This window comes from Fundulus heteroclitus, chromosome 3, assembly GCF_011125445.2.
Source record: "Fundulus heteroclitus isolate FHET01 chromosome 3, MU-UCD_Fhet_4.1, whole genome shotgun sequence".
NCBI lineage: Eukaryota > Metazoa > Chordata > Actinopteri > Cyprinodontiformes > Fundulidae > Fundulus > Fundulus heteroclitus.
Window position 1 is genome coordinate 36241292 of NC_046363.1, and position 133847 is coordinate 36375138.

General features: G+C 37.5%; 3 protein-coding genes across 3 annotated transcripts in view; all 3 read left to right on the plus strand.

The window, feature by feature from the left end:
• Positions 1 to 7018, plus strand: part of LOC110366543 (meprin A subunit beta) — a 156915-nt gene extending 149897 nt beyond the window's left edge. The window contains exons 24-28 of the mRNA XM_036135293.1: positions 2305 to 2346; positions 2831 to 2872; positions 4591 to 4632; positions 5069 to 5116; positions 6568 to 7018. Coding sequence (XP_035991186.1) covers positions 2305 to 2346; positions 2831 to 2872; positions 4591 to 4632; positions 5069 to 5116; positions 6568 to 6646 — 253 coding nt within the window. The 3' untranslated portion in view covers positions 6647 to 7018. The remainder of the gene's footprint in view (positions 1 to 2304; positions 2347 to 2830; positions 2873 to 4590; positions 4633 to 5068; positions 5117 to 6567) is intronic.
• A 24627-nt stretch (positions 7019 to 31645) lies between these two features.
• Positions 31646 to 101909, plus strand: LOC105936743 (meprin A subunit beta). Its single transcript, XM_036135292.1, has 30 exons — positions 31646 to 31915; positions 34624 to 34642; positions 34738 to 34767; positions 34856 to 34881; positions 34985 to 35069; positions 35396 to 35513; positions 35984 to 36162; positions 38975 to 39193; positions 39741 to 39902; positions 40261 to 40491; positions 91193 to 91627; positions 91725 to 91898; positions 92306 to 92411; positions 92660 to 92704; positions 94285 to 94326; positions 94556 to 94597; positions 95395 to 95442; positions 95616 to 95657; positions 95950 to 95997; positions 96180 to 96221; positions 97004 to 97045; positions 97335 to 97382; positions 97561 to 97602; positions 97896 to 97943; positions 98125 to 98166; positions 98950 to 98991; positions 99285 to 99332; positions 100119 to 100166; positions 100640 to 100681; positions 101415 to 101909. Exons 1-30 carry the CDS (start codon positions 31847 to 31849, stop codon positions 101491 to 101493), a joined length of 2643 nt encoding a protein of 880 aa, XP_035991185.1. The 5' UTR covers positions 31646 to 31846; the 3' UTR covers positions 101494 to 101909.
• A 13688-nt stretch (positions 101910 to 115597) lies between these two features.
• On the plus strand, positions 115598 to 128238 carry LOC105936742 (meprin A subunit beta-like). Its single transcript, XM_036127853.1, has 14 exons — positions 115598 to 115627; positions 116945 to 116963; positions 117067 to 117096; positions 117181 to 117206; positions 117305 to 117389; positions 117704 to 117821; positions 118468 to 118646; positions 119415 to 119633; positions 120122 to 120283; positions 122772 to 123002; positions 123141 to 123575; positions 123672 to 123845; positions 125844 to 125931; positions 128106 to 128238. The coding sequence occupies exons 1-14, from the start codon at positions 115598 to 115600 to the stop codon at positions 128179 to 128181; spliced, it is 1872 nt and encodes a 623-aa protein (XP_035983746.1). The 3' UTR covers positions 128182 to 128238.
• Positions 128239 to 133847: the final 5609 nt, after the last annotated feature.

Below are 133847 nucleotides of genomic sequence, written 5' to 3' on the forward strand. Positions count from 1 at the left end.
TCTGGCATTTCGAAATTACAAAAAATTTTGGAAATCCTAACTGATCTAGAAAAAAAAGTTTGGTTGGAATTAATGAGTCGGCCATAATTTAAGTTCATTGTCAAGTATTAACATCAATCATGTCGCCCTTATTTATTTCTGTTTTGTACCTGAACTTTTGGTTATAATTTTACAGGACTTACTCTACCGTCCATCAACCTCCTACAACAGATAACAGGTATTGCTGCATCTGATGACTAGCTATATGCAAATATCTCAAAGTTCAGTTGTATCTATATGCAGAACATAATGAAAATACATAAATAACTGATACTGAATACATAATCAAGAGCTTAGAGTTATTTTAAATAAAGAGATTTGGAGTTATATTGACTTTTATTTCCATCCTGGAAACGCAAAGATTCAGCACATCTGATTTATGTAATCATCCTCTCACAATATACATATTTGATCAAACTACAGATATTTTGGTATTTGTAGTTTTACCAGTAATTATTGGCTATTTCTTATGTATTGTAATAGAAACTCTCACTATTCTGGTATTTCTAAATCATAAAAAAATTTGGTAATCCTAACTGACCTAGAAAAAAAAAAGTTTGGTTGGAATTTATGAGTCAGTGATATTCTAAGTTAATTGTCAAGTATTAACATCAATCATGTCTCCCTTATTTATTACTGTTTTGTACCTGAAGTTTTGGTTATAATTTTACAGGACTTATTCTACTGTCCATCAACCTCCTACAACAGACAACAGGTATTGCAGCATTTGATGACTAGCTATATGCAAATATCTCAAAGTTCAGTTGTATCTATATGCAGAACATAATAAAAATACATAAATAACTGATACTGAATACATAATCAAGAGCTCAGAGTTATTTTAAATAAAGAGATTTGGAGTTGTATTGACTTTTATTACCATCCTGGAAACGCAAGGATTAAGCACATCTGATTTATGTAATCATCCTCTTACAATAAACATATTTCATAAAACTACAGATATTTTGCTATTACCAGTAATCATTGGCTATTTCTTACGTATTGTAATAGAAACTCTCACTATTCTGGCATTTTGAAATTACAAAACATTTTGGTAATCCTAACTGACCTAAAAAAAAAAAAAAAGTTTGGTTGGAATCAATGAGTCGGCGATAATATAAGTATATTGTCAAGTATTAACATCAATCATGTTTCCCTTATTTATTACTGTTTTGTACCTGAAGTTTTGGTTATAATTTTACAGGAATTACTCTACCGTCCATCAACCTCCTACAACAGATAACAGGTATTGCAGCATTTGATGACTAGCTATGCAAATATCTCAAAGTTCAGTTGTATCTATATGAAGAACATAATGAAAATACATAAATAACTGATACTGAATACATAATCAAGAGCTCAGAGTTATTTTAAATAAAGAGATTTGGAGTTATATTGACTATTATTTCCATCCTGGAAATGCAAAGATTCAGCACATCTGATTTATGTAATCATCCTCTCACAATATACATATTTGATAAAACTACAGATATTTTTGTATTTGTAGTATTACCAGTAATAATTGGCTTATGTCTTATATGTTGTAATAGAAACTCTCACTATTCTGGCATTTCTAAATCATAAAAAATTTTGGTAATCCTAACTGACCTAGAAAAAAACAGTTTGGTTGGAATTTATGAGTCAGTGATAATCTAAGTTCATTGTCAAGTATTAACATCAATCATGTCGCCCTTATTTATTACTGTTTTGTACCTGAACTTTTGGTTATAATTTTATAGGACTTACTCTACCTTCCATCAACCTCCTACAACAGACAACAGGTATTGCAGCATTTGATGACTAGCTATGCAAATATCTCAAAGTTCAGTTGCATCTATATGCAGAACATAATAAAAATACATAAATAACTGATACTGAATACATAATCAAGAGGTTAGAGTGATTTTAAATAAAGCAATTTGGAGTTATATTGACTTTTATTACCATAATGGAAACGGACAGATTTAGCACATCTAATGTATGTAATCATCCTCTCACAATATACATATTTCATAAAACTACAGATATTTTGCTATTACCAGTAATCATTGGCTATCTCTTACGTATTGTAATAGAAACTCTCACTATTCTGGCATTTTGAAATTACAAAACATTTTGGTAATCCTAACTGACCTAAAAAAAAAAAAGTTTGGTTGGAATTAATGAGTCAGTGATAATCTAAGTTCATTGTCAAGTATTAACATCAATCATGTCGCCCTTATTTATTACTGTTTTGTACCTGAACTTTTGGTTATAATTTTACAGGACTTACTCTACCGTCCATCAACCTCCTACAACAGACAACAGGTATTGCAGCATCTGATGACTAGCTATATGCAAATTTCTCAAAGTTCAGTTGCATCTATATGCAGAACCTAATGAAAATACATAAATAACTCATACTGAATACATAATCAAGAGCTTAGAGTTATTTTAAATAAAGAGATTTGGAGTTATATTGACTTTTATTACCATCCTGGAAACGGAAAGATTCAGCACATCTGATTTATATAATCATCCGCTCACAATATACATATTTGATAAAACTACAGATAATTTGGTATTACCAGTAATCATTGGTTATGTCTTATGCATTGTAATAGAAACTCTCACCATTCTGGCATTTAGAAATTACAAAAAGAGTTGGTAATCCTCTTTGACCTAGAAAAAAAAGTTTTGTTGGAATTAATAAGTCAGTGATAATTTAATTTCATGATCAAGTATTAACATCAATCAAGTCTCCCTTATTTATTACTGTTTTGTACCTGAACTTTTGGTTATAATTTTACAGGACTTACTCTACCGTCCATCAACCTCCTACTACAGACAACAGGTATTGCAGCATCTGATGACTAGCTGTTTGCAAATTTCTCAAAGTTAAGTGGCATCTATATATGCTGTGAATAATGAAGGTAAATAAAGCATTTTACTACCATCCTGGGAATTAGAAAATAAAGCACACATGTGATTTATGTGATGCCCCTCACACAAAGTGAATATTTTTTCTTTCTGGCCAACTAACATGAGTTATGTTTTTGTTTTGTTTTGTTCCTAATGGCAAACAAGGATGTAATCTTTTAAGGTGTTGCTCTAAACTGCATCTTCTGGTGTGTCTCCTTTGACTAGGATGTTTGTATTAACATACTAGAAGTTGGAATATTCCAAATTATTCAAAGGCACATTAATACAATTCAGATTTTTTCTGTTACCATCTCACAACCTACGTAATCTCAAGGCACTTTATAAAGAAAATTCAACTAATTCATACGGACAGAATGTTAAAAAGATAAAAATGTGTCATGTAAACAAGCCAACCGGAATATGATGATCGGATTAAGCCCAATCAGAACGAAATCGTAATACAAAAGAAAGGGGTGGTTTATGCCAATCGACGTGCATAAAAACGCTCGTCAGGCTCAAGTTATTCTGAATGTGGCAAACTGACTCGAGTGTGCATGTGTGCCCAATGTAAATTACATATTTCCACGTTATTAAGTGGCGGAAATACATCGAGAAGGATAACTACTGAGGCTCTTAATACAACCTTTCTCTTTGAAAAAATATAAGAATTAAAAATTGTTGCTTACTTAGGAACGTTTTGAGTGTAATTAGAACATTGTGCGAGTCAAGCCTGGGCGATCAGAAGACAAATAAACTTTTGTAATACTGCTTTTTTTACTTTTTTTTGTTAGTTTAGTAAAGACGGAAGTACTTCTTCTGTATTTTTTTAGGGGAATTTGATAACTGTGCATGTCAGTGTGATTCTTTTCTGAATACAGCCAGGTGCATATACACGCACATTATGATCAGATTAATTGAGTGTGTGCCCATTTAAATAGTACAATTTGATTATTTAATCTGAATAAATTTCAATCAAATCGTGAAATTTTGTGCATGTAAACATAGCTCCTGACTTGCAGATGTCACTCCTGGGTCAACATGTAGCAACAGTGGACAGTCACTATCATTGTTTGTTGACTTTGCAGCAATCCCTCATACCGAGCATAAATGTAAATGCAGCGGAAAGGAAAATGCCCCTTTAATAGGAAGAAACCTCCAGCAGCACCAGTGGCTACAGCGTAGCTCACCACTGTTAGCATGTGAATGTATACAGATGCAAACAGTTTGTGAGATAAGATTTGTGAAGCAGTACTAGCTACTTTAGTGGCTTCATCTAGGGGACAAAAACAGCAGATAAGCTCTGAACCAGTTTTCAAGTCTAGAGGATGAACGACAGCACATTTAGTTAGTAACAGAAAAGGTTCAGCCAATAGTTACTGTTAGGAGGTAAATAGGGTCTATTATTGAAAGACATGGCCAAAAATATCTGTCTAGTCATCCGTGTGTGTAAATTTTCTAATTTGAAGAAAGTAATACAGAAATGTTCAACAAGGTTCTCTCTCTCAATATTCTGGTAATATTTTTAACTGACCTAGGATTAAAAGTTTGGTTTGACACAATTAGATAAATTCTATGTCAGATATTAACATCAATCATGTTTAACAAATTCATTTCTGTTTTATACCTACATCTTTGGTTATAATTTTACAGGACTTCATCTACCACTCATCCAACTCCGACAACGGACAACAGGTATTTCCACATCTGCTGCAAATTTCTCAAAGTTCAGTTGCATCTACATGCAGAGCATAATGAAAATAAATAAAGCACTGATACCGTTACAATATGTAATCAACAGCCAATAGTTATTTTAGATAAAGAGATTTGGAGTTGCTTTGAGTTTTATTACCATCATGGAAACCAAAAAATGTGATGTTTCACTCATAAACTGAATATTACATAAAACTAAATATATTTTTGATCCAGGCGAGTTGTAAAGTCAACCCCTACACTGTCAAGTAGAATGAGAAGTTGTCATTATCTTTAAAGTAATTTTTAAAAAGTTTATGAGGTCAGCTGAGGTTTACAGCTCTAATAAATAAAAAACTTCACACACAGTATTTTGCCATAAATCATATTAATAGTGTGCAAAAAATAATATGCTACAATAAGGCTTTGATTTTTGCAGAATCTCAACTACCACCATGCCACCACCTTCCACCACCACAGATGACAGGTAATCTGGATTATATTGATTGATTGAGTCTTTTAGGTAGAGTGGGTGTGATGGGTCATCATATTCCTTCATTTCTCTGTAAAGTATGTATGTATTGATTTATTTTGTCATTGTGAAATTCTTTTAGAGTTTTACAAATTCTCACACATAATTAAGCCACCTGGTAGAAGAGATGATACATATGACTCAAATGACTGAAATCAATAAAATCGATTGTAAGATGATAAAAATCAAAATGGTATGTTTTTTTAACATTATATTGAACAATACCTGCAGTGCTATTTCTGACTGCTATAGTTGCTCTCATTTCAGCTTGATATGTAATCACCTCATTTAACACTGAACATTTGTGTCACCAAGATTCAGATCACTTAGTACTTTTTTTATAACAAATGTCTTTATTAGGGCTCCAAACAGTGACAATCTAGTTTCATTCAAACTACAAAGGCAGAAGTGAACACCCAATTGTGTTTGATGGTGTCCAAACAGGAACTGTTTTACAGGATAGCTAACACAGAGTCCAAGTCCAATACTTTAATAAAATTAATCAAAATCAGTTTTATTCATATGTTTGACAACTCCTTAACTTCAAATTGCAGTAAAATAACACATTGCATTTCGTAGCACTGGACTTAACTCCCTTATCAACGGTGTTCCAGTCACTTTTATTATCATTTCTTTCTATTCTTAAAAAGCACCAGATATTTTTTTCCAAACCAGAGTTCTTGAAGGATAGCCTCAGTATGATGCTTTAACAAAGGAATAACTGTTAAAAAAGTTATTATAGCTTCATAATTTTTATTCTAAAGATATCAAACTATTATTCAATAAACTCCTGTCTTAATCCAGCTTTTTTTTAGGATTTCAGTGATTTTGCTTTAGTGCTTGGCCAATTTTAGCATTTTATCCTCTTGTACAGTCAGCCAGTGCCAGACTATTGAAAGCCACTGTTTAGCAGATGTCCAGTTTTAACTGTCTTTCTTGCCATGTTTTTAACCTGGATTCTTGCCTCTGGATTTCCTCGTTTCGCCTTGCTCTTGCCGGACACCACATTGACCTTCTATTTTTATGAACATCGACCTGGACTGTTTTGTCAACCACGATGCTAGCCATGTCCCTTGAATCTGTCAGCAAACACGCCACTGATCCTGCCCAGAGCCTGATTGCTTTTATTTTAAACAAACATTTTAAAATGCAACACAGTGTCAGCCTTGAATATCGTTTTCTCTACACTGTCTGGACATAACACTAACTGAACAGCTTGCTGTAGAAACCAGTTTTACACCCTGCACACAACATTGCCATGAGGAAGTTTGCACAATTTCAAAACTTAGTTACTATCCTAATTTAATTGCTTTGATTATATTATTAACTTTATCAGTCAGATAAATAAATCTGACAAGCGATGACTGAACTGATAATTATTTTGACCATGTTTTCCCCCCCCCCAGCATTTTCTGCTTCTGTCCTGGTATGATGGCTTCTCCAATCATCACAGTCCTGCTGGCATCGATCCTTCTGTTGCAATGATGTATACTTCCCATGTAAATATTCTGTCTGATCATAGGTAGCTAAATAATTTGAAACCTCTCTCAGGTATACATACACCTGCTATAATGACAATGGAGGATTGCAGATGATCTTTTGTTCTGAAACTTTAAGTTAATTCTTCAAAATCAATCATGGGACTTTATTTTCATTCTACAAGCAACTGAAGATTATAGCATAATATTGCAAAAGCCTGACTGAAGCATGGTTTTGCTTTCATATTTATAGATACACATATGAATCAAACCCACAATATTCTGTTTTCCTGTTGCACATGCATTCGAACTGCATGCTAATAAACATGGATGTTTGGTGTCTTAATGGTAGGGATACTTTCTAAATCAGGTATATGTGATATTAAAATGTCCTAACTTCTTGTCATAAAAATGTGTAAGCACTGATCTGTCTAGACCTGTTTATTCTTAAAAGAACTCTTTATTCTCATAAAAACCCCAGCTAGGCTTGCTACAATAACAAATATTCTTGTAATATCATATAATTCGTGTAGATTGTCACATAAAATTCTGTGACATCCTTACAGATTTCTTCTGTTTCGTGCCTAAATGTTTCAGATCATCACATAATCTTTTATATTAAAGATAACCCCTTTAAATGACAAAACAAACAAGCAAAAGAAAAAAAAAGCTTTCAAATGATTTCATTTATTAAAGGGAAGCAGCTATGCAAGCCAACCTGGCAGACTGTCACAGTTTGACCTTCAGTACAATGTTATTTTTCTGAGATGTTGTTCATTCCAGATTTAACTGGTTGCACACCGTACAAAATGTTTCACTTCAATCTACTATTTACCCAAAGTCTTGGAAATCGTCAGGATGCTTTCCAGCAAACACGAAATGAGCCTTTGTTGTTTTTTTGTTTTTGTCAGCTGTAGTTTTTGCCTGGGAATTGTCCCATTTCTGAGAAATATCTAGTTTCCCTCTAATATTGGTGACTTTTTTGTGCACTGTGTTTTTTGTTTATTTGTTTTTAACAAACACAGTGCATGTTTTATTAATATTATCCTTTCTTGACAACAAAAAAAAGTTCATTGCTTCCCTTAAAAATCAGGACAGAGATTGGTGATTTTCTTCTTATAAGGAGAACAGCATTGGACACATGTCCCAGAGAGGGTCGGGTCTTCTACGCTCTGTTCCATTCTGTTTTAATAAGATACTTATATACTGGTGTTATCTATGAAAGATGTCACATCACAGTTTCTCACAAGAAGGTCCTCAGAAACCTTTAACTGGCTATAATGAGCACTACTGTATCTCTAAGGAAAAGAAAGTTGACTCCAATATTAGATAAACCTAGACCTTCAACCTAGGGGAGTATTCCTGGTGATCTAGTGTTTAGAGCAGCACACTTGCTTTCTGAGAAGGCAGCTAATACCCAGTTCGAACCCCGCAGACTGCCACTGAGCAAGACCCAGATTTCTCCCTGAATGCTGTAAAATCTGCCCACTGCTCCCTAATGGATGGGTTAAATGCAGTAGAAAAATTTAAGTAGAATGTACAATTGCAATGACAAATAAAGATTTCTTTTTTTCTAGTGGAGAACTCCATCCTTATCCATCCTAGCGTCTTCTCAAACACTCCCCAGGCGCCAGCAAAGTGAAATACATGCATCAAACTCTGCAGCTGCAACAGAGTTTAAAATTTTTTTGTATGCAAGTGGATATAAACAGCATGCAAAAAATATGAATAAATTGTTTTTGGTTGTGTTTACAGTAGCCAGTCTGCTGTCTCCAAACAGTCCATCACTTGGATGAACATTTAAACACATCCAACAGAGCAAAATTGAAATTAGGCATTTGGTCATGTGTTTAATTACTTGTTATAACGACCTGCTGAGGACTGAGCAAGGGTGGATACATGTCATTCCTATGCCATCCTCTAGGTGGAGATGTTTTAAAAAAGTTCAAATGGGAAAAGTGAAACCTGACAAAAAAAAAAAAAAAAAACTTGAATTGAAATAGCTCTAGGTCAGGTCTTATATAGTTACTGTTGGAACAGTTTGTTTTACACACACACACACACACACACACACACACACACACACACACACACACACACACACACACACACATAAAGCTGAAAAAGCACCTCTTTTTTAATCTATTGTTTGATTCGGAAAGCCTAACACCTTAAAACCTTTAAATCACTTCTTTGGATCTACACTTCATTGTTTTGTATTCCTGGTTTTAAAATGTAGAATACAACAATTGTATTAATCTTTTTTTTTTTTTTGGAGTTTTTGCGGCTCTAGTGGCTCGCTTTTTCTGGAAGTAGGCTGACAGGAAGGGGGGTGGAAGAGGGGGAGAAACATGCGGCAAAGGATCGCGGGTCGAATTCGAACCCGGGTCGACCGTGTCGAGGACTAAGGCTTCCGTATATGGGCCGCGCTACCTGCTGCGCCACAAGCGCACCCCGATTGTATTAATCTTAAATGTTACACCAAAATGCCTTTTAACTTTACATGTAACTAATTTTGTAAAGTATAGGCTTGCCTATAATATTTGGATCTACAATATAATATTTAGATCAATACTTATGGGTGTTCAGCATGTTACTGCCATCGGGGATTTTACACATAATTATGCTACAGTGTTCTTTTGATTGTTACAGGAATGAATGATCCATCTGTATCCATACCTGTCATCTGTTGCTGATACACTTAGAGAGGATGGATACCTGTATAATACACATTATTTAACAGGGATTCTGAAACTTTTGATGTTTGTTTTAAAGTCATTATACTAATGCAATTACTAATTTGACAGATTTCATTACCGTGCTACACATGGAGATTCACTCATATTTGTAGGAAGATGAGCCCCGTGTTGTCTTACTTGAGGACACGGTAGAGTAGTTCCGTTAACCAGTGGAGTGAGATCTATTTGATACAGGATTGATATGTAATTAAACTAATTAATTGCTCTTACAACTAATCACATCTAACACACCACCCTGTCATTCTTGTGAAATCTCACAAAGTCAGTCAAGATACCAGATGGTTGTTACATGGTGCAATGTTCTGCTAGAATTAAGCATCAGGAAAAGAGTACAAAGTGGTCATAAACACAAATAAACTACACATATATCAAAACTAATGTTTATGCAGGTTGTGACTTTTGATTTATTTCCAGTTGGCACTAAATTGGGCAAAATATGTCAATAATTAATCTCTTACACCATTACCCAACCACTGCCAGCCTTGACCATCCTGATACAAAGCAGCATGTTGTATATGTTCTCATCACGTGATCTGAATGTTACAGCTGAAATAAAGACTGAGGACCAGGTAGCAATTCTTCCAATCTGACTGAATGTCCAGTTTAGTGAGCCCGTATGAATAGCAGCCTTAGTCTGCTGATAGTAGTGGTCTTCTGTACCTGTAGCCCCTTTGTTTCAAGGGATGACATCTTGGCAATTTAGAGATAGTAATACACATACTTTTAGTTGTTATCAGTGCTTTTTTGGCTTCTGCTCTCCACCTACACGGACGCTTGTTTCCTCTGCTCTGTGCTGGGATTTTGTTCTGCCTTTAACTTTTTATCTTCTAGCCAAAACTACATAAAAGTTCAACAAGGCTATTTTAGATAACTGACTTAAGGATTTACGTATTTTATTTGTATAATTTCCCTTTTAAACTCTGAGAAAAGACCAGCTAATATCAGCAAATCAGCACAGGATGCCGCTCTTCACCGCAGAGGACTTTGAGAAGCTTATACAAAAAATTGCTGTTATGGAAACGAAAATTCGTCAACTTGAAGTAAAGTTGAAGTGTTCAAAAAAGTTTTGTTAAAAAAAAACATTGAAAAGAAAAAAAAAATCCTTGTTATTATTAGGAAGTTGTTGCGCTATGGGAGCCGATAATATTAAGACCACATCATAGCAAGACAAAGTAGGGTAAGAACAAAGCAGCACAGCTATTAACAACGGCCTTTTATTGAGCACTTACTGCTACTGCTGTGTGTGGATGTGTAGTGAGAGACAGGAGAGTGACGTGAAAGGTGGATCAAATGCAACATGACGGTTCAGACTGCGGATGCTTTGAATAAATATATTGTAATAATATATTGATATACATTGTTATCAAATTATCGTCCAGCCCTTTTTTATATGCTGCTGTCATCCTTGGGAGACATTTACAATTTATTCCAGCAATTATTGAGTTAATATAGCAACACGCGTCGGTCTGATAAACACAAATAATCAGACTCTTTTTTTTTTTATTACGCACCAACTCTGTAAATAGGGAAGCTTCAAAGTATAATGTTCTCACCTCAAACGATCTGAAAACGTACTTTTGAACAACAGCAGCAGAAAAGGGAGTGTTTAACTTACAACTGTGAGCTCTGCGCTGTCTGGAATGAAGCTGCAGCCGCGGTGCATTCAGAGACGGTCAGTCTGAAGGGCCCCCAGACCCACCCAGGACCCACCCAGCGACAGCACAGCTACCAGGTCAGGAACCCACGTCTGTCACCGCGTAGCTCCCCAAGAGCGCCGCAAGCGGCGCTGTGGGCCACCCGTAGGCCTCCCAAGCTCCTCCCAGATGGGGGCAACATACCAAATATCATTTCTAACTCTAAAAATATCATTTCTAAGTTTTCCCCGAGTACAAAACGGTCTCTGCTCGCACAAAACATATATTCGCATACGAAACAATCCCACACCCTCTGCGGCAAATTTCTGCCAAAAGTCACGTGATGCATTAAGAGTTGTTGTTGTTGTTGTTCAGACTTCCCGACAGCAGGGTGCGCACCCAAAAAAACTGAAACGCGGCAGTTTGGCTGAGGAAGAAAGACGCAATATCACAGCTAACAGCATCAGCACCCCACAGGTAAGTTTCAAAGCTTTCCCGGTGAAAAAGTAATAGCTAACTATGCTGTTAGATCATGTACGATTTAAGTTAAAGGCACTGTTTAGTTTTATCTCTGATTTAAAAATGCTGTGTAACAGTCTTTTGAAAATAACGTACTTAAACCATGATCTGATCTTTAACTCTCCTTTCAGAATTGAACGTCTTTGGAGAGACGTGTGGTGTGCAGGAACTAACACAAACTACAATGTGCTGCACTCACGAGAGGACAGCTGTCAAACATGTTAGATAACTTCTGTTGTCACTATTTATTTGTCCCAAGACTACATGTAAGTTTTGACACCATCAGCAGTGGCTGGGATAACCATTCACTCAGAACTGAAGGGAATCTAACACTCAGTCAGTTATGGGAGATGGGAAGCATCCAGCAAGCTGTGGTAGAACCAGAAATCACATTAATGTGAGAAACTATAATAGCAAGCACAAAAAAAGCCATCTTACCTCTGTGTATATTTCAAACCAGAAAGGAATTTATCTGATAATTTATCTGATCACTCCAATACAAAAACATTGAGTACATCAGAGAAGTGGCATTGAAACTGGTTTCTTTGAAATGTGTGTATGGTCCTTCAAAATAATTAATGGATTTTGGATTCTTTTTTTTTTAATCCTTAGTTCCATGAATTAAATTATATTCAGTAAATTGTAGCAACAGAATTATGTTCTCTTTTTTATTCTCTATTTATCTCTATCTTTCTTGCAGGGGGTCACTAACTGTTGATCCCCGAACAACTGGTAGCACTGAGGCAACGATGAGGCCACCTACAGGGAGGAGGTGGACCGTCTGGCTGAGTGGTGCGACAAAAACAACCTGCAGCTGAACAAGGAGCTCATCGTGGACTTCAGGAGGAACGCTGACCTACACCCACCCATCCACATCAAGGGGACAGCAGTGGAGCGTGTGGACACCATCAAGGACCCTACCATCAAGGACATCTATAGGAAGCGGTGTCTGAAAAGGGCCGGGAAAATCACCAAGGACTTCACTCACCCTGCACACACAGTCTTCTCCCTCCTGCCCTCTGGGAGGCGTTACAGAAGCTTACGGCCCAGAACCACCAGGCACCGGAACAGCTTCTTTCCCACAGCTGTCACGCTCCTGAACGCCTCCTGACATAACCATAAGGACAGTAACCCCCCATTCCCCCATACAATAATAACATATGGACTGTCCTCACACACACACACACACACACACACACACACACACACACACACACACACACACACACACACACACACATACCATGGACTGTTCCCCTCACACACATACACAATTTGTATACAATCTGTATAGATTCTGTAAATCTTATCTGCCATTGTATGCAAACGAAATTTCGTTCTGTACGCACTCTGTGCCTGCAGGATGACAAATAAAGCTGACTAAGTCTAAGTCATTATTTATCTTGTATTATAAACCCGCTAATACATATATAATCCTTTTCCTAACATTCCTGTATATTCTGAATAATCTGTGCATATAGCTCCCATATTTATATTTATACACAACATTTGTTAGTCTCCTACTATTACTTTTTACGTATATATACACTTATAAGTAATATCTATATCCTGTATAGCACTTCTGGATGCAAACCACATTTTGTTGCTTTGTACTTGTGACAGTGCAATGACAATAAAGTTGAATTCGATTCTATTCTATTCTATATGTTGCTACTGTCCAGTATGACCAACGCTTTACAAGTTTAATCTCATTGTGGTTACCATTGTTGCAAAAGGTTTTCAAGTAGTAAAATCCAGCCAGGAAAATGTAACTAAGTTAGTGTATTTACTGAATAAAAATGTGGAACTGCTGGGGTTGTGATAGTAAATGTGTATGGTACTGTATAAACCTTTTGAAAATGCTGTTTTTTTTTTTTTTTTTTTTTTTTTTGGATCATATTAATCTTGAGACAGCATCTGCATCCACATCTGTTCGATCTCTTTGGGCTCCTTTGATTAGCACTATCACTTAGTGGAATGGGGGGCGGTGGGTTGCTTCCTGCAGGGCGCAGTGGCTGGGTGGAGGGGTTCCTGGGACTCTGGGGGCACTTGGAGTGGGGCGCTTGGTGGGTCTGACTCCAGGGTCTGTTGCCCCCATATGGGAGGAGCTTGGGAGGCCTACGGGTGGCCCACAGCACCGCTTGCGGCGCTCTTGGGGAGCTACGCGGGGACGGACGAGGGTTACTGACCTGGTAGCTGTGCTGTCGCTGGGTGGGTCCTGGGTGGGTCTGGGGGCCTGGGGTCCCTGGGGCGCGCCGCCCTCGGGCGGGGGCCCCGGCGGGGCCTCGGGGGTTCCGGTTCCGGGGGGTGTGCCGCTTGGGGTCTGGGCCGGCGTGCGCCCGGGTGTCCGCCCCTGCACGGGGCCTCTGGTGCGCTGGGGGTCCTCAGGGCCTGTTGAGCTGGTAGGGGGGCATGGTCATTAACATCTCAGGGCAGATGCTCTTCCCCTTCTTTGGGTTGGCATTCTGCTAGTGGGGGGAGGGGAGGGAGGGGGAGTAGTGACTTACCCAGCCTGGATGTCTAGTGTCGAGTGTATGGTGAGATGTTTGAATGTTAGTGTTGGGGAGGGTTTAAATCTACGGGTGGTGTGTGTGGGGGGGGGGGGGGGGGGTTTGGTGGACGTTCTGGTGGGCTTGTGTCCGGCCCCCTGTCCCGGTCCTGGTCCGTGTAGTCTCCCGGTGCGGGTCTCACCTGGGGGGTGGGGTTTGGGATGGCTCGTGCGGGCTGGCTGGCCAGGGTCCCCCATCTTATTAATTTATTTATTTAATTATATATTATTATTATTAATATTATTATTATTATTATTATTATTAATAATCTTTTTTTTTTGGGGGGGGGGGGGTTAAATACAGTAGGCATGGGGGGTGGGCTGGGGGAGGTAGAGGTGTTGGTCCTGGTGGGTGGTTGGCTGGCGGGCCCTGCGGCCTCTCCCCGGCCCCCGGGCTATGGTGGTGCCGCTGGAGGGGCCCCTTTCTCCGGGTGGGGCTTTCGGGGAGCGGGGGTGCCTATTGGAGTCAGTAGGGGAGCTGGCTCCCTGGGTTGGCTCCCCAGTCCTTTGCTCCCCATCCCCGGACTCCTCCCTCTGCCTGCTCCATCACGCCGCCACACATGTAGGTCCTTGGGGAGAGGGCGTTACTGGAGGTTGCCACCTTTTGGTGACGTCCCTCTCCCCAATTTTATCATGCATTTTAGACACTTTCACTCCAAACATTTTCACAACGCACATCCATGTAGGCCACGATATGGGGGGGGTGGGGGGAAGACGTCTGGGGGGGGGCTTATGTTGTGTGAGCCTCGCCCCGGGCGGCTCCCTTCACCCCCTCTCGCATTTAGACATTGAGGGTTCTTCTGGGTAGTTGCTTGGAGGGGGGGCGCTGGCACCAGCTCCCTTCCGGAGGGGGGGTGGGCTGTGCCGTGCACCCCCTTCGGTGCTCCCAGTTTTAAACACACCTGAGAACAACATGCAACAACACAACATCTGAGCGGGCGTAGGGAGGATCGGGGGTCTTTTGCACACCCCCGATCTCCGATCGCGGCACGGAGTCTGGGGCCTGGAGGAGGTGCGGGCCACTGGGTACGGGGTCTTGGCGGGGGGCTGTTGCGGCTGGCCGCCGGCTTACCGGATCTGGGGCTGACGCCTCTGCTCTCCCCAGGAAGGGATGGGGGGCAGGGGTGGCTAGGGTAAGGTCGGGGTGGGAGGGGGTTTATTAGGTATATAGTGGGTGATGGGGGGCTCTGGTCGGATGGCCCGTACGGGTCGTGTCGGCCCCCCCTCTTTGGGGGGCCTGGTCCGGGGGGCGCCTGGTCCGGGGGCGGGGCCGGGGGTCGGGCACAGGCAGTCGTATTGTTGAATTGTGGTGACCCCCCCCCCCCCACTTGGGTTTTTTGTATGTGAATGCTATATGAGAATGTGTGCAAAGCGTCCCTTTTTTTTAATTTATTTTTTATTTTATTTATTTATTTTATTTATCTATTTATTTATTTATTTTTTTGGTGTCTGTGTGTGGCGAGTGGGGCACAAGGGAGGGATGGTGTGAATGAGTTTTTTTTTTTTTTGTTTTTTTTTATTTATTTATTTTTTTTTTTCCAGGTTTGGGTTCGGTCCGCTCCCTCTCCCAAGATCATCTCAAGTCTCCGCTAGGTGCGGAGCCCATCCCCCCACGTCCTGCCCTCCTCCGCTGCGTTGGCGGGCGCCTTGACCCTCTGGCGCGTTGACGGTCCTCGGGTTTGGGGCGGGTTCCCGGGTGGGCGCCGGCCCATTCCCGGCGGTGGCTTCGCGGGGCCTGGCCCCCCGGGGGGCGGCCGGGGCCCCTGCCGCGGGGGCGGGGCGCCCCCGGGGCCTCTGGCCCCCAGGGCCCATGGCCAGGACCACTTCAGCGGGGCCAGCTGCCGGCGGAGCCCACGGGCTCGTCCCCACGGCTCTTGGGGGCGTCGGCATTGCGGTGGCTGGGGGATTTCCTCGGGGTCGTCTCTCCTCTTTCCTCAGGGGGGGGTTGTACATTTCCTGTGAAGGCCCCTCTCGGGCGCACTGCTTTGGGGGCCCCTTTTGGAGTCCGGGGTTATGGGTCCCCTGACCCCTGCCTCTGTGCTCGGGGAAGGTGGGTCTTCGGTTCTCCACAATCACTATCAAGCCATTTCCTTCTGGATAATTTTCACCTAAACTAGTGCACTCTCACAATCTCCCACAGGTGCTGGGTCCCAGGTATTAAATGTTCACTTATATACAGAAAGGCTATAATTTATTTACTTTCTTTTACCTTTTTTTTTTAGGTATCACATTACACATGTCAGCTTAAATAATAATACATATGATTTAGCAATGGTATCAAGGTGTTACACGATTGTATCTGTTGCTTTATGTCTGTTGGTTGTGCTGTTCTTTTTGTGTCTCTTTCCAGGTGATGGAGCAGACAGAGGAAGTTTTATCATTCTCTTCCTTTTATCTCTTCTTTCACCTCTTCTTTCTCTTTTTTTTCTCTTCTTGTTTTTCTTTTACTCTCCTACTTTCCCATTGTAGTGTCCATATAATTTGAAATTCTCCCTGCAGGAATCACAATAAAGCTATTTACACGCACAAATCAAGCGGAGCATTATGGCGAAAGCTGTTTGCTCCACTTGTGAAAGTAAAATCTGTCGAGCTCTATTTGGCATTAAGATATCAATTTTTATTGCCACATTGCTAGACAGGACACTGGGGAGAAAAAAAAAAAAAATGCTGAGGTTATTGAAAAAAAGGGGCACATGGGGCTGTTACTAAAACTGAGGATGCAAACATTGTGGGACAATTCAACAGTCCTTTATTTTCCACATTGCATAATAAACATACCCTTTGATAAAGTCTTTATTTCCAATTCTTACCAATATTAATCAAAGTCAATACACCTTTTCCACAAGGATTGCTTTTATTGTTGAAATTAAGACTGAAATAACTCCATTAATTCTCCAGGTTTTTCCCACTAAAATATCCATGTGTTACCATAAAACGGGCTGTATTAAAAAAAACTGGCTGATGAAATGGATGAATCCAAAAACAGGACTATGAAAAACAATTTCTGCATGTAAGACTGTCAGGAAATTCAGAACAATGTCAAACCTGGCCTTTTTTTCCTAACCATTGTGTTCAGTCTAAACGGCTCCACTAAGAGCTATGAAGGACATGCTGCAACATTTACTAATCAAAGTTGTTAATACTGGGAACTAAAACGGTTACATATTAAGATTATTTTTAAACAAGCCCAAATCCTGCGTTGTGTGTTTAAAGATTACATCAAATCCTGAATTGTTCAAGTCTTGGTAGTCTTGTGATGGAGGTTGGTGTGTCTCAAAGCAAGTTGATGACCTGGGGCCCGTTCTTCGCACGTCGCTAAATCAGTTAGCTGGATTTGATTGTTGACGATTTGGCATGATCTTGGATCGTTTGGTTCTTCGAAACTCATCCTGGACTTGCTGTCATAGCAACATGTGCGCCAGCTTCATGTAAACAGGATTAGATCGCAGCTGTATAAGCGGAGGAGATAGGGAAGTCTGCCGTAGCCATGTCCATTTTTACGACAGCAAACTGTTGCGGAAGGTGCAAGCATAACTTGCAGAGTTTTTCGAATTAATCGCGTATTGCACAATAGACAGGATCCTTTAGCGCAGCGCGACAGAGTAATTGTAGAGATTTTTCTTGGTGGCAGTTATAAACTTACCTGACTCCGCCAGATAGATTTGCTCCGCATATCCATCTGGAAACCTTCCGTTGAAGTAATTTTGGGAAGGGGCGAAAATACTGGTTAGCTGATTGGCCTATGTTGGTGATAGACGGGCCAAATGAACCAATCAGATTCGTCGTCGCTCTGTTACGAGCGACGACGAAAACACAACCACAAGCCAAGCTACTCTTGCTGCTGCAGGTAAAGGCTCGTTAGCTCAGCAGAGAAATACTCTGTAATTCCGATAAAACTTGCTCGATAGCCGCGCTAACGCTAGTTTCATCGGCTGAAGCCGCCATGTTCTTTAGACGGAACTGACGCGCTTCCCGTTGCGTCACACCTCAACCCGCCTCAAAGCCAATGCTGATTGGACGTTCGTTTGGTGAACGGCTCCAAATTTTCTTTAACGGAGAGTAGCCAGACTGATCTGCGAGTGAAACCTTGAAACCTCGCGAGATCAGGATGGTCTCACGAGGCTAGTTATAAACAGACAAACACAGCATTTAACGGTGGCGTTTAAAGAGGAAAAAGTGGTGTTAGAGCCATAAATATACAATATTTAAGTTATTTATATGATGGTTTGCTTTTTATTTTTATCATATTCATTAAGAAGATTCGTTCAGGCCATTTTATTGTGAAGTTTAGTTTTACTTTGAAAGGCTTGCTTCCTGTCGAGCCATATATTGTATTAGAAAAAACTATGGATGGATTAGCTAGACACAGAGCAATACAGTTTTACCGTGTAAACTGTGGATGACTTGGAAAAGGAAGAACTTTGCAGTTTGCACACGTCCTTTTCTTCCAGTGTCTAAGGAATGACACCGAAATTTGGATCTCTTGACATAACAAGTGCCTTTTTAAAATAAAGTATAATAATTAAAGGCTAACATTTTGTAGAATATTCTTGTATATCACTTTTACTTGTCCCCATGTTCTAGTGGGTCCCGTGGAGGCACTGACATAAAAGAACAAAGTAAATATGAAACTATTAAAATGCAAAAATTCATACTGTAGAAAGTGATAGAAACATCCACCACGGACAGTATTTACGCATTAATTTGTCTGCTACTCTTTGGTTAATTAATGACTCAAATTCGGCATAATTTTTTATTTTTTTTATTCGGCATAACCTTCCATTATAAGCTCATGTTCCGCTTGGGAGAAAAACTGTGGGCGTTCTTTGGCCATGCTTAACAGCCAATAGCAGCGTTGCTGATCATTGTTTCTACTATCGATACATTTCCCTTTTTAAACAAACGCATGAACGCGCAGTTGTCTCGGATAACTCAATCCAGCCATACTAATCATAAACAGGTGTGTTCAAAGAACACAATTAGCCGGATCATGATTAGCCGGATGAAATCATCTTGGATGTGTCATTTGATCTCGGATGTTTTAAGCAACGTACGAAGAACGGGCCCCTGGTGGAACACCATGGGTACTTTCCATGGAGAGAGATCATGTAGGAGCCTTGCATCCAACCCAGAACTTTGATGGCCATCACCTCATCAGTGGATGCTGAAAAACAGATATGTGTTATGGTTATGTAAAGAATAATACTCCTCTTAAAGAAAAAAATAAATCACTACTAAGATGAAAACAAACTATTCAAGAAAATATATGCCCTTGTGATATTGTATGTGGTAGAAAAAAGTTAAGTTCTGTTGTAGTGAACGTGAATCAGAGAAGATGCCTCATTCCTGTGCTGCATGAAAATGTATTCGGGCTGAGTCACTACTTGTATCTGCCTTCTATAAACTAAGGCTGCACCATGTTGCAAAACTGGAAACACTAAAGCTGCATAGTGGCAACACTAGAAAAAAGCTGTGCAAGACCATTCTTTATCAAGGTTTTTAGCTTGCATACAGTACAGACTATTGTATTTAGACATATATGTGCATATAAATATTTTTTGTATTATAAATAAGCCAAATAAATAGCTGTGGCAATATATATATATATATATATATATATATATATATATATATATATATATATATATATATATATATATATATATGTATGTATATGTATATATATATATATATATATATATATATATATGTATATGTGTGTGTATATAATATATATATATATATATATATATATATATATATATGTCATGGTTTAAGTTTTGTCTGGCTTCTTTGTTATTTTGTAGTTCACTTTGCTCTCCCTTGCTCAGCTTTAGTCACTCCTCTGGACACTAATTAGTTTTCATTCCCGTCACCTGTCAGGCAGCAATTACCCTTGATCTGTTGCCACCTGTGTTTACCTCTTTATAAGACTCACCTCATTCTGTTCTCGTCGCCGGTCCATAGCGTTCACTCCTGCTCAGTCTCTGCCAGAATCCTTGTCAGCTCAGTTTTTTTTTTGTTACAGTCAGCCTGAAGACTCCCTTCAACTTGTTTTTTTTTGTTACAGTCAGCCAATAGACTTTCCTTCAGCTTTGTTGTGTTCCGGCCAAGGGATGAACCCGAGCTCGCACAGAGCCTGGTGCAGAAGCTGGTAGGATCTGCCTCGCCTCCGGATCATCTAGCCTGGGTCGGCGTACGGCGACGCCTCGCCTCTGTTTTCGTCTCGCCATGGTCGCAGAGTTGCGACGTCACGCTTCCGGTTCGTCTGCCGGGGTCGCATCCGCGACGCCCCGCCTCTGACTCTGTTTCCTGGATCGCCTTCCGCGAAGTCCGCCTCCCACGCTGCGCAGCAATTAAAAGACGGCACTCCTCGTCGTCGCTGCCCAGCGTTAACTTTTGCTGCTGCCCAGCATATTAAGACTTTGCTGCCCTGCGCCTTCTGGTTTCTGTTTTTGTTTTGAGTTATATTTTGGGTCCTTGTGTTTTGAGTTACTTAACGTTCCTTAGTTCTTCAGTGTTTTTTTTTTTGATATCTTAGAGTTTTTTAGGTTTGGTTTGTTGTGATCTAGTTCTGCTTATATTTTACTGTTTTAGAAGAATTAATTCCGCCTTCTGTTCTTTTGTTTAGGTTCAACCTTAGTTTTTGGTTTATGTGTCTGGGTTCCTGCGCCGTCTGGGTTCCTGCGCCGTCTGGGTTCCGGCGCTGTATGGGTTCCTGCGTTGGATGGATTCCAGCGCTCTTAAGGGTCCCTGCGCTCTTAAAGGTCCCTGCGCTTTCGAGGTCCCTACGCTTTACTTCTCCTGTTTTTCTTTGTTTTATTTTTGCCCCGTTTAGGTTAGTATTGTTCCCTCTAGCCTTCAGTAGTTTTTATTTTGTTCTGAATTCCCCTAGTGTCTCTGTTCTGTTCACCTAGCCCTCTTAGTTCTTGTTGTTTTCCTGTTTAGCCGCCGCCAGAGCCCTCCAGCGTTCCTAAGTCGCCGGCTGAGCCCTCTGGCGCGCCCGGCCTGTCGTTGCCCAGCGGATGCAAGTCGCCGCCAGAGCCCTCCGGCGCTCCCATGTCGCCGGCTGAGCCCTCTGGTGCGCCAGACTGTCGCTGCCCTGCGCACGCAGGTCACCGCCAGAGCCCTCCGGTGCTTAGAAGTCGCTGTCTGTGCCCTCTGGCGCGCCTGGCCTGTCGCTGCCCAGCGCACGCAGGTCGCCGCCAGAGCCCTCCAGTGCTTATAGTCGCTGTCTGTGCCCTCTAGCGCACCTGGCCTGTTGCCGCCTAGCTCACCCTCTAGTTCCTGGTGTTTGCATTTTTCTCGGTTTCCGGCGTGTTTAGACGCCCTCTGTTCTCGGTTCCCCGGCGTGTTTAGACGCCCTCAGTTCGCTGGTATTTAGGTCTTGGTTTCCTGGTGTTTAGATTCCTGGCGTTTAGATTTAGTGTTCCCTGGCATTTTAGAAGTTCCTGTTTCCCTTGTGCCCCGGCGTTCCCCTTGCGCACCGGCAATCTCCTTCCTCGCGCCCCGGCGTTTTCCTCGCGTCCCGGCGTTCTCTTCCCCAAACCCCGGTGCTTCCCTCACCCCCCGGCAGGTTTCCCCTGGCGTTTCTGCACACCAGTCGTGTTCCAGTGTGTGTTGTTGAGCCTTGGTGTTTTCATACGCCTGTTCTTCCCTCTGGCGTTGTCGTACGCTTGTTCTTCCCTCTGGCGTTGTCGTATGCTTGTCCTTCCCTTTGGCGTTAAGTACGCCAAGATATCTTGGCAAAACAAGTTATATTTATGTGAAACACATTTTTTTGTGTACAACATTGTGGCAGGATGAGGAGCACATATTTCACATTTGCAGAATTGGCAGAATGCCTTTGAGACATTGCTCATCTGTGGTCAAATCCAATCCCTCAGTGCACTCTTTCTCCCACGCTTTAATATATTTTTCCCCTTTTTTCCCTAATTACTGCAACTCTCCTGCCGTCTCGTCACCAGTTTCCCTGTTATGCTGGGCTCTGGCATGAGTGTGTTTGGGGTTTACAACGTTCCCTCCTAATTCTTTCTTTCAGTAGTGTGCATCCACCGCGCACCATTACACACAGCGTCACCACAGTAATTAAATGTTTACAGCAATAAATGTGATTAGCTCACACCTTGTTAGAATGCATGTGTTAATCTGAGTGTTATGCAATAACGCCATGATGAATAATTGATCTTGGATTGAATTCTGAACTGTGGTATGGGGAAGGTAACAGGAATTCTGTCCTACTGCAACATGAGACCCTCAAGGCTTGGACCCTCAAGGCTTGGACGGCCCTGCTGAGAACCCTCCTTACAGATAAAAACCTTCCTCCCACAGACAAAGAGCTCTCTCTTCTCTTCAGCTCTTCACTTCTCAGACTGCACAGATCGCCTCCTGCTCAGACCAGGAAAGAGCTGCTTCGGACAATGGGCCCTGGACGGGCCTGACCGACGCACATCCAGCATCTGGAGAGAGCCCCTCGTCGCCCAGAGAACATGTCCGGGCAGATCAGGTTAAGTTTGCTGTCTTAACCTGATAATCAGATGCAGAAAGAAGGATCCTGCATGCCAAAAAACAGTTTTGTTGCATTTCTCCTCAGCACACAGGGAAGAGAACCCCAGATTCCGCTGAGAGCCAGCAGCAGAGCCCATGTTGGATAGTCATGAGGAGAAATCTGCCTAAATCGGATTGCAACGGAGGCAAAGACTGTCTCCAGGACACCAGGCCTCCGACCCAACCACATGGCAGCAGAGCCAAGCGCTAGCCCGCTAACACTAGCCAACAGACCTCTCAACTTTTATCAAAAGTTAGGAGTGAGATTATGCTAATTTGGGGGCGGGGCTTGTTTGGGGGCGGGGCTAACCGGACCCTGGAAGAGCCGGTGTAGGTACCAGATTGACTCGGGCTGCCAGATTGGCTCGGGTGCTACCCGATGACGTCTATATATGGCAACTCAACTCAAACAAACTAGATTATGCGCCCGCGGTCTCCATTTGTTACAAATCAATTTTATTTTGTTAATTTACGGTTATTTTCCTGTAAATTAGTCGAGGCATGAAAACTTTTAACATCATTTTGGAATACTTGTGTGGTAGTCTGACAATTTAATCGGTAATTTTGCAGGATCAAAGAAGTTACAACCTTAGAGAAATTTAATTCCTCCAATTTTTTTTTTAAGTTGTGAAGGGAAACTAAACCATAAACTCATTTCATTTTTAATAAAAGTCAGCAGCCACATTTAATTTTATCACGGCATTCATCACTGTAAAATCAATAACGTTCATTCCTCCTTTTTGTACTGATGTTGTTCTTTCTGATCACATGTTTTTTTATTATTCCAGATGAAATTGTGATGAATTTGATTATTTTTTTATTGTGGTATTTGGTACATTTAAGATATATGCTGGATAAATTAGTCTGGCTAGCCCTTCCATTTTTGTTAACAATATTCTTCCAAACATTGAGCCAATTGTCAAAAATTAGTTTTTTTTTTTTTTTTATTTATTTGTAAAATGGCTTGAATATTTGTTCAAGCTTTTGAGAAAAAAGAAACCGCTAAATTAACTTAATAAAATTAATTCGTTACAAATGCAGACCGCGGGCTCTATGTAGTTTGTTTGAGTGGTGTTGCCATAAGGTGACGTCATCGGGAGGCGCAAGGCCCACGGAGAATCTGGTGACGTCATCGGGAGGCGCAGGAACCATGGCGATTTTCTTCGTAAAATTGTCCGTTTACAAGCCGCAATCCCGCTCTCGAATAAAACCTACACCCCGCTATAATTACTTTAGTAAGTTGTCCCGACCAATTACAATATTTTGCGCAATTGAGCAAACGTTAAACCAACAATGTATAGTGACGTCATCAGAAGACGTTGTTTATCATTGTAAATCTATAACCTGATTGGTGAATCAGACTGAGTTTCATCAAGCCTTTATGATCCCCTCAGCAGCAACACTGAAGCACACAGAGGTTCCCGCTGCGTCTTTACGCACGATCCAGCTGCTGATGTCTCCCTCCTTTCAGCTCAATGCATTTCTAGACTGTTACAGTTTATAACATTCTCATCACCTTTCACAGCGACAGGTTTCTCAGTCAGTCGCCGCGCTGACCAGACAAATCTCTATTGCTCTCGTCAGTGCGCACTGACGCCCAGAAAGCACCTGCTCCGAGGGAAAGGAGGGGGGAGAGGAGCAAGCGCGGAGGCACAGAAATACGGTGCATGTAGTTACAAAATGCAGAATTAATAAAAACGAAACTTATAAACTGACCAAGTGGCGTTTTAAACTGCATCTGGTTAGCAGAACTGTTTTTATGATCAGCGTGCAGCCATGACTGGTTCTGAATGGACCGGTCATCTTGCAGCAGCTCCACCCCCGCCTCCTCCCCTCCTGTGTACGCGGTACAGGACCTTACCGGCTCACTTTCACCACTGTTAAGACTAAAATTATTCATAACTCTGATCACTCTTCCTGCTGCTCTGTTAACATGAACTGCAGCAGGAATTACTGATGGCCACAAGCTGTGAAAGAAGCCGAAACAGCTCAGCAGAAGGCGGAGTTTTGTCGTCCGCAGCCCAGATGGGCTTTGTGATTTTTATCCGTGAGAAATGCCATGTTTGCGTGTGAAATGTCATGTGTTGCGTGTGAGCGTGTGAAGTTAGTGAAATGCGTGTGTCACACGGTCAATGCGTGAGAGTTGAGAGCTATGCTAGCCAATAACTTCCTCCTTCAACAGGTTTGACAGGTTTGGGCAGCGAGCTGAAGGTGAAGTTAAAGTTAAAAGGTATATTGGGAAATGTTTGTAAACCATTGTGTTTAGAACAAAAGGGCTAACCGGTAGCTCGCGCCAGCCAAACTGCTATTAGCCTTGCTAACATCCGGTTTCGGACATTTCAAAAGGAGTTCGTTTTAAAGCATAAAGCATAACTGTTCTGCGCCGTCATCCTCCGATGGTGTTATGAGCCTTATTCCCGCATCAATATGGTATATTAATGCTTTTCAAGGCAATTTTGGTAACTTTATGTTGTAACCTCTTAGCCACTGAGTTGCTACAGCAACCCCTAGCGCCCGGAGGTAGAATCACATAAACAAAGGCAAGCAATTCTGAATTAATTGATTTTTACAGGACAAACCGGTCCTCAGAATGTTATTTTCTCAAAATAATGTTCTGCTTAACCTGTGCCTTGCATTGTGAATGGGTTGAAACACATGTTAAATGTTGTTCTGAATTTGTTAAGCTAATTTAACCACGATTTACATTGTTTAAGGTGAACTTTGGTTATTTAACTTAAAAAAAATATTATTTCATCAAATAGTGTTTTTGTTTAACTTGGGCTTTGCATTGTGGATGGATTTAAATACATGCCAAATGCTTTTAACTCCATTCCAAGCTTTTGGAATCAGATCTGCAGTGAACAAGGATTCACTGAAGTATTCTGATGATGATCAACCACTTTTTTTTGTCTTTTGCTTTTTGTTTGTTTTTGCATGTAAATAGGTCCTTAGCTTAGCTTCTTTTATCTTCATTTGGCTTAGTAGTTTAGTTAAGTTTCACTAGCCTAGTAGTGAGGATTTGTTAATCGAAATACTGTGTTAATTCAGATAAACAGCATTACACAGTGATGTTCTCTGGATGTTCATTTTATTTCTGTTATTAAATTCTTGAACTTGAAAATAAGTTGTCACTCCTTTATTCTATGTGTGCAGGTTTTGCTGTTAAAAGATGGCTAGTGCTCGAATTCATCCCTTTCAACCATAGTCTTGATATCAGCTTAAGAGCTGATCATCACCAGACAATACTTAACAGACAGAGAGTTATATATGAAACATTAAATAACTTTAAACAGTGTATAATTGCACAACACTGAGGTACATATTTCCCTGGTGTTCATTTGGGGGAGGAATCTGACAACTTTGATGAAATGTGCAGACTTTTATTAATTTGAAAGGTCCTTTATGTATAGTTGGGCTAACCTGTGCAAGTATGAATAAGACAATGATAAAGTTGATCTATAGTCTGATAAGGAAAGAAACTGAATGTCTGAGAGGACTATTGACGCAGTGTGGCTGCAATTCACCTCCTTTTCATCTGCGTTGCCAATCTCCTCCGTCTCCAAAATGAGCATACGCATGGGTGAGAGTTTGCGTGAGGGTCCGCACATTCTGATATAAAGTTTTTTTCTTTATAGATCAGTGCCACAACATTTAGTCCCCGTTTTGTGCGTACGCATGCTTTATAAATGAGACCCCCAATGTGTATCTTATCTCATTTTAAAGTGGCTGTCACATGCCTACACAGTAAAACCGGTAACACAACACCTGCCAGTAAATGCCAAAATGACACTGATCAATTGTTTCCTGTACATGATCCCATCCTTTTTCCTCATTCTTGAGGAATTCTTGTAATTATCCTTTCACAATAAATCCTCTTGACAACTTTTTTAAGTCAGCTCTCCTTAGAATTTGCCCATCAACTTTGTGTTTTTTCCTTTAAAGACAGGTTGCTTTCTGGGAACGAAACACAGGTTTTAAGTTTATAAGATAAGTTTGAGTCATTCAGGTTGCTGTTCACTGAGGAATGATAACTGTTTGCATGAAGTGACAGTGACAGTGACAGTGTTTCCCAGATCAACAGAGGAGATTTAAGAAAGGATTTAAGAAGTTTCCAAAACTTCAGTCTGCACTCAAGCACGGAGCGCACTGTGTCCATTGTTCAGAAGCTCAACAAAGATTAGTTGTGATGAAATGCTTTGACAGTAAACATGGACCAATGGCAGCCAGACATTTGTGTACAAGACACGAGACAGACAGTAACTGTTTAAAATGTTTTTATAAGAGCTAATTACTCGACAGCTTCTCATGTCAGCTCATTTACAGACATGTTTTCATGTCTGTAAATTACCGTCATTCTTTTAAGCATGACGGTAATTATGGATCTTGTTGGGTTGGGTCAAAAATTTCATGCTGAACGGCTGAATTTTGTCATAGAATCTGAGAACGGAAACAATTTCAAAAGTCAGTGATGTCAGTGGCTTTCAAACCCCAAAACACATCAATGCAAATATTGGTTCTCCCCAAAGACCCAGTCCCTGGCACAAAGAGAACAATGCTGTGTACACTTTTAAGGGCCAGGAGAACTGTGACCAGTTGTACATCAGGGAAACTAAGCAAAAAAAATAAAAGGATGACCCAGCACAAAAGAGCCACATCATCAGGTCAAGATTCTGCAATTCACACTCATCTGTAGGCCAGTGGTCACTCTTTTAGGGATGAAGATGTTCTTATAATAGATAGAGAGGAACGTTGGTGCAAAAGGGGGGATAAAAGAAGCCATTTTTGTGAAGAGAAACACCTGTTTCTGTTGTCCGCCTCTGATAATGCTGCTATTGCGATTGTCACTCAGCCCCCTGGGAACAATAAGTGGCCACCAGAGCACTAACGATCGGTTCGTAGCCTGACAGTCCTCTTTGGCATATGAGAAACCAGTTTTCATTGTCATAGATGAACCTGTATATCCACTGTGCAAAGGCATGTTTATCTGTGACTCCTCAGACTGAAGAAGTCTGTTGGAGAAGAGCCAAAACATTTCAGTAAAGAAAAGAAAAGTAAAGAAAAGGGATCAGTAGACACCAAGGAGAGCTAAAGGGAAGTGAAGGCAAATTAATTTGCAGAGCAGCATGCATGCACTTGTGCGTACTTACTTTTCCAAATTACTGAGAAATTACCTGCCTGTCCACTCTCCAATGTTCATCATCCACCATCGGCAATTCACCTGCAAAAAAAAAAGGGAGAGCATTAACAGACCTCCACTCAGACTGCCAATGCAGCTCTCTTAGCACCATCTCACCCTTTTTTTTGGATCCACCCATTTGGTTCAGAGCTTTTTTAAGTGGTGAAATGTTTTGGAATGAAATCTCTGGGCTTTTAATAGTCCTTAATAGTTCTTGCTTTAACTTCATCCAACCTACTAAGTTTCCAAACAACATTTCCTCTTATGATGTAATGCAACAACCTACCATCCAGTGACGTGCGGTCAGGGGAGGCAGGTGCCTCACCAGCCATCATGGAAAGAAAGAAAATATATAATCATAAAGTAATTTAAATTGTTATATTCATCCGGTGGTTTGTACTAAAAAATATTTATTTTTCATGTAGCTTCACCAATTTCGATTTTTATTTGTTCAAAATCGCTGAATTTTCTTATTTTCCCATTTAAATGCTTGGAAGCGATGCCGGTGAGGCAGCAGCGAGCTCTGCCTCACCTTGGATTGCACAACCCCTGGCTCTGCGCTGGCTGCTAAGTGGAGAGAGCATGTTGCTGTACGGCGTCAATAAAATGGTTTAAACAAATTTAATACGTGAACTTATTTCCAATAATTTAGCTTATGTATATAATGTACAGTGCTTTTTGTCACCAACTGTGTTTGTGTAACGTGTTCCGTGTAATGAGCGATTATTAACGGCAGAGAACAGGTTCGAGGTGAGGCAGGCAGTTCTCTTGCCTCATGGCAGGGGGCGCTCAAGATCTCAGACGTTCGTCTTGTTCACTCCTCAACTGCCGAGTAAGTGACAGCGAGCTAGGCTAAACGATTCGGGAAGCAAGTCAAGTGCAGCGATAGATTATAATAGAGATAGTGATTTTTTTCCTCTCGCTTATCCCAACTTTCGACATGGATGACTACATTACAACACTAAAAAAGTTTTCTCAAGTGGACTTTCAATCGAAGCAGGAGATAATAACCAAAGGAAGACCAAAGCCGGAGCTGAAAGGTTTGTTTCAGACTACGGGACAGAAGGTTAACCGCTCTTTTCAAACCGAGTGGTATTCACGAAAAGACTGGCTTTGTGGATGTCCTGCTCGAAACCGCCTTTTCTGCTTTCCTTGCCTTCTTTTTTCAACTTGTGGCACTGTGTGGACTCAGATGGGATTTGGTGACTTGAAGAACTTGCAAAGATCCCTCACCAAACATGAGCGGTCCACCACTCATATTCAAAGCCAAATTGCGCTAAAAACCTTCGGCCTGTCCAGGATAGATTTGGCTTTGGATGAACAGCGGAGACTCAACATCAGCATCCACAATGCTAAGGTAAAGGAGAACCGAGAGATGTTAAAAGATCTCATCAATGCGACCTGCTTTCTCACTAGACAGCAGCTAGCATTTCGTGGAAATGATGAGAGCATGGGCTCTGCTAATCGTGGCAACTATGTTGAACTCTTGCATGTCCTTGCTGAGAAAGATGACAGACTAGCTAGACATTTGGAGACATCCACTGTATTTTCCGGCTTGTCCAATAGAATACAGAATGAATTAATTGAAGCAGTTGGCGATGTCATTAGAAATGATATTAAGCAGGACATAAGTGCAGCCCCATTTGTAGCTGTAGAAGTAGACGAGACCACTGATGTCACATGCAAAGCTCAGATCTCCGTCATATTGCGCTATGTGACTCAACCTGAAGCAGGCTGTAAGGTGAAGGAGGCGTTTTTGGGGTTCGATGATGTGAGTGCGGACAGACGTGCACCTGCCATAGCTGAGTATGTCCTGAGTGTGCTGGAGAAATACGGCTGTGTTGATAAGCTTGTAGCTCAGACATATGATGGGGCAGCTGTAATGGCATCAGAGCTTAATGGGGTGCAGGCTAAAATTAAGGAAAAGGTGCCTGAGGCCATGTTTAAACACTGTTACGCACACAAGCTGAACCTGGTGCTATTGCACTCAGCAAAGTGCATGCCCAAGTGTCGTGCGTTTTTTTAAAACAGCTGAGGGACTCGGGGCGTTTTTCAGCAAGTCCACAAAGCGCACTTGTTTGTTGGATGGTGTTGTCAAGCGCCGTTTACCCAGAGCAGCGCCGACAAGGTGGAATTCAAATTCTCGGCTGCTGCAGACAATAAGCATGCACCAAAACGATCTGCGTGCTGTGTTCACTGTCATTATGGAAAATCCCGATAGCTGGGGTAATGACACGCTGATGATGGCAGCAGGATATGATCGGTGGCTGTCAAAAGTATCTACATGCTTTCTTATCGATACATTTGATGGCATTTTCAATGAGACCGACGCACTTTTCAGAGTGCTGCAAAACAAAGTGACGGACATTGAATACTGTGTTGCGCGTATCCGGGACACAGTTTCAGTCATGGAGCGCATGAGACTGGAGTTTGACAGTTACTACCTCCGATTCGAGCAGAAATGCGGCGCACTTGGTTTGACAGATGGTACAGACAGACATTCGGCTAGAGATGAAAGGAGACACCTGTTCTGTAACATTCTTGACAACATCAGCGATCAAATGAAGGCTAGGTTTGGCCATTTTGATGTACTTGCTTTCCTCGGTTTGGTGGATTGCGCAAAGTTCTATGAAATGTCACAACATTTTGATGACACGAAACTGCAGAGCCTGTCAAAGTATGCCAAGTTTTTTGACTTTGTCAGACTGAAGGCCGATCTCATTGGACTGTATAGCTCAAAAACGGTGAGGGATGAATGCAAATCTCCTGGACAGCTTCTCAACTTTTTGGCCGAGAAGGATCTTGTTGTAACTGTTCCTGAGGCGACAAAGTTGCTCCAGCTCGGAACAGCAGGAACAGGAACAGGACGGATCAAGGAAGGCTTTCTTCCCTGGCAGTGATCTCCATTGAGACAGAGAGACTTTTAAAACTGAAGGAAGATAAGGAGGACTTCTATCGCAAAGTGACGGATGTTTTTGTGCAGAAGGAGCGATGCATGGACTTCATTTATAAGTAAAGGTAAGACAGTAATAACATTTATTTTGTTTTGTTTTTTTAAGGAAATGTGTTTTTTGTGAGCTACAGTTTGTATGTGTAAGGATGCAGAAGTGAAACATAACCTGTAAACTGCTGTCAATCTATGCATCTATTTGCAAATCTGATTCTGATGACGTCAGTGCCTCACCAGCTATGAACCTCACCGCACGTCACTGCTACCATCTGCACTGCAAAAAGGGAACTAAAAGTAAGTAAAATGTTCTTGAAATAGGTGTATTTTTCTTTGATTTGAGCAGTTAAATAAGACTATTTGCCAATGGAATAAATTTTCTGCAATTAAAATAGGAACAATTCATCTCTATCATGTTATTACAAGTGCAGGATATCTAATTATCTTATTTTAGTGGTAAAAATCCTAATTCCATTGGCAAATAATCTTATTTAGCTGCGCAAATCAAGGACAGATATGCTAATTTCAAGAAAACTTTACTTACTTTTAGTTCCCTTCATTACAGTATGTCAAACAACAATTAAAGCTCATCAGTCTGTTAATTGCAAAAAGCATTATACCTCGATTGGTGCTTGACCAAAAAGATTTACAGCTTTAAATTGAACTGTCTTAACTCAGCAACATTGACTCAGGCTGAACGATCCCTCCCTTTTTTTAAATCAGATAAAAAGCTAGATTTTTATCTAAGAAACAAGCACATGCCTTCATATCTGACATACCAGTAATGAGAAATGCAGAGTGACAATGACTAATGCATGTCTGAGAATGACTATGTAAAAACGATCCAACATTTTTGTGTTGTGGTTGGAGCTTAACACTGTTCTCACGTTGTTTAGAATCTCATTCTGAATGAAGACGGAGATTTGAGTGGTTGATTCGTTAGGAGACACGGAAGACAAGTGACTTCAAATTTTACTCGACAATCTATAGACATTGCTAATACATCTTTTGGACAATTAAATTAATGTTATATTCATATTTTAAATCAGTTGTTTAAAGTACAATCTAGAACCCATCATGAGACTAGAAAGCTGTCTTTTTCTTCTGCTGAACTTGGCAGTGTCATCAGCAGTCTCCCTCCCTACAGTAAGTAATTTTGTTCAGATTTGTTGAATTTGATAGTATTTTGCATATAACATCTTCTTTCATCATAAGGATACCTCATCTGTTTTACTTGAAATAAAGTATAAATAAATGGATGCTATGGGTTATACTGTTTAACAACTTGGTCACAGACTAACATAATGATACCAAAACCATTAGAAATTATGTGTCATGCTTTCATATAAATTGTCAGTTTTCATTTTTTTTGTCTTTTAGTGATTCTTGTAATATCAACTTTTGTGTCAGTTTGTCCATTAAGACAATGCCCTCCACTATTGCATTCCACCAGCTCTTTGATTGTATGTCTGATTTACTCCAGTTCTTTGTTGTTGCCTTTTTGGCAGCTATCAGGAGTGTTTTAACTGGATAAATATCACTGTCATGAATGATCCCTTTTAAAAAGTTACAAAAATTAATGACTTCAGGTCTCAGTGGGACTTTTTAAATGTATTTTTTTAAGGTAGTTTTACTCTGACAAACAATCTTCTTAGAAATTCACATTCTAATTTAAAAATGGGCCTATGGCTGTATACATTTGTAAGTTTCCAGGAAATATTATAATGTCAACATCGACACTCCCACATCCTCTCCAACATTTCTGTTAGAGAATTTTCCACATGCTCTGCCATTCTATATCATCTGTATTTATGTTCAACTCTTTTCCCCATTTATTCTTAACATATTTAGTTGTGTCTTTATTCATGTTTAATAGGGCTTTATATAATGATGTGGCTATCCTTAAATTGCCATTTCAACAGGCCTTCGCTCTATTTTCTGGAAGTTATTATTATTGTAAATCTATAAAAAAATTCTAATTTTATGGTAGCAAAAAAAATCTGTTCATATATTTTTGTTTCAATATATTTCCATTTTTAATTCTAGTATATACCAATATCGTAAATATTTTACTTGTGAGGTTTAGTTGCATTCCCTTAATTTTGGGTAATGACATACCTCCCTTTTCTTCGGCTAGGTAGAGAGTTCTATATTTTGTCTTTTATGCCCCCAGATACACCTATAAATGAGCCTGTCCCAAGTTATAAATTGCTCTACAATGACCTCTGTTGGTATATGCTTGGAACAGAAACAAGAACCTTAGTAAGCTGTTCATTTTAACAATCTCAATCCTTGAGCTCTAGTCTAATGGAATAGTATTTGATCTTTTTAAGACTGATTCATCTCTCTGCATTTCCTCTCGTACTGTAGTATAGTTTTTTTATTATTCAGATCAAAAAAGTATTGTGTTATTTCAATTTCCAAATATCTAATGCTTTTCAAATTCCAGTAAAATTTATAGATTTTCCTAATACCTTTGGAAGGGGTATAATGAAATTTAAGTATTTGCCTTCTTGATATATTCATCCTGTATCTTGATGGATACTCATACCTTCCAGTATTTTCATCAGTTCAGGGTGTAATGTATTTGGTTTTCCAAGGTAGGCGACAACATTGGTTGCAAAAAGTCCAATTTTATGCTCTTCTTGAAATGAACCAACAGAATCTGGAAATTCGATATTTCTGTCAATGTGGAGAATGAATGTTTTAAAAGGTCTATTATAAATAAACTGGTGTTGGAGGTTTCCAGAGAGGGGAAGAGACAGGTAAGCAAAATCCAAGCAAGGGCAGGTGCAGGCAGGCTTGGTTAAGAGACGAGGCATGAGTTCATTGTCCAAAATACAGAAGCCAGCAGGAGAATCCAACAGGGGCAGGACAAATCACAGGAATGAGATAGGTCGAGATCAGGAAGACAATGAACAAGAAAGGCTGGATGGTTTACTCAAGAATTTCAAGAATCTGGCAGTTACACACTGGGAGAGCCTGGAATATATGGTGCTCCTCCCAGTTTGATGGTAGCCCCCACAGGTGTAACTGCTTAGACCTTGATTACCTGTGCAGAACGGGGAGCAGGAGCATAATGTCATGGGGATTGCAGACAGGGTTTTCACTTGCAGGAACAGATTAATTGTTACACTTTTAATTTTTAATAATATTTTTTTTTTTGTATTGCTTGAGCTAGTTGTTCGATGAATATTGCAAAGAGACTAGGTGAAAGGCAGCATCCCTCTCTGACTTCTACAAAAAAAGTAATAAAATGGCTTTTTAACATCTATGCACATATTGACTGTATTTCTTTTTTCTCTTTGTGCCCGTTCTGTTATGTCGAGGGTTCTCAGAATATTGTCATGTGTTAGTCTCCCCTGTAAAAGCACCATTTGGGCTTTGTTAAATATTTATGATAGGAATAAATGTAGTCTTTTACAGATTATGGAGGTGGAAATTTTATAATTTATATCTAATACTGAAATTGTCCTGTAATTCGTACAGTACGTCCCTCCCTGTCTTTGCTTAGTTTTGAAATTATTGCTTCTTTCCATGAAGCTGGCATTTTATTTTCTTTAAACGTCCAATTCAGTGTAGTGTGGATAATTGGTATAAATTAATCTTTAAAAACTTTATACCATTCTGCTGGGAACCCATCATTTCCCGGCTCACAACACATACAGTAGTCCGCATATCCTTCATTGGACAAAGATAAATTCACATAAAGAACATCCCACAAAAATTAAAACCTTCAAGATATGTAAACCTTTTTATATTTGAAGTGACACTATGTTCTTTTGAACTTGACTGTATGTTAAATGTATGGTATTTTTAATGTTTATTTTTTTCCCCCTAATGATTTAACCCAGGTAGAGATGGAGATAGTTGGTAAGTGCTGTATGCTTTTTTTTCATATCTTGGCACATTTTCTTTCATTTCAGGAACTAATATGAACTGATAAGAGATAATGTTTCTTTTTGTAGATGTTAATGAAAGTGACAACATCAAAGAGGGTAAATTTAAATGTCTTTATTCTTTTAAATAGATATTTGATCAAATTGTTTCTGATTAATAACCACTAATTTCCTGCCCTGATCTTAGATTTAACGCTTGATGATATCCGAGAGGTAAGTTTAGTACCACAAACAGATAATTAAGGTTGTATTTTTAGTACATTTATGCATGCCTGTTTTTTCGTATATAAAAATGTCTCATGTACATTTTATTCAGCCGCTAAACCTTCAAAGGAGCACCATTCTACCTGGAAACAATCTATGGACATCTCCAGTTTCTTACATATTGGATAGCGGCCTGGGTACGCTTTTTTTTTCTATAAAATAAATATTTTCAAACCAGATTTTTGCATTTTAATAGCTGCATTGTTTAAGGAAATACTCTAGAGTAAATGTTCACTCCTGAAAACAGGTTGTGCAACTCAGTAAATGTCAGTTTAAAAGCGGCTCTTGCCAACAGATTTATGTAAAGGAAAAAGACAATTGGAAGTGATTCAGATTAAGTTAATTTCTGTTGAATTTTTTCATATGAATATTCCCATGATTTAAAGCTCAGAGCTACACAAAAAATAATGTCATTTCACGTGTTTTCTGTTTCATTGCTTTTAAATTGATTTTGAAATGAAAGACTTGAACGCCAAAGGAGTCATCATGAGAGCCTTTGACCAGTTCAGAGTGAAGTCATGCATCGATTTCAAACCCCGTGACTCTGAGGACTATTACCTAAAGATCCAAAAGTTAGATGGGTAGGTTCTCTAAATTTTCTTCTTATTCTCACTTTGAACAAAATAAGCTGATCAGAACTCAAAACATTTTGTTTAAATGTTTTGTGTTTAAATGTTTTGTGTTCTGATCAGTAGTAGTTTTTAACAGTAGTTAAAAAAATAAAGTTTTTTTTAACTACTATTGCCAATAAAACTGTGCTATGGTTTTTAGTTCACAGTGGAAGATTTTTATCAGCAGTGTTTATCACAATCTGACCTTTGAACTGTTAGACTGTCTAATTGTCTCTTATACCTTTTATGTTATAAGAGACCCGCCAAAGGTATAAGGATCCATGATGGGTCATCAAAAATTTGGATGGGGTTATTGTTTTGAATTTTTAACATATACACACACTTGTATAGATACTATTTTCACAACTTTAAAAACTTTCTTGGTTTTTATATAATTCAGTTATTTGAAGGTTCTGATTGGTGTGTTTTTTCTATTCTAGGTGTTGGTCATATGTTGGTAGATTATTCGCCAATGGACAGGACCTCTCTATTGGTGCACGCTGTGATACCCTTGCCACTGTTGAGCATGAGATTCTTCATGCTCTTGGCTTCTACCATGAACAGTCTAGATTCGACAGAGATGATTATGTGCAAATTGTATATGCCAACATCATGACAGGTAGAACAGATATTAGATTTTCTTTATGTATTTAAATATTTTTACAGTCGTTTTGTTTGGGTTTTTTTTCAAATGCATGAGGTATTAAAGTATATCGATCACTTAATTAAATGAGGGGAAGATGGAGCGGGAGATCGACAGGCGGATTGGTGCAGCGTCTGCTGTGAAGCGGGCGCTGTACCGATCCGTTGTGGTGAAAAGAGAGCTGAGCCAAAAGGCGAAGCTCTCGATTTACCGGTCGATCTACATTCCTACCTTCATCTATGGTCACGCGATTTGGGTCGTGACCGAAAGAACGAGATCCCGGATACAAGTGGCCAAAATGAGTTTTCTCCATGGTGTGTCTGGGCTCTCCCTTAGAGATAGGGTGAGGAGCTCAGTCATCCGGGGAGGACTCAGAGTAGAGCCGCTGCTCCTCCACGTCGAGAGGAGCCAGTTGAGGTGGCTCGGGCATCTGGTCAGAATGCCTCCTGGATGCCTCCATGGTGAGGTGTTCTAGGCACCTCCCACCAGGAGGAGGCCCAGAGGGAGACCCAGGACACGCTGGAGGGACTATGTCTCCCGGCTGGCCTGGGAACGCCTTGGGATTCCTCCTGAGGAGCTGGCCCAAGTGGCTGAGGAGAGGGACGTCTGGGCCTCCCTACTGAAGCTGCTACCCCCGCGTCCCGACCCCGGATAAGCGGAAGAAGACGGACGGACAGACGGATCACTTAATTATGGGCTAAACATTCAGTTTCCATTCAACATTTGCACTTAGGGAAACCCAATGGCTAGCACTACTCTGTGTTGTTTTAAAGGAGTTCGTATTGTTCCTTTATTTAGTGTTTCATATTTGAATTCAATGTAATTCTAGACCTCATATGAAAGATACAGCTGCAAAGCTTTTTTTTAAGCGTCTTTTTTTCAGTCGGGTTTCGCTTTGATTCACAACGTTTTAGTCCTTAATGTTAAAAAAAATATTTAAGGAACAATCTGAAAACACATCAGATCTTCTTTGGAAAATAAATTATGCTGAATAGCCATACTGATATGGATTGGGTAACCTTTTAGGAACAAAGGATGCCACGTCATTTCATGAAAATGAAAATTATCGACCCAGAAAAAGTTAAGTCACAGAAAAAGTGAAACTGAAAAACTGATGGGGTAGGCTGGTCAAGTTTTCTGCAATGTCATTGCAGAACCTCAAAGCGGTGATTGGTAGTTTGTATGGCCCCAAATGCTCATATGTACGCCTGACAACCTCAGGGTATTCTCCTTTTGTCATGACCTCTCCAAGATCATGACCAAAAACATCACTGAGCTCCTGGATAATCTGAGGTGCAAACTCAGATTGCCTCTAACAATAGGTTTAATTATTTAATCCCGATACCTAATGACAGTCAGGGTACCATTGATTATCCTGTACAGGTCTGTGTGTGCCTCTGTGGAAATGCCTTCCTAGACCATCACTGACCTAATATTCAACTGAATGTTGAACATTGTTGCAAGCAGCATAACCTTCATCTCTGCTTCTCCATACCATTTAACATGTGTCACAAAAATGTGTCATAAGAACCTGCTCTTATTTTTGAAAGAACCAACAGCCTGCTGGGAACATGTTGTAAAGCTGTGGCAGTGCTTATCCTGTTCCTCCTTCTACAAAGGAGCCAATACCGGAGCTGCTGATGGGTCAAGGATGGGTCATCTCATTCTTGCCACTTGATATTATAATCTGATCAAAAAGTGTTCCCTTAACTTTTTGAGCAGTGCAAATAATATTTGTTGTGGACAAAAACGTCAGAAATTGAGTCCAAAGCAGCAATTTGACTTATAGCTCTGTTTATGCAACAAAGTGAGTTTTCAGCTAGTTGGATTACCAAAATATTGTCCTTATCTAAATATAGATTCTCAATTCTCTACAAAATGTCAGACCTGAGGTCAGTTAATTAGAAATAACAAATAATACATATGTATTAGTACATAAGTACATATCTGAGTATTGTTTGGCGTGTGTGTGTGAAGTCACATACACAATGCATACGCAGACACTGCGGGCTACAAATGTCTGTGTTTCACACCATGGAGCTTTTTTAAATTTTTGCTGTCAAAATCACAGGAGGGTGCAAAGTTACTATGCTTCTGTATAGTATTTGTATGAGTTTTAAGACAGCCAATTAATGGCAGCGAACAAACATATCGGGTCATTCGCATCAAAGGTGGTATTAGTTAAAATAATTGGACACTAAATACTAACTTTATAAAATGTTTATCAGTAATGCAACTCATTGATTGAATGAAATAGGAAAATAGCACATAGCTGGATTTTAAATGGTAAATACCCTGTAATTGTGTAGCTCTTTATCAAGTCTGACGACCCTAAGGGCTTTATGCACACATTCACACCCTGATGACGGTGGTGAGCCGTCATCAGTGTGGTGAGCCGTCATCAGGGCGTCATTCTAGCTAATCTTCTAAAACAGATTAGCTAGAATGCTAATTAATAGCGTACCGCGCACGTTAGTTAATTAGTACGCTGTTGCTTAATACATCTGTATGACGGAAATCAAAATTAGTTCAATTACATGAAAAGTGTGACAAAAAAAAGAAAAAAAAAGAAAGAAATCTGTAAGGGGTAAATCTTTTTTTACGGAACAGTACATGTTTGTACGTTCTTTTCAGTCATGCCCTTAGACATTTCATATCTCCTGTTTTTTCTGTTACAAACTGAATATGGACAGCTATATTCAGTCTCTGTAATCTATAAATGAGTTGTGCTTTTTAACAAACTCTTCTCAGTCAATTTTTTAAGTGTAGTGTTTTCTGTGTCACCTAGATAAAGAGCATAATTTCAGAAAGGTTGCCAGCAATGAGAGCACCGTCCATGGCACCCCATATGACTACATGTCAGTGATGCACTATGGAAAGGATGCGTTCACTAATGGCAATGGCTCAACAATTATTACCATAGACCCTAAATTCCAAGATGTGATCGGTCAAAGGCTTGAGATGAGTCCTTACGATGCTAAAGAGCTGAACCTCCTCTACAGCTGCAGTGAGTGCTTACACACTGTTGAACAATATGGAGAAAATGTTGAAATAATAAAAATTTGTATATTTACTTTTTGTCCTTGTCCAAATGTAGTCCTATTCTTATCACCAAGCGTTCCATATATGTTTGATACAACTTTTGATTGTTTAGTGCCCTATAAGTCACTTAGGACTGACCTACAAGCTTGTTGATACACATAGATTCATCCTTTTTTTTTACTTTTTAAACTATTGGTTTAGTTTTATCTTATGAAATTTGACCATTTTAGACTGGTCCTAACCCCCTATGTTTCACTTACTAAGATATAGAAACTTAACGTATTTGAATTATACTGTTTACAATTTTTGCTTTTCATGACATACTAAGAACAGCTCTTAGAATGAACATTGTTTCTGTGTAATTTTTTAATAATGTTTAATTTTGTGTAATTTTTTAAATAATGTTATAATGTTTACCTAACCACCATCATCAAAAATTTTCAGAATTACAAGAAAATATTATATTGAAATCAAAACTTTTCATTTACGCACATAACCTTTCACTTTTTCAGATGAAACTGTTGCTTTTAAGTTTTTCTGTAGCTTTTCTAATGGAACAATGTGCAATATGAACCGCTGTTCAACAAATGGAAGTGGCTGGGAAGTGGTTACACAAGCTCATGGAGGTCCAAGCTCCGACCACACCAGTCTGCCAAGTGGAAGTGGAGACAATGGTACATTTTTCAATTTCCATTGTCTTATTAATGATAATGTAAAATATGATTGTATGATTAGGAAAATTTCCCCCTGATATTTTTTTAATCAGTGTCTATAAAAAAACACATTAGATTCTTAGTCATTTTTATGGGTGATTTAATTTATTACCCCCCCCCCCCCATCACCCCTTCCAACACCCATCTCAGATCCCCCACAAACAACCTCCTACATGCCTACACAACATGTAATTGAGCACAGAAGAGTAAAGACCATGAATGCATTTAAAGTTTTTTTGTTTGTTTGTTCTCTACTCATATTTATTATAGCCCAAAACATGACATAATAACAACTTCCTTTTGCATAACATCACTGCAGCTCAACAAAAGGGGCACTTCATCCATGCGAGCACGGCCTCAGGTCAGGAGGGAGATTCGGCCAAACTGGAAACTGAGGTAATGAAGCTGAACAGGGGATGTAATGTCCAGTGTCTGCAGTTCTACTATTTCCACAGTGGAGCTGAGTCAGATGAACTTAATATCTGGATAAGAGAGTTTGAAGATGAACAGGACGCCACAGGAACTCCTCGTCTCATGGGGCAGATTACTGGTAATGTACAATTATTAACAACAACTGAACCATTCATGTTATAATTTATTTATCTGTTGTGTGCTACATTCATTTCCCCTTTTGCATGATGTAATACTGAAACTGTGAAACTAAGTAAATCAAATGTTTTTACTACAGGTTCACCAACATCTCAGTGGAAGCTCCACCATGTTTCCTTGAATGCCACCAAGCCATTCCAGGTTGTTTTTGAAGCTCGCAAAGGAGCAGGAAGCTCTACTGGAGGATTCTCTGTTGATGACATCAATCTCTCAGAGACAGAGTGTCCACATGTTTTCATACAGATTGATGACCTGGAGAATCGTTTGAACACAAGCAGCTTTGGAACCAGAATCTACAGTCCGCGACAATACTCTAAAGACGGCTATGCGTACCGTGTAGCTGTTATACTTTACGAAACATATGTTGGAATGGCTGTGCAGCTCTTGTCTGGTGAATTTGACGACCAACTGCAGTGGCCTTGCCTCCAAAGACAAATGATTTTCCAATTGCTGGATCAAACTCCTAACCAACAACTGCAAATGTCAAAACAACGAACATTCATTTCTGTTAGAACTCAAGTGACAGCTAGTGGTGAGTCTACAACAAGATTTTGACATTGTAAAGAAACTGAGTTAGTAAAATTAGATAAAATATTTATTCTGAATTCATCTCTGCAAATGTCAAAGCAACAAACTTTCATTTCTGCAAGTGGTTAGTCTCCAACTAAATGTGGACATTTTGAAAAAAACTTCTAGGTAAAAAATACATTTCTTTTATTCTTATTTCATGTTTATGTCATATAAACAGGTTCCTCTGTCTGGGACAATCCCAGAGAGACTGGAAGTGGAGTTTTTTATGAAAATGATGAGTTAGTCTATGGTGGAAATCTATACGGGTACTCACGTTTTACAACCTTGGAAGAACTGCAAACCAGAGAGTTCCTCAAGGGAGGAAGTGCCATTTTCATGTTTAACTTTGAAGGTAGGTTATATGCCGTAATGATGAAACTGTTGCAAATTACCCTGATAATATTACAATACCTTATTTTGTCTTATCTACAAAACCTGTCAACGTTCTTGGGGTACAAACTATTAAGTCTCTGATATATTAGTTATTATTTTACACTCACAGAAAACATTTTGCCAATGGGGTGGGGGGGATTACAGTGTAAGGTTAATAGTCAAAAGTGCATGTTTAGATTGTCCAGGGATGGCTCAAACACCCCTCACATTTTAACTTCAAAGTGCAACATTTTGCTTTCTGGATCTCTGGACTCTGTCTTGTCATTCATTAGGTTGGAGTGTAGGGAAAGTGGAGATATGCTAAAAAGATTATTTCACTGACATTGCATTTTCTTTTTCTATGTTTGCTTAATGTTAGATCTCACACCATTGATCAATGGAACTAGCCTACCTTGTCCTCAGTTAAGACCAGTGAGCATTACAAATCCTCCCCCGAATCTGGATGAAACTCCATGCTCAGCACGGTAAGAAAACGATTGTCAAATTACTGACACCTTGGGTCTAACAAGTTTGCATTTTCAGACAAAGTTATAAAGATTATTGATAATCATTTGAGACTATAGAGAGCTCTTAGAAATGTTGTTGAATAATGCTGTGATTTTCATAGAGTGTCCCCACCAACCAGTCCACCTTCTACAACACCAGTTTACAGGTATTCATATATTTGGTTACATATTATTTTGTCAAATGTATATACATCGTAAAAAAATATGATGTATCCTGTTTATTTCAATTCAATTTACTTTTTCACTTTTGGGGAAAACTTTCTGAAACTTTACATTAAGGCTGGTTCACACGGCAGGATTTTTAAAATAGTTGGCCGATTTTCAAAGCCTGAGAGACACCACACGTAACGATAAAAAATCCTTAGATGAAACAGGTTTTGTCGTACAATGTGGTGTCCGGTCAGACGACAAGCTCAACACAACACACATGAACAGATTTTTCTTAAGATCATTCCGAAATCCGACAGGGAATCTTATGAATCCTCTCAAGATCAAACGTGAGAATTTAGATGCAATCTCTAACCAAAATAAGGTCCTGAAAAGGATTGGAGTAGAACAGGTCAATATTGGTTGAAAAACAGTCTAATTATAATTTTTCCCAAACTAATTTTATTTGTAAATCTCAAGCAATTGCTCCTTTTTTACATGGAAATATATTACAATGTTTGTAATTTGATGAAAAACACTATTCAGGAACATTTTGTCAATCCATGATTGTGATCAGAAAGTGGATCTGCTCAGCAGAATATACAGTATAGTAACTTTCTCCAGAATAGACCTGCAAATTTGATATGTTTATTTTTAAATGAAAGAAAACAAGGTTGGCATGTTTTGATGTCTTGCCCTAAATTACATCTACTGATGTCTCTGCTTCAACTAGGATGTTGTGTAACACCACCAGAAGGTGGTGCTGCGTCATAGGGCGCAGGTTCGCATGTCAACGTCACCGCCATATTGTATGTGGCAGAAAAAAGTTGAGTTCTGTTATTGTGAAAGTGGATCAGAGAAGATGCCTCATCCCTGTGCTGCATGGAAATGTATTCTGGCTGATTTCTCTACTTGTATCTGCCTTCTATAAACTAAGGCTGCACCATTTTGCAAAACTGGACACACTAAAGCTGCAGAGTGGTAACACAGGCTATATATATATATATATATATATACACACACATAAATATATATATATATATATATATATATATTTGTGTGTGTATGTGTTATGAATATAAGGATAAATTTGTGTGTGTATGTGTTATGAATATAAGGATCAATTTGTTAAATCTAAACATGGTGGTCTTCATTATTTCATAAAACCGTGTCACATGTGAACCTTTAGGAACAGACTTTTTGGGTGAGTATTAAAGAGGTAAAATTAATAATATGAGAAAAAAAAGTCGTACATCAAAGTAAAAATATACAAACAAACACAAAAGTGATATTGTGATGATAAAAACGTCATATCATGAGAATTAAGGGGGGACATTTCCAGAATAATCACAGTTTGCAGAATTATTTCACTCCTGGAGTAATAGGGCCAGGTTAGATTATTTTAAATACTTTTATTCTTTAGGAGAATAAATTCAGGAGAATGAAGCTAAAGGGATACAAAGATAAACTTGTAATATTCCAAAAAAAAAATACTACGAATACAAAGTATATTCAGAGATTAAAGTCCCTCTGATACTGTTTAAGTGACTGAGTAACTGCAGATTTGCCACATTTAAGATGGCGGACGCTCTGACGCATCGCAGCATAGGCAGAACCCACCCAATGACGCGCCTCCTCTTATATTATGTCTATGGTCTGCCCCAGGACAACTGTGGCTAAAATGTAGCTCACCACTGTCAACGTGTGAATGTGTGCATGAATGGGTGAATGGATGATTGTAGAAATATGAAACACTTTGGGGTCCTCGGACTTGTTAAAGCACGATGAGTGCAGGCCATTAACCGTTTACCATTTGTGAGAAAACGATAGACTCAGTACTAACTACTTCAGTGGCATCTTCTAGGAGACAAAGATAGCTAAGAAGATTAGTGCTGAACCAGTCTCCAAGTCTACAGGATGAGACATACAATTAGTCGCAGAAAAGTTCAGCCCGTAGCTATGTCAAGGAGAGAAATAGGGTTAATCGCTGAAAGACATTTTCAAAAAATCTGTCTAGTGATCCATGTGTATGTAAAAATAAGTGCTTCATAAATTCCTTTCTGTTTTGTACCTATATCTTGGGTTCTAATTTTACAGGACTCCATCTAACACCCATCAACCTCCTACAACATACAACAGGTATTTCCGTATTTGATGAGTAGTTGTTTGCAATTTTTTCAAAGTTCAGTTGTATCTACATGCAGAGCAAAGTGAAAATGAATAAAGCATTGATACTGAATACATAATCAAGTGCCAATAGGTATTTTAAATAAAGAGATCTGGAGTTACTCTGAGTTTTATTACCATCCTGAAAACAAAAAAATCCAGCACATGTGATTTATGTGATCTATCTTTCACAAACTAAATATTTGATTTTTGTATTTTTGGCAGAAATTCTTGGCTATTGATTAAATATTTTAACAGAAACTCTCTCAATATTCTGGCATTTGGAAATTACAAAAAATTGTGGTAATCATAATTGACCTAGAGAGAAAAAAAGTTTGGTTTGGTTTTAATGAAACAGCAATAATTTAAGTTAATTGTCAAGTATTAACATCAGTCATGTTGCCCTTATTTATTACTGTTTTGTACCTGAAGTTTTGGTTATAATTTTACAGGACTTATTCTACCGTCCATAAACCTCCTACAACAGACAACAGGTATTGCAGCATTTGATGACTAGCTATATGCACATTTCTCAAAGTTCAGTTGTATCTATATGCAGAACATAATGAAAATACATAAATAACTGATACTGAATACATAATCAAGAGCTTAGAGTTATTTTAAATAAAGAGATTTGGAGTTATATTGACTTTTATTACCATCCTGGAAACGAAAAGATTCAGCACATCTGATTTATTTAATCATCCTCTCACAATATACATATTTGATAAAACTACAGATAATTTGGTATTACCAGTAATCATTGGCTATTTCTTACGTATTGTAATAGAAACTCTAACTATTCTAGCATTTCGAAATTACAAAAAATTTTGGAAATCCTAACTGATCTAGAAAAAAAAAGTTTGGTTGGAATTAATGAGTCGGCGATAATTTAAGTTCATTGTCAAGTATTAACATCAATCATGTCGCCCTTATTTATTACTGTTTTGTACCTGAACTTTTGGTTATAATTTTACAGGAATTACTCTACCGTCCATCAACCTCCTACAACAGATAACAGGTATTGCAGCATTTGATGACTAGCTATGCAAATATCTCAAAGTTCAGTTGTATCTATATGAAGAACATAATGAAAATACATAAATAACTGATACTGAATACATAATCAAGAGCTCAGAGTTATTTTAAATAAAGAGATTTGGAGTTATATTGACTATTATTTCCATCCTGGAAATGCAAAGATTCAGCACATCTGATTTATGTAATCATCCTCTCACAATATACATATTTGATAAAACTACAGATATTTTTGTATTTGTAGTATTACCAGTAATAATTGGCTTATGTCTTATATGTTGTAATAGAAACTCTCACTATTCTGGCATTTCTAAATCATAAAAAATTTTGGTAATCCTAACTGACCTAGAAAAAACAGTTTGGTTGGAATTTATGAGTCAGTGATAATCTAAGTTCATTGTCAAGTATTGACATCAATCATGTCGCCCTTATTTATTACTGTTTTGTACCTGAACTTTTGGTTATAATTTTATAGGACTTACTCTACCTTCCATCAACCTCCTACAACAGACAACAGGTATTGCAGCATCTGATGACTAGCTATATGCAAATATCTCAAAGTTCAGTTGTATCTATATGCAGAACATAATGAAAATACATAAATAGCTGATACTGAATACATAATCAAGAGCTTAGAGTTATTTTAAATAAAGAGATTTGGAGTTATATTGACTTTTAGTACCATCCTGGAAACGAAAAGATTCAGCACATCTGATTTATGTAATCATCCTCTCACAATATACATATTTGATAAAACTACAGATATTTTGGTATTTGTAGTTTTACCAGTAATAATTGGCTATGTCTTATATGTTATAATAGAAACTCTAACTATTCTGGCATTTCGAAATTACAAAACATTTTGGAAATCCTAACTGATCTAGAAAAAAAAAGTTTGGTTGGAATTAATGAGTCGGCGATAGTATAAGTATATTGTCAAGTATTAACATCAATCATGTTTCCCTTATTTATTACTGTTTTGTACCTGAAGTTTTGGTTATAATTTTACAGGAATTACTCTACCGTCCATCAACCTCCTACAACAGATAACAGGTATTGCAGCATTTGATGACTAGCTATGCAAATATCTCAAAGTTCAGTTGTATCTATATGAAGAACATAATGAAAATACATAAATAACTGATACTGAATACATAATCAAGAGCTCAGAGTTATTTTAAATAAAGAGATTTGGAGTTATATTGACTATTATTTCCATCCTGGAAATGCAAAGATTCAGCACATCTGATTTATGTAATCATCCTCTCACAATATACATATTTGATAAAACTACAGATATTTTTGTATTTGTAGTATTACCAGTAATAATTGGCTTATGTCTTATATGTTGTAATAGAAACTCTCACTATTCTGGCATTTCTAAATCATAAAAAATTTTGGTAATCCTAACTGACCTAGAAAAAACAGTTTGGTTGGAATTTATGAGTCAGTGATAATCTAAGTTCATTGTCAAGTATTAACATCAATCATGTCGCCCTTATTTATTACTGTTTTGTACCTGAACTTTTGGTTATAATTTTATAGGACTTACTCTACCTTCCATCAACCTCCTACAACAGACAACAGGTATTGCAGCATCTGATGACTAGCTATATGCAAATATCTCAAAGTTCAGTTGTATCTATATGCAGAACATAATGAAAATACATAAATAGCTGATACTGAATACATAATCAAGAGCTTAGAGTTATTTTAAATAAAGAGATTTGGAGTTATATTGACTTTTAGTACCATCCTGGAAACGAAAAGATTCAGCACATCTGATTTATTTAATCATCCTCTCACAATATACATATTTGATAAAACTACAGATAATTTGGTATTACCAGTAATCATTGGCTATCTCTTACGTATTGTAATAGAAACTCTAACTATTCTGGCATTTCGAAATTACAAAAAATTTTGGAAATCCTAACTGATCTAGAAAAAAAAGTTTGGTTGGAATTAATGAGTCGGCCATAATTTAAGTTCATTGTCAAGTATTAACATCAATCATGTCGCCCTTATTTATTACTGTTTTGTACCTGAAGTTTTGGTTATAATTTTACAGGACTTACTCTACCGTCCATCAACCTCCTACAACAGATAACAGGTATTGCTGCATCTGATGACTAGCTATATGCAAATATCTCAAAGTTCAGTCGTATCTATATGCAGAACATAATGAAAATACATAAATAACTGATACTGAATACATAATCAAGAGCTTAGAGTTATTTTAAATAAAGAGATTTGGAGTTATATTGACTTTTATTTCCATCCTGGAAACGCAAAGATTCAGCACATCTGATTTATGTAATCATCCTCTCACAATATACATATTTGATAAAACTACAGATATTTTGGTATTTGTAGTTTTACCAGTAATTATTGGCTATTTCTTATGTATTGTAATAGAAACTCTCACTATTCTGGTATTTCTAAATCATAAAAAAATTTGGTAATCCTAACTGACCTAGAAAAAAAAAAAGTTTGGTTGGAATTTATGAGTCAGTGATATTCTAAGTTAATTGTCAAGTATTAACATCAATCATGTCTCCCTTATTTATTACTGTTTTGTACCTGAAGTTTTGGTTATAATTTTACAGGACTTATTCTACTGTCCATCAACCTCCTACAACAGACAACAGGTATTGCAGCATTTGATGACTAGCTATATGCAAATATCTCAAAGTTCAGTTGTATCTATATGCAGAACATAATAAAAATACATAAATAACTGATACTGAATACATAATCAAGAGCTCAGAGTTATTTTAAATAAAGAGATTTGGAGTTGTATTGACTTTTATTACCATCCTGGAAACGCAAGGATTAAGCACATCTGATTTATGTAATCATCCTCTTACAATAAACATATTTCATAAAACTACAGATATTTTGCTATTACCAGTAATCATTGGCTATTTCTTACGTATTGTAATAGAAACTCTCACTATTCTGGCATTTTGAAATTACAAAACATTTTGGTAATCCTAACTGACCTAAAAAAAAAAAAAAAAGTTTGGTTGGAATCAATGAGTCGGCGATAATATAAGTATATTGTCAAGTATTAACATCAATCATGTTTCCCTTATTTATTACTGTTTTGTACCTGAAGTTTTGGTTATAATTTTACAGGAATTACTCTACCGTCCATCAACCTCCTACAACAGATAACAGGTATTGCAGCATTTGATGACTAGCTATGCAAATATCTCAAAGTTCAGTTGTATCTATATGAAGAACATAATGAAAATACATAAATAACTGATACTGAATACATAATCAAGAGCTCAGAGTTATTTTAAATAAAGAGATTTGGAGTTATATTGACTATTATTTCCATCCTGGAAACGCAAAGATTCAGCACATCTGATTTATGTAATCATCCTCTCACAATATACATATTTGATAAAACTACAGATATTTTTGTATTTGTAGTATTACCAGTAATAATTGGCTTATGTCTTATATGTTGTAATAGAAACTCTCACTATTCTGGCATTTCTAAATCATAAAAAATTTTTGTAATCCTAACTGACCTAGAAAAAAACAGTTTGGTTGGAATTTATGAGTCAGTGATAATCTAAGTTCATTGTCAAGTATTAACATCAATCATGTCGCCCTTATTTATTACTGTTTTGTACCTGAACTTTTGGTTATAATTTTATAGGACTTACTCTACCTTCCATCAACCTCCTACAACAGACAACAGGTATTGTAGCATCTGATGACTAGCTATATGCAAATATCTCAAAGTTCAGTTGCATCTATATGCAGAACATAATAAAAATACATAAATAACTGATACTGAATACATAATCAAGAGGTTAGAGTGATTTTAAATAAAGCAATTTGGAGTTATATTGACTTTTATTACCATAATGGAAACGGAAAGATTTAGCACATCTAATGTATGTAATCATCCTCTCACAATATACATATTTCATAAAACTACAGATATTTTGCTATTACCAGTAATCATTGGCTATCTCTTACGTATTGTAATAGAAACTCTCACTATTCTGGCATTTTGAAATTACAAAATATTTTGGTAATCCTAACTGACCTAAAAAAAAAAAAGTTTGGTTGGAATTAATGAGTCAGTGATAATCTAAGTTCATTGTCAAGTATTAACATCAATCATGTCGCCCTTATTTATTACTGTTTTGTACCTGAACTTTTGGTTATAATTTTACAGGACTTACTCTACCGTCCATCAACCTCCTACAACAGACAACAGGTATTGCAGCATCTGATGACTAGCTATATGCAAATTTCTCAAAGTTCAGTTGCATCTATATGCAGAACATAATGAAAATACATAAATAACTCATACTGAATACATAATCAAGAGCTTAGAGTTATTTTAAATAAAGAGATTTGGAGTTATATTGACTTTTATTACCATCCTGGAAACGGAAAGATTCAGCACATCTGATTTATATAATCATCCGCTCACAATATACATATTTGATAAAACTACAGATAATTTGGTATTACCAGTAATCATTGGTTATGTCTTAAGTATTGTAATAGAAACTCTCACCATTCTGGCATTTAGAAATTACAAAAAGAGTTGGTAATCCTCTTTGACCTAGAAAAAAAAGTTTTGTTGGAATTAATAAGTCAGTGATAATTTAATTTCATGATCAAGTATTAACATCAATCAAGTCTCCCTTATTTATTACTGTTTTGTACCTGAACTTTTGGTTATAATTTTACAGGACTTACTCTACCGTCCATCAACCTCCTACTACAGACAACAGGTATTGCAGCATCTGATGACTAGCTGTTTGCAAATTTCTCAAAGTTAAGTGGCATCTATATATGCTGAGAATAATGAAGGTAAATAAAGCATTTTACTACCATCCTGGGAATTAGAAAATAAAGCACACATGTGATTTATGTGATGCCCCTCACACAAAGTGAATATTTTTTCTTTCTGGCCAACTAACATGAGTTATGTTTTTGTTTTGTTTTGTTCCTAATGGCAAACAAGGATGTAATCTTTTAAGGTGTTGCTCTAAACTGCATCTTCTGGTGTGTCTCCTTTGACTAGGATGTTTGTATTAACATACTAGAAGTTGGAATATTCCAAATTATTCAAAGGCACATTAATACAATTCAGATTTTTTCTGTTATCATCTCACAACCTACGTAATCTCAAGGCACTTTATAAAGAAAACTCAACTAATTCATACGGACAGAATGTTAAAAAGATAAAAATGTGTCATGTAAACAAGCCAACCGGAATATGATGATCGGATTAAGCCCAATCAGAACGAAATCGTAATACAAAAGAAAGGGGTGGTTTATGCCAATCGACGTGCATAAAAACGCTCGTCAGGCTCAAGTTATTCTGAATGTGGCAAACTGACTCGAGTGTGCATGTGTGCCCAATGTAAATTACATATTTCCACGTTATTAAGTGGCGGAAATACATCGAGAAGGATAACTACTGAGGCTCTTAATACAACCTTTCTCTTTGAAAAAATATAAGAATTAAAAATTGTTGCTTACTTAGGAACGTTTTGAGTGTAATTAGAACATTGTGCGAGTCAAGCCTGGGCGATCAGAAGACAAATAAACTTTTGTAATACTGCTTTTTTTACTTTTTTTTGTTAGTTTAGTAAAGACGGAAGTACATCTTCTGTATTTTTTTAGGGGAATTTGATAACTGTGCATGTCAGTGTGATTCTATTCTGAATACAGCCAGGTGCATATACACGCACATTATGATCAGATTAATTGAGTGTGTGCCCATTTAAACAGTACAATTTGATTATTTAATCTGAATAAATTTCAATCAAATCGTGAAATTTTGTGCATGTAAACATAGCTCCTGACTTGCAGATGTCATTCCTGGGTCAACATGTAGCAACAGTGAACAGTCACTAGCATTGTTTGTTGACTTTGCAGCAATCCCTCATACCGAGCATAAATGTAGATGCAGCGGAAAGGAAAAATCCCCTTTAATAGGAAGAAACCTCCAGCAGCACCAGTGGCTACAGCGTAGCTCACCACTGTTAACATGTGAATGTATACAGATGCAAACAGTTTGTGAGAGAAGATTTGTGAAGCAGTACTAGCTACTTTAGTGGCTTCATCTAGGGGACAAAAACAGCAGATAAGATCTGAACCAGTTTTCAAGTCTAGAGGATGAACGACAGCATATTTAGTTAGTAACAGAAAAGGTTAAGCCAATAGTTACTGTTAGGAGGTAAATAGGGTCAATTATTGAAAGATATGGCCAAGAATATCTGTCTAGTCATCCGTGTGTGTAAATTTTCTAATTTGAAGAAAGTAATACAGAAATGTTCAACAAGGTTCTCTCTCTCAATATTCTGGTAATATTTTTAACTGACCTAGGATTAAAAGTTTGGTTTGACACAATTAGATAAATTCTATGTCAGATATTAATATCAATCATGTTTAACAAATTCATTTCTGTTTTATACCTACATCTTTGGTTATAATTTTACAGGACTTCATCTACCACTCATCCAACTCCGACAACGGACAACAGGTATTTCCACATCTGCTGCAAATTTCTCAAAGTTCAGTTGCATCTACATGCAGAGCATAATGAAAATAAATAAAGCACTGATACCGTTACAATATGTAATCAACAGGCAATAGTTATTTTAGATAAAGAGATTTGGAGTTGCTTTGAGTTTTATTACCATCATGGAAACAAAAAAATGTGATGTTCCACTCATAAACTGAATATTACATAAAACTAAATATATTTTTGATCCAGGCGAGTTGTAAAGTCAACCCCTACACTGTCAAGTAGGATGACAAGTTGTCATTATCTTTAAAGTAATTTTTAAAAAGTTTATGAGGTCAGCTGAGGTTTACAGCTCTAATAATAAAAAAACTTCACACACAGTATTTTGCCATAAATCATATTAATAGTGTGCAAAAAATAATATGCTACAATAAGGCTTTGGTTTTTGCAGAATCTCAACTACCACCATGCCACCACCTTCCACCACCACAGATGACAGGTAATCTGGATTATATTGATTGATTGAGTCTTTTAGGTAAAGTGGGTGTGATGGGTCATCATATTCCTTCATTTCTCTGTAAAGTATGTATTTATTGTTTTATTTTGACATTGTGAAATTCTTTTAGAGTTTTACAAATTCTCACACATAATTAAGCCACCTGGTAGAAGAGATGATACATATGACTCAAATGACTGAAATCAATAAAATCGATTGTAAGATGATAAAAATCAAAATGGTATGTTTTTTTAACATTATATTGAACAATACCTGCAGTGCTATTTCTGACTGCTATAGTTGCTCTCATTTCAGCTTGATATGTAATCACCTCATTTAACACTGAACATTTGTGTCACCAAAATTCAGATCACTTAGTACTTTTTTATAACAAATGTCTTTATTAGGGCTCCAAACAGTGACAATTTAGTTTCATTCAAACTACAAAGGCAGAAGTGAACACCCAATTGTGTTTGATGGTGTCCAAACAGGAACTGTTTTACAGGATAGCTAACACAGAGTCCAAGTCCAATACTTTAATAAAATTAATCAAAATCAGTTTTATTCATATGTTTGACAACTCCTTAACTTCAAATTGCAGTAAAATAACACATTGCATTTCCTAGCACTGGACTTAACTCCCTTATCAACGGTGTTCCAGTCACTTTTATTCTCATTTCTTTCTATTCTTGAAAGCACCAGATATTTTTTTTCCAAACCAGAGTTCTTGAAGGATAGCCTCAGTATGATGCTTTAACAAAGGAATAACTGTTAAGTTATTATAGCTTCATCATTTTTATTCTAAAGACATCCAACTAGTATTCAATAAACTCCTGTGTTAATCCATCTTTTTTTTTAGGATTTCAGTGGTTTTGCTTTAGTGCTTGGCCAATTTTAGCATTTTATCCTCTTGTACAGTCAGCCAGTGCCAGACTATTGAAAGCCACTGTTTAGCAGATGTCCAGTTTTTAACCTGGATTCTTGCCTCTGGATTTCCTCGTTTCACCTTGCTCTTGCCGGACACCACATTGACCTTTTATTTTTATGAACATCGACCTGGACTGTTTTGTCAACCACTATGCTAGCCAAGTCCCTTGAATCTGTCAGCAAACACGCCACTGATCCTGCCCAGAGCCTGATTGCTTTTATTTTAAACAAACATTTTAAAATGCAACACAGTGTCAGCCTTGAATATCGTTTTCTCTACTCTGTCTGGACATAACACTAACTGAACAGCTTGCTGTAGAAACCAGTTTTACACCCTGCACACAACATTGCCATGAGGAAGTTTGCACAATTTCAAAACTTAGTTACTATCCTAATTTAATTGCTTTGATTATATTATTAACTTTATCAGTCAGATAAATAAATCTGACAAGCGATGACTGAACTGATAATTATTTCGACCATGTTTTTTTTTTCCCCCAGCATTTTCTGCTTCTGTCCTGGTATGGTGGCTTCTCCAATCCTCACAGTCCTGCTGGCATCGATCCTTCTGTTGCAATGATGTATACTTCCCATGTAAATATTCTGTCTGATCATAGGTAGCTAAATAATTTGAAACTTCTCTCAGGTATACATACACCTGCTATAATGACAATGGAGGATTGCAGATGATCTTTTGTTCTGAAACTTTAAGTTAATTCTTCAAAATCAATCATGGGATTGGTGATGGGACTTTATTTTCATTCTACAAGCAACTGAAGATTATAGCATAATATTGCAAAAGCCTGACTGAAGCATGGTTTTGCTTTCATATTTATAGATACACATATGAATCAAACCCACAATATTCTGTTTTCCTGTTGCACATGCATTCGAACTACATACTAATAAACATGGATGTCTGGTGTCTTAATGGTAGGGATATTTTCTAAATCAGGTATATGTGATCTTTTGCTGAAATTCCACCACAAATTAAAATGTCCTAATTCTTGTCATAAAAATGTGTAAGCACTGATTTGTCTAGACCTGTTTATTCTTGAAATAACTCTTTATTCTCATTAAACCCCCAGCTGGGCTTGCTACAATAACAGATATTCTTGTAATATCATATAATTCTTGTAGATTGTCACATAAAATTCTGTGACTTCCTTACAGATTTCTTCTGTTTCGTGCCTAAATGTTTCAGATCATCACATAATCTTTTATATTAAAGATAACCCCTTTAAATGACAAAACAAACAAGCAAAAGAAAAAAAAAGCTTTCAAATGATTTAATTTATTAAAGCTATGCAAGCCAACCTGGCAGACTGTCACAGTTTGACCTTCAGTACAATGTTATTTTTCTGAGATGTTGTTCATTCCAGATTTAACTGGTTGCACACCGTACAAAATGTTCCACTTCAATCTACTATTTCCCCAAAGTCTTGGAAATCATCAGGATGCTTTCCAGCAAACACGAAATGAGCCTTTGTTGTTTTTTTGTTTTTGTCAGCTGTAGTTTTTGCCTGGGAATTGTCCCATTTCTGAGAAATATCTAGTTTCCCTCTAATATTGGGCACTTTTTTGTGCACCGTGTTTTTTGTTTATTTGTTTTTAACAAACAAAGTGCATGTTTTATTAATATTATCCTTTCTTGACAACAAAAAAAAAGTTCATTGCTTCCCTTAAAAATCAGGACAGAGATTGATGATTTTCTTCTTATAAGGAGAACAGCATTGGACACATGTCCCAGAGAGGGTCGGGTCTTCTACGCTCTGTTCCATTCTGTTCAAATAAGAAAACTGATCACTTCCTTATATACCAGTGTTATCTATGAAAGATGTCACACCACAGTTTCTCACAAGAAGGTCCTCAGAAACCTCAGACAGGCTATAATGAGCACTACTGTATCTCTAAGGAAAAGAAAGTTGACTCCAAAATTAGATAAACCTAGACCTTCAACCTAGGGGAGTATTTATGGTGATCTAGTGTTTAGAGCAGCCACTTGCTTTCCCACTTGCTTTCTGAGAAGGCAGCTAATACCCAGTTCAAACCCTGCAGACTGCCACTATGGGCCCCTGAGCAAGACCCAGATTTCTCCCTGAATGCTGTAAAAGCTGCCCACTGCTCCCTAATGGATGGGTTAAATGCAGAAGAAAATTTTAAGTAGAAGGTACAATTGCAAAGACAAATATTTATTTTTTTCTAGTGGAGAACTCTATCCTTATCCATCCTAGTGTCTTCTCAAACACTCCCCAGGTGCCAGCAAAGTAAAACACATGCATCAAACTCTGCAGCTGCAACAGAGGTGTGAATGCATAAACCCATAAATATATATGAAAAATATAATAAAATATAAGAAATATGCAAATGATAAATTCAAAAGGTTAATAATATAAGCAATCAAGGGTAAGTGAACTCACAATAAGAATACCCTTTTTGAAAATAAAACCATGTGATATCAAAAAAACTGGACGGCACCAAACAAAACATACAATCACACAGACCCCCTTCAACACCTCAGAATTGCAAACACTCCCCAGGTCCCAGTAAAGGCCTTTTCCTGTCCAGGCCAAACCCTGTCAGTTGGAACCAAGTATGATAAACATTCATCAAACATTAGGGCAGGGTAACTCCATCACACCCTCCACAGAATATAAATGATGATAAATACTGTGGCCTGCAAGTCAAAATAAGTCAATATAATTCTGTAATCCTCACCTTCTATATGTGTATTTTGCTTTTTCTCACAAACATCCTGGAGAGAAGAGCTTAAAATGTTTGAGAAAGCAAGCTTCCCACTGACTCAATTAGCAAAAGAGATGTTATAAGGAAACGTGTTTTCAAGAACAGTGTGACTGAAACCTTTCACCAAGTTTACCCTTCCACCTCTACTAAGCCCTGTGACTCAGTAGGTGAGCTGGTTGATAACTTCAATGCTAAAGACGCAGGCAGTATTGATTCTATTGCTCCAATGAAAGTGAAAGTTGTCTCTGGGAAGAAGAAATCTCTCTGGAGAAATGCTCCACCAGTGAGAAAGCCAAACGAAGGTTGGACTCCAGGTTCACTATGACATCTTCAAAGACAGACTTTACAGATATAATTTGCAACTGAAAAAATGTGAGAGAATCTTTATTTTCTGAGATTATCAACAGAAATATTAATAACTCTTGTACTTATATGCCACAGTCAACAGGTTGCCAAACCCTACGGTGTCTGTGGCAGCTGAACTCCAATCTAACAAGGCCTGCAACAATTTGCAAACTTCTTTACTGAGCAAATGCAAGGTATTAGAAGGGCAGTTTTTACATCAAAGTCAGATCCAGTGCCTATACTGTCTCCAGTTTGAGCTGATTCTGTCCAAATGTCCCAATTCTGCAAAATAAACTAAAAAGGTTTAGAAAAAATTGTACATAAGCTAAGTTCATACTCCTGCTCTCTTTATTTTATTTATTTTTTTACATGTCCTGTCTGGCAGTGTGGCATTAACAATTGCTGTCTTAATACCAAAGAGAGCCCAACAGATTTACTTTCACAAGTGGAGCAATACTGCTTTCGCCATTGTGCAAAATGCTTTATTAGATATTGTTCTCCTCCTGCTGTCTTGATATTTTACCCACTGGTCTCCTTAAGAAAGTTTTGCCTGTCATGGCGTAGGATTCAGTTCAAATAATAAACACATCCCTCTCATCTGGTGTTTTTTCCCCAGGCCATAAAAACAACACTTATTAAACCATTGTTTAAAAAGAGCAGTTTTAACAAGCTGTTACTGCAGAACCACAGGCCCATCTTAAGCCTCCCCTTCATAGTATGATTATTGAAAAAGCAATGTTTCAACACATATATGTTTTTAACAGAGACCTTCTTTGACGTTTTCCAGTCAGGTTTTTGTGCTCATCCACAGTATGAAGACAGCCCTGATCAAGGTGTTCAATGACATCCATAGTAATACAGACTGTGGAAGAACCAAAGTGCTGGTATTATTGGACGTCAGCGCAGCATTTGATACTGTTGATCACTCCATTTTGAATTGAGTGAATGACTGATTTCAATAAGCGGTGACAGCTGCTGAAAGCAGATTACGCCAGATCACCATTTTAAGCAGAGATTGGTTCTGAAGAAGACTTTTCATGCGCTGATAACATTGCAAAAACCCATCCTTTAATGCTTATTAATCTGAAGTCTCTGTATTTGACAAAAGGCTGAATCACATTGCCAAATCAAGTACCCTAGAGTTAGTGTCAGCACAGGCAAGAAGCTGTGCAAAACAGCTCTCTTTCAAGGATGTTAAGCTCCTGCCCTGGTTACAAGAGAAGCGTGAATGACCTGGAACATTTAAAAACTTTCCCAGGCTTTTAAAAAAATGTGTATGCATGTGGATATAAATAGCACACAAAAAGTATGAAGAAATTATTTTTGTTGGTGTGTACAGAAAGCTCCAGACCAATCTGCTGTCTCCAAACAATCCATCACTTGGATGAACATTTAAACACATCCAACAGAGCAAAATTTAAATTAGGCATTTGGTCATGCATTTAATTACTTGTTATAATGACCTGCTGAGGACTGAGCAAGGGTGGATACATGTCATTCCTATGCCATCCTATAGGTAGAGATGTTTTAAAAACGTTCAAATGGGAAAAGTGAAACCTGATAAAAAAAAAAAAAACTTGAATTGAAATAGCTCTAGGTCAGGTGTTATATAAATACTGTTGGAACAGTGTTTGTTTTACATACATACATATACACACACACACATATACATGCATGTATGTATGTATATATATATATATATATATATATATATATATATATATATATATATATATATATATATATATATATATATATATATACACACATATATGTATGTATGTATATATATACACACAATGCTCTGCTAATTGTCTTTTTTGTATTCATTTACAGTGAGACAATTGCACCACATGTACTTTCTATGTCCAAGCTATAATAAATTGGGGTTTACAAAGCTTACCACTGAGCTTACCACCGCACGCCGGTGGAAATTAATATGGTCAAAAAACAAGAAAAAAGGTGGATAGAAAAAACATAAACGAGAATTCAGCTGTTTGAACTGATCTTGCAGTACCAGCAATCTGTCCCATGAGTCAGACATTTTCCCGTTGGGCTTAATCTCCACTTGACTTGATGCTTTACTGATTCATAATGAGATGTATGTGTCAACCAATGAAGGGAAAACTCTTCTTTGACAAGAAGAAGCATCCAGCAGAACTAGGCACAGTGTGCCTGGCTATCTATCACAACCGACTGGGAATTTGAGAAGACAGAGCATACACGCACAAAGAAAAAAAAAGATGTAGTGATCTAGGAGTACTTTTTATTCCTCAGGAAAAATGCTTCAGAATTAAAGTTGGCATTTGTCAAAAGTATACATGTATACAAAAGCTAACCACTCACTGTAAAGTTCTTTGCTTCTTTTTGTGCCATGTTTGTATTTAGTTTTTTTTTTAAGGCAAGGCAAGTTCATTTATATAAGTAACAAGACGATTCAAAGTGCTGTACAGTTTAAATCCACTGTGACTGGAAACCTTCCAGCTTGGGTTCTAAGGTCTCCTCTTTCTTACCTCCTCAGGAAAATGTGAGCAGCGGCACTTAGGGAGGCGACGAGAGGGGCTTACTTTTGCTCCACTCTCCCCTGGTCCATCAAGGTCAATGTTTGCGTATTTTCTGTGTAGAATTGTCAATGTTTGGATTTTGAGTTGTTTTGTCACGACCTATGGAGCCCAGTATAGCAACGTGCAAGAGGCGGGGCCTCAGATTGGAGGAAATCAGGGCGAGAAGGAGAAGAGGACAGGCTGTGGCCGAGCCAAGGGTGTGATGACTTTATCTCTGCTCTGTGCCTCAATAAAATGCAAGAACTTGATGGAATCATCTTTCAATTTATTTAATAAGCCAACTGAGGAATCAGTTATCATTCTTTCCCACAGCACCCACATACAGAACAATTCTCAGACAGACACATGTGAAAACTTTAACAGATTTTATTTATTTAAATTTTTTTGAGCAACTGTAATATATAAAATATCATAAGGAATATCACTGGTACAGTCAATGCAAAGACAGAGGATGTCAATGGGAGACACATCGAGGCATGATAAGTATCAACGCTGACACGAGGATCAGGACAGGAGAGGCCGCCATACCGGCTGAAAACCCGGAAATGCTAGATAGAGAGAAAAAAAAACATTATCATAGACCACAACACCAGAAAGGTATTTATGATGCATAAAGCTGAAGAAGCACCTCTTTTTCAATTATTTTACGTTTGAATATTGTTTCTAATGTTTGATTCGGAAAACATAAGACTTTTAAACTTTTAAATCACTTCTTTGGATCTACACTTATTTTTTTTTTTGTATTCCTGGTTTTAAAATGTAGAATACGTAAATTGTATTAATGTTAAATGTTACACCAAAATGCCTTTTAACATTACATGCTGAGTGCGATTTGCTGGGGGGATGGGGGGGATTTACCCCCCCCCCCCCACCCCCTCTCTGGTTGTGAAATCCCCCCCTCTGGTCATTCATGTTTTATCCCTGGGGGGGATACATTCCTCCCCCCTCTGATTTGAATAAGTAATATTATCTGGGGTTAAAGTTCTCCGTCGCTGCGACGGATCATTCGGAAAATGAGCGCAAAATGTCCCGTATAGTAAACTAATACCCACTCCCGAGTCCCAAGAGTAGATGGTGTAAGTTTAAAAACAATAGTCTAATCTACTGGATCTAGCTAACTTCCTGAAAGAGCAGATGCTAGATAACCATTATTAATAAAACTTTCATTCATTAATAAAACTTTTGAAATGATCCCCCCCCTCTGTTTTTTTGCAAATCGCACACTGATTTCATGTAACTAATTTTGTAAAGTATAGGCTTGCCTATAATATTTGGATCTACAATATAATATTTAGATCCATACTTATGGGTGTTCAGCATGTTACTGCTATCGGGGATTTTACACATAATTATGCTACAGTGTTCTTTTGATTGTTACAGGAATGAATGATCCATATGTATTCATACCTGTCATATGTTGCTGATACATTGACAGAGGACGGATACCTGTAAAATACACATTATTTAACAGGGATTCTGAAACTTTTGACGTTTGTTTTAAAGTCATTATACTAATGCGATTACTAATTTGACAGATTTCATTACCGTGGAACACATGGAGATTCACTCATATTTGTAGGAAGATGAGCCCCCGGTTGTCTCACTTGAGTACACGGTAGAGTAGTTCCGTTAACCAGTGGAGTGAGATCTATTTGATACAAAATTGATAAGTAATTAAACTAATTCATTGCTCTTACAAGTAATCACATCTAACACACCACCCTGTCATTCTTGCGAAATCTAAGTCAGTCAAGATACCAGATGATTGTTACATGGTGCAATATTCTGCTAGAATTAAGCATCAGGAAAAGATTACAAAGTGGTCATAAACACAAATAAACTACATAAATATCAAGACTAATGTTTATGCAGGTTGTGGCTTTTGATTTAATTCCAGTTGGCACTAAATTGGGCAAAATATGTCAATAATTAATCTCTTACACCGTTACCCAACCACTGCCAGCCTTAACCATCCTGATACAAAGCAGCATGGATCAATGCCTTATGTTGTATATGTTCTCATCACGTGATCTGAATGTTACAGCTGAAATAAAGACTCAGGACCAGGTAGCAATTCTTCCAATCTGACTGAATGTCCAGTTTAGTGAGCCCGTATGAATAGCAGCCTTAGTCTGCTGATAGTAGTGGTCTTCTGTACCTGTAGCCCCTTTGTTTCAAGGGATGACATCTTGGCAATTTAGAGATAGTAATACACATACTTTTGGTTGTTATCAGTGGTTTTCTGGCTTCTGCTCTCCACCTACACGGACGCTTGTTTCCTCTGCTCTGTGCTGGGATTTTGTTCTGCCTTTAACTTTTTATCTTCTAGCCAAAACTACATAAAAGTTCAACAAGGCTATTTTAGATCATTGACTGAAGGATTTACGTATTTTATTTGTATAATTTCCCTTTTGGACTCTGAGAAAAGACCAGCAAATATCAGCAAATCAGCACAGGATACTGCTTTTCACCACAGAGGGCTTTGAGAAGCTTATACAAAAAATTGCTGTTATGGAAACAAACATTCGTCAACTTGAAGTAAAGTTGGAGGTAAACAGTTATGGGAATAACGCAAATCTCCCCATGATTCCAAACAGTGACAACCAGCTCAGCGACTCCAACAAACAAACTCTCCCTGTGACTCTACGCTTCTCCAGGAGTGAGTGCTGCTTGTCGGGACTTTGAAGCAATCAACTTTTATAGGAAATTTTTGACCAAGCTATATAATATTATTTAATTTGACTTTGTAAAGTGCCTCGAGATGACATGTTTCATGAATTGGCGCTATATAAATAAAATTGAATTGAATTGAACAAACAGATCACCAATGGAAATTGGATTAAACCCACCTGCAGCCTACATTGGAACACCCTGGGTACAAGGCTAAAATATCAAGGAAGAACCCGACAACTAGACAAACAAAACTGGCCAATATTACAGAGAAATGCTCCTGCCTTCTCAGGGAAAATGAAACAACAACGGCATTCTGTTATCAGGAGTGAACTAGCTGGATATGTTGAAATTCCACTCTAAAACAGATTTGCCCCACTTCAACCTTGCACCTAGATAAATGATGTGTCCCCTGACAACTATTAAAGGTCAAGTCATTTTTTTCAAAGTATGAGAAGATCTTATTTTTAAAAGCTGAGGAAAAGATTACCTGCCTTCAAAGTTAAACATGAAAATTGCCCTTCCCTCTTTGAGGAACTTTCCAGATTGCAGTTCTTCCAAAGTTGCAAAGTTTAAGAACCCCCAGAGAGATCCACCGTAGACTAACTCATCACTCTCAGTAAAAAGTCTAGTTCCATTCTCACGAGGATTGTTCCATATAAGGATACCTGTTGAAATTAAGCATTTGTGAGACTTTATATATTTTACGTTTTACCAGAAAATGTTTAATTTTTGTCAGTTTCAAAAAGGTGTTTCTACCTTACCATTTGAGGTCATATCGTTTTCATTCGTGGTGAAACTCATTTGCTTTGACATTTGCAGTTGCATGTTGGAGCTTTGATCTAGCAATTGGAAGGTAATTTGCTTCTGCAGGCAAGGCCACTCCAGTTGGTCATCATATTCACCAGACTGGAGCTGCAGGAACATCCCAAAATATGTCTGGTAGAGTATAACAGCTACCCGGTACGCATAGCCTTCTCTGGAGTACTGCCGTGGACTGTACATTCTGGTTCCCCAGTCACTAGTGTTTAAAAGGTTCTCAAAATCATCCACCTGCCAGGTTAGATGTGGACACTCAGTCTCTGAGAGATTGATATCATCAATTGAGAAGCCACCTGTAGAGCTTCCTGCCCCTTTCTGAACTTCAAACACCACCTGGAACAGCTCGGTGGCATCCAGAGAAACATGATGGATCTTCCAGTGAGATGTTGGGGGGCCTGGAGTGAGGAGTTTGGCATTATTATATTGTATTGTTTAAATATCACAGCATGCACAAATAAAAGGTCACTATTTCTACAAGACAAAGGTAATTCATTGCTTTTTTAAATTATCTGACATTACCAGTAAGCTGCCCCATGCAGCGGAGAGTTCCTGTGGTATCCTGTTGATCTTGAAACTCTCTGATCCAGATGTTGAGTTTATCAGACTCATTTCCAGTGTGGAAATAGTAGAACTGCAGACACTGGACATTACATTTCCTGCTGGGTCTCATTATGTCACTTTTCAGTTGGGTTGTGTCTCCTTCTTGACCCGATGCTGTGCTGGTATGGATGAAGTATCCCTCTTTTTGATCTTCAGGGATAAAAAGGCAAGTTACATTACGGTATATGTAATTTCTTAGGCTACGTTCACACTGCAGGGAAATGCGACCCAAATCCGATCTGTTTGCCCATATGCAACCCATTTCTGTCTTTTTCACGGCAGTGTGAACGGCACAATTCCAGTCTTGGCACCAAGAAATCTGATCTGTGCCACTTCCATTTGTGGTACTAATTCAGATATGTGTCAGATTTCTTATTCAAAGCATCCGCAGTCTGAACCATCATGTTGCATTTGATCCACCTTTCACGTCACTCTCCTGTCTCTCACTACACATCCACACACAGCAGTAGCAGTAAGTGCTCAATAAAAGGCCGTTGTTAATAGCTGTGCTGCTTTGTTCTTACCCTACTTTGTCTTGCTATGATGTGGTCTTAATATTATCGGCTCCCATAGCGCAACAACTTCCTAATGATAACAAGAATTATTTTTTTTCTTTTTAATGTTTTTTTTAACAAAACTTTATTGAACACTTCTAGAAACAATTACATACACCATTACTTCGGCAAACAGTGTGCTATTCTGTTACTTTCTGTTATCTGCGCATGCTGGTGGCTTTGCGGTCTTGAACCGTCCAGACAGCAGAATGATGGCAGTTGCATTTAATAGTAGAATGAACTGCCACCTCAAAAAAATCTGATTTCAGCAAAAAATCTGAATTGATCATCAAGACCTGCAGTGTGAACGTAGTTTTATTTAACCCACTGAGGTTTGCAGTGAAACAAATCAGTTCAATATAAAAAAAGCAAGAATAAAAAAAAAAAAGCATGACGTTAAGTTTACAAGTTATCATCATCATTATGTCTTCTAGATATTTTAGCTAAGAATTAGATTTTGCACATTAAACTAAGAGTCTGAAGGTTTTATATTCATAAATGAGTAAGTTTTCGTAACTGCAACAATAAAGATAAAAATCCACTTAGGCATCAAAAATTGGTAAGAGACAATTGTGCTACCATATTTTATGTGTATATTGCATATAATATATTATTTTGCAAAAATAAAAAAGGGCTGAGGGCTATTTTTTTTAACACCCACACACTTCTAATTATATTTTTAAGTTTTGAATAATTATGCTGTGAGAACCAGTATTTTTGTCATGATGGTGCAGGGCAACTCATTTACAAGATGACAGCTAAAGACTTGCATTTAGTCATATTCAATGAATTAGAAATGTGTTTCTAAGATTGGATTTTCATATCAAAATTAGATTTGGAAAATAAATTTTAAGCTGCTATTAAACATACTTTTCATTATGCCCACATGTCTATATTTAAAAATAGTTTTTATTATTATTATTGGTATAATTTAAAAATATGTAGTATTCTAATCTTAAATGATTTTTCATTACCTGTATAAAATTATCACAATTAATAAAGCCTTGAAAACATGATTCTGTTTTTAGTCAATATATATAATGTGAACTCAGTGAGTTCAGTTACTGAAATAAATAAACTTCTCAATGGTGGGTAGCATGGTGGCATATGTGGTTGTACATCTCAAGCTTGGTTCACACATACACATATTATACACATATGGCATTTGGGAAATTATTGTTACATATATATTTTCACAAGTCTAAATATATTGAAACTTCAATATTTTGAATAAGAGTCTAAATATACGCAATGAATAGTGTGGATACACTGCATAACAGTCTTTCTAACACCATGTAATTGTGTCATTTTAATAGAAATTAGGACATATGCATGTTTTGTGGCACAAAAAACATTCAGTATATGTGACTTTAACATGTTCAAACATTTGTTAAAGTTAGTGTTTTTTCTAATAATACAGCACTGTGTTACTTAAATAGTCACATATTCTATTTATTGATTCTTTAACATAACAGAAAAGTTGATTCTGTAATTGAAATAGAAAACTAAACACCTGAACAAACCTCAGCAACATACTGTATCACGCACAGCCTTTTTTCATACCCAAGTGTGTTCTTGTGTGTTAGGCAAAGCATAGTACAGTTCGCTAAGTACAGTTGAAAGTATGTACTTACATAGAGCACAAGGATACTATATGATAGTTTCTGGAGCAGAGCGTACTTTATTTCAATGCTCAGCTTATTTCCAGAGTTTAAAGAGATACTTCCACTACTCCTTATGTTTGCACTGGATCCATATGTTGGAAAACTGTAAAATTATTATTTTACATTTAAGTTTTAACCAAACAGCATCTGGCCAGAGTTGTTGCTTAACAACTGCAGGACTCATTAATAATAACTACTAAAAATTAATTTTCCTTTAATTATTATCACTAGGTAAACTCATTTCATGATGGTTTTCAGTAAAAAGCTTTATTATACAAGCATAAAACTGTATTATACAAGCAGAAAAAATAAACAATCAGACAGGAAGAATGTGGAATTGATACCTTGTCTGTTTAATCTTCAGTAAAATGTATATTATATAAATGAAAATGAGGAAGTGGAGCGGAAAATGTCAGGACATGAGGGCGAGTAGGATCACTAGGAGTTGGCAAATTGCATCCAATCATGGAAATGTGATCTCTCCTTCTGCAGAGTTGTCTTCATAAAACCATAAAAATTAAAAAATAATAGAGTTCACCCTCCACCAAGTTAGGTTGATATTAAACGTCAATTTTAGGGAAAATTATTGCTTTTTGTAAATGGAAAAGTCGAAAACATTTAAGGATTAAGGGGCACTCTATATAAATATTTTTCTTACTATAAATTTGTTTCAAAAATCGATTTGGAAGATTTAAAAAAAATTATAGGAAAAACATGTGTCAACAAATTATAAAATATGTAAATTAAGTTGCAATATCAAAAGGTCAGGATAAAAATAATATACTTTTATTCTGGTATAGGATAACAGGTAGTAGGAAATGACAGCTACCTATAACCTATCCCAGATAAATTGGGGGGAGAGCCGGATTCCAACTGCGGCGTAACATGCTAATTGGGCACCAGCTTAGCTTAGTTTACATCCAGACCAGTCTATAACAGAAGCTTGCTACTCTGAAAACTTCGGAGCCTATTTAAAATTGGCTCAGTGTTGATGAACTGAGTGGTCAGTCTTGCTATTTTTTGTGACAAATTACTAATGGTGTAATAGAGCTAAATCTCTCACTCACTTCAGTTTACCATTGCTGGCGGTGCCTTACGTTATGAGACATGGGCTGACTCAAGTCCGCAAAAGGATGCATCCCTGATAAAATGGGCGAAAAAAGAATAGTTTTGGGCACTTTGAGCATACTTGCTTTGAATCTTACTTAGGATTGGAACAGAACATGGGCTGCGGTCGATGACATTTCAAAATGAAGTGAGTACAAAGAACAGATAAGTATGCATGTTTTGAAACGCCATTACCCATAATTCTTTGAGGCCACTGTTAATTTCATTCCATATAGTCAGATTTTCATTCAATATATTCAAACTTTTATTCCATGTATTCAAGTTTTATAGATAGATATAAATATATATATGTATGAGAAGTCAATCTGAAAACTTACCATCTTCACTAGGTGGACTGGTGTGGTTTGAGTTTGGGCCTCCATCAATCTGTGTGACCACTTTCCAGCTATTGTGACTCTGAGAGCAAGTACTCATTTTACACATAGAACCATCGTAAAAGTCACAGTAAAACATGAAGGCAATGCTCGAATCTGAAAGAGTTTAAATATAAATGGAAAATTTGCATTTTAAGATATTTACTCTCTTGAATATAACAATTTTTATCAAGATTTATAATTTACATACATTACCAATCAAAGGTTTAGACTCACCTTTGTCGTTCTATTTTTATGACTTTTTATATTGCAGATAAATACTGAAGACATCTAAGTATATAGGATTGTCTATCAAACACAAAATTGTGAAATAACTCAACACATCTTGTTTATTTTAGTTTTCTCTATACTGAATTGTATTTTTTTTTAATTACACTTAAATTGAATTTGGTGAATTGTAATTCATCAGAATTTTAAAAACACTCTAATTTGATTGTGCATATCATTATCATCTCAAGCTTAAAAAAATTGTTTCAGATTCAGTGCTACTGACATCAATAATGCATTGAAACATTTTAAAAATCTAAGCCAACAGAGGTTGAGAATAAGATCAAAACCTTCTAAAAATGTAAGTATAGCTGCTAAAGTGTTAAATGGGCTCTGAAATTCAAAAACCAATGACAGTTATAACTAACGTTATGTTGAACATACCATGTATGGGAAAGCACAACTGGGATAATGAAATAATACATAAATGTATAGATTTTGTCAATTTACACAACTTCTTCAACTTGTTTAAAACTGAAAGTACTTACTGCAGTTGTAGAGAAGGTTCAACTCTTCAGCATCCCTTGGACTCATTCCCAGTTTTTGTCCAATCACCTGCTGAAATTGTGGGTCTGTAGTAATAATTGTGGAGCCATTGCCGTTGGTGAATGCATCTTTGCTATAGTGCATCACTGACATGTAGTCATATGGGACTCCATTAATGATACTCTCATTACTGCCAACTTTAATAAAATTATTCTCATGACCTAGACAATATGAAAGACAAGATTACATTTTCCACTGGAAAAATACAAGCAACCAGCACAAACTGTTAGGTTAGTAATCACTGAGCCGATAGCATGAGGAATCTGAACATATCCTGTATTATTTTTGCTCCACACATTTATACATATTAGGCAAATATTTATGAAAAAAAGGTTTCTACCTGTTATAACGTTTTCAAATGCAATTTGCACATAATCATCTCTGTCATATCTAGACTGTTCATGGTAAAAGCCAAGAGCATGGAGAATCTCATGTTCAACAGTGGCCAGGTTATCACAGCCTACACCAATAGAAAGATTCTGCCCATTGGCGAAGAAGCGGCCAACATTCGACCAACACCTAGGATAGAAAAAGCACCAATCATGAGCTGTTGCATCCAACCTCGAATGTATTACAACTAACTTAAAAGGCAAGGCAAATTTGGCAAGGCATATTTATTTGTATAGCACATTTCAGTACAGAGACAATGCAAAAGGCCTCATTTATGAAATCAAATGTAAAACCACAAGGCATATCCCAGGTGTATCTTTAGAGTGATTAAAATGGTGAAAAATACGGATTTCTTTTTTTATTTAGAATGTATGTATTGTTGTCATGTCACACATTGTGTGAAAGTTTGGGGAAAAAAAAAATCTTAGGATCACATGACTTTAATGACCTCTATAAATGTGGTTCAGCAATGGGTTGAGTGACAATCTAGTTTATATGTATATAAATACATACTAGATTGCAAATACACTATTACCTCCTAACAGTTCCAAATCACCACAGAACAGAAGCAGACCAGTAATCTGCCTCTTCTGGAGAAGTCCAGAATGACCATCCAGTCAATGAAGCCTACCTCATAACCAAAATGTTTCGCTATAACCATCCCACAGCCACTAACTGTCAGGGGAAGTGGCTTCTTCAGTAAAAACCACAAAAGAGGAAAAAGCATGTGTGCAGCCTATACAAAATCAAGCAGGTGTGTACAATCTTGTGTTTTTGTGTGCATATAAATGCAATTGTAGACTTAAAAACAGCTTCTTTCCTAAAGCAGCTGTACACCCCCACCCCCAGTTAATAATCTGCAACATGTTTATAAACCTGCTGCTGGTTACCTTGGTTCTTGTTCTTATTGAAAATTATTATACAGTCTCTTACATGCTAATGTCTATTGTACACTTTTAGTTTCTCAGGGAGTGTTTGGACATCCATGTAAATTGCACAGTTCTTTAATTTGAAGATTAAATCTTTTACTAATCACTATTTGCACATTTAATCTATTAGATTCATGCAATTGCACTGTATTTTACATCATCATGAACTGACTGCTACCTGTCTTTTTGACTTGAACATCATTTGACTTGAATATTTCCATCTTGCTAATGACGATTTGAACATTTTTCGACTTCTCAATGAGAGTTTTGTTTGATACATTTATACAATTGCACAGTAATTTACACCATATGTAAAGTGACTGCTATCTGTCTTTTCTGACTTGAAAGTTTTATTTTATCAGATGCAAAGGATTATTTGCACGCTTTTAGCTTTTCCAAATGTGTTGTTGGTGTTTTGTTTAAATTCTGAGCCGGTGTCTCACCAAAATTTCATTATGGTCAAATAATGACAATAAAATCTCTTGATTTTTGACTTTCAATATATTGTATACATTTTAGTTTTCATTATGACAAATTTGAATCGGGTACTTGGAGTCTTAAAATGCAAGCACATTGCTCTAACCACTAGGCTGGCAGTTATCATTATTTATGTATTTCTTTTAGGCCATTATTTGCCCTAACCATACATATCAAATATAATAGAATTTTTACTATTTCCAACCCATTAAATAGATTTGGCCACAAGATTACTAAGTATATTTAGTTGATGCTAAGCAAAAGAAGAAAGCAAAGTTAAAGATGAGAATTTACCCATCCAACTTCTGAATCTCAATGTAATATTCCTCAGCATCCCATGGTTTGAAGTCAATGCATGATTTCACTCTGAACTGGTCAAAGGCTTTCATGATGACTCCTTTAGCATTCAAGTCTTTCATTTCACAATTAATTTTAAACATATTGGAAAAGAAAACACAAAACATACATAATTGTTACTTTATTTTAAAAAATACATACAATAGCAGTGCACAACATTACTCTGTGACGTAAATCACATTGATATGTACCGAAAAAACAAGCAAAAATGTTTAATTTGAATTATCTGCCTTTATATTTTTATGATTTGACACTCATAACAACTGAGTTGCAAATTAATGTTTACTGAATTGCATACTCTCTTAAAGCAAAAGCAAAGACAATCATCTCTGTAGTCTCAAGTAAAACAGTTAAATGCAACAATCCAAAAATATAGTAGGATAAAATTTAATAAATGTTATTTATAAATTATACATTTTTATTATGAAACAAACATTGTTATTTTGTGTGTTATTTTGTTATCAACACAATTGTACTCACCCAGGCTTTCATCCAGGACATAGGGAACTGGGGATGTCCAGAGACCGTTTCCAGGAAAAATGCTACTTCTTTGACGTATTAAAGGCTAGGCAGTATACATGAAACATACAACATGTGAGATGAAAGCATGCATACATAAATGCTGTGCTGAAATTCCATGCTTCATAGATGCTTGTAGGAATATTAAACTCACCTCACGAATATCATCAAGTGTTAAATCTAAGATGAGGGCATTTAGTTAGTGGAGTTCATACAGTAAATGCATTTTATTTATGTAACACCTTTCTTAGGCAGCAGTCACAAAGTAAAATGCAATTTAAAAAACATTCAAAAGAGTCTATCAAGGGGTCATTCACAATTTTCAGCCTCTTCACGAGCGTACAAACTGTGGGTGGGGGAGTGGGAGGGTGTCTCGAGGTCTTGTGGACACTAAAATGATGACATATTAAATATAGTATTTTAGCACAATTTGCTGTATTCCTGCAACAAACCTCAATAGGCAGAAATGTCAGGTCTCACGCAGCACATGGCATTCTTCACGCAGAGCAATAACAAAGTCCACTGCGAGTGATCCGTTCACTGTACGGTCAGTTCAGCCTAATCCCCACCTTCTGTTCTGTGAAGCTGCTTCGGCAGGTTCCAGTTGTGAGAGTAGTTGAGTGATGTTGTTTTATTTTAAGTTTAACAACACACCAGTGGCGGTCCTACATTGAATTACTCCCCAGGTGAGAACCCCTACGAGCACCCCCACCCCGACATGTGCAAAATAACAAAAAAAAAAAGAACACACTACTTTACAGTTTACTAAACAAGCAGCTTATCATATGCATCAAAGCAAATATTAACTACAGGTATACGTTCAAGTTTGACCTGAAGTTAATCAACTTTTTCATTAGCTAGAATATGTCAAAAAGCCTTGGTGAGGACTGCAATCCATGGGGTTTTATATGATTCAATGAAAACACCAAGCAAACCAGACCTGCATCTGTACCTGGCACTGCCTCCTCCTCCTCCTCCTCCTCCTCCTCCTCCTCCTCCTCCTCCTCCTCCTCCTCCTCCTCCTCTTAATTTTTCTCCTGTCCTTCCTCATCTGCCTCATCCTCCTCCACACTCCTATGACTGGCATCATTATGTCCTCTGCATCAATTCCACGGCTGAAACTGGCCTCCTCAGCAACAATCATAATAATCCTTATAGAATGTGCATTCTTAGTACAGAAATGCAATAAAAAAAAATGTATTATGAAAATGCTAAACACTCAAACATATTAAGGGAATTTCTCAACGTATTTCTATTTTCCTTGGGCTTGTAAACAGTTGTTATTGTAGAAACACACCAACAGAATGTAGCCTATAGTTATTAAAATATTATCCTTTGAACACAGACTCATTTAATTGATTAAGCTGAGTAATGATTTATACATATATAGTGTAACCTTTAATGTTCCGTGTCCCCTGAACACATCCAAAACTAACTCAACAGCAGTCATGCTGCTCGGCCCATTACTGGCCTGGCTGACTGGAACCATGCTGACCTTGGCCCCTCCAAGGACTGCAGTCCCACAGTTAAAACAAAAACAGCAGTAAAAAACTTTACAGGGTGATTTTGGTACAGGCTGATCCTGTGGACATTTTCTCTACTCCACTCATTTCTTTCTTCTTTCTTTCCAGCATCATTGCTGCTTCAACTCGCTCCAGTTTCTTTCATGCTTTTTTAATAACAAGGGGCTGTTTGCATCTTGAATAATATCAGATTGACTCAGCCTGACGCTGTGTCACAACAGCTGCATTTTATTATTGGGTAGAAAGGAAAAGAAAAACAGTTCAACCACCGACCGGTTCGGCCTGAAACAGACCAGCCGGTTGGGAATGCTCCCGAAACTCCCTGGCCACCACGCGTCATGTTGTGACTGACTTTAATCACCGTTCATAGTTGGAACTACTGAAAAATTATTCTGTTAGACCATTGCAGCCCTGATGCCCGGTCCATTTGAGAGACCCAGGGGTGAACTGCTCCTCCCTTTGGCCTTTCCTCCTCTTATTTAGCCTCCAGCCAGCACCTGCAGCTGAAAGGGGCGGCAATTCCTCACACACAGATGTGATAGATAATGGGAAGCCGCTTTTGGGACACAGATTATTTTTTTATTTCCTTTTTTTTTTTTTTTTTTTACTACTCATGCTATATATGTGATTGAAAAATGTTTTGTCTGTTTTGTACATTTTTCGAAAATGTTGAGAATTGTGAACGACCCCTAAATCAAATTGCCTTGAAACTATCAATTTGTCATTAAAATTTTAACTAAAGGTTGTTCAAATTTATGAAGTGTAACTTTACCCTCTTTGATGTTGTTACTTTCCCCGGCATCTACAAAAAACGTAAGATTTTTCGTTTTAAACTTCCAAAGATTCATGAAAAGTATATACATTCTGCTCCAAAACCATTAACACTGATATGAAAAAAAGATAGATAGAACTTACCACCTATCTCGACATCTACCTGGATTAAACAATAGAAAAATATTAAAAATAAAACAACTATTTGCGTTTTGCCATGCTCAAAAGAACATTGGTTGTATATATTTATTTATGAGGATTTCAGGGTGTACTTAGTGTTTAAAATGCATCCAATTTTACCTTCACCTTTGTTTAATAAGTTATTTGCTTTAAATAGTATTAGAAACTATCACATACCAGAAAATTCATAAATTTAAATCCTAGGGTTAAATTCTCCTTTACCTAGTGTGCAAGTAAACACTGAAGCAAAAATTTAAGATAATAAAAAAAGATAGACTAAATAAAACAACATTCTAAATCCTATCTCAAAAGTGTGAGCGCACATGTAGTTTCAAACGTCAACATTTGTAAATGAAATGTTGGCAGTGTGATTTAGGGAACATTTTTTTCACCAAAAAGTAAAATTGCAATTTACTTTGTGCACCATGTACAAGAAAAAGCAGCATAAGACAGGTACAGATAATGTCATTAAAAACAACAACTTTGCATGTTACTAAACTTGCTTTGGAAATCAACATTTTGGGAAATAGGCTGTCATTTTTTCAGAAAACTATAAGAAAACATGAAGTTTTTAGTTGCCAAATACACTACCTCATGTATTTCCTGTGAGAGTGCGTAGGAGTTGTACAACTAGCAGAGTAAAGCCTGCGCTGCTAAAGCTTATGGCTTTAAAGATAAAATGATAGTTATTTATTTTAGATAACCTGAAACAGCAAAGTTCAGTACATGAAACCGCACTGCATGTTCTATCAGTATTAAGATTCACACAGGCAACTGACAAACAAAGGACTTACAGAGTTATAAAGTGTATTAGAGAATCAGAGAGCCATAAATCCAGCGGCACTTTTTCCCTTGCTCTTTTGTAGAGATGTGAACAGATCTGCATGCTAATGATTTCAAAAACCAGTTCTACAGCCGTTAAGTTCCAACATACAACCAACAACTAACATTTTTTTAGTTGAAACAGTCAAGGTTTTCTTTTTTAATGATAAAAAGTTTTTCTCACAATAGTTAACAAAACAGTTCTGTAATTCACCAAGGTACTTACTGTGGGGATGGAGATGGGTGACGAAACTGCAAAGTTTATTATGAGTAACATGTAGCCTTTTATCCTCATAGTGTCTTCTAGACTATACTGTTGACAAAGAAATTATTGTAATACCTAAATGCAACCAATATCTGAATATGTAAATCTACCACGACTAGTAGTACACTATTGATCTACTATATTTGTCTCCTGTCTGTGCTTACATTCAGTCACTCTTTTCTTTAAATAATCTTCTAAACAAGCTGAGGAAGGTTTTAAGCTCAAATGATATCATTCCAGAACATCAAAATCTTTCTGAGTAGCATTGTTTTGAGGTATGCAAAATACTTAGGAATATTATGTTTTTTCAAGATAAGAAATCTTGCCTTGTCTTTTCACGTGTTTTAACTGTAGTTGTTGGGAGTACAAAACACATTACACACATTAATTGTCTCAGATACCTTGGTTAAGCATTGTCTTACTTTTCTTTTCAGTTAGTTAGTTAGTTGTTTTTTTGTTTTTTTGCAGAAAACGTTGCAATGTCCCGACTGCTTCACCCAAAACAGTAAATCTTTTTTGTTGAACACTACTGAAGGTGTAATATATGAAGCATCAAACAGAGAAAGAAGTCAGAAGTGTTGTTTGTCCTTTCAGTGATTTATATAGAATTTATAATCAGCCAGTAAGACAACAGAAGATACAATGTCGACCTTCAAAGTTTAATGTAAAATATTCCACTGCAGAAAACTCCCCTATCTTTGATTAAAAGTGTCTAAGGTGACACATATCCAGCACAATTTAAATGAAAAATGAACTAATCTGTTAGAGGGAAAACGTAAAATTATGAAAAACCTGTAAAGCCCCAGTGTTTAAAATTTTCATGCTTATTGAATTACAACCGGCCTTGCTGTCAAGGGTGTAATAACTACTACAGGAGCCACAGAGTACCATAAATAATACAATGTCAACCATGTCCTCAATGTATTTGGTACCAAGCTGCTGCTAATAGCTACGGTCACTGTGTGAAATGGTTTTTGGCGCTTTTTTTTTTTTTTTATATAAAGTCTCTTGTAAATTCCATGAGTGGAATTTTTTTGGGGCTCGTTTCTGAAATTGGAATTGCTTGTTTGGGCTCTAAAATAAGCGTCTATACAAGCACGAGTAAGAGACCCGCTCCTGCTGCTGCACTACGGACACCGTTAATCGGCCGACTCAAATATCACCCCACATACACACACTCCCTGAGAGGGAGAGGGAGACAAGAAGACAAACAAACTAGCCGTCTCTGCCGGGAGGACAGAGTAGCTGCTGGACCACACTGCTCTGTTTCTATAATGCCAAAGTAGACTTCACTGTTATATTGAATGAAGTTAATTCAGTTAACGTACATGTTCAGCAGAATACCTGCAACCTCCACATCCCTTTTTAATCCCCGCTCCCTCATGAATTATCTCCACATAGTAATAGATACGCTGATATAGATTCTCATTTTCTTCCGATTATTACTTCTGTTACTTTTCTTGGTTACTTTCTCTTCCCTCTCGCTGGGCAAAGAGTATGGATGGTCCGCCATTTAAACAGAAACGGCAAATAGAATGAGCTACGGTCATCTTTGCTTGTTTATACTCCTCCACCACTGACAGCACATCTTCATGTAGAAGACAGATAGGGAAACCGTGTATGGCTGACAAGTTTGTCTCCTTTTGGCTACTGAAATAAAAAATGGCGACACAACATGGCGCCTCCCAGTGGGTGCACCAGCAACTACGTATTTAGAAACAACTCATTCTAAGTCACGAGAACACTTTCATTTTTGGACTCTTAGACCTATACTTAGTTAAAGCACGTCTTGATTCAGTTTCAACGTTTACGTAACCCTTTTGGTTACGTAACTAACAGTTATGGTAAATCTGATTGACTGTAAATAAGGTTGAGCTGCCCTAATTAGGGTTTCTTAATATTCACCAGCTGGCATCATTTAGCTGTAGATGTAGTTTTCAGAGAGGTTACAAAGTCTAAAATGCTTTCAATTTATAAATGTATTAGTCACAAAAAGGCTACCAAAAGCAAATCCACAGAATAGACATGCAATGACACAGTAAAGACAGTCATAAATAGCTTGAGAACAACACTGAGATTACTAAAACTGTAAATTTTTTCTTGAACTGATAAAATAGGAGTTAAACTGGTTAAAATGTTTGAAAGATTATGAAGGCAGCCGGACAGTAACGCAAAAAGTGCTGCTTAAATTTCTGTTAGTACTATTTGTCTCCTGTGACAATGACCACCTGTGTTTTCCAAGTGTCTGGACTAAGAGGTAGTGTTGAGAGACACACCAAAATATTTTTTTTCCTGGCAGGATGCCTAACCCTGGCTCCAATTTGCTCATGTAGGAGAACTTCTTGTGGGTTGCGGGAACCAAACTTTAACTTTTAGCCACAATTACTAAAGGGAGGTCTTGCACAAAACTAAACATGCCACCATCATGTTTCACTGAAGTGAAACATGATGGTGGCAGCATCATGCTATGGGGTTATTTCTTTAGCTGGAAGAAACCATGTGCAGTTTTAGGTTCCTGTCAGTTTTGACATAAAGTCTTTGGTTTCTTCTTAAAAGCTGAAGATAAAGACAGATTTTATTTGTCCAAGCATACATTCGATTCAAATAAAAAAAATGATTCACCAGAAGAAAATCAAAGGTTTTGAAAAGACTCTTACCAAAGAGGAGGGATTGTTGATGCCCGCTTCTATGTACCCAGGTTGTTGTCAGCTGCTTTATAAAATATTTTGCCACAGCATTTTCTGGCTGTTTCAAAAACCTACAAACCTACAAACCTACAACAAGTACAAAATGCTAATATCTTACATTTGTAGTGAAGGTGAAGTCTTAACTTGTGCATATTTTTCAAAAGTTCGTACATCTTTTGTATACGAACAAAAGATGCATCAACAAACTGATAGAATGTCCAACTATCGATGATTGGTTGTTCCTTGCTGAATGAATTAAAGTCTAATAGAAATGTGAGTAACAGACAAAAAAATTAAGCTAAAATCTGTTTAGTGGTCTTCAGGAATTAACGACCAATCTTGCTTGTTCCCTGATGAAAGTCAAAATAGATTGTCCAAAACAAAACCCATACACACTGCAGCTATGGTTTCTTAATGTTATTTAAATATTGGTTGCCTTCAGCTCCACAACATTGTTTTGAAGAATGTCATTTTAATCTGACAACAAAGCATCTTATCGCCTATCGTGAACCATGACGCTTACTTGCTCATCTGCGCTGTGCACAGTGATAAGAGATGGAACAGACAATGACTAAAGTATTATCAGGTTTCATAGCTGGAAAGGAACAATTTACTAACATTTATATTGTGTGCCTGTTTGTTACGTGAGAGACTGACCGTTCTGTCAGCCAACTAGCTGTTTCTTTTTTTTTGTCAACACATTTTATTGAAGGTTTTAGATTTTACAAATACTCTGTCTGTCTCTGATAATAATTTTCTTTTTAAAGTTCAGGAAAGTTTACAAGCCCACGTTTTTTTGTTTTTGTTTTACTTTGCCGGTCTCCACCCTCCTATTCCTACAGAACAAAACAAGCAAAGGTTAAATGAACCTTAGGTTTCAGCATCCAAGGAAATTAACTGCATTTATGAAACCTATGTAATGTGAATGTAAAGGTCCAGGAGGAGATTTCAAATATTATAAATAGGAAGAAGACCCCTATTGGGGTTGCTGTGCTCACACAAACACTGAGGTGTTTGACATGAGTGTCAGGGTGGAAACAAGGCACCATGCATACAGAGAAGATTTCAATGGAGAAGGCTTCTAGAAAACTAAATGACCTCGAGCAGCCCAACTAGAGCAGAGACTTGAATTTTAACATCTCTGGACAGGTCTAACGATAGTGATGCACCGATGTTGAGAGGGTCTGGAAAGACAGGAAGGGCTAAAACTACCCAAAGATAAAGTTGGTCTAGGTCGTGCCATCATATTCAAGAAGACTTGTGGCGGGTGTAGAGTGAGAGCATGTAACTCTTGTTCGGAGACCTCGGTCCTTGACACGGCCATCCTGAGTTCACCTTTGCCCTATGTCTTCTCCCTCTCTCTCTCAACCCCTTTTTTCAGCTTACTGTCAAATAAAGACCACTAGTGCTATAAACTAAAATAAGGTCTGAGACTTTGTCACCAGAGGTGCTTCCACAAATTATAGAGCAACAGCTGTTAATACTTTTGTACATGTGATTTCTAAGCACTTGATTTTTACTTACTTACAAATATGTCCCCCAAAAAAAACTTTCCTATTATGATGAAGAACTGTGTAGAGTTTGGAGGGAAATAAGGTAACTATGGATAAAAGCTGCAACGTGACCAAATGTGAAAAGTGAGGCGCAGTGAATACTTTCCGGATGCACTGCATGAGTGAGAATTCAAGTTGAATTATAAACTCGCCCTTGCCTTCCTTTGGGATAATGTAAAGAAAATCGGTCATCTGCTTCTTAAGTGTTAGGCTCTGTTGTTTTTGACAGTTTATAGTGCAGTCAGTCAGCAAAATGTATCTGATCTTGTACTGCTTTAATATGTTAAAGTAAACATATCGGTTGAAAACAAATACATATACTTTGGCATCAAATGCATTTCTGGAAAGACATCACCTGATAGGTATCCTGTTACACATCAAAGTGGCTGTCACATGCCTGCACGTGAAAAAGGCAACGCAGCACCTGCCAGTAATGTCAGAATGAAACTGATGAATGTTTTCCAGTACACAAACTGGATTTGTTGATAAACACGTTCTCATCAATATTCGTAATAGTCATTTTATAGTAAATCTGTCAGTCTAATCTTTACCATCAGCAGTTGCCCGTCAACCCTTTGTTTGCTCCTTTACAGATTGGTTGTCTTCTGGGAACAAATTTAGAACATACGTTTGAGTCATTCAGGTGCCCCTTTTCATATGAATGTGAAAAGTATTTTTGAAACCAAAACAAGTTTACTATTTAATTTGTCAAAATGACAAAATAAGTAAAGCAGGGCTGTCAAACTCATTTCTATATTGGGCCGCTCTGGTGTCATGAAGTCTTTAAAAGGGCCGGTTACACCTGTATAGATGGAACCTTTGATTTCATAATTTAATTTACAAAGAGCACTTTGCTCTGGTATAATAACGTTACTCCCATTTATTTCAGGTTATAAAATAAACAAGTCAATCAAAGACCAATATTTTTAAATTAAAACCCATGATAAATATGAAACTCAAGTTCAATGCTTTTTGTCACATTTGATAAAGATAGAACGTCAATGCAGCAAATCTTCTTTACCAACACCTCTTGTAAAAATGGACAAATGCGCAGTATCCGTATTGTCTATTCGTTCATCAACAGCTAACAAAAAAAAAAAAAAAAACAGGAAACTCTACACACCTCTGGTCATCTTTTCTATAAGATTTTCAGGGCGGGGGGCAGGGATGGCAAGGGTAAGGTGGGGGGAGGGAGTGGGTTTATTAGGTATTTAGGGGGAGGGGGGGGCTCTGGCCGGGTGGCTCGTGCGGGTCGTGTTGGCCCGCCCTCTTGGGGGGGCCCGGTCCGGGGGGCGTCTGGTCGGGGGCCGGGGCCGGGGGTCGGGCACAAGCAGTCGTATAGTCGATTTGGGGTGTCCCCCCCCCCTTTGGTCAGTGTTGGATGTGAGTGTTATGTGGGAATGTGTGTACAGCGTCTTTTTTTTTCAGGTATGGGTGTGGTCCGCTCCCTCTCCCAAGAACATCTCAAGTCTCCGATAGGTGCGGAGCCCATCCCCCCACGTCCTGCCCTCCTCCACTTCGTTGGCGGGCGCCTTGGCCCCCTGGCGCATTAGTTGGCTTCGGGTTTGGGGCGGGTTCCCGGGCGTGCGCCGGCCCGCTCCTGGCGGCCTCTTCGCGGGGCCTGGCCCCCCGGGGGGCGGCCGGGGCCCTCGTCGCGGGGGCGGGGCGCCCCTGGGGCCTCTGGCCCTCAGGGCCCATGGCCGGGACCACTTCAGCGGGGCTGGCTGCCGGCGGAGCCCACGGGCTCGTCTCCGCGGCTCTTGAGGGCGTCGGCATTGCGGTGGCTGGGGGATTTCCTCGGGGTCGTCTCTGCTCCTTCCTTGGGGGGGGGGTTGCAGATATCCTGTGTCGGCCCCTCCTGGGCGACCTGCTTTAGGGACCCCTTTGGGAGTCCGGGGTTACGGGTCCCCTGACGCCTGCCTCTGTGCTCGGGGAAGGTGGGTCTTTGGTTCTCCACAATCACTATCAAGCTATTTCTGGATAATCTTCACCTAAACTAGTGTACTCTCACATCTCCCACAGGTGCTGGGTCCCAGGTATTAAGTGTTCACTTATATACAGTAATCTTATAATTTATTTATTTATTTATTTATGTTGTGTCACTTTCTTTTTTCAAATATCACATTACACATGTCAACTTACATAATAATATATATGATTTAGCAATGGCATCTAGGTGTTATTAGAGTGTATCTGTTGCTTTATGTCTGTTGGTTGTGCTGTTCTTTTTGTGTCTCTTTCCAGGTGATGGAGCAGACAGAGGACATTTTATCATTCTCTTCCTTTTATCTCCTCTTTCTTTCACCTCTACTCTTTTTTTTTTTTTTTCTTTTCTTTCACTTTTTGTTCTTCCTTTACTCTCCCATTGTCATGTCCATATAATTTGAAATTCTCCTTGCAGGAATCATAATAAAGCTATTTACAAGCATAAATCAAGTGGAGCACTATGGCGAAAGCTGTTTGCTCCACTTGTAAAAGCAAAATCTGTCGAGCTCCATCTGGCATTGAGATATCAATTCCTATTGCCATAGTGCTAGACAGGACACTGGGACAAAAAAAAAAAAAAAAAAAAAAAAAAAAAAAAAGATTTTCAGGTTCTGAGGTAGTTGAGGACAGGATGGGTGCAGTTTCTGAGTGGTAAAGTGATGTTAGCAGCATCACTGCTGACCTGAGCTAACGTTCAGTAATAGTAGCAGGAACAAATGCTAAACACAATCGACCAATTCTCCAAATGCTCACAATTCCAACTCCTCTGAGTTTGACTTATTGTGGGGTGAGCCGGGAGCGTGACTGACTGAGATGCTTTCATACCCGAACCGTGGCCCTGATGATGAAAGCCTGAACCAATAGGAAACTGCAGAGGACAGCTCTAAGACGGTTTTAAGAGAGATATTGCAGAACTAAACAACTTCTCATAAAAATGTAACAATAGCACAGTAACATTAAGGTAGCTCCCTCATGCCCAGTTTAATATAGTTTATCTGCAAAAAGTGTTGATTTTTGGGTAAATTACACTTTAAACATCATTCTTCATCACTTTTTGCACATTTATGGGTTGTTTCAATGTGTTATGGAAAAGGTGACATCTAGTTGCAGGATGCTGTTACTACACAGTTAAAAAAAGCAACAATCGTTATAGAAGGTGCAGATTTAGCCACCTTATACATTTTAAAAGGACATATGTCTCTACTTTATGGCATGAAATGCCTTTTTTGGCTCTTAAGGGCCGGGTTAATTGCCTTGACGGGCTGAAATTGGCCTGCAGGCCTTCAGTTTGACGCATGTGATGTAAAGTATTTCAGAGTTCTGCTTGTGAAAGTATGTGATTTGGCAGAAGACGGATGTTTTTACCTGTCAAATCTGAGCAAATCTTTTGGATGTTTCTTATCAAAGAATCGCTTCAATGAACGGATTCCAAATAAATATTTGCTTTTCACTGTAAAATGCTGTGAGGGATTTCCCCCCCCCCCCCCCCCCCCCCCCCCCAAGATGAACAGAGGGCCACAGACAGTGTACTGTTTTAGACTTGCTGAACCTAAATAGTTTTGGAAAGCCATGTATGTTACTCATTTCATGATTTTGTCTTTACCGGCACTGTCAAGCAGCTGTGACGACAGCTCAATCATGATTAGCACAGCGTCATCAGTCCAACCTGAAACAGAGTTTCTGTCACCATCAGAATTCATTGTCTGAGCATAAACTATTAATAATGGAGCCTATGCAGAAACATTCTTTTGTTTTGCGCTTAACCTTGCACAATTCATCTGTCCATGTGTGGGATTTTTAGAGCGCCTTTCACACAATATTTCCATCATACAACAGCGAGCCTTTCTTTAAATGCCTCTGGCCATTCATTAACCCTGTGCTGAAGCAACTCAGGGTGTTGCGACATTGTGGTAGCACATCATGCTGTTGGGATGACAACGCGGTCAGAATTGAAAAACAAACATATACGACAAAACATTGAGACCTTAAAGAAATGCAGAGGTTCCACAACTTTAGTCCAACCAGCTCAATCGCAGAGCATGCTGCGCACATTGTTCAGGAGATCAACAAAGATTAGTTGCGATAAAATGCGTTGACAGTAATGATGAAATGATGGGAACCAGACATTTGTTTTTATGACGCTAGTCAAGACAATAAGAGTAAATACCTCTGCTGCTTCTCATGTCAGCTCATTTACAGTCATGTTATTAAAAAAACACGCCTCAAAGGCTCTGTCCTTATCTGATAAATGAAGACATGACTGTCTGTTTTTGAATATGTGATTTTAGACTTAAAGTGCAACTCAACCTAAAATCTTTTCTTTCTTTTTTTGTTTTCCGCAGATAAACTGTATAAATTGAGTTTAAGGGTGCTACTTTAATGTCACTGTACAATTTTATCACATTTTCATGTGAACTTGCTCAGTTCTGCTATATTTATCTTAAAACTATCTTAGTGCTCCACTCTTAAGATTGAATGGTGGCATTTGCAGTCAAATTTTCCGACTGGTTCCTATTTGAGTCATCCTAAAGCATCCATGTTTAACAACCTTTTAATCCATTATTACTAATTAGTAGTTACGTAATAGACTCTGAAACTGTTTGGTTTGGGGATGTACGAGATCTCAATACAATTAAAATCTGTGTTTTAAGTATTGATATAGTGCAAATTAAATATGTTATGTAGCTTTAACAGCTTCCAGCTCGTAAGGAAATAGATAATGCTGTCACAGATGAAAAGGCGTCTAGAACGGCGGGTCTGAAACTGCGTTCTCTGGGTCTGCAGACCCCTATTGGGGATAATCAGGCAGCTTTTGGATGTGTCTTAACATTTATCAATATTCGTTTCCACTCTTCTTCTAAGCCACTAAATGTTTAAAGTTGTTCTTCTTAATAATTTTAGTATCAAACAGTGTGATAAAGCAGAAAACCCTAATTATGTTCCTCTAAGAACAGAATACCTGAAATCAAGCAATCTCTTTGTCACTTGGCATTGATGTGGATTAATCAGAAACTTTTTTTTTCGGCCAAGAAATGTCTCTAAACTTCAAACTCTTGGGTCAAAAGCCAATTTAGAGATGATTAGTCATGTTTTTAATCGCATCCATACAAAAATCTAAGACTGACCACAATAGGAGGGGAAAAAATCTAAATTTAAAGTTTAAAATAAAGGAACTAATATAATGGGTGCAGTTTTATTACAATGTATGCAGTTTTTTTTCTTTCCTGCCACACAATGACAAATATTTTGACAGAATTTTCCTATGAATACTTCCTAAAATCCCTCTAAATGTTGTGAAGAGCAGCCAAAATTTTAGCAACCTCCCCAAATCCATTTTTCCAGCCAAATGTGTTTGAAAAAAAGACCAATTATGCGTAATCTGGCCTAATCTGTCAACACTGAAGAAAAGGCAAGGCAAAGCGAGATTATTTGGAGAGCAGCATTCATGCACAACATATCCAAATGCCTTACAGTTGATTGAACACACAAAAAATAACAGGGCATGAAAAGAAAAACATTGCACAAAAGACGATGATGTTGAAATATACATCAAAGGTGTAATAGAAACATCTGTTCTAAACAGTTCTTTTGTCGGATTATGTGATCAAACTTCCTGTAAACAAAAAAAAAAATGTTTCAGTCGTGATTCAAAGGAACCATTTGTTCCAGAAAATTTTACGGTAAAGATATTTGTGATAGGAATCTCTGGGCTCAAATTAGTTCTTATAGAAAAAAGAAGACCATTGTAGAGCTTTAACTTCTGTCAACCTGTTAAGTGTCCAAAACAATAACATTTCCTCTTGTAAAATGATGCAGCAACCTATCATCTGTCCAACAATTAAAATTAATCAGTCCATCCATTGCAAAAAGCATTTTACCTCAGTGGGTGCTGGGCCAAAAACACTTAAATGAAACTGTCTGAACTCAGCAGCGTTGGTTCAGGCTGAATGTGCAAACCCATAGTTTTAAATCAGATTAAAAACCTAGATTTTTGTCTGAGATGCCAAGCACGTGCTTTAATATCTGACATACCTGAAACGAGTAATGCAGAGTGGAAATGAGTAATGACTGACTGTGTAAAAATGATCCAGCATTTTTGTGTTGTGGCTGGAGCATAAAACTGTCCTCAGTCTGCTTAGAATCCTATTCTGAAAGAAGACGGAGAATAGAGAGGCTGACCCTTTGGGCACGCAGAAGACGAGTGATTTTAAATTTAGATTAACTGAGTCAAATATATAGACCTTGCTGATAGATTCATATTTTGGACATTTAAATGAATTTAATACTTTTTTCAACAAATCCATAATTTAAAATATATTCCAGGACCAACCATGAGACTGAAAGGCTACTTTTTCCTTATGGTGAACTTGGCAGTTTCATCAGCCCTTTCCCTCCCTATGGTAAGTCATTTTGTTCAGAGCATTACACTTTAAACTATTATCCAAATAACATCTTCATTCAACCTCATCTGTATTTCTGAAGTAAAGTATAAGTAAATTAATGCTATGGTCATGTTACATATTAGCTACTGTTCAACAACTTCGTCACAGACTAATACAACTTTATCAAAATCATTAGAAAATCGGTGTGAACAAGTCATCAATATATAGGATGAGAAACTTTTACAGTTTTACCACTGAACAAAAATACAAAAAAAAACTTATTAAGTGCAGCAAGAGGGGATTGCTTCCTTTCAGAACCAGTACTTTGAGTCAGCATGCATCTTTGGCTAAAGCTGCATTATGGGTATTTATATATAATTCTGCAACTAAATTTATTGCGCTGTAATGCAGTCTGCTGTCTGACTTTTGATTCGAAAATGAGTCCATTAGCGTCCGTCCAGTAGCGTTCATCGGCTACGAGCGGCTTTCAGCGGGCTCCCCTGCGAAAGTAACGCCGCTGTTCTCGGTCTGCAAGGCAAACAAAACTTAACGTTTCAGCGAGTGTAAACAAGAGAAAACCAGTAAATACACAGATCTGATACAGCATGTCTGCGTCTAGAGAGCTGAGGGGTCATTTTTATTGTCTTTTTTTGTTCCTTCACTTGTGGTTCATGATTGGTAAATAGTAAAATTATGCTTCAGTTTGGCCCACTCCGTTCATAGTGGTCCTCAATATTAATGCCATCGCTCCTCAGTTTTTTCTGGACTTCCTCTGAGAAAAAGCTTCTCATTTCACCTCGCGCCTCGGCTAATCACTGAAAAAAAAATGTGTTCAGTCAAAACTCAGCTCGAGGCCACTCGGTTTCATCCTGGTCTTTAGCAGAATTGCTCCTGAAACACTAGCAAGCAGGCACAGCCGAGAGGTGGCCCCACCGTACACTGCAGATATCCTATCAATGCACAAAGTTCCTGTCCACCAGATCTGTTCAGTACCATTGTAAAAAAAAAAATACAAACAAATAAACAAAAAAAAACTGTTCTTCATTTTTATTAATGGTTATCCTATATCTGCTTGATCTTTAAAGCTCATTAGAAGTTTTTCTGCCGATAATTTTAACAATAAAACTATGGATAAGCCACCAAGTGAATTTGGAAAGCCCCTATAATCCTTATTTTGAAACTTTAATGTAATCACCCATTCCTCGCTAGTGCTAAGAAGGCTCTATAACAATTTAAATCTGACTTCAAGTGTACAAAATCCCAGGGCACATATTTCACCACATCCTTTATTGAACAAAGATACATTTGTATAAAGAACATCCCACAAAATGAACGGCTACAAGTTGTGTATACCTTTCATATTTGAAGGCACAATCCATTATTTTGACCTTGACTGTATGCTATATGTATAGTTGTTATATGTTGAATATTTTTTCCATTGTTTTAATCCAGGTAGAGGTGGAGATAGTTGGTAAGCGCTATATGCTTTTGTTCATATCTTGATAAAAAAAAAATTCTGTACATTTTGTAATTTTTTTATGAACTGATGTGAACTTATAAGAAAAATGTTGTGTTATTTGTAGATATTGGTGAAAATGATACCAGCAAAGGGGGTAAATTGAAATTTCTTTATTCTTTTAAATACATATTTGATCAAATTGTTTCTGATTTATAACCACTAACTTCCTGCCCTGATCTTAGATTTAACGCTTGATGATATCCGTGAGGTAAGTTTAGTCCAATAAGCAGATAGTTAAGGTGGTATTTTTAGTAAAACATTTATGTCTGCCTGTTTTGTCTTAATGGAAATGACTCATGCACATTTTGTTAAGCCTCCAAACATTCAAAGGAGCAGCATTCTACCTGGTGACAGGCTATGGACATCCCCAGTTTCCTACGTCTTAGATAGCAGCCTGGGTACGTTTTTTTTCTATAAAAGAAAAAAAAATTAAAACAAATTTTGGAGTTGTTGTATTTTATTTTGCATTGCTTGGTTATATTATTGTAGAGTAAATGTTCACTTCTGAAATCAGGTCGTGCAACTCAGTAAATGTCAAAAGGGGCTCTTGCTTACAGATTTATGTGAAGGAAAAAGACAATTGAAAGTGATTCAGATTAAATTAATTTCTGCTTAATTTTTTCATATGAATATTACCATAATGTCATGTCACATGTTTTCTGTTTCACTGCTTTTAAATTAATTGTGAAATGAAAGACTTGAACGCCAAAGGAGTCATCATGAGAGCCTTTGACCAGTTCAGAGTGAAGTCATGCATCGATTTCAAACCACGTGACTCTGAGGACTATTACCTTAAGATCCAAAAGTCAAATGGGTAGGTTCTCTATGTTGTTCTCACTTTGAGCAAAATATGCTGATCAAAACACAAACTTTTATGCTCTTAATTGATTTATGAGGACACAGAAATTTAAGTTATGCTGCATTATCATTTCAAATGAACTGCTGATATCAACATATAGTTTAACTACTGTTGCCCCCAAAAACAGTTTTATACATATTTTTATTCAAAATGGGATCTGTGAACTGTCAGGCTTCCTTTATATATATATATATATATATATATATATATATATATATATATATATATATATATATATATAATTCCAAGGATAAGGTATATATATATAATTCCAAGGATAAGGTATATATATATATATATATATATATATATATATTGTGTATCTTTTAGATTATAAGTAAATGAATGAGATGAAATCCTCATTTGGTTTGCATACTTATTGCATTGCTACTTAGTTCTATTTTTTCCGTTGGATGGTTAAATACATTTCTAATTTAGACATTGTTATTTTTTTATGAATAGATATCAACATATCTCTGTTGTTATTCAGGCTTAGTCTCTTTTAAAGCACTTTAAACTTAAAGAACCATTAACCATAGTGGAATATTGAAGTACTTCAACATATTTACTTTTGACCACTTGGCATCAGATATGACAAAAGATCTTGAAGGATTGCACTGGCTGGAGTGAATCAGGAAATATTTGAATGGGGTTATTGTTTTGAATTGTTAGTTTTTACACACGCTGTATCAATGTTATTTTCACAACTTTAATAACTTTCATGTTTTTGATAGACTGTAGTTAATGTCAAGGTTTTGATCTGTGTTTTTTTTTCTATCCTAGGTGTTGGTCATATATTGGTAGAGTATCTGCCAATGGACAGGACCTCTCTATTGGTGCAGGCTGTGAATACATTGCCATTGTTGAGCATGAGCTTCTTCATGCTCTTGGCTTCTACCATGAACAGTCTAGATATGACAGAGATGATTATGTGCAAATTGTCTCTGCCAACCTACTACCAGGTATAGAACAGATATTAGATTTTCTTTGTATTAATAAAACATTACTGCAGTTTTGTTTTTATTTTTTCTAAATTTATGAGCTACAAAAGATATATCAACCCCCTTTGTGATGATATTTATGTTTACTGTTTAACATGTACAGTGTACAACAAAACTAGTACCTGTCCAGGAATATCCAATTCCTCATTCAGAAAATAACCACTTTGATGAATGGACATGTTTCAGTGTCAACAATCAGTTGCAGTTTCACATAATTAAAATCTATTTGCATGAAAAGCCAGAAAATTACACAATATAACTTCAAAAATGCTGTATTCAGACATACATCATCTGTATTATCTGTCAGCGACTCCACTCCTTACAGAAGCACAATTCTACTCCTTATAAAGTTGAACAAAGTACTTCATAGTCACACACAACACATTATTATCAGCAGCAAGCAAATAATGAAAACAGTACATTAACCATTGCTTAATGCATTTGTGTGACTAAAATCTAAATTATTTTGACATTTCATATCACCTACATTTCTGCTGTGAAAATTTATAAGAGTTCAAAGCAATCCATAATGATGGTACACATTTTTTATTGTTATTATTTTGTACACTATACATTTCACTAAAACATTTTTGTATATAACCCAGAATATGCATGGAGATAAAACACTGAATATTGCCAGCTATGTTCAGGCTCTCTCAATGTTGAATGAGCTACACTTTTTAACAACCTCTGTTCAGTCAATTTTTTTAAGTGTAGTGTTTTTTGTGACACAGGTACAGAGAATAACTTTGTAAAAGTCAGCAGTGATGAGAGCACCGTCCATGGCACCCCATATGACTACATCTCAGTGATGCACTATGGAAAGGATGCGTTCACCAATGGCAATGGCTCAACAATTATTACCATAGACCCTAAATTCCAAGATGTGATCGGTCAAAGGCTTGAAATGAGTCCTTACGATGCTCAAGAGCTGAACCTCCTCTACAGCTGCAGTGAGTGCTTACACACTGTTGAACAATATGGAGAAAATGTTGAAATGATCTAAACGTATGCATTTACTGCCCTTTTCCAAAAAGAAAGAACTGTCTTTATGCCAGCAATTTCCAATTAAATTTGATCTCACTTTCATTGATCACTTTTTTTTGTTTGTTTTTTTTAGAGTTTGTAGCCCATTAAGTAAACCACAATTCTCCTAAATGCTTGTTGAAACCCAAATATTCATAAACATTTTTTGTTTTTTTTTAGATTATTGATTAAAATGTTTATTTAACCTTATGGAATTAAATTTGACCAATGAAGACTGACATAAAAACCCAACTTTTACAATGATGCTATTCATAATGTTTACTTTTCAATAGACATGAGAACAGCTCTTAAAAAGGATTTTCTTTCTGTGTATTTTATCTCATATTTGCCTAACTGCCATAACCAAAAATGCCCAGAACTAGAAGAAAATATAGGAAAATCAATATCTTACATTTACATACATAATCCTTCACTTTTTCAGACGAAACCGTTGCCTTTACGTTTTTCTGTGGCTTTTCTAATGGAACAATGTGCAAAATGAGCCTCTGTTCACTGAATGGAAGTGGCTGGGAAGTGGTCACAGAAGTTAATGGAGGTCCAAGCTCTGACCACACTAGTCTACCAAGTGGAAGTGGAGATAATGGTAAATTTTCATATTTATAATATCTTATTAATGATAATGATGAATAAGATTTGTAAATGTGTGTATTACTTTTCCCTGATACACTGTAATCAGTGTCTTCAGAATGTTATGGATGATATATACAGTATATATATATATATATATATATATATATATATATATATATATATATATATATATATATATATATATATATATATATACCTACTGAGCAACTCAGAGGAGTGGGCACATTAAATACTTCCTACAAGGATTATTCATAACCAATACAAAAAAAGTATACTACACCACTCTATCACAGTAATGCACCATAAAGCGACATTTGTCCTATTGGGTGTGCCAATGGGTTTCAGGAAAGAATAAAAGAGAATGACAAGTGATGGATCAGATCCTAACTCTTCGAGGAGTACCTTACCCATTCATAAAGGGTTGCAAATCTCCTGAATAAACTTTGAACTCTTAAGCACTGTATATGTATGTATGTTTAAAAGCGAGAGAGAGAGAGAGAGAGATAGACAGAGAGAGAGAGAGAGAGAGAGAGAGAGAGAGAGAGAGAGTAATCTTAGTCGACTGCACACATTTTTAGTTATAATAGCTAGTTAAAATTAGTAATTCAGTCTTCCAGAGGTACCACTGTGAGCTCAGAAAGTTGAAAAAGGATGCAAGTGACAAATTCCTATGATGAATGATTAGAAAGATGTTGGAATTCTCTCAGCAATGAGAGGTTTAATTACAATGAATATTTTCATAATCAATGATGATTAAGAAACTGCTCTCACTGTATTGAAATACAAGAACAGCTTTCTCAGTAATTTAGACTGTGTCCAATGCCATGAGGACGGCTTTACCAGTGGTCATCAAAATCAACGACTCCATCTTACTTGCTGACAGGTTGCTCCTAATCTGCTTTTGAAGAACATAAAAAAGATTTTTTTAGGGCAAAAAAGCAGCTTTGCTTTGGGCTTGCCTACTACTCACCCCACAAACAGCTTCATGAAATTAGCAGCTGCTTGTGGATTTTTACTGTTGGTGAATGTTCGTTTTAAAAAATATATATATATTATTTTAAATATTGAGCAAAGTCTTTTGAAATTAATTTAATAAATTTGTTTTCTTTAAAGTATTCCCTCTAACAGTTATGACCCATGTCACCCCAACTGGGACGTTTAAAATTACTTTGAAAAACTTGTGTGTTGGTATCTCTTTGATTTTTTTGACTGCAAACCTAAATGCTTTCCATAGGCTGTAAAATGCTTACATAACATTGGCATAAGATTATAAAAATGCATTAATTACTGAAGTTGTGCAAATGTATATGTAAATGGTATATAAAGACAAGAACCCACCAGACAATGTCCTTTTGCATAACATCACTGCAGCTCAACAAAAGGGGCACTTCATCCATGCGAGCACGGCATCAGGTCAAGAAGGAGATTCGGCCAAACTGGAAACTGAGGTAGTGAAGCTGAACAGGGGATGTAATGTCCAATGTCTGCAGTTCTACTATTTCCACAGTGGAGCTGAGTCAGATGAACTTAATATCTGGATAAGAGAGTTTGAAGATGAACAGGACACCACAGGAACTCCTCGTCTCATGGGGCAGATCACTGGTAATGTACAATTATTAACAAAAACTGAACTCTTCGTGTTATCATTTCTTTGTCGGTTTAGTTGTGTGCTACATTCATTTCCCCTTTTGCATGATGTAATACTGAAAATATGCAACTAAGTGAATCAAAAAATTTTACTGCAGGTTCACCAACATCTCACTGGAAGCTCCACCATGTTTCCTTGAATGCCACTAAGCCCTTCCAGGTTGTTTTTGAAGCTCGCAAAGGAGCAGGAAGCTCTACTGGAGGCTTCTCTGTCGATGACATCAATCTCTCAGAGACAGAGTGTCCACATGTTTTCATACAGATCGATGACCTGGAGAATCGTTTGAACACAAGCAGCTCTGGAACCAGAATCTACAGCCCACGACAGTACTCTAAAGACGGCTATGCGTACCGTGTAGCTGTTATACTTTACAAAACATATGTTGGGATGTTTGTAGGACTCTTGTCTGGTGAATTTGACGACCAACTGCAGTGGCCTTGCCTCCAAAGACAAATGATTTTCCAATTGCTGGATCAAACTCCTAACCAACAACTGCAAATGTCAAAGCAACGGACTCTCATTTCTGCAAGTGGTTAGTATCCAACTAAATGTGGACATTTTGAAGAAAACTTCTAGGTAAAAAAATACATTTCTTTTATTCTGATTTCGTGTTTGTGTCATATAAACAGGTTCCTCTGTCTGGGACAATCCCAGAGAAACTGGAAGTCCAGTTTTTTATGAAAATGATGAGTTAGTCTATGGTGGAAATCTATATGGGCACTCACCTTTTACAACCTTGGAAGAACTGCAAACCAGAGAGTTCCTCAAGGGAGGAAGTGCCATTTTCATGTTTAACTTTGAAGGTACGTGAAATGTTTTAATGATGATAATGTTGCACACAACGCTGATTATCCTGCAATTACTTTATCATCTATAAAACCTCTCAGCATTCTTGGGGTTACAAAAAAAGGAATCTTCACAGTCTCTGATATATCATTTAATGCTTTTATGCTCACAAAGAGCATGCCTATCTCATTTAAAGTAAGAGGGTTAATGAGGGTTAATGAGGGTTAAAAAAAGTCCAAATTGTCTGGGAGGACTTAATTAACCCCTCATATGTTAACTTGCAAGATTTTGGTTTCTGGATGCCCTGACACTGTTTTGTCATTCCTAAAGTAGGAGTTTGAGGAAGTGGAAATCAGCTGGAATGTTTAATTTTTCTACAGAGGTATTTGCTTTTTCCAACTAACTGTTTTTTCTCCATTGATAGATCTCACCCCACTGATCAATGGAACTAGTCTACCTTGTCCTCAGTTAAGACCAGTGAGCATAACAAATCCTCAGAGAATTCTGGATGAAGGTCCATGCTCGCCACGGTACAACACATAGTCAAATCAATAAAAACTTAAAGTTAGAATTGTTATTGATGATGATTTAGAACCACTTAGAGATTTCAGAAATCTGTTGAATGATGGTTTTCATTTCATGTTTTTCTGTAATGTAAAAATATGGAATGTCCTGTTTAATTATATTCAGTTCAGTTTACTTATTTAACACAGATTCAAGGCACTTTACAAAAGAAGTTACTTTCTTTTGCTATAGTAATGTTTGATGACTTTTACAGAAACGTATCTTCCACCAGTCAACCTACTGAGACAACAAATGACTGGTAACACACAATTATTCATATATTTTATGCAAACAAAAAGTGTTTCTGTACTTTCATACAAATAATGCTCTAATACTGAGCAGTATAACACTGTACCAACCAAAGGCACAGGTTACCAATGCAAAGCTTCCTTTGTCAATCCATAAATATTTTCTTTTATTAGTGTATTTACCTACACTAAAGAAAAAAGGCACATTACATTTTCTCTTACTTTCTGCAATTAAATCCGACTAAACCTATCCTGTTTTAGGTCAAATATAATGACCAAAGTTATTTCTTTTTCCCAAATGCTGGAATAATAAGAGGCATCGTTTTGGGAGGTCGCTTTTTGCTTTCTTCCAATTCAAAAGTTGACAAAAATTTTCCTTTCAAACTGAGTGACTTTGATCAAACATCGTGGGTATTTTCTGATGTTTCTGCCCACACACGATTACTGCTGTAACTGCATCAGGCCACCTTGGTCCCACTAACTACAACTCTGCCAGCATAACTGTTAATAGGATTGAGATCAGTGTTTTGTGATGGTGTGCTATTCTAAAACATTGAAAAATTTGTTGTTGAAGCAACCTGCTTGCAGATTTTGCCAAGTTACAAAAATGACATGAAGTAAAGGATGAAGAGAGACATGCTGAAGGGAGACAGAGTGAAGAGAGAGTTGTTTAAGGATATCACAAGTACTAACATTTACAAAAACTGAGGAAGGCTGTATGTGGGACAACAATAATATTCTATTGTTTTTGTCTGCATCAGTACTAAGCTAGATTTTTTAATCTAAGTTTATTGTAATTTTATTTACATAATGCAATTTGATGCGTTGCCTTAAAATCCAAAAACAGCTCTATAATTTGGAATACGCATTCAGATCAGGTTTGTTTTTCAGATTAAAAGTACCTTCTGAAAATAACTGTTGAGCAAATATTCAATATGCTTCTCATTCAACTCAATTTGCTGGATAGGAAATGCTGCTTTCCAGCAGTCTGATGGTAAATTATGTGATATATTTTTTTTACTACATTAACTTTAAAGTGGAAAAATCATAACAGAAAAAATGGCTTAGAGGCATCAGAAATGTGTGTAATTAACCTTTATAATCTGTTTCACTTAGTGCATAGAGTCTGCAAATAAGTAAACTTTATAATAATACTAATTTATTGAGATGTATTCCACAGGTGTGTTAATTAGTTTGCTATGGATTAACATGTTGGCAGGTGTGATTTTACAAATCCTTCTACCTAAGGCATGGTAGTATGTAAACTTCTGAATGTGAAGAAAGCAATCAGTCAAAAACTACTAAAAGGATCTCTCTCTTTCTCTCTCTCTCTCTCTCTCTCTCTCTCTCTCTCTCTCTCTCTCTCTCTCTCTCTCTCTCTCTCTCTCTCTCCCTCTCTCTCTCTCTCAATATTCTGGCATTTAGAATACAATACAAATCATTGTAGTAATTATACCTGACCTAGAAAAAAAGAGTGATTTATTGAGATGTTTGGTGGTTGTATTTGAAGTTATGTGTCATGTAACATCGATCATGTCTCATCCATTTATTTCTGTTTTGAACCTAATTTTTTTTAATTATAATTTTACAGGACTGCATCTACCACCCATCCTCCTTCCACTACAGACAACAGGTAGTACCATTTATGTTTCACAGGCTCCTCTTCTAACAATGAAATGGGTGGTGCCCCGTATGGGTTGCTAGATAAGGGGCAGTGCCTGCAGATTACTACAGAGAGTCTTGGTGGGACTTCATGTTATTTAACTGTTGTGTAAAATATGTGTTCGACATCTAAAGTAATCTAATAAACTTTAGTATTGATCCAGCCTTTAGGATTTCAGTGGTTTGCTTTTTTTTTACAGCACCTCATCTACCACCCATCCACCTACTACTACAGACTACAGGTATTGCTGCATTTGATGATGAGCTCTTTGTAAATTTCTCAATGCAGATGATTCATTTCAGGCTAGTTATTTTCTCTATAATCATTTCCTCCAATGACAAGTAGAATGAAAAGTTCTCACTGTCTGTAAAACAACTTTTGAAAAGTTTATGAGGTCAGCTGAGGTTTACATCTCTAATGATTACATAATTTACAGACATGAAAATTCATTTTGCAACTTTAAGTATTATGCCATGGGTAATATCAATCGAATGAAAAAACTAATGTGCAATAATAATGCTCTGACTTTTGCAGAATCTCATCTACCACCATAACACCTCCTCCAACAACCACAGACGTCAGGTAATCCAAACTGAATTACCTTCTTATTTCTCAGAGTCTATTAGGTAGAGTGGGTGTGATGGGTCTTCATGTTCTTTAATTGTTCTGTAAAAGACCTGTTTATTCCTTTTTGTTATGGTGACATTCTTTCAGGTTTTTAGAACTTGTCATTCACTATTATTCCCCTTGTTACAAGAGATGACATTTATGTTACCCATTTGGAACTATTATGTAGAAAATGCATAGTTGCACCACCCATCCACCTACTAATACAGACAACAGGTATTGCTGCATTTGATTACAAGCTGTTTTCAATTTCTCAATGCAAATGTTTCAATTCAGCTGAGGTTTACAGCTCTAAAGATTACATAATTTACAGACATGGAAATTAATTTTGCAACTTTAAGTATTATGCCATGGATAATATTAATTGTATGAAAAAAATAATGTGCAAAAATAACGCTCTGACTTTTGCAGAATCTCATCTACCACCATAACACCCCCTCCAACAACCACAGACGTCAGGTAATCCAAACTGAATTAACTTATTTCTAAGAGTCTTTAAGGTAGAGTGGGTGTGATGGGTCTTTATGTTCTTTAATTGTTCTGTAAAATATGTTTGACAGCTAAAGTCTTCAATAAACTCAAATCTTATTGTTGCCTTCATTAGGATTTCAGTGGTTTTCTTTTTTTTACAGCACCTCATCTACCACCCATCCATCTACTACTACAGACTACAGGTATTGCTGCATATAATGAAAAGTTGTTTGCAAATTTCTCACAGCAGATGATTGAAGTCAGGCTAGTGTTTTCTCTATAGTCATTCCCTCCAAAGGCAAGTAGGATGAAAAGCTGTCATTGTCTGTAAAATAATTATTGAAAAGTTTATGATGTCAGCAGAGGTTTGCAGCTCTAATGATTACATACTTTACACACATGGAAATTCATTTTGCAACTATAAGTATTAAGGCATGGATAAAATTAATAGTATGCAAATTATAATGTGTAACAATAAAGCTTTGACTTCAGCAGAATCTCATCTACCACCATAACACCACCTCCAACAACCACAGACGTCAGGTAATCCAAACTGAATCACCTTCTTGTTTCTCAGAGTCTTTTAGGTAGACTGGGTGTGATGGGTCTTCATGTTCTTGAACTGTTCTGTAAAATATGTTTGACATCTAAAGTCTTCAATAAACTTTATTCTTGAGCCAGCCTTTTTTTAGGATTTCAGCGGTTTGCTTTTTTTTTTTTTACAGCACCTCATCTACCACCCATCTACCTACTACTACAGACTACAGGTATTGCTGCATTTGATGATGAGCTGTTTGCAAATTTCTCAATGCAGATGATTCATTTCAGGATAGTTGTTTTCTCTATAGTCATTCCTTCCAATGGCAAGTAGGATGAAAACTTGTCATTATATGCAAAATACATTTTTGTAAACAATAATTTGTAAGCAATAGGGTTAAAACTGAACCTTGGTGTCACAAAAACTCTAGCTCCCTTAATGGTATTCTATGACAAATGTCTTTATTGGGGCTCCAAACAGTCAAATTTTGGTTTAATTTAAGCACGATTGAAGCTACGAAGGCAGAAGTGAACAAACAACGATGTCTGATAATGTCCAAACAGGAACTGTTTTACAGGATAGCTAATACAAATTCCAATTCCAATATTTCATTCAAATTAATCAAAATCTGTTTTATTTATATGATTGACAGCTCCTCATCTTCAAAGTGCAGTAAAATAACACATTGTTTTTCAGAACTGCTCTTAACTCATTTATCAATGGTGTTCCAAGTACTCTTATCTCATTTATTTCTTGCCATTATTTCTTTTCTTGAATTACCCGATATTTTATCCAAACGGGAGTTTCTGAAGGACAGCCTCAGTATGCTCCTTCAACACAGGATACAATGTTAAAGATATATATTATATGCTGATGTCATATTGATTAAAACACACATAGCTTTGTCATTTGTTTCTAAACACACATCTAATTGGACAGCTAAGGTCATCAATAAACTCAAGTATTGAGCCAGCCTTTTTTAGTATTTCAGTGGTTTGCTTTTTTCTACAGCACCTCATCTACCACCTATCCACCTACTACTACAGACTACAGGTATTGCTGTATTTGATGACGAGCTCTTTGCAATTTCTCAATGTAGATGTTTCAACCCAGGTTAGTTGTTTTCTCTATAATAATTTTCTCCAATGAGAAGTAGGATGATAAGTTGTCATTGTCTGCAAAATAACTTTTGAAAGGTTTATGAGGTCAGCTGGGGTTTACACCTCTAATGATTACATAATTCACAGACATGGAAATTAATTTTCCAACTTTAAGTATTATGCCATGGATAATATTAATCGTATGAAAAAAAAGTGCAACAATAACGCTCTGACTTTTGTAGAATCTCATCTACCACCATAACACCACCTCCAACAACCACAGACGTCAGGTAATCCAAACTGAATTACCTTCTTATTTCTCAGAGTCTTTTAGGTAGAGTGGGTGTGATGTGTCTTCATGTTCTTTCAATATTCTGTAAAATATGTGTTCGACAGCTAAAGTCTTCAATAAACTCAAATCTTGATGTTGCCTTTTTTAGGATTTGAACTTTTTGCTTTTTTTTACAGCACCTCATCTACCACCCATCCACCTACTACTACAGACTACAGGTATTGCTGCATGTGATGACAAGTTGTTTGCAAATTTCTCACAGCAGATGATTGAAGTCAGGCTGGTTGTTTTTTCTATAGTCATTCCCTCCAAAGGCAAGTAGGATGAAAAGCTGTCATTGTCTTTAAAATAATTATTGAAAAGTTTATGATGTCAGCAGAGGTTTACAGCTCTAATGATTACATACTTTACAAACATGGAAATTCATTGTGCAGCTATAAGTATTATGCCATGGATAATTTTAATATTATGCAAAAGATAATGTGCAACAATAACGCCTATACTTTTGCAGAATCTCATCTACCACCATAACACCACCTCCAACAACCACAGACGTCAGGTAATCCAAACTGAATCACTTTCTTATTTCTCAGAGTCTTTTAGGTAGAGTGGGTGTGATGGGTCTTCATGTTCTTGAACTGTTCTGTAAAATATGTTTGACATCTAAAGTCTTCAATAAACTTTATTCTTGAGCCAGCCTTTTATAGGATTTCAGTGGTTTGCTTTTTTTTTTTTTACAGCACCTCATCTACCACCCATCCACCTACCACTACAGACTACAGGTAATGCTGCATTTGATGATGAGCTATTTGCAAATTTCTCAATGCAGATGATTCATTTCAGGATAGTTGTTTTCTCCATAGTCATTCCTTCCAATGACAAGTAGGATGAAAAGTTTTCATTATATGCAAAATACATTTTTGTAAACAATAATATGTAAGCAGTAGGGTTAAAACTGAACCTTGGTGTCACAAATCTCTAGCTCCCTTAATTGTATTCTATGATAAATGTCTTTATTGGGGCTCCAAACAGTGAAAATTTGGTTTAATTTAAAAACGATTGAAGCTACGAAGGCAGAGGTGAACAAACAACGGTGTCTGATAATGTCCAAACAGGATCTGTTTTACAGGATAGCTAACACAAATTCCAATTCCAATATTTCATTCAAATTAATCAAAATCTGTTTTATTTATATGATTGACAGCTCCTTATGTTCAAAGTGCAGTAAAATAACACATTGTTTTTCAGAACTGCTCTTAGCACATTTATCAATGGTGTTCTAAGTACTCTTATCTCTCATTTATTTCTTGCCCTTATTTATTTTTTTGAATTACCCGATATTTTATCCAAACGGGAGTTTCTGAAGGACAGCCTCAGTATGCTCCTTCAACACAGGATACAATGTTAAAGATATATATTATATGCTGATGTCATATTGATTAAAACACACATAGCTTTGTCATTTGTTTCTAAACACACATCTAATTGGACAGCTAAGGTCATCAATAAACTCAACTATTGATCTAGCCTTTTTTAGTATTTCAGTGGTTTGCTTTTTTCTACAGCACCTCATCTACCACCCATCCACCTACTACTACAGACTACAGGTATTGCTACATTTGATGACGAGCTCTTTGCAATTTCTCAATGTAGATGTTTCAATCAGGGCTAGTTGTTTTCTCTATAATCATTCCCTCCAATGACAAGTAGGCTGAAAAGTTGTCATTGTCTGCAAAACAACTTTTGAAAGGTTTATGAGGTCAGCTGAGGTTTACAGCTCTAATGATTACATAATTTACAGTCATGGAAATTAATTTTACAACTTTAAGTATTATGCCATGGATAATATTAATCGTATGAAAAAAAATAATGTGCAACAATAACACTCTGACTTTTGTAGAATCTCATCTACCACCATAACACCCCCTCCAACAACCACAGATGTCAGGTAATCCAAACTGAATAACCTACTTATAGAGTCTTTTATGTGATGGGTCTTCATGTTCTTTAACTATTGTGTAATATATGTGATTATTACTTTCTTTTCTTATGCTGAAGTTCTTTCAGGGTCTTACACGTTGACACTCTATTATTCCACCTGTTACAAGAGATCACATATATGTTATCCATTTAAAACTGTTTCTGTAGAAATGACAAAAGTAAATACCATTGATTACAAGATAATAATTAATAATCTAATTTTATCATAATATTAAACAATAAATGCAATATTATTTTTGCGTGCTAAATTTGACCAGAATATGTAAACAACAAGTGTAACACTGAACCTTGGTGTCACAAAATCTCCAGCTCCCTCAGTACTGTTTTATGACAAATGTCTTTATTGGGGCTCCAGACAGTGATAATTCAGTTTAAATGCAACACAATTGAAACTATAAAGGCAGAAGTGAACACCCAGTGGTGTTTGAAGATGTCTAAACAGGGACTGTTTTACAGAATAGCTGACATAAATTCTCTCCAGCTATCAGCTTTTACTCCAAATACTACTTTTTTCTCTATAACCATTCCCTCCAATGGCAAGTAGGACGAAAAGTTGTCATTGTCTGTAAAATAATTTTTGAAAGGTTTATGAGGTCAGCTGAGGTTTACAGCTCTAATGATTACATACTTTACACACATGGAAATCAATTTTGCAGCTTTAAGTATTATGCCATAGACAAAATTAATCGTATGTAAAATATATTATGCAACAATAACATTTTGACATTTGCAGAATCTCATCTACCACCATATCACCACCTCCCACTTCCACAGACGTCAGGTAATCCAAACTGAATTAACTTCTTATTTCTCAGAGCTTTTTAGGCAGAGTGGGTGTGATGGGTCTTCATGTTCTTTAATTGCTCTGTAAAATATGTATTTATTACTTTCTTTTCTTATGGTAAAGTTCTTTCTTTCAGTTTTACAAGTTGTTACTATTATTCCACCTGTTAGAAGAGATGACAGATATGTTACCCATTTAAACTATTTTGTAGAAATTGCAAAAGTAATAAAGATTGATAATAAGATAACAATCAAAAATCCATTTTAACATAAACATAAAGCAATACATGCAGTGTTTTTTTCTGTGTACTAATTTTTAGCAGAATATGGAGAACATTTAACACTGAACCTTGGTGTCACAAAAACTTCAACTCCCTTAATACTGTTCAATGACAAATGTCTTTATTAGAGTTCCAAACAGTGACAATTTAGTTTAAATAAAACTAATTTTCAGTGTTTTTTTTTCTACAGCACCTCATCTACCACTCATCCACCTACTACTACAGACAACAGGTATTGCCACATTTGATGAGTTGTTTGGAAATTTCTCACAGCAGATTATTCAATCCAGGATAGTTGCTTTCTCTACAGTCATTCCTCCAGTGGCAAGTGGGATGACAAGTTATCATTGTCTGGAAAATACTGTTTGAGAAGTTAACGATTGAATGAGAGAATTACAGCTCTAACGATTAATTCCTTACAGACAAACCACTTTTGTTTCTGAAGACATTTTAAAAATGAAAACAGTGTGAGCAGCTACTGTAACATCAATTTATAGTGACCCATTTGTGCCTTTAATTCCTTTTGTATCCATTCAAATGCCCACATTTTGCCTGACCTGAGTTAAAACCAGCAAATAGGGTTCCTTTTCACTTTCACAACTTTTTTCCAAACAGTGCGTTATTGACTTCTGAGTTGGTATAATATGTTTGTAGTCAGAGCAAGTCATGTTTACTTATTTCACCACAAGTCATTGAAAAGGTCTTGAACATAGACGAAGGTGATCTGATCATATTTAACCCAAACTGTACTTTTTGGCATACATGCAAAATGTTACATATGGTAGAAAACTAACACATTGCACACATCACTGCTATGAGCACATATTTTAGTTGAACATTTTCCAAACTTAGATATTATTCGGATTTAATGGCTTGATTTTATTAATTACATTACTACTTGGAGAAACTGGACAAGCGATGACTGAACTGACACTTCTCTGCATTTTTTTTTCTTTCTCTTGTAGTCCTTTGGGCTTCTGTCCTGGTATGGTGGCCTCTCCAATCTTCACAGTCCTGCTGGCATTGATCCATTTGTTGCAATGATTTAAATCTTTGTTTCTTATTTGAAATGTATCATAGGTATATATAAACTTGATTTAATTACAGTGCAGGACTGCAGTTCATAATTGGTTATGACGCTATAAGTTAATTCTTCAACAGCAAATCAGGAAGCTGTCCAACGTTTTAAGAGATCAGCATATAATTCCTAAACCTGTGGTTCTTATTCAACAATTTTCGGTGATGGGATTGTATTTTTGCTCACCATATAACAGCCTGTTTATTGCAAAATGCTGCAAAAGCCTGTTTGAAGCATAGATTTGTTTTCACCATTGTAGATGCACCTGTTTAAAACTCCTAAAGTTTAGAATCAAGCTCACAATATTCTGTTTCAATCAAATATGAGTGATATTTTTCCTTGCACAAAGTTTGAGTATATACATATAAAGTAATTAAATGAATAAATAAATCCACCACAACTTGAAATGTCTTAATTCTTTGTCAAACATTTCAGCCCTGATCTGTCTAGATCAACGTTTTTCCTGAAAGGCCTCTGTATCCTAATAAAACAGCACCTAGCTTACTACAATTAACAAATAACCCAAATAAGAAGTCACATATTAATTTTTTTTTGTAATAATGACTCTAACACAAACTATACACTTTTTATCTAAACATGCCAGAGAAATTTTACAGATCAGTACTGAGGAACGAGTTAGAGTGAGCCACACATTATGGTTACATCAGCTTCTTACAAATCAGTAGAGATACACCGCTGCAAGAGCAGAAAACATGTCTCCACTCCGCCTGAGAAAACTGACCTTTCAGTGTATCAGTCCCTCTGTGCATATCTACGTATGTCACATCTATGACAATCCCTGTGAATTTCAATACCTCCAGCATCCTGTAGCTTTATGTAATTTCTAACATCATGACTCACAGCTCTGGAGAAACAGAGGATTTTTAACACTGTGGTTGTTTAAGTCTTTGGCTATACAAATAAATACATGTCAACAATACCTTAAAGAAATTGTTAGCTTATTCTATTGTCTTGTTCATGTATTGGCAGCCTGAGGGGAGCAGCTAGAATGGTTAGTTATCAGAAGACCAAGTACAATTTATTTTGGCCTCATATTAAGCTGTATAGCACTTGACTATCTGTAGAAAAACCACCATCACTAGAAAACTGTCATGATTTTGGCACTGATGCCGGGTCTGATCACTCATTTCACACACCTGTTTAACTCCGCCCTGTTCTCATTACCGCTCACCTGTTCCACCTGCATATGACAGTATATATTCATCCTCTAGACCAGAAAGCAGTGTCAGTTTATTTTGTCCATAGGGACTTATACCAGCATTCTTTACTCTGACTACCTGTTGCTGACCTGTTCTGCTCTCCGACCTCAGAGTTTGCCTGTTCCTACCTGATCCGTTTGCCTGACCTGTCTTTAGACGCCCGCCCGACCTGATAACCTGCCTGATCTCTGTCTGACCATGTACCGAACCTTGAACTGTGACCCAACTTCGTTCTGGATTATCCCTCGGCACCTCACTGGCTCTCTGACCTCCTGGTTTCGACCACCTACTACGTTCCCAACATCAGCTCTTGCTTTACCCTCTGGATTTTCCTGCCCTCTATCGTCTGCACAGTTATGACCTTATGCCTGTCCATCGACCATTGCTTCCTCCGTGCTTCAGACTCTCTGAGCTTGACAACCTGCCGCGTCGTGTTGGCAGCCCGCAAGCTGAAATCTTCTTCCGTCACCGGACCAGTACTGGACATTAAGACCAGAGTTTCCTGCTGAAAACACAGACACCACCCACTCCGTTCCAGTTCTTAATAAACTGTTTGTTCGCCTCAAATACTGTGTCCTTCTGTTCTGTGCTTGACAGAAAACAGAAGTTATTTAGGTTTTTAGGCGGAACATTCCGTACAATAGACAGGACTTAGGCGCACAACACACTCTCGTTTGGCCATATGTAAATACTGTGAGCAAGTCAGCTGCTGCATATATTCACTTAGGGGGAAGTACTAGAAATGTGTGTGAGTGTAGTTCCCAGGTGTGTATCTAATTTGCAAAAGATCTGCTGATAGAAGAGATAAAGGCCTTGAGGATGTTTGCCCTGCTCTGTGACTCAGCTCTAAAAACATTGAATACAAAGAAGTTATTGTATGAAATGACACGAAACTTACACAATGGTACCACACAGACTAACCAGTATGCCCGATATCAGTTAAACAAAGTTAATAACCAGCAAAACTAACATACACACAAACTAACAAGTATGTTACTAGGATCTGTTAGTAACACTGTTAATAACCAGTAAATGAAAAATATAAGTTCAAAAACAATCACAAAAGGCAAATTCCAACAGTTTCGGGTTTCAGTGTCTCCTCAGAAACATATGAAAATGTCAAATTTTCTACTGTTGTTCAGGTGGTTGCTATGGACCCTGCAACTTCTACATCACCAACCTGCTCTGACATTCCCAGCACTTTGTGTGTAAAATGCAACATTTTAATGAAAGCATCTGCACTTATGTATTTTGATGTCATTTTAGCAAGAAGTATGCATACTATTACATAATCTTTGTTCAGGGAATGTAGACAATCTATTAGTTTTGCTGCAGACTTTAGTGTCTCAGAAAAATGTCAGAATACCACGTATTCACATCTCCAGCCTGTGTATAAAACCCTTGTACACAGAGAACCATTTGTAACATGTAGAGTGAGGAAATGGTCTCAGGAGGCCGGACAAGCCCTGAGAGACCTCTTCAGCTCCACTGCATGAGATGAACTTTGCAAGACATAGATGGATAACCAAATGTGTTATGGACTACGCCAGTTTCTGTCTGGACTCTACTGTGCCCTCATGAAAGTTAGGTGCTTCTCCAACAGCAAGCCCTGGATAAACTCTGCCATAAAAGCTTTGCTAAAGGAGAAGAAGAGGGCATAGCAATGGCGGCTCGCATCGAGGAAGCAAGCGTTAACATTGATGCTGCTATTTCTTCCGTGTTGTCCAATCTACCTAATATTGTTTAATTAAAAGAACACCAGAGAACGGCTCTGAAGGCTTTTGTTGGTGGAAACAATGTTTTCGCCCTTCTCCCGACCGGATTTGGCAAGTTTTGTTTTCTACGGGGCGCGTTTGATTCTTGGAGGTAAGCACATTATAACAGTGAAAAGGACAAGAACATGGGTCCGTAAACAAAATAATAATAAACCAAGTTTTTTAAAATATTTTGCAACTCTGGTGTGATGGTGTACCACGGCCCGGCTCAGTGAGTACCAGGTGCTGATCGGAGCACACCTCTGATTGATGGGTTGGGCAGACGCCTTTATGGTTGGGCAGGTTGCGCTGTGCGTCTTTGTTCTGAGCGTCGTTTCAGAAAAAACGGCTGATCTACACTGAGTAGAAAGCTGCAACTCTGAGAAGCTCTTCCTCCCTTTGTCATTCTCAGCATGTCCATTTTCAGAACAGATGATATTAGTCAGGTAACTAAACACAGCGCCCGACCGACCTTTGAACGTGAGTATGAAAAAAAATACCGATTACTGGAACGCAAATAACGTGATTCACCATGGCAATGACAGGATATAAGTTTGGAATTGTGCATGTCCTGCGAGTAGAATTAGAAATATTTAAAGAAGGCATATGGACAATGCTAAACCATAAGAAACAATGCCGTTGCTGCTGAAAACCGCAAGAGAAAATTGTTGAAAAAGTCAAAGCATGCGCGATATGAAAGTTATGTGACGGAGAATTAAAGCTGCTTTCACCACACTTCACTGTTCAACACAAAAGGGGGAGTATGTGTGTGTATGTGTGTGTGGGGGGGTGCATTGAATGGACATGGCAGCAAAAAATTTGTAAAAAAATAAATAAAAAAGCCAGAAACGAAAAAGTAACGCAATAGTTACTTTTACTGGTAACTAGTTACTTTTATAGTGGAGTAACTCAGTTAGTAACTCAGTTACTTTTTGGGAGAAGTAACTAGTAACTATAACTAATTACTTTTTCAAAGTAACGTGCCCAACAATGCCCAGGACACACATTTTCTGTTACATCCCCCTGAGGGCATGTGTGCAATGGCTGGCCAGCCCACAGTATTTGCCTATGTTCAGTAACGGAACTGAGTATTAGAAAAAGCAAACAACTTTGTGCTGTGACTCATGTTGGCTGACTACGGATGCGCCCTGCTGTGGTCCACAGGAGCTAATAGGAGAAGGTCCCATTTCTCAGACAATGACAGCTGGCTTTAAATAAAAGGTAAGCAAAACAGGGGAGGGGATTAAGTATCCTGGAGTCAATTAAATTTTCTAATACTAAAATGGGATATAACTTGTTAATTTCGTGTAACACGAGATAAAAAATAAGGAGGGTTTAGAAGCAGTTCCTCCGGTAATAAGTTAGGTAATAAGTTGAACATTAGTAAATCTAGTTCCTCCCATCAAAAATGGTTGTAGATACAGTTTCTCTTGCAAAGCTGTAGAGATGCAGTTCCACCTGTAAAATTAGGACAGTCGAGATGTAGTTCCTCACACCAAAGCGGTAGTAGAAGTAAATTCCTCCTACAAAGCAAGAAGTCAACATGTATGTTTTGAATGTATCCCCTGGTGTACAGTGAAGAGCAAATTAGTGTTTAAATGTAATGATGAAAACTTTATGAGGACACGAGGGTAGATTGTTATTTTACATATTAATGTAGGGTGGTTTCCTGCCTGAGAATTCCTACCCTCTCACCGATCTCAGCTACTGCTGTTTTGGGGGCATTAAAATAGTTAAAGGGGGAATATCTTTCTTAGGGCGTTATATCAGTCGGTGAATTTAAATTAGTGTTTAGGGAGGGTTACCCTCAACGGTCAAGCGTACAGAGCATTAGAATCCGCACAGAAGCTTCTTGACAGGGCCCCCACTCAGACACTGCACGATGTATGCACTCTAGATAATGTGGAATAACTTTTGAAATGTCACATACCATCTCAGACTGTGAGTATCACCATAGAGCAGTAAAATTCTCCATTTAATAACTGGATAACTCCATAACAAATGGATCATGTGCCTATCAGGAAACACTGTACTGACTCGCTTTAGGAGGAAAAGAGGACTTTTGTCCTCTGTTTATTTTAGTGCTTGTCAATATCATGTCAACACTAGCTTAAAATAATTGATAACTTTTTCTATTACCGAGTTCCCTATTGACAGCCTGAGGGAAGGAGCCAGAGCAGTCAGTAATTAGAAGCCCAAGTATGATTTAGTTTGGCCACATATTAAGTTTTACAGTGCTGGACTCTATCTGCAGAAAGAACATCATCATTAGAAGCCCATACATTTTTATGTTTTTGTGCGAGCCCCATACAACAGACTGGACTTAGGCATGCAACACAGTTTAACTGGCCCTATGCAAATGCTGTGTGTATCTAATTTGCGATAGATCTGCTATTAGAACAGAGAAAGCTCTATAAAGCAGTTACAGTTAGAGTACAAAGAGAGGATTGTATGAAATAACATGAAACTTACAAAGTGCTACCAGGCAGACTAACCAGCATATGGCCAGTATAATTTCAAACACAGTTAATAACCAGTAAATTATTAATATAAGTTAAACACAATTGATCACAAAAGGCCAATTTTAACAGTTTTGTATTTTGCTGTCTCCTCAGAAAAATGTGAATGTTACAATTTCGACTGTTGTTTATGTGATTGCTATTTACTCTGCAATTTCCACATCAATGATCTGCGCAAATATTGACCAATTTATGTGGGAAAACCGAACGTTTTGAAGAAAACATCTGCAGTTATGCGTTTTGATGAAATTTCTAGCAAGAAGTATGCATAATTTTATCATATTCTTTGTTTAGGGAATATAAACTATTAGTTTAGCAGTGTCTCCTGAGAAAGCTCTCAGAATGTCATGTGTTCTAGCACTGTTAAGGTTGCTACTATAGACACCACTGTCGCAATACCAGGGTTGCAATACATTTAGTCTGTGATCAATCACAGTATTTTTAATGGAAAAGATTTTAAGATATTATTCTATACATTTCAATGGCATTTCTAGCAAGTACAAAGTTAAAGATGCAGTAGGAAGTTCTGGTCCCTTACTGTACCCTTTTCGTTTCACCCTGCTGCGCTACAGCTCTTCCTCTGCAACTCATCACCCATAGAGGAGCCTGCCATTAATGTGGAGGCTAGTAAGTAACTGTTAAAGTCTAACACTTAGACTTATCAACAAGCTATAAAGTAAAATTAGATTTTCTCTATCAACAATGATACTGTTGCTTTTTTAGTTGTGTCGATATTTTCAAATCAACAAATCAAGCAGAAATGTGGCTAGCCCTATATCCCAATGGCAGACATCCAACAAAGAGTCTCAAGTATGAAGAACTGTACAGCACCAAGCTCAGATATGATCCACGCCTACTGGCTTAAGAACTTTCCTTCTCTCCATGAACACCAAGCAGCAGAAATGAACCAGCTGCTGATGAATGGGACCCACTGGGAATGGCTGACAGAGGCCAGAACAGTCCTGAAGGGGACAGCACCTACCAACTATCGGTCAATAACCCATCTCTCCACAACATGAAAGCTCCAGTCAGACATCATAGCCACTAAGATAAATTTGCACATGGATCAACACATGACAGGGGCCCAGAAAAGCTTAGGTAAAAACACTAGAGGAGCCAAACACCAGCTGCTGGTTGATAGAACAGTCAAGCAGACAAACAAACCTGTGCACTGCCTGGACTGATTACAAGAACGCCTATTATTCAATACCACACACATTGATCCTGGTATGCCTGGTGTCATACAAGGTCATAAGCACTTTGAGAGCCTTCATTGCCAACTCCATGAGGGTGTGGAAAACCCCCCTTGAGGCCAACTTCAAGCCAATTGCACAAATCTCTATCAAATGTGGAATATACCAAAGAGATGCTCTGTCTCCTCTACTGTTCTGTAAAGGCCTGAACCCCCTCAGGCTCAGAAAAGGGGACACTATCATCCACCTCCTGTACATGGATGACATCAAGCTGTATGCTAAGAAAGAGTGAGACATTGACTCATTGATCTACTCTACCAGGAGCTAGAGCTGGGACATCGGAATGTCATTCCGTCTGGAGAAATGTTGCTCGATGGTGACAAAGACAGCGAAGGTAATCCACACAGAGGGGAGAAGAACATATGTTGAAGAGAGCTATAAGTACCCTGGAATACCACAAGAAAATGGCATCCAGGAAGAGGCCACAAGGAAATCCGCAACAGCCAAATACCTGCAACGAGTAAGGCAAGTTCTGAGAAGTCAGCTCAAAGGCAAGAACAAGTTTTGGGCAATCAACAGCTATGCCTTGCTATTAATCAGATACCCTGCTGGGATAATAAAGTTTGCCAAAGGAGGAAATCTAGAACACTGATGTTAAAACACAAAAGCTATTCAACATGCACGGTGAATTCCACCCCAAATCCACTGCAAAGAAGGAGGCAGAGGCCCAGTAAGCATCAGAGCCACCTTTAAAAATAAATCATTCAAGCTCCAACAATATATCAGGAAGATGGCAACATGGAATGAAACACTCAGTTAATGTCTCAGACAGTGGAAGATGGAAGAGAAGGAGCTGTTGGAAACATTGTGGTAGGAAAAACCCTGCATGGTATGTACTACTATCAGTGGCAGAAGTAGCTGATATGACCAAATCCTAAAAATGACTTGAGAGAGCTGGAATGAAGGACAGCACTTAAGGACTGATCATGGCAGCATTACACAATCCGAGTGTGACAGGTATAAAAAAAAAGAGTGTTAAAAATACAGATGACAGAAGAAGCATTACAAGATAGAAACCAGAACAGGGTTGCTTGACAGAGAACAAAACAATGAGTACGACAGAACTGGCTAAACTTATAAAGGAGGAGACGGAAGGAACAGCTGGTGGAGCAAATTAACACAGATGAACTGAGTAAAGTTAATTAGGCCGAAGGAGAAGGAAGACAACGAGGGGAATGAACAGATCCTGACATGTAAACTATTACCAAATAAAGCTAATCAGCTTGGCTGGCAACCATGGCTCAGACTGAGTGTCCCCTACCATACTTTTAAAACAATTATTTTGATATTTCTTCAATGCATCCCTTATTTATCATGTATTCCAGGAGCCACGATGAAACTGGAAGGATACTATTTTCTTTTCGTGAACTTGGCTTTTTCATCAGCACTACCCCACCCTACAGTAAGTAATTTTGTTCAGTTCTGTTAAAACAAAACTGCACCTTTCTAAGTGGCTTTTTATCGTGGGTAGTCTAAGGCACACCTGTGCACTAATCATGGTGTTTAATCAGCATAATTAGTTCAGTCATCATGGTTTGTGAACAATATTTGAGGGAAATGGTGATAATGAGTGTGTGGAAAAAGTTTTAGCTCTTTTAGAAATCAAGTGTACCAATCAGTGCACATTCCCGAAAAAGTGCACGCCTATGTCTACATATGTATTAAGGTGGCACCTCCACCAATGATATCTGCTGGGTGCGATTATCTTAGCGCAGCAGGTCTCGGTGATATTACAGTAAATTGGGCAAAAATCTGGGCTATTTCTGCCCTGCGATGGACTGCCGACTTGTCCATGTTGTACTTCGCCTCTCGCCCATTGACAGCTGGAGATAGACACCGGCACCCCTCGCGAACCCAGCAGGGATAAGCGTGTTAGAAAATGGATGATGGATGGTCTGGGCTATTTATTTTTTCCTTGCAATCAAGATCTTTGCCAACTGGCGCCACAAAAGGCTATTATTGGGCTTTCTTGGTCTGGAAACAAATGTTTACAACCCTTAATAGGCACAGCCATGATGACTTGGTTGAACGCGCTCAGCTGACAAAACAGCGATCTGATTGGCTGAGCAGCAAAAATCGAATCACGTGACCTTTTGGTCACAGTTTAGATTTTTTATCGCCTATAACTTATTAATGTGCAAGTGAAAACGTGGGAACATTGGTGTTTTGAGATCACTGCTATGTGTAGCAACTTATCCCGGTGCAAGAAAGTTAGCCCCCTGATAGTTAAGAAACGTCTTAAGGAGACGTCCTACAGATTCTGGCCCACGGACTAAATTACCTGTGAAACGTTTTTACACAGCCAGAAAACTGCTTGTTGTTGCAACCAAATCCTATGAGATTCTGTGAGAGTAGGGAGTAGCAAGATGGTGGCCAGTGACTTCAGTTTTTCGGCAAAATCAGCACTCCAGTAAATTATATAGCTCAGTGGTCAAAACACACACACCGTTCCCTAATGATTTTTCTCTCCACACTGTGTTTCTTTATCCTCTGCGCTTTCCGTAGTTTCAAGAGTGCTAGAGATTGTAGCAAAACAGACCCACGCTCACTGTTGCAAAGACTGTTTATTTCATGTGACTTTGGACTTGTTTTATTCTAAAGGTGCTTGTAAATTTCATGAGTCACGGGTTGCGGATTTTTGGGCACGTTTCTGAAAGTGAAATCGCTTAAGAGACCTGCTTTCACTAGACGCTTTGAGTGTATCCAGCTGAAATATCTCTCCGCCATAGGAGCCGACAGTAGTAAAGGCAGAGAGAGCAACTCTGCACGTATTGTCTGCAGTTTACGGTGCAATAACCGGTGATAACTGCTGAAAGTAAATTACTTGGTGCAGATCACCATTTTGAGCAGACATTGGTTCTAAAGATGAGTTTTTACACGTTGATAACATTGTAGAAACCCAACCCATAAACCGTACTTTAATGCTTATTCATTTGTTATCTCTGTATTTGACAAACTAAGGCTGAATTGCGTTGCCAAACGAAGGACCTGGAGTTACTAAACTGTTGCTAAACGGTCTCTTTCAAGGTATTAAGCTCCTGCAGTTGCAAGCAAAGTGTAAGACTGGAATGACCTGGAAATTTAAAACCTTTTTCCAGGCTTAAACTGTATGAATATGGATATAAACAGCAAGCAAAAATATTGTTGTTGGTGTAAAAGCTCAGAATTAGATGTGTGAGAAAGAGAGTGAAAAAATGAACAATAAAACCTTTGACTTTATTGAAAAGTAAAATGTGTATTAATTTATATGTATATGCCTAATACCATGTCTATCTTTGTTTAAGAGGCAAAAAAATATATCGGCATGAAAATAGGTATTTATTTACAAATTTATTTACACATTGTGTAAACATCAGGGCGTCATGATTAGTCATTTAGCCATTATAGTTTAGAGTTTAACATTTGGCACTAGGCTGTTTTCATTCCAATTCTCAAAAGTGCTTGAAAAATAACAAAATAAAAATATTTTTTGTACAAGCATTTATTTTATTAGTGTCATTTATTGCAAAATTGCATATTAAAATGCCCAAACAGGCTATTACACTTGCAGAAATAAAAGGATAAAATGTGTGATTAATTTACAATTAATCTCGAGTTAACTATCGACATTATGTGATTAATCGATTCAAATTCAACCGTTTTAATCATTTGACAGCCCTAATATAAATACATGTCTTGTGTCCATCACATTTGTTGATTTAATTTTTTGTCTGTTTTTAAAGAGTATTATTACGTTTTCTGCTCAAAGCGGTTAAAGTAAACTAATACCCACTCCCGAGTCCCGACAGTAGATGGCGCAAGTTTAAGAACAATAGTCTAACTTACTGGATCTAGCTAGCTACCTGAAAGAGCACCGTGCTAGCTAACCATTATTAATCAAACTTTTTATTCATTAATAAAACTTTTGAAATGATCCCCCCCCCCCCCTCTGTTTTTTTTTGCAAATTGCACCCTGGATATCTGTTTTAGTTTCATTACACATATTCAGACTTTAGTCATAACTCTCAACTCTCACGCATTGACCGTGTGACACACGCATTTCACTAACTTCACATGCTCACACGCAACACATGGCATTTCTCACGCATAAAAATCACAAAGCCCATCTGGGCTGCAGACGACAAAACTCCGCCTTCTGCTGAGCTGTTTCGGCTTCTTTCGCAACTTGTGGCCATCAGTAATTCCTGCTGCAGTTCGTGTTAACAGAGCAGCAGGAAGAGTAATCAGAGTTATGAATAATTTTAGTCTTAACCAGTGGTGAAAGTGAGCCGGTGTTATGCTCAAAATGCATGACTGCTGAGATATGCATCCCCTGTCGCGGGAGCGCGCCTCGCTCTGTACAAATGAATATCGACGGAAAACGAATTAAAATACGACCAACAGAGTTTTTAATTATATAAAAACAATTAAATGTACTTCTAGTGTGAAAAAAACTGTGTGTATTTGGCAGATTCGTTTACAAAAGTACGGGTGTTATGAACAACATTAAATCCAAAGTTTTTATCCAAGGTACGGCTGATTTATTTGTTGTGGTCTCTTGTCATTCACACACAACAATAAACCGTGAGAACCGACGTGAGTTTTGAAACTGAAAAGCTTTTTCTTAAGCGGAAGATCAAACGTGCAGACACAGCGTTCATAGACCAGTGTGATGCATTTGTGAGCGTCAGAAAGCTATGGTGCATTCAGGAGCATGGGACATTTCAAACTTACAAGGAAAGAGGCATAAAACGGAATAGAACTTAACTCCTACAATAATGTATTTATCCAGAAACAGTGTGGGCTTTCTTACAATACTGAATGCTCTATAATTGTATTTCTGTTATGTTTTGATTCTGCACATCTGCTAGCTTTTTATTCTGAAAAATCTATAATATTACAGCAGCAAATTATTAATGTTTTTCAAAGCCTGTTTAAAAGCTCCAAATTGGGCTTCAGATCATAGAGCGACAATTGAGCTGTCAGTTTTACAGGGCAGAATTTGCATTTGCTGACCCTTGTCCTTTAATTACAGATGGATATACAGGAATACAGTCATACAAGTGTCAACTCCTCTGAGATAGCAGGGGATGCGTTTTTTTGGCAATGGGGCTGCCAAAAAACGCATCCCCCTATGTTTTTAATCTAAAAATTGTCCCACACACCTGAAATTCACACTAGTAGTTCAGAACACATGTGTAAACACGTAGAAAATGTTACATCAACTACAAGTTTATATTTCTATGAAACAGCAGGGGATGCGTTTTTTGGCAACGGGCTGGTTATAAACTGTAACAGTCTAGAAGTGCATTGAGCTGAAAAGAGGGAGACATCAGCAGCTGGATCGTGCATAAAGATGCAGCGGGAACCTCTGTGTGCTTTAGTGTTGCTGCTGAGGGGAAAATGTTGACCATAAAGACTTGATGAAACTCAGCCTGATTCACCAATCAGGTTATAGATCCACAATGATAAACAAACCCATAGATTAATGTGTAACAGTATAATTCGGTGAATAACTTAAAACTACTTAATTTTTTTCAGTATTATTTGAACAATTGTGTGTTTTTTATGTTTTAATCCATTAACTGAACAATAAGGTATTAATACGTCTCTTTCTCTTTTTAACAAAAATAATACATGTCTAAATGAGATGGAGTTGAGACTCCACCGGCTCTTCCAGGGTCCAGTTAGCCCCGCCCCAAACAAGCCCCGCCCCCACAATTAGCATAATCTCACTCTTAACTTTTGATAAAAGTTGAGAGGTCTGCTTTAGTTCTTCAGCCTTTGATAAATTACATTCCCTTTTCATTCATAATGTAGTCAATGATTCAGGCTTTTTTCACTTTAGTCAATCTTTTTTGCTTTGTGTCATATGCCTATTATACCAGTTTTAGTAAGCACCTATTTGGCAAAGTAGTTTCTTTTCCATAAAAAAACTTTTGCAAGGGCTCATAACTTGGAGTGTATTTCAAACCATGAATTTTCACAACAGAAAAGCTGTATCTGTTGCTAAAATACAGGACAGCACATACATACTTTTGACTGGGACAGAAGAGGCAATTAATTCAATTAAATTTTATTTATATAGCGCCAATTCATGAAACATGTCATCTCGAGGCACTTTACAAAGTCAAAATCAATCATATTATACAGATTGGTCAAAGATTTCCTATATAAGGGAACCACTTGATTGCTTCAAAGTCCCGACAAGCAGCATTCACTCCTGGAGAAGCGTAGAGCCACAGGGAGAGTCGTCTGCATTGTCCATGGCTTTGCTGCAATCCCTCATACTAATCAAGCATGAAGCGACAGTGGAAAGAAAAACCACCCATTAGCGGGAAGGAAAACCTCCGGCAGAACCGGGCTCAGTGTGAACGGTCATCTGCCTCGACCGACTGGGGGTTACAGAAGACAGAGCAGAGACACAACAAGAGAGACAAAAAAGCACAGAAGCACACATTGATCCAGTAATCTGTTCTACATTAGATGGTAGTAGCGGGTGAGCTGTCTTCCCTGGATGATGTCACAGTTAACAGAACATCAGACCAGGTGTACCTACTATGTAGAAAAAAGAGAGAGAGCAAAAAGTTAAAAGCTGAAATGACAACAGTCATTTCAATGTAATGCAATGCAAAACTGGAGAACGGTAGAAGTCAGTAGAGTGAGAGAAATAGACCCTGATGTCCTCCAGTAGCCTAGGCCTATAGCAGCATAACTATAGAGGTAGCTCAGGGTAACATGGTAACTCTAACTATCAGCTTTGTCAAAAAGGAAATTTTTAAGCCTAGTCTTAAAAGTAGACAAGGTGTCTGCCTCACAGACCAAAACTGGGAGTTGGTTCCACAGGAGAGGAGCCTGATAGCTAGAGGATCTGCCTCACATTCTACTTTTAGAGACTCTAGGAACCACCAGCAGACCTGCAGTCTGAGAGCGAAGTGCTCTGTTAGGAACATACGGGGTAATCAGGGCTTTGATATATGATGGAGCCAATTACAAAGATTTATTAATAAAAATCAGTAAAGGTTTTTTGGTGTGCTTTAACCCCCGGCAGAAGACCTAAAAGCTGCAAATGGCTATGAGCTTGGATGTTCGTTTTAGAAATAGGATTAGAGAGGTCTTCCCTTCGGGGTCTGGACATTGGTGGTGGAGTGGAGGTCAGAGGAGAGAAGGAAGCCAGGAGGAGCCTGAGAGCCCAAAGGAGGAAATGGGGGGAGGTGTGTCAAAGCTCAGCTGAAGAGCAGGATAATCCATTGATGGAGAGCTTTATAAGCAAAGCCTTGCAGCATCATTGGCTAAGGTAGGATGAGGACTTGACGCAGATTGGCTGGAGCACATGTACATAACAATGCGATTGGGGGATGAAGGAGAGGCTGGGGTGAGTCTTCCATTTTGATTTTACATCTAAACTCCATGATAACTTTAGCAACATTTCAGCAAAAACACACACTGACTGTCATGTTTAGGGGTTAGGTTGTGGTTGGATCCAAATGCAGAGAGACCAAGGCAGGTAGTCGTTATGGGTGAGTTTAATGAACAAAATCCAAAACTTACAAATCATAGGAGAACTCAAGAGCAAAAGCCAAAAGGTAACCCAGGGGTGGAACACGAGGAAGCAATGAGGCAAGGGGACAGGCAGCAGCGGGTACAGGACTAGCAACAGGAAGCAGTGCAGTTGACGCAGGAGAAAGCAATACAAACAGGTGAAACAGTAGTAACCAGCAGGAAGTGGAGCTTATATAGTGGGAGGAAGGGAGCTGGAACAAAGGCAGGGGTAGACTGGTTAACAGGTCACAGGTGTGCAGAAGGAGCTGGGAGAGAAACTGAGGACAGAGAGTTGATGGCAACAGGGGGCGAGAGAGAGCAACAAAGGAAAGCAGGCAGAACGTGACCAACCAAAAACATACAAAACCCCAGAACTATGTAAACCATGACACTGACATTTGTGATAATCATCCACATTATTCATAATTTGCACATAATTCCATGAGCCCAAGCCCAACTATTTAGACTTTGATTCTATATATTTAAACTTGAATGAATATATTCCTCATCGTCGTCTTCAGCTTAATCTCAGAGACGCCCAGACCATCAGCCCCAATGTGTCATCCAGCTCCTCCGAGGGAAGCCCGAGATGTCTCAGGCCATCCAAGAAATGTACTATAGTTTCTCACATGTCATTGGCCTCCTCCTAGTGGAACAGGTCTGGAACACATCCCGAGGGAAGCATCCAGTGTGCATTTGGTGCAAATGCCCAAGCAAACTCAGCTGACTCCTCTCAATATGGAGGAGCAGCAGGTCTGCTCCGAGGCCCTCCCGGATGGCCGAGCTCCTCACCCTATCTCAGCCATTCTGCATCCTGAGGAAGCTCATTTCAGCTGCTTGTATCTGCAATCTCGTTTATGCCCTAGATTTCATGACCATAGCTAAGGGTAGAAATGTAGACTCATTGGTAAATCAGAAGCTTAGCCTTTCGACTGATCCCTCTCTTTTCCACAATGAATTGGAGAAACGTACAAGTTACTGTGGCGTTGCACAGATCAGTCTGTCACTTTCCTGCTTTTTTCTCCCATCATTCATGAACAAGACCCAGAGATACTTGAACCCCTGCACTTGCAACAGGAACATGACATTAACATGGCTGTATGTTAAATGTATAATTTTTATGTTAATTTTTTTATTAATATTATTCCAGGTAGAGGTGAAGTTAGTTGGTAAGTACTTTATGTTTTTGTACATATCTAGGTAAATATTTCAACTAATTTTATGTCATTATGAGCTAATGTGAACTTACATGGGGAAATTTGTTATTTATAGATGTTGATGAAAGCAGCACAACCAAAGAGGGTAAATTATGATATTTTAAATAGATCTATGATGAAATGGTTTCATTTTTATAACCGCTAACTTAATAATCTGCCATAATCTTAGATTTAACTCTTGATGATATCCGTGAGGTAAGTTTTGCACCACAAACAAAGGAGCTATTCTTAGTACAAAATTTTGCATGCATGTTTTGTCTTATATGGATATATTTCATGAATGTTTTGTTCAGCCTCCAAACTCCCAAAAGAGCAGCATTGTACCTGGCAGCAATCTGTGGACGTCCCCAGTTTCCTACGTCTTGGATAATGGCCTGGGTACAGTTTTTTTTTCTATAAAATAACATTTTAGTGTTGTTTTTTACTAGCTGCATTGCTTGATTACATTAATGCAGAGTAAATATTTACTGCTGAAAAAAAGTTCTGCATCTCATTAAATGGCAATTTAAAAGAGGCTGTTTTCAAAAGATTTATGTAATGGAAAAAGACTAGGAAGTGATTCAGGTTCAATTATTTTTTGTTTACATTTCTTATGAATATTCACATTATTTAATGTTTAGAGCAACACAATTAATTATGTCATGTCATGTGTTTTCTATTTAACTTCTTTAAAACTGACTTTGAAATGAAAGACTTGAAGGCCAAAGGAGTCATCATGAGAGCCTTTGACCAGTTCAGAGTGAAGTCATGCATTGATTTTAAACCCCGTGATTCTGAGGACTATTACCTAAAGATCCAAAAGTTAGATGGGTAAGTTCTCTAAGTTTTCTTATTCTCACTTGGAACAAAATATGCTGATCATAGCACAACATTTTATGCTGTTATTGGAATTAATAGGATTTAGCAACTCCTTATATTAACATAAGGGGTTTTAACCACCTTTGCCCACTAAATCTTTGTTTATTGTTTTAAGTTTAAGATTTTTTAAATAGTTGTCTAAACGTGTTTTATAACAATTTGACCTTTGAACTGTCAGAATAACTCCTTTTTTCTTATATCTCTCATTCCATGGACCACACATGGATGCTTTGTGTATTTTAGATTATGAATAAATTTTCTTTTCAAAGCAGAAAATTATTTTGACTTCCAATGCATTTTTAAAATAAAATATTTTCCTGGTTTGCATATTTATTTGCATTGTTATTTTAGGTTTTCCACATTTTTTTATGTCAGATTTTTTTTACATACACCTCAAATTTAAATATATATATTTTGAGAAAACACATGGAAATCTGACTGTAGTGATTTAGGAAATACTTAGATGGGGTTATTGTTTTGTATTATTAGTGTTTCAACACACTGTATGGCTGTTATTGGCTCAACTTTCATGATTTTCACAGTATTTATATACTTATTTAAAGGTTCTGATTGGCGTGTTTTTTTTTTTCTATCCTAGGTGTTGGTCATATATTGGTAGAGTATATGCCAATGGACAGGACCTCTCTATTGGTGCAGGCTGTGAATACATTGCCATTGTTGAGCATGAGATTCTTCATGCTCTTGGCTTCTACCATGAACAGTCTAGATATGACAGAGATGATTATGTGAAAATTGTCTCTGCTAACATACTACCAGGTAAAGAACAGATATTAGATTTTCTTTGTATTAACAAAACATTACTATAGTTTTGTTTTTTCTAAATTTATGAGATAAAAAAGCATATCAACCCCCTTTGTGATGATATTATGTTTACTGTTTAACATGTACAGTGTACAAAAAAAACAGTACCTGTCCAGGAATATCCAAGAATTTTAAATTCTGATCTCCTTCAGAAAATAACCACTTTGATGAATTGACATGTTTCATTGTCAACAATCAGTTGCAGTTCACATAATTAAAATCTATTTGCATGAAATGCCAGAAAATTACAGAATATAACTTCAAAAATGCTGTATTCAGACATACATCGTCTGTATTATCTGTCAGCGACTCCACTCCTTACAGAAGCACAATTCTACTCCTTATAGGTTGAACAAAGTACTTCATAGTCACACACAACACATGCAAAATAAACTCTCTATTATCAATGGCAAACAAATGAATGAAAACAGTACACTAACCGTTGCTTAATACATTTGTGTGACTAGAATAAAAATTAGTTTGACATTTCATATCGCCTGCATTTCTACTGTGGGAATTTACAAGAGTTTAAAAGCAATCCAAAATGATTATGTACACTCTATAGATTTCACTGAAACATTTTTTAACCTGGAATACACTTGGAAGTAAATAATGTAATATTGCCAGCTATGTTCAGGCTCTCTCAATGTTGAATGAGTTACACTTTTTATCAATCAATTCTTGGTAAATTGTTTTAAGTGTAGTGTTTTCTGTGTCACCTAGATAAAGAGCACAATTTCAGAAAGGTTGCCAGTGATGAGAGCACCGTCCATGGCACCCCATATGACTACATCTCAGTGATGCATTATGGAAAGGATGCATTCACCAATGGCGATGGCTCAACAATTATTACCATAGACCCTAAATTCCAAAATGTGATCGGTCAAAGGCTTGAGATGAGTCCTACTGATGCTAAAGAGCTGAACCTCCTCTACAGCTGCAGTGAGTGTTTACAGACTGTTGAACAATATGGAGAAAATGTTGAAATTACCAAAATTCTTGTGTTTGCTTTGTCATTGTCCAAGCGAAATCAAAACATTCCACATATATTTGCTATAACTTTTGATTAAAACTTTGTTTTAGTGTTTAAAGCCCATTTGGTCACTCAGGATTCACCTAAACCCAAATGTTCTTAAACAGTTTTTACATTTTTAGACTATCGGTTTATATTTTTGTTCAATCTCATGGATTGATTAGATTGTTGCTAACCAACATGTTTCTCTCCTTAAGAGATAAAAACTGAAATTATTTTAATGATACTGTTCAAAGTTTTTGCTTTTCATGACATAGATTGAACAGCTCTTAAAATTGACATTGTTTCTGTCTAATTTTTTTCCATAACGTTTACCTAACCGCCATTACCCACAAATATCCAGAATTACTCAAAATATATTAAAATTAAAACCGCACATAACCTTTGACTTTTTCAGGTGAAACGGTGGCTTTTAAGTTTTTCTGTGGTTTTTCTGATGGAGCAATGTGCAAAATGAACCGCTGTACAACAAATGGAAATAGCTGGGAAGTGGTTACAGACGTTCATGGGGGTCCAAGCTCTGACCACACCAGTCTACCTAATGGAAGTGGAAATAATGGTACAGTTTCTAATTTACTTCCTTTCTGTTGTGATAATTTTTATGGAAGATTGTTTTTTTAACTTCCCACATTTGTCACAGATTCCCTCAAAACAATCTCATGAATGTCCATACAACATAGAAATGAACTTTATAATGGATGGATCTCTGGGAACCAGATATTCGAGCCAGACAGTGTTTTGCGTTTTAAAGGTTTATTGTAAAATATATAGATGGCATGACAAGAAAGACAGGCTGAAGACAGTGATAACGACAGAGGCAGGCTGACTAGGTGTTGGCAGAGACAGGTTGATCAGATAATGACGGGATACTCGGGTCGACCAGGTGATGATGACTAAATCCACTGACCAGAGAAAACAATCGAAGACTTTACCAGAATAGTAGCCTGATCGCTCACATGAGGAAGCTGAGCTAGCAGCCGAACCTCACAGGAGCACAGAGCTGAATGACAAGCACACAGTCACTGGAACAAATCCTTCTGTAAGGGCAAGTCATCAACAGGAACACAAGGTCTGGCATGCTGCACAAATAAGAACTGGACACAGCACACAGCAGTGCAAACAAGACATTCTGGCAGTGAGTGACTGTGGAAGGCAGACATAAGTAAGCTGAGTGACAGGTGAGCTGGCTTCAGTCTGATTAACTGCAACAGGTGGAACCTATCATGTCAAGATAAGATAAGATAGGGCTTTATTGATCTCACAGTGGATCTCACAGTGGAGAAGTTTACTTGTCACACATTGGCTTAATAAACTAAAAGAAGGTGCAAAAGGGAGGAAAGGTGCATGTAAGGAGTAGAAAATTGTGTAAAACAGCAGAGTCCGAGGATGTTATCTTGTGCTATCTTTTTCCTCTTTTCTATCTTTCTCATCCCCTCCTCTTCCTTTTCTTTCTCTTTTACCTTTCTGTTTCTGTGTTCATTGATCTTGAAATAATCCCAAAATAATATCTAAAAATTTTTTTTTTTTATGCATGATAAAGTAGCATATTCAATTTTATCTCCAACTAAGCAAAGCTAGTAAGAAAATAAAACTCTGAGATGCTAAACATACAACACATGTTAAAATTAATCAAGTGCTACATCACTGAACCTCATTCTACACAACAGATTTTCTGTCTACACTGATGAAGATTTGGTAACCTCAGCATGTTGAAACATTTTTTTAATTATTTTTGCAACAATGTCTCATTTTCCTCACCCATTTTATTAAGTTTAGCTAATAATAATTTGACCTCTTGGGCATGTTCATAGACTGTAAAGAACACTGAACCTTCATAATTAGAGAAAAATATATATAGTATATAAGATATATAGATACCTAACCTATATAGAAAGAAAGACGCTGCCGATGTCACTGCAAAAGTAACTGCTGCATCTGCACATTGTAAATTAATTCCATTCAGCCTAATAACCACAAGCTGCACAAAAACAAATCAAACACACAGAATTCAGATGCTGACTCTTACAATTACAATTATATATATATATATATATATATATATATATATATATATATATATATATATATATATATATATATATATATATCTGTGTGTGTGTGTGTGTGTGTGTGTGTGTGTGTGTGTAGGTAGGTAGATAGACAGAGAGAGTGTGTGTAAGTTTACCACACCCATTTTCACTTATCAACAACCAAGAATCATTATTGTTACCGTTGTGAACGCCTTTTTGAGAAAGACACCGGCTCAGGATCAGTGTTGCTATATTGGGTGGATTTCTGTCCAAATTGTGTTTCTTTTGAACATGTTGGGCTGAAAAGAATTGCTTTGGGTGTGTTGTTAAAAATCAGACTGCTTTTCTCAACATTTGGCAGGTTTTTAATGAGCATGATTCATAGGAAAATTCTAACAAAATAGTAATTGTCTGGCAGAAAAGTAAAATTCTTTTTCACATTTTAGTAAAATGCCATTTTCTTGAATTAATTTTATTATTTGATTTATTTTCAAATGTCTAGATTATGTCGAACCTGACATCATCAATAATTAATAGGTATTATTTAATCAAATGTCACTTTTAAAGGATATTACTCAATGTTAATAATAAACACCCTAAATCAGAGTTTTCCAATCCTGGCACACTTCCCTGCAAGTTTTAGATGTTTGCCTGCTTTAACAAACCTGATTCAGATTATTGAATTTCTATCTAAAATGATAAAATTTTGCTTTTGTTTTCTACAAAATATTTTTCCAACCAACATCCAACATTTCCCTTGGGGCATTTTCCTTTGACCCCTATTTGACATTTGTCATCTTTTGAAATACCATGAAAGCATAAATGTGTTAGTATTCTGTTGATTTCTTTGACTGCAACCCTAAGTGTTTTAAAATGCTACTAAATTCTTATTTAACATTGCCTCAAGATTATGCATAAATTGCTGAAGTTCTGCAAATTGCTTAAGTTGTATGTAAATGCTATATGTTTATAAAGGCAAAACCCCACCACATGTCTTTCTCTTGGAAATCACTGTAGGTCAACAAAAGGGGTACTTCATCCATGCAAGCACAGCACCAGGTCAGGAGGGAGATTCAGCCAAACTGGAAACTGAGGTAGTGAAGTTGAACAGGGGATGTAATGTCCAGTGTCTACAGTTCTACTATTTCCACAGTGGAAATAAGTCAGATGAACTTAATATCTGGATAAGAGAGTTTGAAGATGAACAGGACACCACAGGAACTCCTCGTCTCATGGGGCAGATTACTGGTAATGTACAATTATTAACAACAACTGAACCATTCATGTTATATTTTATTTATCTGTTGTGTGCTACTTTAATTTCCACTTTTTCATAATGTAATACTGAAACTGTGAAACTAAGTAAATCAAATGTTTTTACTCCAGGTCCACCAACATCTCACTGGAAGCTCCACCATGTTTCCTTGAATGCCACCAAGCCCTTCCAGGTTGTTTTTGAAGCTCGCAAAGGAGCAGGAAGCTCTACAGGAGGATTCTCTGTCGATGACATCAATCTCTCAGAGACAGAGTGTCCACATGTTTTCATACAGATTGATGACCTGGAGAATCGTTTGGACACAAGCAGCTCTGGAACCATAATCTACAGCCCACGACAGTACTCTAAAGATGGCTATGCGTACCGTGTAGCTGTTATACTTTACGAAACATATGTTGGAATGTATGTGCAGCTCTTGTCTGGTGAATTTGACGACCAACTGCAGTGGCCTTGCCTTCAAAGACAAATGATTTTCCAATTGCTGGATCAAACCCCTAACAAGCAACTGCAAATGTCAAAGCAACGCACTTTAATTTCCGCAAGTGGTTCGTCTCCAACTAAATGTGGACATTTGGAAAAAAATTCCTAGGTAAAAAAATAATAATAATTATTCTAGTTTCATGTTTGTGTCATATAAACAGGTTCCTCTGTCTGGGACAATCCCAGAGAGAGTGGAAGTGGAGATTTTTATGAAAATGATGAGTTAGTCTATGGTGGAAGTCTATATGGGTACTCATCTTTTACAACCTTAGAAGAACTGCAAACCAGAGAGTTCCTCAAGGGAGGAAGTGCCATTTTCATGTTTGACTTTGAAGGTAGGTGAAATGTTTTATTGATGATAATGTCACATGTTAAATGTTTCTCATCTACAAAACCTTCAAGGTTCAAGGAGTCTTTATTTTCCCCGTAGGGCAATTTGTTTTACAGCTCGCAGTGACAGGCAAACAATTAAAAAACAATCACTCAGACACAAACAGCAGGTTGATCACTTGTTCAGGAGAGCAATAGATGGGGGGACAAAGGAATATTTTAGCCTGTTAGTCCTACATTGTGGCAAGGCGGGCCTGTGCCCCGAAGGAAGAAGCAGAAATTTACCAGCCAAAGGGTCATGTCACAGCCAGCAAGAAGAAACTAACAAGGAACGTGTACGCACATTGGCTTTACTTGAACACTGCAGAATGATTGGCATGTGGGACAACCAAGAGATAAACTGATACCCCCGGAAGGTGAGGTTATAGAGGGTAGTGTGGGCAGGACCAATCTTCTGACCAATCGTTGCCATTCGGACTGAATGACAGGATTGGTCAGAGTTTTTTTAAAGTCCTGCAGCTCTCACAGAGGTCTATTTTTTTTCCGTACCCTTTTCTGAATGCATAATATATTGACTACTCTCAGGATGGAAGGACCATTGCCCCCAATATGACAAAAAGTGTTTGTGAACAGGATTACCAACTAGCTTTAATTGGCTATATTCAGCATATGCAATTAATGATAGGATAGTGTGATTTATTGAAATACCTAATGTTGATACATTCTTTTGCCAGCATTTGGCTCTATGACACCCATCCACCATATATACACTCATATATGTGTATATATATATATATGTGTATATATATATATATATATATATATATATATATATATATATATATATATATATATATACACAGGCCACATGACCTCCACATTGCTGATTATGAGGGGCCCATCTTATATGTTCTTCCCTGTACAAAACTAGCTGCACTGTAAACTATATCTACATTGATAAAGTGTATTTAACCCTATACCTGCTCACAAAAATATGTGACTAGGGGGGCTGGACGTTAGAGTTCCAGGCTTAGCGCCCCTGTAGGCCACTGGTAGCTGTCTTATTTAAGGGGTGCTCTAGGTCACATGACTCTCTGAGTGACAGATCCACGCCTCTCAAGTTACATAGCCGGGTTTTTGAGAAGGGCAGCCCGCACAGACCATCAATACACACTCCGTGCTGTATATTGACATGGGAAATCGGATGTCTCAAATTAGGCTAATATGTGGGTGAAAAGTTATGTATTGGGGTTTTAATGCTATAAAACTTCTTATTCCCATAATCTTAATTTAGTGAAGGAGTAGTGAAGGATTGTACACAGCTAATTATGGCAGGAAAACCTAAAATATCTGATTATTGCTTTCACTGATATCAACAACTCTGTGTAGATCTTTAATGAGGGTTATGGGTCTGTGAGTAAGTGCAACATAGAGTTGCCTTTGAAAGAGGCTCTTTGTCACCTATGTTATATAAAAAAGCTGTTGTTGACATAAAAACAAAATGCAACTCAAATAATTTGTTTAGAATTAAGATTAAAATTATTGTTCATGGCGAAAAACAGTAACGCTCGAAAATATATTAATCTGGAAAAATGTATTTAATCCTGGTCCTATCAGCCCCTCCTAACAGAAGACGCATCTTTTCTGACACCTTCTTGTGCTGAACTTGCCTAAAAAAAAAGAAGAAAAACTCAGGATTATTCCAAAAGAAACCCTTCTACCAAACGTTTTTAATAGTAATTTTTTGTTATAATTTTACTTAGAGTAACAGATTCCAAAATTTCTGAAATGGAAAGCCAGGGTAGGCAGGAATTAACCCCCAACTTAATCTGGCTATCCACTGACCAAGCTCTTTAAAACGGGCCACTGAGCATCATGACATGACTCTGCTTTGTCATTTATAAGGTGGGAGCGTAGGGAAAATGGAGATTTATTAAAAAGATTTAATTCTGCCACAGACATTGTATTTGCTTTTTCAAACTGACCTTTTTCTTTTTTGATAGATCTCACCCCACTAATCAGTGGACCTAGTCTTCCTTGTCCTAAGTTAAGATCAGTGACCATAACAAATCCTCCCCCAGATCTGGATGGGTAAGTATATGTTGTGCATAGTAAAGCTGTCAAAGTCCAAGTCCAATACTTCATGAATCAGAATCAGTTTAATTTATATGTTTGACAACTCCTTAACTTAAAAGTGCAGCGAAATACCACTCACTTATCAATAGTGTTCCATTTAGTCTCTCTCCTTTTCTTGCCATTTTTTCCTTTTTTTGAAAGCACCAGATATTTTATTCAAACCAGATTTTCTGAAGGAGAGCCTCAGTATACTGCTTCAACATGGGATAAAAAGCTTTAATGGACTGATGACATATCAGCTAAAACACATGCCATAGCTTTATAATTTGTTTCTAAGGACATATTTGTTTGGTTATCTGTAGTCTTCAATAAAATCAAATCTTGATCCTACCTTTTTTTTAGGATTTCAGTGGTTTACTTTAGTGCTAGGCCAAATTTAACTCTTTATCCTCACTTTAAAATAGCTGTTGTAGAGTTAGGCTCATCATAAAATTCAAAGTCATCCCAGTTACTGGAGGGCAGACAAAATTTACAGAAACAGTTATTTTCATATTTTCGAAACTTAGTGCTTTATTTAGCTTGAAAGCTTGTTTCTTTATTTGTGTTGTGCATAGTTCGGTCTTATAGGCAGAGAGCTGAATCTGGATCATTGTCACCATACATCAAAAGTTATACCTGTTTTTAACAGACTTAGTTTATACAATATGGATAAACATAAATAAAACTGCGCTAACTGGAGAGCTTGGTGTAGAAATCTGTTTTACAGTTTTATTGACAATGCACTTGTATGTGTGCAAACATTTTAGAAATGCAAACAGTGTGAGCAGCTATTGTAACATCAGTTCATAATGAACCATGTATATCTTTAAATCCTATTTAGTCTATAGACCAGTTCACTGCTATTGTTTACATCCGGGTTTTTCGCGCCTGTGCGCCGGACTGGAAGGCAGAAGGCGAGCACAGTGGCGGACGCAAACAGAGCAAACGACGAGTTCTCGACGTATTTTTCTTCTTTAGACTTATTTTTAAGAGTAAGTTGACGGTTGATGGTATCAGATTGCCAGATACCATCCAGATACCGTCCCTTCAGGAAAAAGCCTGAAGGGACGAAGCAAGTCTGTGAATGCTGGCCAAACGATTTAGTCCGGCCCGGTGGCCAAATGCATTATCATTATTCAACGACTGTATCTCCTCGCTGCATCGACCGATCTGCACCATATTTTTTTTTAGTCGTGGGGGAGCGCTGCCCAACGCCTTCGTGTGTATCGCCCAGTGGACGGGCGGTGAAAATGCGTGAAAGCTTTTGCTGTGGCTTGCAAACCCCCGCGGTGGGCAATAGGCCAGAGTGGCGCTTGGCAGCAGGGCCGATCGACGCCGCTTGTGGCTTTAATTATTTAAGTAGAACAATGACTGGAGCAGAATTAAGTTGTATTTACCAGAGATGAAGTGTAGACTGCATATTCTGTCGGGGTATGATGGCTCCCACAGTCGATTGGGATTGTCTGCCTGTGTCCTTTTTTCATTGAAAATATCAATTTCTTTCTTCTTTCTTTGTCCTTCGGTAAATGACAGAAACGTACATCCGACGATTTGGAATGCCTCTGTGTGCAACCGGGAGCACAACAAGTCATAGGCATTGTTTACATTTCGAAAATAAAATAACCAAAAGCACGCTCTAATTCACCCGTTTTGTAATGATAGAATGCGAGAACAGTATTATTTTTGCCTACCAGCGAGACCCGGAAGTAGCGCGGACGTCACGCGTGAATTACCCTATTCAAATAATCACATTTGACCTGAACTTGAGCCAAAACTTTAGATGCAAAATAGGTTTCTTTTCATTGTGTGTCGTTGGCTTCTGAACTGGTACCATGCATTTGTTGTCAAAGCAGGCCCTGTTTACCCATTTTATCACAAGTTTAAAAGGTAACAAACATGTAGATGTAGGTGGTCTAGTCATATAAAACCCAAACTGCACTTTTTGGCTTACGTACATGCAAATTGGTACTTGTGGTAAAAAAAAAAAAAAAATAACACCTTGCACACCACTGCCATAAGCAAATGTGTTGTTTAGAAACTTTTAGAACTTAAGTTATTATTAATTGTATGAACTGTATCACATAGCTAAATAAACTTGTGAAGTGATGTCTGAACTGATGCTTATTCTGAGCATGTTTTTTCTTTTGTAGCATTGTCTGCTTCTGTCCTGGTATGGTGGCCTCTCCAATCCTCACAGTCCTGTTGGCATCGATCCTTCTGTCGTAATGATGTATACCTCTAATATAAATTTTATGTCTGCGAATAGGCAGCAAAATAGTTTGAAATTTCAGAGCCAATTATCAGGACTGCAGCTGATAATTGGCTCTGAAACTGCAAGTTAATTCTTCAACAGCAAACTGGAAAGCTGTACAATATTTTAAGAAATCAGCATATAATGCCTGAACTTGTGGCTCTTATTCAACCGTATTTGGTGATGGGACTGTATTTTTATTCAACATGCAACTGCAAATTATTGCATATTGCAAAATTTTGTTTGTAGCATCATTTTATTTTAACTATTGTAGTTCAAAGATATTGAATTTCTGAATAAAATTCACAATATTCTGTCTTGCTTTTGCACTTGCATTTGAATCATACGCTAATAAACCCGGGTGCTTGGTGGCTTAATGGATAAGATAATTTAAAATCAAATATGTATGATCTTTCTTGTATGAAATTGTAGCAAATAAATATAAATAAATTAAATGAAACAAATCCACCAAAACGTGAAATATCTTAATTAAATACATTTGTGAACCCTGATCTGTTTAGACCTGGTTATTCCTGAAAATGCCTCTTTATTCTGATAAAACAAAAGCTAGGCTTAGTGCAATTAACAAAATATTCTTGCAATATCCATTATTGTTATTGTGCGTATATATATATATATATATATATATATATATACATATATACATATATATATATATATATATATATATATATATATACATAAATTGTATATTTTAGCTCCTTTAAATAACCCCCATTCCACCTCCATACTGATTACTGCTTTGGTCCCTCTTGGCCTTCTATCGATGAGCTTTATCAGGTTATACACCTGCAATGGTTATCCAACTGCCTTAAAGAAGTTCCTAGAGGTAGTAATAAGAATTATTATAATTTATAATGTAATTATAACCATTGCATGAGAAGGTGAGTCCAAACTTTTGACTGCTAGTGTGCATGTATGGTAATGCCCTTTTTTAAATGATTTTATTTATAAGGACATACAGCAGATTAAATCTAATCGCAAGTTTAAAAGGAAACATATATATTGTCACAATTAATAAATAAAGAATAGAGAAAACATTGAACATGGAAGTAAGGCCTCTCCTGCTTGGTTCGGAAGGTATTCAGAAGCTTATTCACTGGTGGAAAATATTTAACACATGTTAAAATCTTCTCAGCAAACTCACCCCAAGATCTGATCAAGGAATACTGAGACAGATGTCTGAAAATCTAGAATAACTTAATTTCAGGTGCTATAGCAGGGGTGTGAATTGTCCGGCCCGCCGAACAATTTAGTCCAGCCCGGTGGCTAAATGCATTAGCATTATTGAACAATGATTTTTTTTTTTTTTTTTTTTTTATACAGTGTCCTGTCTGGCAATACGAATTGTTTTCGTAATGCCAAAAAGAGCTCATCAGATTTGACTTTCACAAGTGGAGCAGTACGGCTTTGCCATAGAGCTCTGCTTGATTTATAAATGTGAATATGTTTTATTATGATCCATGCAGGGAATATCTCAAATGATATGGACACTACAATGGGAAAGTAGGAGAGGAAAGGAAGAACAAGAAGAAAAAAGAAAAGGTGAAAGAAAGAGGAGATCAAAGGAAGAGAATGATAAAACAATTATTGAAAAAAAACATGTACTTTGTACATCTACAGTTCCTATATTGCCCACGAGGGGCGCTGTGTTTTAATCAGCAGATGGTAACACTGAGCTTTAGATGTGGAAAATTTATTTTAAATCATTTCTTAATTTTTATCTGTTTGATTTATTTTGTCATGCAGGACAGTGTTTTTAAGTTCCAAAAGATGTGAATAAATGTTTTTCAACATTGTACAATCACTGTGATCAGTTCTTATGCATAATGCACTTAAGTACATGTTTAACTGAGTAAAAGTATTGTTGAAATTGCACATACTTTTCCTAAAAACGCTGAGGTTATTCATAATAGATTGTGTAAAAGTGAAACTCATTTAATATAAAATCAACAAGTCCACTTTTATTAGTTCTATTTAATCTTCCAATGAGTTTACTTGTGTCGCCCCCTTGAGATCAGGTTAAGATGAATGCGGCCCCTAAACCAAAATGAGTTTGACACCCCTGTGCTATAGGCTTCAACTAGCATGTTTAATGTTAAAGTTAATAACAGTACAATTAGAAAAACAGCATGGCAGCAGAGGTTTGTTCTTTCTAAAAAGAAGATGGCAGCGCAACCTAACCTAAACTGGTAACATTGGGTTGTTTCTCCACCAGTAGCTTCAGAACATTGGCAATCTTGAACGTCAATTCAATTCAACAAAATTTTATTTGTATAGCGCCAATTCATGAAAGCCCAAAATGGACACTGCACCCCACTCACATAACAGCACATTTACACATTTGCTTCAGACTGTTGAACTGCCGAAGCCACAAATTGACTCTGTACCACATTCGTATATTACACGGTTCTAATAATACTCTCCTGGATACCGTGAATAGCACACTGTCTATTTCCCCTGCATTGTTTACATTGTTACATTGTTTACATTTCAATTGTTTACATAAATCACTGCTGCATCTTTATCCTGAAAATTGGTGCAATTTACTGTGATTTTTTTTAACCTGTATGCAAATTAAATTTTGTTCTGTACACACTTTGTGCATACAAAATGACAAATAAAGCTGTCTCTATGTCTCTCTCTGTCATCTCAAGGCACTTTACAAAGTCAAGTTCAATCAGATTATACAGATTGGGTCAGATTATACAGATATACAAGCAGCATTCACTCCTCCTGAAGAAGCGTAGAGCCACAGGGAGAGTCATCAGCATTGTCCATGGCTTTGCAGCAATCCCTCATACTGAGCAAGCATGAAGCGACAGTGGAAAGAAAAACTCCCCATTAACGGGAAGGAAAAACCTCCAGCAGAATCAGGCTCAGTATGAACGGTCATCTGCCCCGACCGACTGGGGGTTAGAGAAGACAGAGCAGTGACACAACAAGAGAGACAGAAAAACAAAGAAGCAGACATTGATCCAGTAATCTGTTCTACATTAGATGGTAATAGCGGATGATCTGTCTTCTCTGGATGATGTCACAGCTAACAGAACGTCAGACCAGGTGTACCTACTATGAAGAGAAAAAGACAGAGAACAAAAAGTAAAAAGCTAAAATGGCGGGAAGCAATGCAAATTTGGAGAACAGTAGAACTCAGTAGAGTGGCAAAAATAGGCCCTGATGTCCTCCAGCAGCCTAAGCCTATAGCAGCATAACTACAGAGGTAGCTCAGGGTAACCTAAGCCACTCTAACTATAAGCTTTGTCAAAAAGGAAAGTTTTCTGATTAGTCTTAAAGGTAGACAGGGTGTCTGCCTCACGGACCAAAACTGGGAGTTGGTTCCACAGGAGAGGAGCCTGATAGCTAAAGGATCTGCCTCCCATTCTACTTTTAGAGACTCTAGGAACCACCAGCAGACCTGCAGTCTGAGAGCGAAGTGCTCTGTTAGGAACATATGGAGCTCTAATATGATGGAGCTTGATTATTAAGGGCTTTATACATTAGAAGAAGAATTTTAAATTCTATTGATTTTCATCAGAACTCTTGCTGCAGCATTTTGGATCAGCTGAGGACTTCCTGATAGTAAAGAATTACAATAATCCAGCTTTATAGTAACAAATGCATGGACTAGTTTTTCAGCATCAACCCAGAACAGAATATTTATAATTTTGGCGACATTCCACAGGTGAAAAAAGGAAACTCTGGAAACCTGTTTAATATGGGATTTAAATGACATGTCTTGGTCAAAAATAACACCAAGATCTTTTACTTTATTACTAGAGGCCAAGTCAATGCCATCCAATTTAAGTGATTGATTAAGAAGTTTGATTTTTGAGGACTCTGGTCCAACTTCTGTCCATTCAGAATTTAAATGCAGGAAATTTAAAAGTCAGCTTTTGATGTCATCAAGACATGACTGTAGTCAAAGTAGTTGATTGGATTCATCAGTGTGAAGGTTTTACATAGACCAGCCAAAGAGACGTTGATGAAATTTCAAAAATATATTCTTAATTTATTACAAAAATCCAAAAAATATTCAAAAATGATAAATTGGGGCCCAAAAACTGAGGTCAACATAACAAACCACAACTCAGGTAGTAACACAAAGAACTCAAGCACAAAACTGACCTAACAAACGAGACATGAGGGGGAACTTAAATAGTGGCTGATCAGACCACTGCTAATTCACACACAGGGGGTAGTTAAACACACAAGAACTTAAACAAATACTGGTCAGCACATAACTAAATCTTTAAATTGGATAAATATTACTATTGAACTAAGTTACCAAAAAGAAGATACATTAAAGAAATGGTCAAATTAAATAAACTAAAGGCAAAATTTCCCCTTCCCCTGGCAAACAAATGGAACGACCCGCTGATGAAGTTTGACAGCCATCAGCTGGAGCTCATCTGTATGATTTCAGCTACAGGTCCAGAGGAAACTGGCAACTCAAAAGAAGAAAATTAATGTGTTGCATTTAACAAAATACAAGAGAACTGACAAACAAAGTTAACTAAATGTGTGCACTGCAAATAGTTAACTAAAGTGTCAGACTAATGAAAACAATTTTAAAGATATGAACCTAAACTATTCACTAATCAATATGTAAAGTAATATTAAAAGGAATAACACAAACCCTTTACCATTCCTGTCTCTGTGTGACAGTTGGAACAGCTGTCACAATCAGGATTTATGGATAAATATAGCCAAGTATCCTCAGCATAACAGTGGAAATTAATCCCATGTTGTCTGATCATTTTGCCAATCGGAAGCATATATATAGTAAAGAGAATTGGTCCAAGGACTGAACCCTGTGGTACTCCACAAGTGACCCTAGAGTTTGAAGAAGATTTATTATTAACATGAACAAACTGAAATCTGTCTGATAGATGTGATTTAAAGCAGCCTAATGCTTCCCCCTTAATCTCTACAGTATGCCCAAGTCTTTGCAGGATAATAACTTGAATGATGGTATGTACTGTGCTGGGTAGATGGGAGATTGGATAGTTCCACACCTAGTAAGGTTATGAAGAAGACAATCTGACCTTTTACTGTTGCTAAGTTTTAATCACTGTCTTTTTGTTGAGTTTTCTTTTCCTTTTCTACAAACAGTTTGTAAATACAAAGATAAAATTTATCCAACACAGACAGACATACAGTAATAAACAGAAAATGAATCCCTACAAAGTAAATCCATTTAGCCCACCCAGGTCAATACCAAGTAGGTCTACGCACTATGTTCCTCCCTTACAGAGATGAAACACATTTTATTAAAATGAATTAACTTTTTTAATCTGGAGCATCATTGTAAGTTTTGGAATGAGTCAAGAAAGGGCCCCCATGTTTCTTCAAATTCGCCAGTTAAGTGTTGGAGAGGGCATCTGATTCTCTCCAGTTTCAAACACGACATAATGTCACATAACCACTGCTTGTGAGTTGGAGGAGCTGCACCCTTCCACCTGGTCAGAACTGTGCACATCGCCAACAATGAGCAAAATGCCAATGCCTGTCGTTTAGAGGCCGGTATCGGCGACCCCACACCACTGAAACCAAACAAAGCCAAGAGAGGACCAGGTGTTACCACCACTCCGGCCAAACCAGACATTGTACAGAAAAC

Bases quoted from the DNA above. Each gene is read 5' to 3' on its own strand.
- LOC105936743 (XM_036135292.1), top strand. From the start codon at position 31,847: ATGAGACTAGAAAGCTGTCTTTTTCTTCTGCTGAACTTGGCAGTGTCA. The intron at 98,992-99,284 runs GTATTGCTACAT...TGACTTTTGTAG, and splicing joins CCTACTACTACAGACTACAG to AATCTCATCTACCACCATAA. The intron at 99,333-100,118 runs GTAATCCAAACT...TGACATTTGCAG, and splicing joins CCAACAACCACAGATGTCAG to AATCTCATCTACCACCATAT.
- LOC105936742 (XM_036127853.1), top strand. From the start codon at position 115,598: ATGCGATTGGGGGATGAAGGAGAGGCTGGG. The intron at 117,822-118,467 runs GTAAGTTCTCTA...TTTCTATCCTAG, and splicing joins AAGATCCAAAAGTTAGATGG to GTGTTGGTCATATATTGGTA. The intron at 123,003-123,140 runs GTAATGTACAAT...TTTTTACTCCAG, and splicing joins TCTCATGGGGCAGATTACTG to GTCCACCAACATCTCACTGG.